Source organism: Malus domestica, chromosome 14 (genome assembly GCF_042453785.1).
Source record: "Malus domestica chromosome 14, GDT2T_hap1".
NCBI lineage: Eukaryota > Viridiplantae > Streptophyta > Magnoliopsida > Rosales > Rosaceae > Malus > Malus domestica.
The window spans coordinates 2,184,423-2,306,106 of record NC_091674.1 but is presented as its reverse complement, the minus strand read 5'-3'; the positions used below and the strand labels follow the sequence as shown (position 1 = coordinate 2,306,106).

The 121,684-nt window shown below is 38.4% G+C and overlaps 18 protein-coding genes across 26 annotated transcripts; 7 read left to right on the top strand and 11 right to left on the bottom strand.

Annotated features, from left to right (window-relative positions):
- The first annotated feature begins 13,743 nt into the window (after window positions 1-13,743).
- On the top strand, window positions 13,744-14,465 carry LOC103433264 (uncharacterized). The gene has a single exon (XM_008371506.4). The coding sequence runs from the start codon at window positions 13,803-13,805 to the stop codon at window positions 14,301-14,303; it is 501 nt and encodes a 166-aa protein (XP_008369728.3). The 5' UTR covers window positions 13,744-13,802; the 3' UTR covers window positions 14,304-14,465.
- A 3,536-nt stretch (window positions 14,466-18,001) lies between these two features.
- LOC103433262 (1-(5-phosphoribosyl)-5-[(5-phosphoribosylamino)methylideneamino] imidazole-4-carboxamide isomerase, chloroplastic-like) lies at window positions 18,002-21,672 on the bottom strand. The gene is made up of 8 exons (XM_008371505.4): window positions 21,466-21,672; window positions 21,310-21,374; window positions 20,963-21,170; window positions 20,467-20,552; window positions 20,250-20,351; window positions 19,766-19,899; window positions 18,876-18,924; window positions 18,002-18,358 (listed from the first exon to the last, which is right to left on the bottom strand). Exons 1-8 carry the CDS (start codon window positions 21,590-21,592, stop codon window positions 18,182-18,184), a joined length of 948 nt encoding a protein of 315 aa, XP_008369727.3. The 5' UTR covers window positions 21,593-21,672; the 3' UTR covers window positions 18,002-18,181.
- A 933-nt stretch (window positions 21,673-22,605) lies between these two features.
- LOC103427538 (uncharacterized protein At5g03900, chloroplastic-like) lies at window positions 22,606-28,460 on the top strand. Of its 2 annotated transcripts, none has more exons than XM_029092499.2 (14): window positions 22,606-23,142; window positions 23,374-23,481; window positions 23,550-23,653; window positions 23,741-23,824; window positions 23,970-24,057; window positions 24,149-24,214; window positions 25,311-25,400; window positions 25,957-26,022; window positions 26,247-26,389; window positions 26,473-26,559; window positions 26,642-26,705; window positions 26,933-27,076; window positions 27,541-27,704; window positions 28,106-28,460. In XM_029092499.2, the coding sequence occupies exons 1-13, from the start codon at window positions 22,744-22,746 to the stop codon at window positions 27,682-27,684; spliced, it is 1,587 nt and encodes a 528-aa protein (XP_028948332.2). In that variant the 5' UTR covers window positions 22,606-22,743; the 3' UTR covers window positions 27,685-27,704; window positions 28,106-28,460. The 2 variants fall into 2 exon arrangements, with proteins under 2 accessions (XP_028948332.2, XP_028948333.1); XM_029092500.2 differs by having other exon boundaries at window positions 22,607-23,142; window positions 23,361-23,481.
- A 141-nt stretch (window positions 28,461-28,601) lies between these two features.
- LOC103427537 (uncharacterized) lies at window positions 28,602-32,414 on the bottom strand. 2 transcript variants are annotated; one of them, XM_008365595.4, is made up of 5 exons: window positions 32,081-32,414; window positions 31,081-31,216; window positions 30,249-30,992; window positions 29,519-29,711; window positions 28,602-29,020 (listed from the first exon to the last, which is right to left on the bottom strand). In XM_008365595.4, the coding sequence occupies exons 1-5, from the start codon at window positions 32,155-32,157 to the stop codon at window positions 28,995-28,997; spliced, it is 1,176 nt and encodes a 391-aa protein (XP_008363817.3). In that variant the 5' UTR covers window positions 32,158-32,414; the 3' UTR covers window positions 28,602-28,994. The 2 variants fall into 2 exon arrangements, with proteins under 2 accessions (XP_008363817.3, XP_017185649.3); XM_017330160.3 differs by having other exon boundaries at window positions 29,519-29,705.
- Window positions 32,415-33,525: 1,111 nt separating this feature from the next.
- On the bottom strand, window positions 33,526-35,558 carry LOC103433255 (glucosamine 6-phosphate N-acetyltransferase-like). 3 transcript variants are annotated; one of them, XM_070812299.1, is made up of 3 exons: window positions 35,344-35,558; window positions 34,176-34,684; window positions 33,526-34,001 (listed from the first exon to the last, which is right to left on the bottom strand). In XM_070812299.1, exon 2 carries the CDS (start codon window positions 34,654-34,656, stop codon window positions 34,195-34,197), a length of 462 nt encoding a protein of 153 aa, XP_070668400.1. In that variant the 5' UTR covers window positions 34,657-34,684; window positions 35,344-35,558; the 3' UTR covers window positions 33,526-34,001; window positions 34,176-34,194. The 3 variants fall into 3 exon arrangements, with proteins under 3 accessions (XP_070668400.1, XP_070668401.1, XP_008369717.1); XM_070812300.1 differs by having other exon boundaries at window positions 33,657-34,004; XM_008371495.4 differs by lacking the exon at window positions 33,526-34,001 and having other exon boundaries at window positions 34,094-34,684.
- Window positions 35,559-36,391: 833 nt separating this feature from the next.
- Window positions 36,392-38,640, bottom strand: LOC103433256 (large ribosomal subunit protein uL1-like). The gene is made up of 6 exons (XM_008371499.4): window positions 38,502-38,640; window positions 38,360-38,402; window positions 37,572-37,791; window positions 37,263-37,428; window positions 36,953-37,158; window positions 36,392-36,633 (listed from the first exon to the last, which is right to left on the bottom strand). Exons 2-6 carry the CDS (start codon window positions 38,362-38,364, stop codon window positions 36,580-36,582), a joined length of 651 nt encoding a protein of 216 aa, XP_008369721.1. The 5' UTR covers window positions 38,365-38,402; window positions 38,502-38,640; the 3' UTR covers window positions 36,392-36,579.
- A 1,335-nt stretch (window positions 38,641-39,975) lies between these two features.
- On the top strand, window positions 39,976-40,587 carry LOC103433290 (NDR1/HIN1-like protein 10). The gene has a single exon (XM_008371542.3). It carries the CDS (start codon window positions 39,976-39,978, stop codon window positions 40,585-40,587), a length of 612 nt encoding a protein of 203 aa, XP_008369764.2.
- A 330-nt stretch (window positions 40,588-40,917) lies between these two features.
- On the bottom strand, window positions 40,918-42,842 carry LOC103433257 (cytochrome b-c1 complex subunit 9, mitochondrial-like). The gene is made up of 3 exons (XM_008371500.4): window positions 42,594-42,842; window positions 41,854-41,901; window positions 40,918-41,193 (listed from the first exon to the last, which is right to left on the bottom strand). The coding sequence occupies exons 1-3, from the start codon at window positions 42,711-42,713 to the stop codon at window positions 41,143-41,145; spliced, it is 219 nt and encodes a 72-aa protein (XP_008369722.3). The 5' UTR covers window positions 42,714-42,842; the 3' UTR covers window positions 40,918-41,142.
- A 5,669-nt stretch (window positions 42,843-48,511) lies between these two features.
- LOC103433258 (protein CIA1-like) lies at window positions 48,512-52,362 on the top strand. The gene is made up of 10 exons (XM_029092752.2): window positions 48,512-48,781; window positions 48,863-49,009; window positions 49,220-49,438; window positions 49,582-49,646; window positions 50,009-50,074; window positions 50,197-50,265; window positions 51,024-51,086; window positions 51,179-51,254; window positions 51,576-51,659; window positions 52,095-52,362. The coding sequence occupies exons 1-10, from the start codon at window positions 48,596-48,598 to the stop codon at window positions 52,167-52,169; spliced, it is 1,050 nt and encodes a 349-aa protein (XP_028948585.1). The 5' UTR covers window positions 48,512-48,595; the 3' UTR covers window positions 52,170-52,362.
- Window positions 52,363-60,068: 7,706 nt separating this feature from the next.
- LOC103433259 (cell division protein FtsZ homolog 2-1, chloroplastic-like) lies at window positions 60,069-64,204 on the bottom strand. The gene is made up of 8 exons (XM_008371502.4): window positions 63,902-64,204; window positions 62,474-63,236; window positions 62,082-62,381; window positions 61,818-61,908; window positions 61,263-61,387; window positions 60,889-60,981; window positions 60,554-60,619; window positions 60,069-60,454 (listed from the first exon to the last, which is right to left on the bottom strand). The coding sequence occupies exons 2-8, from the start codon at window positions 63,122-63,124 to the stop codon at window positions 60,335-60,337; spliced, it is 1,446 nt and encodes a 481-aa protein (XP_008369724.3). The 5' UTR covers window positions 63,125-63,236; window positions 63,902-64,204; the 3' UTR covers window positions 60,069-60,334.
- An 842-nt stretch (window positions 64,205-65,046) lies between these two features.
- Window positions 65,047-67,483, top strand: LOC103433260 (iron-sulfur assembly protein IscA-like 1, mitochondrial). Its single transcript, XM_008371503.4, has 3 exons — window positions 65,047-65,364; window positions 65,474-65,591; window positions 67,149-67,483. The coding sequence occupies exons 1-3, from the start codon at window positions 65,175-65,177 to the stop codon at window positions 67,246-67,248; spliced, it is 408 nt and encodes a 135-aa protein (XP_008369725.1). The 5' UTR covers window positions 65,047-65,174; the 3' UTR covers window positions 67,249-67,483.
- A 4,497-nt stretch (window positions 67,484-71,980) lies between these two features.
- Window positions 71,981-83,183, top strand: LOC103433261 (F-box/LRR-repeat protein At1g67190-like). Of its 5 annotated transcripts, XR_011575399.1 has the most exons (4): window positions 71,996-72,177; window positions 72,565-74,091; window positions 82,540-82,655; window positions 82,916-83,183. XR_011575399.1 is itself a non-coding variant. In XM_070812160.1 (3 exons), exons 2-3 carry the CDS (start codon window positions 72,772-72,774, stop codon window positions 74,020-74,022), a joined length of 1,011 nt encoding a protein of 336 aa, XP_070668261.1. In that variant the 5' UTR covers window positions 71,996-72,177; window positions 72,565-72,771; the 3' UTR covers window positions 74,023-74,234. The 5 variants fall into 5 exon arrangements, 4 of the variants coding, with proteins under 4 accessions (XP_008369726.3, XP_070668261.1, XP_070668260.1 ...); XM_070812160.1 differs by lacking the exons at window positions 82,540-82,655; window positions 82,916-83,183 and having other exon boundaries at window positions 72,565-72,799; window positions 73,040-74,234; XM_008371504.4 differs by lacking the exons at window positions 82,540-82,655; window positions 82,916-83,183 and having other exon boundaries at window positions 71,981-72,177; window positions 72,565-74,234.
- A 588-nt stretch (window positions 83,184-83,771) lies between these two features.
- Window positions 83,772-85,340, bottom strand: LOC103433292 (NDR1/HIN1-like protein 10). Its single transcript, XM_070812406.1, has 2 exons — window positions 84,792-85,340; window positions 83,772-83,924 (listed from the first exon to the last, which is right to left on the bottom strand). The coding sequence occupies exons 1-2, from the start codon at window positions 85,338-85,340 to the stop codon at window positions 83,772-83,774; spliced, it is 702 nt and encodes a 233-aa protein (XP_070668507.1).
- An 11,806-nt stretch (window positions 85,341-97,146) lies between these two features.
- On the bottom strand, window positions 97,147-97,716 carry LOC114821039 (NDR1/HIN1-like protein 3). The gene has a single exon (XM_029092757.2). The coding sequence runs from the start codon at window positions 97,714-97,716 to the stop codon at window positions 97,147-97,149; it is 570 nt and encodes a 189-aa protein (XP_028948590.1).
- A 2,387-nt stretch (window positions 97,717-100,103) lies between these two features.
- Window positions 100,104-100,676, bottom strand: LOC103442699 (NDR1/HIN1-like protein 3). Its single transcript, XM_029093053.2, has one exon. It carries the CDS (start codon window positions 100,674-100,676, stop codon window positions 100,104-100,106), a length of 573 nt encoding a protein of 190 aa, XP_028948886.2.
- Window positions 100,677-101,302: 626 nt separating this feature from the next.
- LOC139191416 (NDR1/HIN1-like protein 10) lies at window positions 101,303-102,336 on the bottom strand. Its single transcript, XM_070812271.1, has one exon. It carries the CDS (start codon window positions 102,159-102,161, stop codon window positions 101,535-101,537), a length of 627 nt encoding a protein of 208 aa, XP_070668372.1. The 5' UTR covers window positions 102,162-102,336; the 3' UTR covers window positions 101,303-101,534.
- Window positions 102,337-103,554: 1,218 nt separating this feature from the next.
- Window positions 103,555-107,913, bottom strand: LOC103449453 (protein ABSCISIC ACID-INSENSITIVE 5). Its single transcript, XM_070812475.1, has 6 exons — window positions 107,529-107,913; window positions 105,163-106,357; window positions 104,488-104,559; window positions 104,347-104,376; window positions 104,014-104,127; window positions 103,555-103,882 (listed from the first exon to the last, which is right to left on the bottom strand). The coding sequence occupies exons 2-5, from the start codon at window positions 106,294-106,296 to the stop codon at window positions 104,032-104,034; spliced, it is 1,332 nt and encodes a 443-aa protein (XP_070668576.1). The 5' UTR covers window positions 106,297-106,357; window positions 107,529-107,913; the 3' UTR covers window positions 103,555-103,882; window positions 104,014-104,031.
- Window positions 107,914-113,315: 5,402 nt separating this feature from the next.
- Window positions 113,316-114,373, top strand: LOC103427535 (germin-like protein subfamily 3 member 2). The gene has a single exon (XM_008365593.4). The coding sequence runs from the start codon at window positions 113,407-113,409 to the stop codon at window positions 114,082-114,084; it is 678 nt and encodes a 225-aa protein (XP_008363815.3). The 5' UTR covers window positions 113,316-113,406; the 3' UTR covers window positions 114,085-114,373.
- The last annotated feature ends 7,311 nt before the right edge of the window (window positions 114,374-121,684 follow it).

The following is a 121,684-nucleotide window of genomic DNA, read 5'->3' as shown; positions in this document are numbered from 1 at the left end:
AAAGTTGTCAGGCGTAGTGCTTGTATGCCCGCGGAAAATGAGTATGATTTTTTTCTCTCTTTTTATTTTATTTATTTTTTTATTATTTCAACGATTACGATTAAGTTACGTTAATATTTTTAATTAATTTTTTTATATAAAGCGAAAAACAAAATAAAAAATGTGAAAAGAGATGATGAAAGGGGATGAGAGAGAATTTTAGTCCGAAAATGATTGAGCACTCTTTTTGGCATGTCCTTATTAATATGAAAAAAAATTTAATTAGGTACAAGAAAAAAGGTACTTTATTGACTACAGATGAAGCTTTAATTAGGTATGTGGAATGTTAGAGAACGGTCTTCCATGTTCTAACAAAAATACGTGGAAACTTTTACCCAAACTCTCAAAAGCCTGCAGGATCTTCTATCTAATGTCAACTCTTCCCACTGGGAGATGAGAAGATAACCCCTATTTGGATTCAAACTCTTGTACAGAACAAAGCTCAGGATTCACTTCATACGTAGCAACCAATGAGTCGTGACCAAGGCCAGCCAGTAATGGGGCGGCTGACATTTGGTTGCCTTCCCACCACCATGCATAAGTGTCTTATTAAATTCTCTGTACTGTCTCTCTACATTCTAAGTAGAGTGGATTGTTTTGTCTTTTCATCCACGTAAAATTTATAAAATACTCTATTATGATTTGTACTTGAATAATTGATACAGTTAGTGCTTTTGAGAGGATATATAGCAACCCTAGTTTGATCATACATATATAGAGAAAACTAAGATCGATGAAAATTTTTATGGTACTCATAGAAGGGTTTAGCCGTTAGCGTTAGGGTTGGGAGGGTTTGGAGGGTTTTGAATCAAATATATAGATATGAAAGTCTCAACTTAATTTACTGCCTGCATGAGATGAACATATACAAATTAACACCATTATCTTTAGAAAGATCCCGGCATGCACATGTGCAACTAATATATAGTTTACCTGCTTCTTTTCTCTGCTCAATTTGTATAACTCTGAATTTATCATATTGGTTAAAATGATATACCTAATTAGTTTAATTAATTAAGCATCACTATCCAAGCTGCAATGTCTGCATGTCTCTCAAAATATTGAACCCTACCAGAACCTACGAAAATGTCGTGAGGAGGATATAGAAACCTTGCCTACACCAGGCGGAGTGTATATACTAATTTTTCTCTATATCTCATCACAGAGAAAAGAGACATAACCACTTGTTAATTCTGTGCAATCTAATAAGTGTTTAGTTTTATATAAAATTTCGATACAATTAGTGGTAGAACCATCGAATATAAGGGAATATAACTTTAGAGACTATATCCTTGCCTCACATCACAACCAGAATATACATGCGACACCTTAATAACCATAATATACATGTGGCAATTGGTTGTTATAAGTTGGTTGTATGGATGATTAAGTTTGTTACAAATAGGTGGGTTTGTAAGAAAGGGTAGTCTAGTAATTCTATCATTAGTTAAAAGGATACTCAATTACATGCAAGGGACCATAAACTATGGATTTACAGTATACAAAGAGCACATAATTTCAAGTCACTACTTATTCAAACTCTAATTGGGAAATAGACATCAACACTAGAAGATCAATTTCTAGTATTGTAGTTTATCTAGGATCCAATCCAATTTCATGGCAGTCAAAGAAGCAAGCAAGAACCTCAAGAAGCACAACAGAAGTTGAGTACAAAGCATTAGCTCATTGTGCAGCTTATGTGTTTTGGATCCAATCTGTGTTCAAATTCATTCATTCTTATCAAAACCACCCTCACTTCATTATGACAATCTGTCAGCTTAAGCATTAAGTTCCAATCTAGTGTTTCACTCCAAGATTAAGCATCTTGATACGGATTACTATTTTGTTTGAGAAAAAGTGAAAAAGGGAGATATAGGTGTGTACTACATTCCAACAGAAGATCAAGTTGAAGATGTCTTTACCAATGGTCTACACAGTACAGTGTTTCTCAAGCATTGCAAACACCTTGGTTTGGACTTCCAACAACATTGCAGCAAACTAAGCTAGAAGATAGCAAGCTAAGTTTTAGGGGGGAGTGATAACCATAATATACATGTTACAATTGGTTGTTATAATTGGTTGTTATAACTTATAAGTTGGTTGTATGGATTACGTTTGTTAGAAATAGGTGGGTTTGTAAGAAAGGGTAGTTTAGTAATTCTGTCATTAGTTGGTTTACTACAAAAGTAAAGTTGTTAGGCATTTGTAAGATATCTTGTAATTCACTCTTGGTATTCAACTGAGTTTTTCCCACTCTTCTCTCTAACATTTCTCAGAAATCCTTCAAGCCTTTTCATTGTTTTTACAGAGTCATTACACCTGGCAAGGATATGTGAGTGACACTTGTCATTCTCCAAGACCGTAATATATATATATATATATTAAGCTTCATTGGTAGTCACAAGGGCTTCATAATCAAGTGACGGATGAGACACTTAATTATCAACTAATCAGTCAAAAATAACGAGCCAAATGATGGTAACTCTACTGGGGCACCGTCCAACCGTTGGGAGGGAAGTGCCGTGCTCTGGGCTGCCATGTAAGCCGACCATGGTCCCCCTCCTTGACCCAATCTAGAAGCCACAAAGTAACAAGAGAAAGGAGTGAATGTTGGAAGCAAATTCAGCCCAGGAAGCTGCTTTTGTCCAAAAGGAGAAGTGCTTTTAGACTATATACCAGATGAGAATGAGAAAGGAATACTATTGTGTCAAATCTAATGAGTAAAGTACAGTTGCCCTTCCACTTTGGGTTCAGAAAAAGACAATAATTTTCCTATGTGAAGGAATTAGAAGAGGATCTTTCCTCTTTCAGATTCATATAGCAGCAGCATGCATATATACATATACATATATATATATATATATGTATGTAATTATACATTTATGCAAGCCAATTATTCCTTGTTCACAAAGAATCTGCTGTTCATGTGCCTTAGAGTCAATATGTATATGTTAATTAGAAAGCAAAAGCTTGGAAATTTGAAAGAAAAATGATAAGTTTCGTGGAACAGAAGCATGCAAAAACATATAAAAAAAAACCATACTTTTGCATGGTAGATCGAATTAAATAGTAGTACGTATTTTTCTATTGCAGGGGTGGCAGAAAGAGTTGAACTAAATATGGTAAATATCAAAACTATATATGATAATATTCAGAAATTTCTTGTATATTCATTAATCTGTAAAGTGGAGTATTTATAAGAGTTACAATTGGTATTACATATGCATTTCGTCAATGTGGGACAACATACTATTATTTACACCTTAACTAATATACAACTTGCCACACTCCCCCTCAAGTTGGAGCAAAGATGTCACGCATGCCCAACTTGTCAATCGAGTTGGAAAACACACCATTAGAAACAACCTTAGTAACACATTAACGAGTTGATCTTCAAATCCCACAAACGGAAACATAATAATTCCAACATCCAATTTTTCCTTGATGAAATGTCGATCAATCTCCACATCCACATGTTTTGTTCGATCATGTTTTACTGGATTATGAGCAATCTCAATAGCAACCTTATTATCACAATGGAGTTTCATAACACCCTTTGGTTTAAATCCAAGATCTCTCAACAATTTTTTCAACCACAACAACTCACATACACCATGAGACATACCACGAAACTCAGTTTCAGCACTTGACCTACCCACCACTTTTTGTTTCTTGCTTCTCTAAGTAACTAGATTACCACCCACAAACGTAAAGTATCCAGCTGTAGACAGTCGGTCAGTGATAGAACCTGCCCAATCTGCATCTGTATACCCTTCGACATTCAAATGATCATTCTTAGAGAAAACCAAGCCTCTACCAGGAGCTATCTTCAAGTATCGAAATACGGATTACTGTATCTATATAAGCTTCACTAGGTAAGTGTATACACTGACTTACCACACTAACTACATAAGCAATGTCAGAGCGAGTGTGAGACAAATAAATTAATCTCCTCACAAGCCTCTGATACCATTCCTTATGAGTAGGAACTTGAACTGGAAATAAGCTCAGACGATGATTCTACTCAATCGAAGTATCAGCAGGTTTGCAATCTAACATACCTGTTTCAGCTAACAAATCAAGAACATACTTCCGTTGAGACAGAAAAATACCATGCTTGGATCGTGCAACCTCGATTCCAAGAAAATACTTCAATTCACCCAATCCTTTCATTTCAAATTCAGTAGCTAGGTACTTTTGAAGGCGTTGTATCTCCTTATGATCTTCACTTGTCACTATCATGTCATCATCATAAATAATCAATGTAGTTAGCTTACCATTTTGTCACTTTAGAAATAACTTATGATCTAAATGACTCTGGACATACCCAAACTTTTTCATTGAACTTGTAAACCTCCCAAACGACGCACTAGGAGATTGTTTCAAACCATACAAAGTCTTTCGCAATCTGCACACAACACATTTTTCAGGAGATATTCCGATACTAGGTGGGAGATCCATATAAACTTCCTCCTTGAGATCACCATGAAGGAAAGCATTTTTAACATCAAACTGCATTAGGGGCCAATCATGGTTTGCTGCTAAGGATAGAAGAACATGCACATTATTAAGTTTGGTAACATGGGCAAAAGTATCATGATAATCCATCTGATCGGTTTGAGCAACTAATTTGGCTTTGTACTGGTCAATAGAACCATTTGCTTTATGCTTAATAATGAACACATATCTACATCCAATAGTTTTCTTCCCGTTTGGCAAAGGAACCAAATCTCAAGTGGAACTCTTTTCCAAAGCTTCCATCTTAACATTCATGACATTAACTCACTTAGGGTCAAACAAAGCATCGTGCAATTTTGTTGGAATTGATACACTAGATAGTTGACATATGTAAGATGCATATGGTTTAGACAAACGATGAGTAGACACATAATTGTTGACAGGATACTTGGCTTTGGCATGCATATCAGGCTTATAATGTACCTTAGGTTTTCCACGATTGGCTCATGGAGGCAACTAATAAGTAGAAGAATCATCAGAATTTACTTCATGTATGTCACCATCTTGTACTAAACCGTTGGAAGAATCATCACTGGATGAACCATCATTAGGCAACTCGTTAGGCATACTAGCAGCAGACAACTGGTCATTAGCAGGCAACTCATTAGGCATATCCACTGACGAAGCTACGTGAGGGCGAGGAGTGGCGGCCTCCCCTCCCCTCACCGAAAAACCCTACTGGTAAAAAAATAATAAAAAATATCAAACAAAACGGCGTCGTTTGGTATATGTTTGAATATATATATATATATAGGGACCGTGTGCCCCCTGTTCCCTCTTAGTCTCTCTTTATATTCTTTTCTTTTTCAACGTTTGCCAATCGGATAGCAAAGTTACAGCGCTGCCTCCCAAATTCCTAACAACGGAATAGAAAGCCACTCAATCCTGTTTGGCTTTTTGTTGTCGCCAGCCACTCCAGCCACTTCCCAGCCGCCAGCTTTTAGCCTTCAAGGCCATTCTTTAGGTAAATTTTTTAATTCCTAAATTTATAATCCCGAACCCTAATTAATTATTTAATACAAATTTTTGTTTAATGGATATAGAATCATATGGTAATGCACTAATATGGTTATTGGTTATTGGTTATTGGTTATTGATTCTTGATATGATTCTATGATTATTGATATGAAATTATGAAATTATTTTTGAGAACTTTAATGAAAAACTCCCAATACTTTTCACTTTAACGAAAAACCACATTTTTACACTAAAAAGTCATTTATGGTATTATTCACTTTACCCTTTATTTTGTCATTATTGTTAAAACTCAAAATTTTCAAGCCATTTTTATTAGTTTTCCTATTATTTTTTAGGGTAAAAATTAAAATTTGAATTCTTGATTATTGATTACTATATAAAAGGATTTGGTTGTTGTTATTCATTTGAACCTTGCACTTTTTTAACTTCGCCCCTCCCCCCGTCAATTCCTAACTTCGCCACTGGGCACATCTAACTGATCGTTAGTAGAAATAGTCTCGGGAATGACAGTAGACTGATCACTATCTATAGCCAACTAATCATTATCATGCAACATCTCGGGAATGACAGTTGACCAATCACTATCTATAGCCGACTGATCATTATCACGAAACATAATAGGTTATGTCCCTAACTCTGTCTGTAACACATCATTCATACCATATCTTCGAATCTGCACTTCACTCCCCCTATCCCCCGGAAGTGGAGAAGGCTTCACAAAATACAAAAGTTCCTCGTGGAAGATAACATCCATGATAATATAAGTTTTCTGAGTCGAAGGATGATAACACTTATAGCCTTTCTAATACCATATAGAATTATCAGAGAGATAGGCCGATGGCCACTTCTAACAACACCGATATTGTCCCCAACTTGGTAATTACCACCTGCACAATCCGTCAGGTGTGAGGTTTTATCACAAAAGGTCTCGATGTCAGTTGGAGTGGGGTTATGATATTTAAACTATAATTTCTCTTTTTGTATAGCCGATGTGGGACTCAACATGCCCCCTCACGTGGGACCCAATTAGTGGGTCACATGTGAGAGGTCTACACATCTGCAACCACGTGGAGCCAAGGGAACTCACCCTACACGTGGGGTCAAGGGACCCACCATTATCGAGGGAGGCCAAGGGGATCTACCCATCACGTGGCAGTACAGAGCCCGTTCCCTAGCTCTGATACCAAGTTAAACTAAATATGGTAAATACCAAAAAAAAATAATATATATATATATATATGACAATATTTGAGAATTTCTTGTATATTCAGTAATCTCTAAAATAATATATATATATATATATATATATATATGAATTACAATTGGTATTACATATACACTTCATAAATATGAAACATAGGGGCACCATACATCCTAAATCTATTAATAAGGCAACAAACTTAAAGCTCCTGAGCAAAGAGAGAGCTGCGTGCTTTGTATTCTTACTTGCATTCTAGAATATCTTCAAGTTTCAAAACTTCTAGGGCTTGAAGTAAACGACAGAGATTTCATGTTGAAAAGTAGCCACTGCCAACCATGTCTCATTAATTACTATATTGGGATCGAGCACTGCTCAAACAGTCTTGAGAAAGGGTTTGAATATTGCTCCAAGGATGTCGAGAGGGCTATATAGCACTTCTCGAGGGGCAACTATGTTTCTAAATTTTGAAAAAAGAAAGAAAAAGAAAGTGCCTAGAAAGTCTGTATGAAATGTATTAAGAAAACATGTTTCTAATCAACAGAGGTGTACAAGTTACACTGTACTGTGGCCCTGGGCCCCTGTGGGGATTGAAACTCGGGTGTGTGTGTGGATTTGGATCCTCTGCGAGGCAACTAGTCAGGATCCTCTTGATCGGTGTTTATGGATCGTTGAATTTTTATAAAACAGCTACAAACAGGAGGCTTTCTAAAAATTATAATAATTGTAGCCGTTGAATAAAAATCCAACGACCCACAAGCAATGATGAGGAGAATCCTGACCAGTTGCCTCGGAGAGGATCCAAATCTTATATATATCGTCAGTGCTGAAGATAGATTTTCCATTTTTATTTATTTATTAATGTTTATGGAAGGCAGATTTTCCATTCAGAATGGTTTCTTTTACAAATATTTCGTGAAGAATGGCACTTTCACCATCTATTGTATTGGTTTGTCTACCAAGCAATCTTTATCTTCTCTTTGTTTAAACTAAACAAATTTAATTGTTGAATATTGTCAATGACCTTCCCTTTTTTAATATAAAAAGTTTATAATCATCTCTCTAAACTATTAACTTATGTAAATGATCGAATCAGACTTCTTATTTCAATACTAGAAAAGATCTAAGTTCAAATTCTCTTTCCCTGTAGTGAGATTGAAAATTTTAAAATTTCTTTGAGATTTACTGTCAGTTTTTATAATTTGTTTTCAAACTTAAGCTACCACTAAAATATTTATCAAAGGATCTAAAATGGAGTTTATAACCAAAAATTCATCTGTTGCAAATTATGGTCTAATTGCTATTAATCATATAAATTTTATAAATTATTAGGCAAATAAATACACAAATTTATTGCACACACTCATAAACAAATACTATTCTATATGCACATGAATATGGATTAGAAAAAACTGAAAATATGCTCTGAGTAAAGAACTTGTATCTCTCTCCTAAAGACAATATATGCCCTGCTACGGTGTTTATAGTTGATTGACGCTTATTTCTCAATCTCAGGATACAATAACCACCTCCTTACTATAGTAACACACTAAATTGTAAGACTTCGATGATCTACGATTGTGTTGAACTCTCTCAAAGACCCACTTGAGCATGAATGACTCAATTAATTAACTAACTAATAACTCAATGAGATGATGCCTTTATATAGATGCAAAAGTGGCTCTTCAGAATGGTTGTGACTTTTTTAAGAGTCAATAGTTGCATTCTTCAATTAAAATGCAAAAGTTGCATCCTTCCATTTGATTTGAACAATAACAACGTCATTTCATAATGAGTCACAACTGATAAAATGTTATTTCCGTTCACATAATTTTTTGATTTAATTCAACATCATCTTCACTACCATCATCATTGCCATTATTTCTACCACCACCATGGAAAGAGAACAAAAAACTAAATACATCATCTTAAATGCAAGAAGATGAAATTAATATTATTAACTTCTTCAGTGAAATGTATAATGGAGAAATTTTTTATTGTGACCGGAACACGAGTGGTACACCACGTGTTATTATATAAGTGGTGAGAAGTTTAATTTTTTAAGTTATTAATTTTTTATCACACATATTCCATAATTTATATAATGACATGTGATATATTATCCTATGTTTATGTCATATTGAAAAAGCTCATGCATAATGCCATTATCAATATAAGATTTGACTATGACAAAAAAAGATATATATAAGACTTGACTATGACAAAATATATATATGACTTGACAAGGTCAGCAGTGAAATCATTAAAATGTAAGACATAATTACTAAACGTAAAACATATTCTTATTGGATCTAATACAACATGAAGCACTAATTCTTGAATAGTTAGAAAATGTTTTCAGAATAACTCAATGGCATAAGCATTAAGGAATACACTTCTATATTTACAAGTGTTTTATGTATATCTCCCAATTTGTATCCAGAATAAAATTCCTAAATATTTGGCTTCTTCATTTTAGTGTATTACATAGAGGCATGTCTATTGAGAGGCGAATTTTATAATAGATGCAGTGAATAATCTAAATCTTTCCCTTCCTACTATGTATATTTGGGAAAAAAAACTCTTTGTTCAAGCCATGACGGCTTTCTTATTTGATTGTAACAGATTTGGATGTTCGCGAGGTTTTTTCGTTTTAATGCATTCTTTCTTCAGCAAAAAATAGTATTCCTAAATGTTTACAAAAGATAAACTAACAAAAAAAAATAAAAATTAATAGGCAGGGTTATTTGCCTCGGTTAGATATCAAGTTAGAGAGAAATCATTGTCAATTTTACTTTTCTTGCTTGGTATTTCTAAAGTAAAAGGTGATAATTTCTACCTCCACTAATAAAAAAAGAGAATTACCATAATTCATATATCAAGCATGCGTGTTGACAACATCACGACACCACTACTAAAAAAAGGAATAGGATTCTCATTCTTCTTTCCATCCTCTTTCATCTCTTTCTCTCACATTCTTTATTTTGTCTTTCTCTTTCTATTAAAAATTAATATAAGATGTTAATGTGGTTTAACCGTGACCGTTCAAATAAGAAAGGAGGGAAGATGAGAGAAAAAAAGAGGGGAAAGAATCCTACTTCCTAAAAAAACAAACTGATGCTTACCCTTTAATTTTTATCACCATGGTTCATGCCCTATAGCTCTCAAGTGGCTCTCAGCCCTTTTCATAGCTCATCCACTATTAGCTTTATATCTTTTTCAATTGACCAAATTCTTGTTCTAAATCACAATTCCACCATTTTCGTCTGAGGGATACTCGACTCCACAAAATCGTGGACGATGCTTACACAAAACAGTTTGTGATCAATTCTCGTTACTTTCTAGTTATGATCAGATTCATTCATATAACGAATCATTTTTGCTACAGTTGATTGACTAAACAATCTTAATTTCAATTAATTTTTTGTGAAGATTAATTTTATAAAGTGTTTTATAATATGACTAATGCCGATCATAAACAGGAAGTTTGGTGAATTGGCCACATTATTTTCTGTTCTTCTACAATTGTGTGGAGCCAATTTTCTCTCCTTTTGTTTTACCATTTGATTTTTTACGGGAAATTTGTACATACACTTATCACATGGTATATCATTTGATGTATTATAATATAAGCAAACAATTGAATTTATATATTCGAACTCTTAACGGCGTTAAAGTCTGAATAAAACGGTAACATCAAATAGCGGTGTTCCGAGTACACCAAATACTTTATCGGGTTTGGTCTCAAGCAGTCAAGTTGCAGGGCAAGTAGAAAGTGCTGCAAACTGGTTTAACCTCACTGGGATCCTCAGTGCGTCTCAAATGGACCAGTGTGAGCCGTGAACGGCAGAGCAATGCCTAACTGACGCGTATTTCTCTTGACATGGACGTTTGGGTTAAAAATGATAAGCACAGCACACAAGGTTCTTCAGCAGTCTTCTCATCTAAAATTGTCTTGTTGTGGTAAATTTCAAACTGAATAAATAGTTAATATGCGATAATTATTTCGTTTTTTAGTTTAAAAATAATTTTTTATACTAAAAATAGAGGGAAAATTGATGAAGAAAATGATAGATTGAGACGGGTGAGGGAAGTAGCCGAATAAGTGGGGGAGGGAGGAGTAAGAAATCAATGAGATTATATGAAAACAAAACGTGTAAGTGAAAACAAATTAAAATTTATTCCATTATTATTTTGTGTGTCACTTCATTTGCGTATTTTCATTTCTCCACCCGCATGCATCATCGTTTCAACAATACCGACTCTTAATTTATTTTCAACCTTTTTTTTTTAATTTCTGATCATGAGACTGAATACATAAAACGTAAACAACGAACAAAATTAAACATACGTGTCAAAGGAAAGAAAAATAGTGCGTGATATCATTTCCCTTGTCATTTTAATACGATCAGAAAGTATTGGTCATAATCACAGTATGGATACGTTAAGTTCAAGTAGAAAATCTAATTTCTCACGACAATCCTACCATATAATTTACCACCACAAAGCTAGAGTTGGACATGAACCTTAGAATTACGTTCAAGTCTGGCTTTTATGGATTCATTGTACGGACAAGTGACCATTTTCCTTTATTCTGGCTTACACCATTTATACAACATAAAAAATGCCTTTTAATTTGGCATCCACACTGAGTGAGACACAAGGGGAAACAGGAAAACGGTTTCTGTAACTTTCATGGCTTCCAGCCATACAGACCTAAATGAGGCATGTTATAACTTATAATGCAACTGCTGGAAGCAGCCTAAGATAACATCAAATGCTGCAAAAACAAAATACAAGTCAACAAAAGGAGTCAACCACTTGGATCCTTTTGTTATACTGGCCCTACACTGGATCTTAGCTGATATTACCGTGTGATGGGATCTGGTGATAACCCACTTAAACACTGATTTGACTCAGTCTTATCACTTGATGAGTCGACTCAATCAATAGCAAATAAACGGTACGAAAAATTCTCTCGTAATCGGAGTTAGTATGTGGCGAGCATCGTGCACATGACAAGTACTTATTAGAGGAATGATGCTGTTGTGATTATGTCTTGGTTGCAATTGCAAGAGAGTTTCTCTTGCATGATAAAGTCTATTGATAATCGACTAAATATACTGATTTGACGTGTAGTCTTACAACTTCGTGAGTCGACTCAGACAACACTAAAGAGATAGAAGAATAAACATATTTTTGCTTTAATCATTGCAGATTTGCTTAGTACTAATCCTATTCTAAACCACCCATGATGTTTTGGTGTTATATATTTACCCCATTTCTTACTCACCAACCGTTTCATCCACGCCCAAATCAAGTGTGTATCCAACATCTATGATTACTTTACCCACTTGGACTTGGTCATTGATAAGATTTTTAGTACATGTGCAAAGAGGTTAAAATTACACAAAACACTTGCAAGAGAACAAGATAATTGTAGTAAAAATGCTTATGCAAGGTCATTCCCACAAAGATTATTTAAAACAACTTATGCAAAACCAAAATCTTAGTTAATTATTTGAAAACAAAGGTTGGAAAATGTTGATTTTGAATTTAAATGTAATAAAAACGAATTTAATAAAAGTAATTTAGAAAAAAAAAACAACTAGTAACCAATTAAGAAGAAATCAGATCAAAAAAAAGGTTTTGAGAAATAAATTTGGAAAAGCACTAGGATTCCGCCATCCCTTTAACAATCCTATGTAGATTTACTAATTACTTATGAATTACCCATGCAACTTTGAATGTTAGGTTTTGCTAATGCATATTCTACTCGTGGTATTCAAGCTATAACATATATCAAATATGCAATTCATCTGTGGTATTCAGATCAAATATAAACATTCATGACTTATTACGCTTTGTGAAAAGCCTTTGAAAAACCATGCAACTCCTAAGACATGGCATTCGTCCTAGGTAAAATTACAACTATCAATCACAAGAAGCAATACTCAATCATCCAATGGTATTACGAATGAATTGCATCTGATTACTTATCTAAACATCCTAATGGTCACGAGCATTAAGACACAAAGACAGTTAAATACAGTGATTAATAATTCAAAGTATGCAAACATAATATCATAAGCAATTAAATAAAAACTACATATTCATGCTAAGACTCAAGGCATCGCCCTAGCAAAAGAAAGTTAGTTACGCATATTCATAATTAAAATCAAAAGAGTTTTATTAAACTAGAAAAAGAATGAAAGCACCTTGTAGAATAAAGTCTGAAAATCTCTAAGCTTTTGCCAAATTCCTCTCTCCAATATTGCGTAAAGAAGAAGGCCACGATGGCTTATTTATACTACCTAGATAATCCAATCCTTTCTAGAAAGGGACTTATAATAAAACTAAGAAACCAAATAAATTAAAATAAATTAAGAAACATAATACTAAATTGACTATGATAATTAGCCCAAAATCTGCACAGCCACGTTGTGGACCCATATCTACTCCAAAACCGACCAAAAATAGCTAGATTTAAAGCTTGGACTATTATGAACTCTTATCCAGAAGGCCATGAACCCATTAGAGGTCATCTTGGGCTAAAAAAATCGCAATTAAGCCCAAAAAGTCATTTTATAGAACCGCACACTGCTTCTTTATTTCCTCACCAGAAAATAACCTTTTTGTGGAAAAATCTGATATTTTGATAGATTCAAGCTAAGCGACTCATGAATGTCCTCCAATTTGAATCACTTTAAAATTCGTCTGTTTGATCATGTTTTGCTTCAGAAAAAGTTGAATGTTCTATATTAAAAATATAAAGTAAAGTATTAAAATTCTATCAAAATAATTACCAAAACATAGTAAGAATATTATAGTATATATAGTATAATATTGACTCAACAATCAACTCTACAAGTTCATAGCTCAATGCTAAAAAAAAAAAGGTGGGGTCCAGGGAGAAACAAGGCATATCTGTAATATTGAGCAATATGAAGGGGAGGATTGTATCCATCTCCCTTATATACACCCCATCTATATTCCCACCACCCCTCACTCATAATACCCAACTTTTCTAACCACAGTTTTGTTTTCCAAGTTGTGATAAAACACAAGCATGGGGAATTGCTTGGTTATGCAAGAAAATGTTACAAAGATTATGAGACCTGATGGGAAGATCCTAGAGTACAGCGCAGACATGAAAGTTTACCAGGTGCTGTCGGAGTTTTCGGGGCATGCAATATCTGAGACGGCTCCAAACTACCAGCATCTCCGGCCAGACTCCAAGCTGCTTGGTGGTCACCTCTACTATCTCGTACCTCTCCCTTTGCCACCGCCCAAAAAGGCTTCCCAGAAGAAGGTGAGATTTTCGGAGCCTGAAGCCGAACGGCCTGAACCTGAACAAGAAACTAAAGTCGTAAGGATTAAGTTGGTTATAAGCAAGAAAGAATTGCAGGAGATGTTGACAAAGGGAGGAGTTGCAGTTCTTGATGAAATGGTTTCTCGGCTTCAAAGTGAAGAAAAAGGCATAGATAAGAGTAACAGTAACAGCTTCAACGTTGATGGTAACTGCGAAGGGTGGAAGCCTGCTCTCGAAAGCATACCTGAAGTAGACTAGCAATAGTATAATCCTTAATATATGTAGCATTGTATCCTGATCCCTTCTACCAAAACGAAAAGGGAAAGAAGAAAAGAAAACAAGTATCTCTTCGCGCGCTTGATCGGTTTTCTGTAACATACATATAAAGTAAACAAAGATCCATGAAAAAGATTAGAAATACACAGCTTTTCTTTCCCTTCTCACATACAAGTTATTAATCCATTCTCTAATTGGTATGTTAATTCTAATAATAGAATCTGCAAGTCATTCAAAACCTTAGTCTCATGCATATCTCTCACGTACACAAGAAGTCACAACCAAGCCCCAAAAAAAAGGAAAAAGGAAAACAAAACATGCAAGTGAAAAAACAGAAGGTTAATTAATTAGAGATGATTTAACCATGACCTAGCTAGAGATTTACTGCTTAAACTAAAGATTCGAATTTCCAAGAATTTTAACTTTGTGGTAAAGAGGGGAAGAAATTGTCGCGTGACAACAAATATCAAAAGCGAGTATGCAGCCATATCAGGTCCAAATACCAACGAGCATGTAATATGATGAAAGCGTGATGTGGCAATTCATATATGACTCTATGAGTTGGCCCCTTAAGCTTCCAGCCTCACCTGCCAAATCACAAAAAAAGGTAGAAAAAAGAAATACAAAGCATATCTACTGTTCTCGGCATGCCAAAATAGTTATCATGCACTCCTCCTGAATGAAAAAACGAGAAAGAATTACATTTTTTAAGTGCTAATAACATTCAAATTATTACATATTGTGGTGGTGGTGGTGTTAGTCCTCCCATTAAGAAAGCCTCTGGAAACTTCCCATAATGGAATGACAGAATAAGTCCACTTGCTCCAGTAAAATTGCTTATGTGTGTGTGTCTTGTGGAAGAATAGCTTAAGTTACCTTTATTGTATTTCATATACCAATCGTGGTGGTTTTGGTAGCATTCCAGAGCTGATTTACTGCTGCTTAGGACTATTCTCTACCAATCGCCATCGTTTCACACTCTTAGGCATGTGAAAGAAAAAACGAAAGAAAACAAGAACTCCACAGGCTTAAATCCCCACCCAAATAAATGTTCCCTTGATACAGTAACCTAGCTTCCTGCACGGAAAAGAAGCACGCAAACTCTCTTGACTGGAAAAAAAAGAAGAGGAATTAGTACTTAGAAAAGATCCGGATGACAAGGAAAAATTAAGAAAGTCGATGAATTGAAAAGTTAATCCTTCCGGATTACTTTAGCATATAACACACCATTTGAGTCTCGTATCAAAAATCTTCTCAGCATTAGATTGTTTTATAATGGTGAAAAACTGATATAACTTGTAGAACACTGAAAATTAGTCTATACCTCGTTTATAAACCTTCGAGGGTTCAGCAATTTGCATAAGCTCGAGCCCTACGTAGAAACACCTAAACCTTCATATAAAGAAATCAAAACTATACAACAAGATACGAGACAGAAATTATAGCACCAGTTTTTAACTAAATGGATAACTGGAACTATTGTCATATGGAACACCAAGACATCCTCCCATATCTCACACCCGAAAATCTTATGTAGTGTGAACGAATTTGTACCCAAAAAGACACACAGGGCGAGTCCTCGTTGCATCATTCTTACACTCAAAGAATGTAACATAACTCTAGGTAAAGGAAAGCCAAAACTACTTTTGCATTCAGTAATTCTCTGCTTAGAGGGTGAGTCTTGGCGCAACAGAAAGGTTCCTCCTTTGTGACCGAAAAGGTCATGGGTTCGAGTCATGGAAACAGCTTCTTTGCAAAGCAAGGGTAAGACTACGTACAATAGACATTTATCTCCCGATACTCACAAAGCAAGGAGCCTTGTTAGCTTGGAGTTGCCCTTTTTTTCTAATAATTCTCTGCCTGTTGGGTTCAGTACAGTGTAAAACATTCAAATTACTAAGTATAAGGACACTCTATAAGAAAGACCAGCTGAACAGATAATATTGCAAATCATGCAGAAACTTATTAGCCAAGTTGTCCACTGAAGCGGTCTCTATCTACGCTTTATTTCCATATCAGCTTCTGAAAGAACAACCATAGGTCCCTCCTTGTTCATGGGAAACTAGATAAGGAAATAAAAGGTCCTACAAAAAAAGCACAAGTACTTTAGATTTCTTTATAGCACGTAGTTGTGCTATTGGCATTTCAATTTCGGATTATAGTTACTGCTACGTCTCACTGGGACATGTATTTTTCTTTAAAGAACAATCAGGAATAAAGGCCGCAGACTGACTAGGGCACCATTACTTATTTTTGCTTCCATCATAAAGCACTAGGCACACTGGGAGTAGCTTAGTTCAATATGTTGGTGGAAACGTGTCATGCAAGCAATACACAATGACATGCATTTCACATTTCATTTAATATACTCACTTTTTATGCATAACTGAGTTTCTCAATTAGAGTGATGCCCTCCATCCACCTTGGCCATGGGAAATTGAAGGGGAAGTCTAGACAAATAATCCATATCTTGTACTTCCGGTGTCTGAACTTGAGTGAAGCCCTCCATCCATCTTGGGAAATCATTTTTTTTAGAGGAGCTCCAATGGAGAGATGTAAAAACTATATTTATATTTTTGAAAGATGTAAATGAGAGTTCTACTTCAATGAGAAACATGTAAATTAGAGATTCCATTTATTTTTCTCTCTTTTATTGGCGGGACCCCCCACCAAAACATTTAAATTTAAGTTTTATTTACATTTTCAAGCCAAGATGGATATTTTACATCTCTACATTGAAGAGTTTCTGGCCAACCAAAAATGTAAAATACACATTTCAAGGCATTTTGCATCTCTCATTGGAAACTACCCTCATTGATAATTAAAAGTACCTATTATATCCCAAAAAGCGGTTTTTCCTTGTTTCTTTCCTATTGCTAACAAATAAAAGAAGAAAATTCCATTTCCCTTCCCTTAGGAAAGATATGGGAAGTCATCTCCCTCAATTCATTTTCGCGTACCAAACATAGCATACAAGTAATTGCAATTGATAATTGTACGTGACAAACTCGGAACTTCATTTTACTGAGCTTAAAATGACACAAAACCATAGGAAAAGTGTTATTCACACACCAATTTTTACCTCCCACACACTCTTGTTAATTTTTGGATGTTGATCTTCTTCAATTCATTCGGTCCAACAGCCGAAAATTGAGATAATGCGTGAGAAGTAAAAAAAAAGTGTGAACAGCGCTTCCCAAAACCATATTGTACCCCTTGTTTCGATTACCAATTTACCAGACTTCATGTTGATCTAATAAAAATCTGGTGTGTGCGCGTTTGTGCGGGTGTGAATGTTGATTTTATAAAGCTTGGACTTGCAAGCAAAAGAACCCACATACAGTAAAATACACAACCAAATGTATCCAGTTAAAGTTCACACGAAGGATGAGAGAGAATAACTTAACACCGTCCTCCAAAGAAATGAAACATGAAACACATGACTAACCCTCTCCATCAATACTCACGTCCTGCATTTGTCCTTCATCCTACATGGAAAGAGCGAGCTACCATCCTGGCTATATGCCAACAGGCCCGTATATCTCCAAATAACTCGAGAATTAGGAGACCGAAAACAAAAGAAAAATCAAGTAAGAGTAGATGGGGAGGGGAGAAAAAAAAAAAGCACCCCAATCTTGATTTGTAACTCAAGGTCCCGACTCAGTTTCGGCACATTATCCTGGTGCAAATTTTCACTTCATTGGCCCCAAAAAATAATAGCTTTTACTCATAACTTACAAAGCGGCCTTTTATTTGAAGTTAAAGAGCTGAACTATCCTTTGCAATGTATTTTTCTATATAAATAAGCCAGAATAACCTAGATGTCTACGTACTCAGAACCAAAAGATAGTAGAAATGCACTAAACAGTCAAGGCCTCCTGCTGGGCATGCCAAGCAACGACGTCTTTGTATGACAAGTTGCCTCCAAAAACATCCAAAGCGCTGCCAACAGTTACATCTACATGTCCCAGTCCTGCCACTTTTATCCTCTCTAAATCAGCCATTACAGTCACACCACCGGCATAAGTTACAGGAATCTGGCACCCAGAAACATATTATGTCAGTGATTTGAACAGGATGTATGATGCATGAACATAAGAATTTCTAAATCTCTGGTGAAACCTATGTTGATTCTCTACTACAACAGCAGTGAATCCCATAGGTAGCCCCAAGCTTTTTGGCTCAACGAGAAACAATGAATTCTCAAGCTCGAGGGCTTTATACTGATGGTGGATACACATTTTAATCCACATTCAGTTAGTATAAAAATGATTTAGATGAAAACAATCGTTACTCAAAGAAAAGATGACAAGAATCATGGCTCAGTCCTTGTCTTTCCAAGGTCATCTATGTGAGGCTTAAAAACATATTTCTACTGATTGAACATAAATCAAACAACAGTAGTCTAAATAGAAATGTGGATAATAGGTTAGAGAAATTTCTTTTCAGTGCAATGACGAGATGGAGGTACATTTCCAGCAACCTATAAAATTTAAAAAACCGGAGCAGTTGGCAAAAGACATAAATGTGCCATTCTATTAATAGGTTACCAACCGGTGAATACTTTCCAAGCAATGCCACAAGCTCCTCATCAATTCCCAGCCTGCAATAAACAGAAATGAGATCATCCAGTTATAACTCAACGGATAAACAGAGTACATTTGTCCTTTTCAAATATTGGATGTCAGGTTGGGGGTGGGGGGATGGTACTCATGCCGATACGCAATTGCAAGCTTTCAACAATTATTGTTTAGTAATCAACTAAACATACGAGTAGTAGACCATCTGGAATAGGCAAATATATTTTCAGTATAGCAATTCCAAGAATTTAGGGCCAGCACCAAACTTCAAATGAAATTTATAGCAAAAGCTCAACTCAAAAATGGATCTTCTTTAAACTCGATCCATCAGACATGAAAGAAAAATAACATTATTGAAACTTAATCCATTCTTTACTTGATTAGTGAATTTAACTCAAAAGCGATCATAGTTTTATCTGTAAACAGAAGGAAATTCTTGATATCAGAAAAAGCGTCAACGGGAACAAGGATCTAGGAAAGAGAAAGGAAAAGAAAAGCATCTATCTATAACTCAATGCATGGAATTCATGGACCTTTCTTTAAAAATTTTATTTCTCAGTTCTCATAACGATGAGCACAAAGAGCAAAAGCCCTGAATAAATTTCTCAGGCAAGGAGAAAAAGTTTAATTTTATTATGAAAAATCATTTTCCTTTAACTAATAATTATAGTCAAAGGCGAATTTGAACCACATTATTGCTAGACATTGTGAAGCTTAGCCTACTCCCTTCCCCTTAGTGTAGATAATATCATTTGTTCCAAAAAAATAAAAAAATAAATAATTATAGTCAAAATCTCTTTTAAGGCGTTAAAATTATAAAATTATTTTTGTTAATGAAATAAAATGGCAACATATATGACTTACTTTTTCCCTTCAACATCAACACCATGTACCAGAAATTCGTCTGCATAGTTGGCAAGAAAGTTCAATATTTCCTCATCAAGATTCACATCACTAAACTTCTGCCATCTATCTGTGACGATTGCATATCTACCATCCTGCACACATTAAAAACAATTCATATATGCACATTAAGACCAACATGTAAAAGTGTACAAAAGAGGCAGTTGAAAATGCTGAAGGAGAAAATTACAAACAAGAAAAACTCTTTCTTAACAATTCCATAGTTTAGTGTTGATTCTGAAGATTTGCAATTCTCTTAAAATTGTCACTCTAGTCAAACACCACCATTATGATCTAAGTTTTCACTAAACTCAGATTACAACGAATCGAATACACATAAAAATTGCTTAAGAGTTAAGTAAATAAATAACTCAGCTTAGCCCTGAAAAGAAAATAAACACATAGATAATGACAAAGGAGGTTTGATTCTCGCTTGGCCTCATACCCTCTTTCTGCAGCTAAGGTCTAAAACAAGCCTCTCTTTTCCAACAACAAGAACAAGATCTTTAAGCCTTTCAAGGTCCATTTGTCCATTGTTAAATACATACTGCAAAGAAACCACGACAAATGTAAAGAAATGATTTCGTGAAACAATTTGATCCAAATCAGTCCTCTTAATTAACATATAGATGTAAAAGGGTGACGAAAGGGTAGCAACTTACGGAAGTGACAATGACATGGCTAGCCCCTTCTTCTATGTAATTCAAAGAATTTTCTGAATTGATCCCACCTCCTACTTGCAAACCACCTAGATTATACCAGTCCTCGCAGCAAGTTCAGCAGAGGAAAATCTGTAAGTTTCAAACATATCATCAACAATATAGATTAAAGTGAAACAGCATACTCCTATCCTAAGGCACTCAACTTACTTGAAAAATCTCAGTATCTGCAGTATTATCAGACACGGATGTTTTTGCAAAAGTGCTAAAGTATCTGATGCTGGGTAACAATCTTTTAATCTAATTCACACTCATATCACCAGCCATATTTACTTCTTAAACTCTATATCGAAAGTTCGCAACTGAGAGAAAATCGAATAAGAATCACTTTTCGAACATTAACAGAATAAATACTAGAAGACAATTTAAATCATTTGATCCGAAAATCAATTAACAGCATCAGAATCTACAAGAACAGGAAGGAAGGCAATGGACCCACCAGGATAGGCATGCAAAGCTTCAATGGCTGCAGCTCTACTCAAAGGGTCAGCTCCAAGCATGATAACATGACCACCTGTAAGCCCATCTTCTTTATACATCTTTGCATACTCCGCTGCAGACTTATCCGACACAAAATTGGTAACAAGAACCGACCCATCATCCTTCAAATCAGAAAGGGTAGACCCAACAATTTGTTTCACTTTCCCCTGAAGCAAAAATCAACATAACAATCACAGAAATCCCAAAAGAAAGATTTAAGCTTGTCACAAAAACGAATATAACTGATTCGCAGAAAACCCCAATTGATTCGGAAGCATGAATTTTGATAAACTGAAGTTGCAGTACCTTGTGTATGTCAATGCAAGGCCGGAAGCGAACGGCGCAGCGGATCGAAAGCCGCCGGGTAAAACCTGCACCAGAAAATGGGAAAATGCGCGTTGAACTGGATGAAAAGGGCAAATACCAAAGTAGGAGAAGAAACGGAAGCAGAAGTTTACTTACTGGACGCCATGGAAGGTCTGGCAGTGAAACTTTTACAGTTTGCTGCGCCGAAAATTGAAGAGCTCGGAGGTCTGTGAAGTGTACGGACATCGGAAGAGAAAGCGGCATTGAAGGTCCCAACTTTCATTCTGCTTCTGCGCCAAAGTTTGGATTTTTTTGCTTTTCTCGGTCCAGGTTGAAGAGTAGGATGCCGAGTGAATTGGGTTCGACGGGGTGTTTATGTCAAATTACTGTTTCGCCCCGAGGTTTGGGGGTTCTTTTTCAAATGGATATTTTCAAAAAAAAAAAGAAATAATGATTTCTTAACTTTAACATAATTGGGGTAATAGTTTTTCATTCAAAAATTTGTTGTCGTTGATCATTTAACTTATCAAAACATATGATCTTTTTCATCAACTTCGTTAAAAAATTTGTCAAAACAAGTCACGTGTCATGCACGTGAGGCTGAATCAATAAGCAAATATAGATAAATAAAAATATATGTAGCAATAATACTTTAACTTTAACGTAATTAAAGAAATAGTCACTCAACTTTAACTCAATTTTAGCATGGTTCCTCAATTTTAACCCAATTATTGTAATTGTTCCTTCAAAATAACTCATTTTGACGAAAAGAATTATAGATGCACGTTTTAATGACTTACATAATTACTAGTCATAATTTTTTAGTTAAATAACCATTTATCTAGGGAACTTTAATAAAAAAACTTCCAGTACGGTTTATTTTAACGAAAAATCACATTTTTACATCAAAAAGTCAATCATGGTACGATTCACTTTATCCTTTATTTTATCCTTATCGTTAAAACTCAAAGTTTTCAAGTCATTTTCATTAGTTTTCCTTTTCTCTAGGGAACTTTAACGAATAACTCCTGATTTGTTCACTTTAATGAAAAATCATATTTGTACACTAAAATATCAATCATGGTACTATTTAATTTACCCTTTATTTTGTCCCTATTTTTAAAACTCAAAGTTTTCAACAATATTTGATATTTGGAGAGAGAAAAATTGAGGGACTATTCCATCTTAAAAAAAATATTTATTTTCTTAAATATTTTTAACAATATTTGAAATTTGGAGAGAGAAAAATTCGCAAATGAACTCTTATCCCTTCACATCATCCGACTAGGACATGACCGTAATTTCACCAGCTTCGTATCGTTCATCCCAAGTCCATTTCGAAGCTCTCCAATTCTGAGCCACTCGCCAAGAATTCCATGGCCACAGCAACTTAGCAAAACCCACCCAACTCCCGAGGGAAAATTCAATCCGTCAATGGCGTCGATAGCCACCTGCTTCACCCTTCCGCCGAAGCACCACTGTCCTCACCGTCGCATCTTCAAATCCTCACTCCTCCCCAACCATCCCAGAACCTTCCGTCTCCACCCGACGCCCATTTTCCCGGGATTTGGCGCCAAGTTTCGGGAATCTAGAGTTTCTGTGTCGGCGGTGAAGTCGGGTCTCGACGCCGCCACCGCCGCTGCAATCAGGCCCGGTGGCGCTGTGGAGAGCGATAAGTTGCCTTCCGATGTGAGGAAGCGAGCGATGGAAGCTGTGGACGCTTGTGGAGGGAGAGTGACGATTGGTGACGTGGCTGGCCGGGCTGGGCTCAAGCTTAACGAAGCTCAGAATGCTCTGCAAGCTCTCGCTGCTGACACTGAAGGATTCTTGGAGGTACTTTTAATTTCGGAAAGTTCTGAACTTGTTAGTTGTTTCCCAAAATGCTTGCTAAGAAAATGATGGGGTGTGTAGGTTTGTTTAGTTATTTTAAAAAATTTGTGAACTTGGAGTCGTTTTCGAAAATGTTTGTGAAGAAAATGTATGGGGTTTATAGGTTAGTTTAGTTATTTTCACAGATTGTGTTTGTGGTGAGTCCAATTGTTGTTTTCAAGATGGTCCCAACAGGTTTCGGATGAAGGTGATGTGCTCTATGTTTTCCCCAAGGATTATCGGGCGAAGCTTTTGGGAAAATCGCTTAGAATGAGAGTTGAGCCTGTGCTTGAGAAGGCAAAGGTAGTAACTTTGTGGAATTTTTGGTTATAATGTTTGGCAATTGGAACTAACATAATGCATTTTGACAGGCTGGGGTTGAGTACGTAGCGAGGGTTTCATTTGGAACTGCCCTAGTTGCTTCCATTGTTCTTGTTTATACTGCAATTGTTGTTGCTCTGTCTTCTGGTAGAAGGTAAGTTTCCATGGTATTGTTATTATCTCTATTGTTAAATAATTTCTATTCTGGGCAGGATGGTTGACACTAGTGTTTTGGTTACAGTGAAGATGACAATCGTGGAAGACGTGGAGGAAGGTCGTATGATTCAGGGTTCTCTTTTTACATGAATCCATTTGACCTCTTTTGGTATTACCTTCTTCTTACTTGTTAAGTACGCTTTTTCATAATGTTTTTCATAATTCTGTGGAACGGTTTCAGGTTTAATTATATTAGTTGTTGGAACTTGTAAGAGACTTTTGCTCACACCTTGTTTACCTTTTATTTCATGAAGGTTCTGGGATCCATATTACTCTAGGAGGCGGCGAGTACAAACAGAACGAGTACAAACAGATGATAACAAGATGAATTTCGTTGAATCTGTATGTGATGGATTTAATCATTCTTTTTCTGTTGTCTCTTTGCTAGGTTTGTATTTGAAGAAAGTATTGACTTTATGATGTTGTCTTTTAGATTTTCTCATTTGTATTTGGCGATGGTGATCCAAACCAAGGAATCGAAGAAGAGAGATGGAAGTTGGTAATAATTGAGCACTGAGTTCAGTGGTTCGTTGCTTTCAACAATTTGTTTCATTTCATTGGTTGTGTTTGTATGCTTTTATATGCAATTAGATTTATTTCTTGTCAGGGTAAACTGGAATATAGGGGTATATATAACTCTCTCTCTCTCTCTCTCTCTCTCTCTCTCTCTCTCTCATAATTGAGCACTGAGTTCAGTGGTTCGTTGCTTTCAACAATTTGTTTCATTTCATTGGTTGTGTTTGTATGCTTTTATATGCAATTAGATTTATTTCTTGTCAGGGTAAACTAGAATATAGGGGTATATATAACTCTCTCTCTCTCTCTCTCTCTCTCTCTCTCTCTCTCTCTCTCTCTCTCTCTCTCTCTCTCTCTCTCTCTCTCTCTCAATCAAGCTACATGTACATAGTACCACCTCTTAAAATCTTCCATGGACCTTTTTGGCTTGACTTTTGAAATAGGATATGGTATTTTGTCATAGGTTCTTGTGTGAATCCTTGATTTAATATTTCGAAAGAATATACAGGAGTTTACGACTTTTGTTGAGGTCATATATATGTGTGTGTGTGTGACCTCATTCATGTGTATATGTAAAATCCAAAACAAGGAAAGAATAAAAGGAATTGTTAGGTTAAAGTAATGTGCTGAATTCATTTATGACATTATTTGTTATAAGGGTGGAAGTTGTAGAATTGTGGATTGCGTAATTGGCGGATAGCTTTTAGACTAGATCAAAGATCAAAACATAAGAACTGCACTGGTCTTGTGCTTGGGAATTGTCATGATTATTTTGAAACTTTTGTTACATCCCCAAAGCTCTCTATAAACTAGATGATGTGATATTGGAAAATATAAGATTTTCACAAATACTGAAGGTAGTTGGGGATTCTCTCTCAGAAACTGTTGTCCACCTATAGTAAAGTCCTCAAACTTTTTTATTGTAGAATCCTTGGTTGTGTGACTCTATGTCTTATTCCTAAAGTTTGATAATCTGTTGCTACTTGTTATCTTGGAACTGTTATTTTGATTGTCATTAAAAATCATGATAGATATGTATATGTGTAATGACAAAATTATCCCTTGAAATTTAAATTCAGATCGGACAATACATATCCTCTAAAGGTGGGGTTGTTGCAGCTGAAGAGCTTTCTCCATATCTTGATATAGAATCTTCAAGGGAAACTCTGGTAAATATTTTGTTTTTGGTTGTCATGCTCGTTTGTAATTCCCAACTCTTGATGTAATGGAGTTTTCTTTTGTATTTGGAGAATTTGTACTAGTTCCAGCTGAGATTGGATTATTGTTTGATGGTTAATAGCAGGCACTTGCATCCATTGGTTAGTTAATTGAACACATTAGAATACAGCATGCGTCGTCATTTCATGATGCTCTATGGTTTGACCTTTCATATGAAGTTTCATTTGTAAAATCCAATCACATTTGCATAGTTCCTCATAAGAGGCTCGAACTGGAATTGTTCTTTTACACAGTGTTTCCAAACTTCATACTCAATAGTGTAGATAATCGTGATCTTTTGTTTATTTCTTTATAAAGGAAAAAGCTCCAAACAACTGTTGAGGTCACTTATATGGTTTATTGTGCAGTTTGGCTCTTTATTGAGCACATCAATCCGTTAAACTCTTCAAGGCCTTGAAAATTTTCAGTTTCTTTTACTATATTCAGCATTTTTCTTTTTATTCCTTATCATGCTGCTTGACATTTTTTACTTTCCGTTAATTTCAGAATGATGAAACATACATCTTACCTGTTCTTTTACGGTATGAGGGTCAGCCTGTTATAGATGAAGAGGTACGTTTAACGTTTTTGTTTTCTAATAAATGGCTTATATTTCTTCTTCTTTCTCCGTAAATATATAGGAATTGGAACTGTTGGATAAATATGCTTATGTTTCCTTGGGCCTGGTACATGATTGCAATTTCACAAATCATTCCGTCTCTATATTGGATTTCATTACGCAGATGGAAAGATATAATATTAATTAGTCATTCATAGAAAAATTGGTTATGATGCAGGGAAATATTCTGTACCAGTTTCCATCTCTACAGCGCACAGCATCTTCTCAGAGGAGTGGAAGGAAGGAATATGTGGGGAGAAGATGGGCTGATTTTGTTGGAGGGGTTAACAAATTTTTCCAGGAGAAGAAATGGCAATTCAGGTCCTTTATATGATTGCTGTTGCTGATTATATTGTGAATTCATTGGGAAATTAAAATGAAACAATTAAGTTTTCCGTTTGCAGTAACACTACCGTTTCTGAAAGAGCAATGGTCGCTGGACTTGGTGGACTTAATTTATTTGGGGTTATCATTCTTGGAACCATCTTAAAGTATGTCTGACTTGAACTTTGTATTTGCTTTGATTGTTTTTACTCTATATTGCTCTGATGACCGCCACTTTCTTATTTGAAGGGATACTAGAATTGCACCAGCTGGTTTTATTAAGTTCGTTTCTAGCATATTTCCACTACTTCAGGTATGATTTTATTTCAAATAAATTAAAGTTCCCTACCTGCAATTAAGAATATGTACTTTTTCTGTTAAATGGTTGGCTCACATGCAATCCTTTTCTTGAATAGTGGAGAGTGATCCCTCTTATGAAGCTCTTCCTATACAAAGGGAGAGCATTTTTTTTACAACGACCTGATTAAGTCCTCGGGCTCTATTGGGTTTGATTTTATCTTGTCTCACAATTATTTGCAGATTTATGCTGGTTCTTTCTTTGCAATTCCTTTGTTGCGGTGGTTCGTCCTGCTTAAGACAAACGCTGACATAGAAAAAAGAAATAAAGCAAGGCAGCAGTGTGCTCAATCCCTTGAATTGCCAGATATCTCACTTAGAAGAAAGGTGTGCTTCTTTAGAATTTTGTCTTGATCAATCGTTTCTGTCTCAACTTCACATGTGTGCTTTGTAATTATTTAAATTTGCAATTGCACACTAGTTAGTAGGGGAGAGTTATCAGATCAATAAAAAGAAATATCACCTATTGCTAATCAAGCCCTCTCTCGGTGATTGCATTGCCATTGGACTGAAAATTAAGTTAAAACATACTAGTCCAACAATGCTGCATTTATTAACTGTTGTAAGATGTGAAGTTTCAAACTAAAATAGCATAGTTTTCTTCAATTGAATGCTCACGTGAGGTTGTCGTAGGGTGTAAGGTATAGGATTTGTCATAAGGTAATCCTGTACTTGTCGATGTAAAGCCAACTGAAATAAAGAAAAAGGAACAAAGAACAAAAACTAGATTAACTTTGTTCCTTCAATGATTAAAACAATATTTACTTATATTTTTCTATATGATGTTTCAGCTCCTCAGTGCTCGGGACATGGCCCAAAAAACATTCATAGGGCAGGATAGAATTGTATATAGTACGGACAAGGATTTGGTTGAGCAAGACTATGAAGCCCAAGAATGGGATAAGAGATTTCGAGAAATAGAGAAGTCAGATTGAGAACAGGCTACCATTACTTGGTAAGTTTATACATTTCTTGCCTTGGATGAAAGTACTATTTGCATATCTTCATGTAAACAAATGCCAGTGCCGGTATGGTATGGTTGGTATTTGATGGGTCTGACAGTTGTGTTAAGTTCATTGAGTACCCGAAATTTGAGTGCATTTGGTATATTTGTTAGTTGCACGACTCCTTTTAGTAGTCTAGTGATAAAAAATGAAAAGCAGATGTTCTAGGTTTATTTCTAATTGACTTTTAGCAATACGTTTTGATGTTTACTTGTACAAGAACTTGAAACAGAGCTCTCTAAAACTAATAGTTATTAGGCCAGCATTCAAGAACGCAAGGGTCGCTAACTAGTAAATCTCGTCAAAGTGTTTCTTTCACCTGCTGATTAGCCGATTATATGTTTTGTTACAGGCACTGGAGCTACTAGTGATCTTCAAGCAGTCGATTGGCAAGCTTACGCGCTCTTGGTGGTATTTGCATTTGTTTGAAGTGTAAATAAAAGATTTCAGGTGGACAAAAACACTACCTATGAAAGAATTTATGGATAACAGGGCTCACGTATAATTTTTCAGGATCCCCTTATGTCTGCAATTTGTTGAATCGGACACAGGTAGCATTCCGCGGCGGTGAATGTCACCCGGGAGGCAAAAAGAAGGGGCGATACCGGCTTCTCGCTCGTTACCTTTGTTCAGTGAACTAGTGAAAAACTGATTGTTAGAAACAAGTGCGACACAGTGGAATCTTAACATACGATTTTTGCTGGGCATTCGTTTTCATTTTTCGCATAAACTTACGAGACACGATAGCAATCTCATACTTTGTCATGACATTACCAATTTTCCTCCAGATAAAAGTATTTAAGTGGATCTTCCACGCCAATCAAAATGCAGATTTTGGTCATTGTGACTGAAAAATGATGGATCGACGCCGCTGTTCTATCAACAATTGCAGTTTCAGACCAAATACAACATAATCACTCGAGAGTACCAACACAAATTTACACACTGCTGAAAGAAAACCATTATACTGGCTCCAACGGCCCCAGTGTTCTTGACAATACAGTCATGCTGCCCACTAGCAGAACCGACGATCACACAAAACCAATACATCCGACAGAAATTCACTCTCGGAACAATGGCACGATGCCCATCGGTGCAAAATTTCTCCGAGTTTGAATAGTGTTGGCATCCGACCATGATGAGGGTCAGATGGCGAAAAAGCAGTTCTTCCCATGTTAAAAAGTCTTGAGAAAACCCTTTACATATACAGATTGTTGAGTGTATCCAAACCTCGAATGTCTTTAAGCAAGCCGGGACACCAGTATGCCTGCGTGACGAGCAGAGTTTCAGCCTCATTCATATTAAAACGATATATCGCTACCAGTTGAACAATCACCGACTGTTGTAATCAATGTAAAAACTGTAAACACTCAGTTGTTAATGTCAAAACCTACTTGTATATTATGATCTTCCGACAATGATATACGATAAATGCTTTATATTTATCTCTTAATAAAGCAAGTTACTTCATTTTAAAATGGGTGTCAAAATGTGTGTCAAAAGCGCGTATCCCCGGATCCTAACAGTATATATATATATATATATATATGAAGAGTCGGTTTTATGTCATACTTCCTTAACAGATACTTCGGTGATCATAGAAGAAATAGCATAATAATCGTATTTCTAGTTTGCTCTTTGGGCTAACAACCTACTAGTTTTACTTCAATAAATAAAAATGGTAATCATTTAGTTTGAATGACAGCTAAATGTAGTTAACAATGTAAGACGCACTGCGGAAAAATAATAAGGAATCTGTCCTCACCTAAAATAATGAGCGTAAGTAGTATTATCAACACCACTTGAATAGAATGCCGCTGAACTTGAATGTGATAAGGTGATCTTTCATATCTTGCCCTAAATACACCAAGCCAGGTCCGTAAGTACATTACTTTTGTCCGAATCCCCATACCCAACTCTTTGAAATTTCTATACAACCACGCTCCCTGATGCTGACCCTGTCAAGGACAAGCAAACCAATAAGCATCTAGGCTGAAGCATAGAAAGCCAAACCAAGTTTTCCATGACGAACTGAATCAGGACACAGAGCGGAATCAGATATAACCACACAACAATCTCCTTTCGGAACACTGAAAATTTAAAACAACTTACAAGTATCCTTCTTTGATCTAAAGTCACAGCTATCAGCTATTTACTAAAGAAGAAATATGAACTATTGAACATGCAATACTTAACGGAATTGGAAAATTCAAGAACTTAATTATCCAAGAAAGGAAAACTTGATGCTTGAATTACAGATTTGAGAGTAATAGAGGAGTTGTGAACAGTTAAAATTTTCTAATTTCCAATTGCCAAGGCACCTTTTTTTATGTAATTAAGTATTTGCACACTTTGTATGGTAGTTTTATCAGTGCAATAAGTATCATACATCGGTAGAAGATCTTCCTTAATCCTTACTGCACCAACTCTACGAACAGTTATTTGCAAGAAAAACCATTATAAGCATTTGGCATCACTACAAGAACTGTAATTACCTGTGCGCCATGAGAAACACCAGCACTTGATGGGGAATGACTTTGTTCTTCTCCATCTTTAAATCTCTTTGTATAGCTCCCAGTTACCCTACTCCCATAAACACTCCATGCCGTATTTAAGAACCCAAATACGTTTGTTCTGCTGACGCTTTCAGGTTTGGCTTCGTTAGCTTCCAGATCCCGACTCTCACCACCTCCATATCTGTTACAAGAGGTCTCTGGAAAAGAATCTGTAAAATCAGATTTCAACCTTGTATTGCCAATGTCCCAACTCCCACCTTCACCGAATCTGTTATAAGAACCAACTTTCCTCAAGTTGTTCTCCTTTCTAGATTCAACAACACGGTCCACATGCGCCACTCCATTCATATTCAAGTCCTCAATTTCTCTGTTTTTGTGCTCAAAGATACCAGAAGTGCTGTCTTTAGCACTAGGTGTGGTTGGATCAAGAAATCTTCTCAAGATACTGTTGTCTTCCACTTTTTGACAATCAGTGGGCTCGGCATTATTTCCCCCAGAAAGGAACAATGCCAAACCATCTCTATCTTGTTCATTCAAGTTAACCCACTCTGTATTTCTCATGGCATCATCTCCTATAGCTGTACCCTCCAAGCTCTTCTCCACATGAAGTATTTGTTCCCTAATGGCTCCTATAAACTGTTTGTGTCTTGAAATTACATCCTCCCGATTTTGAGACCTTCCTGCCATAGCTGAAAAGCTTACCGCTCTTTCAAAATCTTCCAACTGGCAGGAGAGAATCACTAAAACCTAACTAAACCAAAAATAAAAAAAAAATGAAGAAAAAAGAGTTGAGTTGTACAAAGATTACCACCTGCCACTTTGCAGTTTCAAGTGTTGTAGCAAGATCACGTTTGTGATAATCTATTGACACACGTAACTTTGGGTCTGGACAGTCACCTTGAACAAGACTGAGCTCATGCAGCAGAGAGCGGAAAACCGATTCCATCCTAAAATTTAAAACACCAAAACAAAAACAGCATTGGTTTCAGGGAATGTACAGTTCATAAGCAATTCAACATAATAAAACACAGAACACCAAATCCAATAGCAATCCACAACAAAAAAAAAGTTTCCTTATGCTTATACAGCAGTGAGTTATCAATCTGTAAGCTCCTTTATTTTTCGAAAAAGCAAAATATTGAAGATCGTAAAAATGAGCAGGAGAGTTGGCGAGTCGCAGGTTAAAGTTTATTTGTTACTGTCATTTCTCGAAAGTTGATGTTCTACATTGTCAAAGTTTCAGAGAAACGGGCCAAATGTTCTAACACCAGCATTGTCCCCAACTTAACCACCTGCTAGCCCAACAAGAGTGGGGCGTTATCCTAAAAGGTCTCGGTGTAATTAGAAATAAAACCACGTACTTATCAGTTGTAAATTATTTTGTTAAAGTCCCGCTGTTGAATTTCCAACACGCTCTCTCAGGTGAGACCATATTCCACATTGGGAAAGACAAGCGCGTAAATACTGCACACTTGAACTTTTCGGGGAGCTCGACAAGCATAAGAAAAATTAGTTTTCATGAATACGAAGTCCCATTTGTGAAAGACAACATTATTCAAACCAAACAAAAATCTTCAACAAAAAAATTAAATTCTGATGCCAACATTCTAACATAGCTCAGAAATCAAGTTCACCAACACAAACATTTCAAAAATTATAACTTTTCACTTTTTTTTTTATTAACTTTCTTCCCAACCCAAAAAATAAAGTCAAGATTTTTGCTTTTTTTCCTCCCAAAAGCAAGAAGAACACTTCCAAATTCCAATACATATTAAAATTAAAAGAAGGGAAAAAAGGGAGGAGAAATGAACCTGTCAGCGGAATCTTGGACGACTTCGGCTGCGGGGAACAGAGGGTCCGACTCCCATTGGTGCAAGCTCGACGCCATTTTTTTTTTCTATTTATTTTGTTTTTTACGATCACCTCCAAATAGAAAGTTGCAGTATTTATTCACATAAAAATAAAAAATTTAATTTCAAATGTCGAATAAGAAATTGGGAATTTAGGGTTTAGGGTTACAGAGATGCCGGAAACGGAACCGAAAGTTGTTCGTTAAAATGTCGAAACGAGAAACATTTTTGGAGCGTAAGGATGGACGGTACGGACGAGATCCTCTCCGGATCCTATTTGTGGGGATACGAAATCAATCAATCGTGTCTGTTCATCGTATATTATACCGTTAGTTTTCGTTAAATATTATTTATATTTAATTTTAAATAAAATAATTTGTTATCACATAATGTACAATGAACAGATACGATTGAATAATCTTCCGAAACCCATAAAGAGAATCTGGAGATTATTCCGGACAGTAACAGAGTGTCATGATTGATCACACCAATCAGCTTCCACCACGGCATTAAGCCAGTTTGGAAGTCCTTATAAAATAATTAAAAGTGTTTTCATATCAACAAAAACGTTTCTAATTACGTTTAGCAAAAAAAATAAAAAGGTGTTTTTGGATTTAAAAAGTTATTTGGATGTTCTTCTTTAAGAAAGCACTTCAAGTGATTTTTAATGTGCTTCTAATTGAGCTGAGGAATCGTTTGGAAGTACTTTTAAAACAACTGAAGGTGATGTTGGTGAAAATGTTTTTTGGTTTCAAAAGAACTGGAACAGGAAGCACTTCAAGTGTTTTTTCAGAATTTACTTGTATTTTTACTAAGAATGGTTACCAAAACTCTCTCATAAAAAACATTTTCAATCATTTTAAAAATAATTTCAAATGAAACCTCAATCGCTTTTACTAGAAGTGTTTTTCAGTCAATGTGTTTTAAAGAAGTTCCAAGCCCATCGTCTATTGTTGGGCATTTGAATTTGGAAAATATTATTCTCTTTTTCTTTCGGTTAGTAAGTTCCGAAAACATTTTGCAGGAGTCATGATTTCCTACAGATAAAATTTGATTTTGACATCTCTATGGATATTATAGTACATGGGTCCAACTGTAATTTACAACAATGAGGTATGAGAAGCCAAACGATGTTCGATGAAGTTAGTATAATGTACATACGAGTTGGTGTTGAGCGTCACTAACTGGGTGGTCCATCAAAACGTCAATAATTATCAATTGTTCACATTCATATAGAAGAAGATTAACGCTAGCGATGCATGCATAACAATTGGTTTGGACACGTTTGTCCATCTATTATGGAATAGTTTATAGTTTGACCTTAGCTTTTGTCAAGATTATTTAGCTCCTTACACGTAAAGAAAACATTTCTAGTTTAATGCATTAATATGAGTGGTCGATATGTATGGAGGAATGACTCGTTTATAAGAAGCCAAGCAATGTTCCGCTAAATCTTGTCTCCTTCCAAGTGGCTGGACTGATGCCATACCAGCCTGCCTGTTTGCACTTTCACAGCAGCATGGAGAGTGCTTTCAAATTTTAAATGAAAGTAATATCACATGAGCTCGTTTGGTGACTAAGATTGGATTAGAGCTGATAACTCATACAATTAAAGAAAGCTCGTACATTAAAGGTAGAGGTGAATGATTTCTCATTTTTGGCTGGACTAGACATGAAAGAAACTTATCCCTTCTAATCCTACCATTTTATGGGATTCGAAGGGATAAGTTCCCTCAATGCGTTATCCATCTTCTACCTTCAGGCTTCAAGTTGGACACAATTTCTTCAGTTCTTTCATCGACATACCTTACACACAGAGTTGTCTACGTCAATTCAATCTTCGTCACCGTACAAGCGCCATGGAAATTGACAGCATTTTCTTCTGCTATGCAAAGGATATGATATTGTCATGGAAAAACACATGGTTTTGGACAATTTTCTTTAAGAACTGAAAGGTGGGAACGAAGATCGAAATTTCGACATTGTCATGGCAAAGATTAAATTATGACAGGAACAATGACAGTAATACAGCACAGGAAGTATCATGCCAACTTACAAGAAATTAAGAATGCTTCTCAGATGAAGTACTTCACCATCTGAATCTCCTTCTGCTTGTACCCACATTTCTCATAGAACGCCTTGTTCTCAACACTGCAATCGAGAATCACCTTATAACACCCCAACGAGTGAGCATAATCCGTAAGGGCATCAATCATCTTCTTTCCTAACTGCATCCCACGCGCATTGGCATCAACCACAACGTCTTCAATGTGCCCGACTTTGCCACAGTTTCTTATAAACTTCCTTTCAATGAACACACTCCCAGTTGCCACAATCTTCCCGGAGCGATCATCTTCTATTACAAAGACCTGATGGTCCTCTGCTCGGGCACTAAGCTCCTTAAATCGATCTTCAAAGTCCTTGTCGGATACAGAATCACAAACGGTCAGCTGTTGCAGTAGTTCTATGAATCCCTTGCCTTTGTCTGAGAGTTCTAGCTTCCTAACTTGGAAATTGTGTTCTTCACTGTTTGCCATCTTTTGCGGTCTGAGCACTCGTTACAAGCTGTTAAAAAGTTGAATCAAATCAAAACTCAACAAAGATAACACCATGGTCCCTGGAATTGAACTTGCAAATTGAGTCCATTAGTCCAGTCTCTAACATACTATGGGAAGCTAGCAAACCAATCGCTTTCCAGGAAGTGATTTTCGCACGTCATTTTTTATCTGAGCCTTTGGATTGAAGATATCAAAGGTGAATCAGTGAACAAAAACGAGGTTAGGAGTGTAGAAGGAGAAAACGGGAGTGTGAAAACCACTACACTCTTCACATTCTACTCTCATTTGGATTACACCCTTCACGATCAAACACTTTCCTTTTCTCAACCACATAATAGTGGACATACATGATTACAATGTGATAGAATGGACATATGTTGCATATAAAACTGATGGATTCCTACGATGCATGGACACGAACACGAGGATATGAGATATGTAAAATTTAAAGCATTGTTGTATGAATACAAAGGAATTCGACACGACAAGGGGATACGGGGGATACCCCGTGTCCATGCGTAGATGGGCTTGATCCGAAAATGAAAATCCGACCCGGATTCGAATAGTTATTGAATCAAACACTACCTAATGGATTTGATAACAATTCTGAGTAATGGACTGCAAATTAAATTGTCAATGATTGAGAAATAAGTAAATCAAGGTTACCTCAGAATTCTCTGCTGCAGTTGCTGTTGCTGTGGAATTTCAGGGACTTGTGGCTGTTGCACATCCGCGGAGACACTGCTGATATTTCAGGGTTTGGTACGTGGGGTCATAAAGCAAACTTGTTTATTTGCAACCTTGGGAATGAAAAGCACGTGACTTTTGGTCACGGTTTATGACGAAAACGCCATATTTCCTCTGGCGGCCTTGATTGATTCAAATCCGAGGTTATAAAAGATACAAGGCGCTAGTCAGACGGCATGTTGGAGCTTTGAGCTTAGGGTCTAAACGGTTAGGAGGGGGTTAGGCGAGCGCCTAGACTAATTAGACAAATTTAAATGAATCTATTATATTCTGTGTATATAAGTATCAGTTTATACTTAAAATATATATAATTTTATAATAAACTACAAAATAGAATGATATATATATTATGAAGCATTGAAACATAATGAAAACATGATGTACAAGCATATAATGTGTGTTCATTTAAGTATACAACAAGTCCCTAACAATTTATTGTAAAATAAAAACAAAATGAAAATTATCTATTTTCTATCTAAATGAGTCGCAACTCAGACCGGTGCCTAGACGGGTTTGGACAGGCACCTCAGCAGTTCTATGCGCTCTTTCTTAATTTTCAAAAACCTAAGCACTAATCGGAATGATGGCCAACCGCCTAGCGCCTTAACAGTACTAGACGAGAATTTTTAGAAGTGTTCAAATGCATATGTTTGATCAAAATACAGCAGTCTTGTGTTGATTGTAGCAGATGAATCACACAATCCCTGTATTCGTTCATCGTCGATAGAGCGTTTCGCACATTAGAAAATGAGATCTGTATTCATTCATAATCGAGTCTAACAGATGGGAATCCAACCAAAAGAACTCAGTTGAACAGATGGGAATTGAACCGAAAGAAACCTTTCACGTCGATGGTAAAGTACGGCTTCCAACTGAGTCCATTACAATGAAAGAATTAGGGTTTCGGAAACCCTAATTCTTTCATCCCAATTGATACTATCAATCACCATCCACCAAACACCGGAGAGAAAGAAAAGGCTTTCCTTCAAAATTTTCCAAAAGCATTCATCCAGAGCAACATCAAGTACTAAATTATGGTTTAACAACGAAATCAAAGTCATCAAAAACAAAATAGAACACCGAAAGGTATAAATGTCTTTCAAAAAAGTTACGCTGATGCTTCCTTCACTTGGAAAGTTTTCAATAAAGATTAACTTAGTAGATACGGATAGCTTTCCCCATCGTACTCTTCAAGTTCAAGGACCTCACCTATTTCGTACAAACAAAAAGGCAAAATAAGTACCATTAAGGGTGAAAAGGATAAAAGCATTTATATAGTGATATTCAAGTAGAAATTCGAGACTTCGAATGCAAGTCAAATCTTAATTTCAGACTGAATCATAATTTACACATTCTCGTATGTTCGATCAAATGACATTAATAACAAGAAGCCAAAATTCAGAAGGATCAAAGAAAATAAGCATTTAAAGTTTATCCATAAATTTGGAAGCTAAAACTTGGAAGTTAGAACAGAGCAAGTATAAATAAAAAACGAAACCATGAAAGCAGGTCGAAGCAAATAACTTACATTTTGCCAGTTCTTCTTCAACAATGAAACCAAGAAATTGACACTGAGTTGTACATTCTGGAAAATCTGCTTCTCCTCCATAGCGAGATTTCCGACAGCAACACCCATGCAAAGAACCTTCTTAAGTTGGAACTTCACCATAGCTTTGGTCTCGTTAAGTTTTGCCTCCAGAGATTCCTGGTGACTCACCAAGGTTGGAAACTTACCTGCGCTTTGTCAACAAAACCAAAACTAGCGTTAGTTGCTTTCTTAATAAATTACTATGTCCAACGAAGCAAAAGCAGAACAGATACTAATCAGGAGTACTTGCCTGCCTTGTTAAGACCAGGGCCAAGAAGACGAGGAATCTGCTTAATGACAGCTTCAGAAGCTAAAAAGGCATGGTATTTCTTGGCAAGCTTCTTCACAAGTTTCTTGTTCTTGTTCAGCTTTTTCAAGCTTTCCACGTCCATATAATCCAAACCCATCTTCTCTGCCTGTAGTAAAGCATAAAAGATAGGTTATAAGTCTACGCGTAGACTACGCACGTTTAATTTTTTTTTTTTTACTTTATCCCAAATGCACCAGAGAATAACAAATCATCAAATTCATAAACAGTTTGATCAATAAGGAAATTTACCTCTTCAACATGCTGGGCGTCTCCAAGCATGCAAACCCTCATCTTAGGGCGAGGAATGTGTGGAAGCCTGACAGAACCACTGAAACGCTTGTCCTTTTGGGGGTCATAGTTCTTCAGACCAATCTGAAGCTCCACTGTCTCAGTGAACTTCCTCTTCTTTGTCTCAGAGTTCGTCTTAATCTGAGAAATGGCTTCCCTCAGCCCATCGCTTGACAGCTTACTGTTAACAAAAATAATAAAAACATGAACTTCAGATACATAACACTATAAATGATATAACAAATGAATGTAAAAAAAATCCGAAGTGGAGCTTTGTAAGGTTCGAGACTCGTCCTACAGATATGGGGAATGTGTTTCACATTTACCACTTTAGATATATAAAACAATCAATGATAAAGAAATGAATGTACAACAATTTCAAATCATCTTACGATTGTCAGGGACTTTTTTGCCCAACGCCACTCAAAAAAACATAAATTAAAAACCCTAAAAACTAGTAATCAAAACACACGCCTCTCTGCAAAAGCTATATCATATAATCCTCCAATACAATAACAGATTAAGGAGAATTAAATCTCTAACCACGATTTCTAGCCACTAATCACTCGACAAAACCAGATTAAATCACGTAAATAAAAGAGATTCAGGCAACCTACTGAAGCACGACCAAAAATTTGAGATTTTAGATTCTAAAACCACCAAAATTCAAATTAAATCCAATTCGAGCAATAACCCAAAACTAATTACAATCAGATGAACGAAGAACAAGAAAAAAACAATGAAATTACCTCATGGTTGGTTAGATCTTTGTCCTCGCTGCGAAAAAACTTCCTGCAAAATCAGAAAAACGAAGTGAAAATTTTGGTGAGGGTGCAATGTAGAAGAGACAGAAGGATGAGATGAGAAAACCCTAGCGGCGGCGGAGATTACCTGAAGAAGGAAGACGAAAGAACAGGATTTTCGGGCTGCCGCTACTGAGTGAGGGTGAAAGGAGAAGTAGCGACTCCAGAGACTATATAAAACCCTAGCTCTTGCTACGCTTTTATAAGGGGCCGCTCGCACGTGATTTGTCTAATTTGATATTTGCCCCTATACTTGTAACTATTTCTTTTTGGGGTGGGCTATCTATATATCCCTTTTTACTTCTCACACACCCTTTATTATTCGTTGATCTTCTTCAATTCATCCGATCCGACGGCCGAAAATTAAAAGGGTATGAGAAATAAAAATAGGTGTGTGGATATCACACCCCTTTCTTTTTTTCATATTACTTGGTTATTTACAATCATATCCTTCAACTTCGACTTAAATTTCGTTTTACTCGTTGGAATTCAAATCTTGTCACTTTTAACTTTTCGAAATTGGAACAAATTTCATCAATGTATCCGTTAAAATTTTTACTTAGCGCAAATAAGACCAATTACTATTGAGATGTAAGTCATGTGTTCCCAAACATGGTTTACCTGGCAACTTTTCCTCTTTCTCTTTGTTTAGGACGAGGGTGGGGGTTCTCGCATGTAAAACATTACACTTCAGAGAAAATTATTTTAAATTACTTAAATATTTAGAGAACAATTACGTGTAATACTTAAAAAATTTCACAATTAAGGATCAATTAGAACATGACAAATGGATAAATAAGGAACTTTTTCTTTGAATGAACTTTTTAAATGTTTTCCAATAAAACTTATATTTATCGGGGTGATTTCTCTAATTTACTTAGCATGAGGTGGGAGGAGAATAAGAAAATAGTGGATTTTGCAGAGGAACCAAAGACAAAACATAAAATTGTGTTCAATCCATTCGATATAATAATTGATTTTTTTTTTTGGTTTAAGTGTCAAAATGATTCCCGTGTTTCACCTTATCGATAAATTTGATCCTTGTATTTATCTCAACTAGCCAATCCTAAACAATCCATAAAATAGTTAAAATTGAGTGAAAAAATATAATTTCATTGTAAACTTATTAAAAGCAAGCGAGATCATGATCGACGACGACGCCTCAAAAATCAAAATCATTCCTATTTTATTCCTTGTAAGTAAACATGCCCTTAAACTTGAGCACTAAGACTTGTTGGCCGATAAGAAATATGATTTCAACTAATTTTTAACTGTTTTTTTTTTCCTACCCCATATTGTGTTGATGTATCAAAAGGTTAATTAAAATGGGGAGAACTAATCGAAAGAAACCGACACAAAAATAAATAAGAAAGGTCAAAAAATAGGAAAATATGGCTCTACTTTCCTTTTATGTGTTCTTAGTTGAATTAAGATTTGATGCTATATAAACCTATAAACCCTAACTTTGTGTCACTTGTTCATGTAAACGAAGCCAAAACGCACCCTTAAACCCTAGAGTTTCTGAAACAGCTTAGAACTTTTCCATGAAGTGCATACAATTCATGCCTCAATTGAGGCGTGACGACCGCTATTTCTACCTTGCCATAGTCTGCAGTATCATCGGCATCGTCGTCTGCTTCTTCGCTATATTCGGCAGTGTCTACGCCGTACTCTGGAAGAGCTTCTATCCCCACGGCCCCCAAATCACCGTCACTAACGCCTCTCTAACCCGACTCGATTCCGCTGCCTACGCGGAAAACACTCTCGACTACAACCTTGCACTCAACTTCACCATCAGAAATCGCAACAAAGGGGTCCGCATAGACTACCGTAGCATCCAAGTCATTGGTGCTGACAAAAACTACAAGTCTGTTGCAGTGAGTATGGCTCCGTTTTACCAGGAGGGCAAGAGCACCACCGTTATGCATGCACTACTACAACTTCAAGGGAAGCCGAGGGAGATGGCTGGTGTTTACAGTATTGACGTAATGTTTTTTCTTCGGGTAAGGTATGATCGCGTCAAGTTATTCAGAAAAATCAAGGGCAGTCCGCAGATCCGTTGCAAGCTCCAGGTTCGGCTGAGTAGTTCTAATGGAACATCTGCGGGTGGTTTCAACCCTACCGAGTGCAAGAATGTTCCTGGAAACCAAAGATACCGTATCCGTGCTGGATGAATGATTAATTGTTAATGATCAGTATAATGTGGCAACTAGCAAACAACTTTAATGTTTTTCTTAAAATTTCAATCGTTAGAGTGCCTGCCAAGAAACACAAAAGTGAACAGAACCACCTTAATTTCCATCGTGCGTTTACAATTCGGTGCAAATTACGTGCATCTGTTCATTTTCTTTCTCTTTCTAGTCTTTAACTATTCCTTTGTTACAATTAGTCGAGTTAATCGGTTAACTTTTCTAAACTGAACTATCGTGATTCTGGTAGAGAAAGTAAACATGATTCAACACAAACCACTGCACAACGATAAGGCAAAGGCAAGGGAATCAAAATCTCAAAAACAAACAATAACCATTGGCAGAATCAAGTCAATGTGGCCGTACACAACTGATTCGACACTTCAAAAACACTTTAGTTGAATGGAACAAGGTTTATAATAAGCTGAATCTGCCCAAACTTTTATTACTAAAAAGGGAAGCCCTACCTAAAGCATAATTGCATGCTCCAACTTTCGATTATGACAACTTTAGAACGGTCAAAGAGAAGCATCTGTAATCTCATTCTTCAGATTGCCTTGTCCCCAGAACTGAAATATCTTCATATCGTTTCTGCATAAAAGAGAAATAACCAGTTTCATTGTTAAACTTGTGACAATGTCCAGTAGCACCGCTCAAAATAAAGAAATTTTACAAGTACATTAAATATGTATGAAATGTCATAGACGAGTTACTATTGAAGAAAGAATCTCAACTGCATCGAAGACATGAGTTAGAACAATATAAATGTCTATATGGATGTGGAAAGTGAAAATCCATACCCATTGTGACCCCCCCCCCCCAAAAAAAAAAAAAAACAATCAAGCAAAACAAACGAGGGAATACATGTTGCTCTACAACCTGCACCAGCTAAACTCTCTCCAAAACATGTACATCCAGACCCAATGAAGAATCCAAACAAACATATGTGCACAACCAAATAAAGTATGCAGGACATCCGGCCACGGCAAAAGTTGTCTTTTGGGAAAAAGCCAAAAAAAACAGCATGTATTTACAGAAGGGAGAATAAGTAAAAGCTATTTAAATTTTCAAGTTTTACACACATCTGTCTCCACTATACAGTAAATAACACAAGGGATCATACACGTATCATTGTTCATCATGCCTGCATATTTCCGGCAAACTGGAAATACATAACAACATTCTAATATACATGGAGAAAGTGCATGCAAACCACCATGCATAAATAAAATTACAGAATAGTTCACATACCCCAACATTATTGTACTCCCACAGCTTATGAACTCCATAATCTACAGCCTGAAACCAGCAAATAAAACACATAAGAACACTATGACTTTCGAGGGGAATCATAAGAAACAAATTCAGCAAGGAATGAAAAAAACTCAAACAAAAATATGCATACACCCCAAAACTCAGAAGAAGAAAAAACACCTGAAACATACAGTTCCGAGAAACACAAATCAAGTAACGTCTCCATTTAGTAACTCCACGTCATTACGAGCATTGGATATATGAAAAGATATAAAACTAGAAACCAAGTGCCACGATTTTGAAATACAAAATGCCAAGATTTTGAACCTCGGTATTCCACTATATATATGACCCTCAACTTGATCAAGTTAGCAACTTTTCGTCATTACGAGCATTGCATATATGAACATATATGAAACCAATTAACAGAATTAGGTCTACTAAATTCATTGCTAAATCGCAATAAACAATACCAAAGTTCCCCATTTCTCACCAACACAACAGAAAAAATAGCCGCTCTCGTTCAATTACAAGACCTATTCAACAAAATACGATAAACCCAATTGAAATTTCTGCGCTTTCTACTAGACTAAATTGACCTAATCGCAAATCAAGCACCTTTAAACTTCCTTAGATTTTCCTAGCAACCAAACAGAAAACAACAGGGAACAAAAAGAAATCTAAAACGAGAGGCTCAGTGAGGGAAACCCTAATCTGAAAATTCGTGAGAGGCTCACCCGCTCGCCGAGGAAGGCTCCAGCGATGACGAAGGTGACGTAGACGGAGTTACGGCGCATGATGACCCTGTATAGACCTTCGAAGAGGCCTCCGCCGCTCCTACGAGCCGCTGAATCCATGGCGATCTGCGCGAATCTGTTTCCGCCTGCTTCTGATCTGATCTGAGCTGCGAGGTGGAAGATTTTGTTCACAACTCTCGCGTCGTGGAAATGGGAACGGGATTTGGGTTCTATAATATGGCGTTTGGATTTGCGAACCGGGTTGTTTGGAACGGTCCGCTAGAGGATTGGAGTGGTTCGGCCTGGGTCGTTTGGACCGGTGTATTGTGGGCTTTGAAAGTGTTGGTCCATGTTCCACCAATAGTGGGCTTAAGAATTTCTTTCCATTTGGGTTTTCTTTGGTTGGAACGCGTATACCAGTGCACTGCTTTTTAAATCACGGATAATTAGTGAACCATTATTTTAGTTGAAACTGATCTCTTGAATAATTTTTAGTAAATTAACCTCTGAGTTATTTAAAATTAGCCAATTAACTTCTCAACGTCAAGTTTGATGAAGTCGTCAAATACTAGCACGTGACCGCATATTATTCAATCCACTTTGCCTAAAACATGAGATAACAAGTCCATCTTTGTGACGCAAAAGGCATTTAGTATTTAGTGTTTTCCTTTTGTGAGTATATCTCTTCATATTCATTTGGGCGCATGTGTGATTTTTTGCCGATTTATGTAATTTTTGAGTATGTTTATGGGATTTGAATTAAGAAGAGAATTTAGTATGAATTGAAAACTCAATTGGGATTTTGGTATAAATAAAAAATTCAACGAGGAAATTGACTAAATTGGTAGTTGGAGGAGAGTAACGGTTGCTAATGCACGAAGGAGAAGGTGAGATTGGAGGGCTTCTTAGCAATCCCACATTGAAGAATAGAATTGCTAGCACCGTGTTAGCAACGTCTTGTTCAAGCAAGTCTGACCTAATCTCATTAATTATAGTATAGTAGTCGTAGCCAATCCCCATTTATATAGTACACGTTATTACCACTTGATTACCATGTAAGTATCATGAAAATTTAATTATTAAATCACATAATAATAATTTCGCTTGTAATTAAGTTAAAAAGAAGATTAAGGGGGGGTGTATTCAATTGGGATTTTGAGGGATGTTAATGCACAAAGCCGGAGGTCTTGGTACAACGTAAATCCAACTGCGAATCTGCATATAATGTAAATAACACAAGATGTATCGTGGTTCACCCCAAGGTTTGGGTTACGTCCACACTGATTGTATTTATTTGAGAGTATTTGTGAGGGAGAGAATGTGAGAGCTTTGCTCTAGATAGGAGAGACTTAGAGTTTGTGAGGGTGAGGAGACCCTTTTATAGAATAAAGGCTTCTCCCCTAATTACATATTTGCCCATTCTTTTATTACATAATTACATTTAAGTCCCCCTGAGTATTTATATGAGGTCTAAATACGAGGCCCTAAATATGGTATAAACAGTAGTCCTCAAAGTTTTCAGTCAATAGAGTCTTTTGGCTGGAGACTTGAAATTCAGTCCATGTGTGGGCCGAAGTAACTAGATGCTGTTTTGAACTGATGTTCGATATGAGGCACTGCTTAATCTGAAATGATGCTCCACTAGAAGTAGCACACGCTGCGAGACTGCTCGGCTCGTGGCTTATGTTGCCTTGGTTGGCTCGGCTTGTGGCGTTGAAGGTGAGGGAGTCCATTTTATAGAATAAGGGCTCGCTCCTCAATACATAAATGATGGGCTAGAGTTGATGCTCGCGACGAGGCGATTGCTCAGTACGCAGCGATGCTCTCTAATGGTGACGAGAGAGTCCCTTTTATAGAATAAGGGCTCGCTCCTTAATACATAAGTGATGGGTTATGAGTGATGTTCGCGGTGATGTGGTTGCTCAGCTGGCGGCGTTGCTCTCTAATGAAGGTGAGGGAGTCCCTTTTATAAAATAAGGGCTCACTCCTCAGTACATGACTAATGGGTGCTCTCTAATGAAAGTGAGTGAGTCTCTTTTATAGGATAAGGGCTCACTCCTTAATATCTAAGTAATGGGCTAAGTCCCCCAAGTATTTTTCATGAGGCCCAGTTGAGGCCCAATATATGGTACATAATGTAGTCCCCCAAGTCTTCGGTCAATAAAGTCTGTTGGCTGGAGACTTCAAATTGAATCCATGTATAGGCCGAAGTGGCGGTTGTTCGGATGCGGTATTTGTATACCCTGCATTGAGCTTTGTAGGTGAAGCTTTGCAAGTAAAGCTTTGAAGCTGAAGCTATGTAAATGAAGCTTTTGAAGCTAGAGCTTTTGTAAATGAAGCTTTTGAAGCTGATTGACATGAGTGATGCTCGTGAATGTTTATGTTGATTGACATGAGTGATGCTAATGGATGTTGACATGAGTGATGCTCATGAATGTTGACATATGAATGTTTATGTATGATTGATATGATGATGTTTATGAATGTTTATGTATGATTAACATGAGTAGTGCTCATGTATGTTTATGTATGATTGACATGAGTAGTGCTCATGTATAATTTTGAAGTACTAGGCGTACTTTTAATCACCTGGTTGGTGGCATGAAGGAGAGTACGGGTTGTACATTTCATCACCTGGTTGGTGGCATGAATGGCTAGTTGCCAAATAATATTACAGTACGGGTTGTACATTTTATCACCTGGTTGGTAGCATAAATGGCTAGTTGCCAAATGATATTAGAGTGCGGGTTGTGCATTTCATCACCTGGTTGGTGGTAATAGCGGTAGGTTGTCGAATAATTTTAGAGCACTGGGCGTACTTTTGATCATCTGGTTGGTGGTAATAGCGGCAGGTTGCTGAATAATTTTGGAGCACTAGGCGTACTTTTGATCACCTGATTGGTGGTAATAGTGGCAGGTTGCCGAATAATTTTGGAGTACTGGGCGTACTTTTGGTCACTTGGTTGGTGCAATTTTGGGCTTATGGGCCTTCGCCCTCCACACAACATTCCAGCCTATTTATTTTAGGCTTCGCCTTTTTTTTTTTGTATTATTACCCTCTGATGGGGTTTATACACATTACCCTCTGATGAGGTTTATACAGATGTCTCCGAAAGATACGAAAATTAAATTACATCATTTTGGTAGGGTGTTTATTCCTTGCTTTTGCTTTCTGCTTTTGTTTCTGCTTTTCTTGATGTCTTTTCTTGATCTCCACGCTTCTTATTCTTTTTCTGCGTAGGCGCAGTGGACGACATATTAATGAAAGAATAAAAGAATTCTTATCTTCTTCACAATTGTTTCATGGGTGCATGGTGGGAACATACGCTCCCCTTCATGATGAAAGTGGGCGTCTTCTCGGTGCTCTCCCCAGGATTCCCACTACTGAAAGTAACCATCTCATGCAAGGCTAGTGACTCTTAAAGCTCTTTAGCAATGATGTATTTGTTGGCCCTCCTGGAAAATGCTCTGTCGGTTCAGCATCCTCTTCACAAGATCAGGTTGTCAGATGAAGACTCCAATAGCCCATGCCCATCTGATTCAACACCGGAACCATCCTCCAAATGATGCATGTGTTTCTTACATAGACCAATGAATGCAGAAAATTGCAACGGTACCCTCTCATGGCTTCTAATATCACCATTTAATACAGACGCTAAATCAGATAACATAGCTTCCACAACACACAATCCGACTCGTTCCTGCAAATAATCGAGACCGCCATTACATGGATTCTAATTGGAGAAAGCTTTCCAATCTTTGGCGCAGCCGCTGAAAACGGTGGGATTCGATCCGAGATGCGAAGTCTGTGGCCGAAGGAACTTCGTTCAATCTTCGAACTCACAGAGATGACTCTATTGTTGCGTTGATTTGCTCTCCGACTCACTGAGCTCGGTGAACTAGCACACAACCATAGCAGGAGAGCGAGAGCAAGACAGAAATGAACTTGGTGTTTTTTTTGTGGGCAACAAACTTTTTGGGTTAATTAGCCCTCATCTACGCCGATCTCCTCTACTGCATAAACTCCCCCCAACATCCTTCAAAGCCGCAAGATTGAATCTTTTCGACCAACCCAGATTCCTGAATCACCAACCTGATTTGGTTCATCATAATTCCAGCATTTCCTTCACTGACCCCAAACTTTTGGGTTTAAATTCACGCGCCCCAACTGACAGCCTCCCCAATTTAACAGAAACGTCGGAAGACTTGTAGGATGAAGTTACAGAGAGAGTCCGGCGATTATTCGAGAGAGAGTCCGCCTTTATCGGAGTTCTTCAGCGCCAAGCTCAAGCTCTGACCTCGCCGGTGCTGCGAATATGCTTCCCGGGAATATGTTTCTCGCAGACCTCACCGATCGCTGGAATATACATCCCGGCTTAGCTCTCGCCGTTTATGTAAATGGGTCGGGTTTTGGACGGCAGTGGCAGGGGAAGAGGAGGTGTGGTAGTTGTGGCGGCAGCGGTGAGGCGGCGAAGCCAGAGGCAGCGAGCGATGATGACGAGGCCGAGGACGTAGACGATAGTGCAGAAGAGGGCGAAGGTTCATTTTCAGGTCCGGAAAACAGCGGGGAAGGCTTGAAGGTGCTTAACAATCTCAAAGGACGAGTCATGTCGAGAGATGAGGTTCGTTGAGTTAGTTGGTCCAGGCTGAACTCGCTGAACTCGCTGAACAGATAGGGGAGAAAGAGAGTGGGGGCAGGGAGCCCCTGTATGATCTCGCACTCCGTGGGCAGAAGTTCTTCAATCGGAGCAAAGTTGTAGGAGAGCACGTGCCTGGGGTCTACTGAGGGTTTCACTAGAAGGTTTCAATTCTTACAGCAGAGATGCTGCTGAGCTTGGAGGATGTTATGGCAGGAGAAATTGACATATATATTTTTTGAGTGGGAAATGTAGATAGAAGGGAGGAAGATAAGGCATCCATATCTGGTATCTTTGATCTTCACAACGAAACCCAACAATTGGATTTTGCTCAGAAATAGTAGATCCGTAGGTCGGAATAAATAAAGGGTGTTAGGAGCTTGGGATGGTGGAAGCAGTAGCTAGTCAATTGGGTTTTGCAGATTCACGGTGGAGGTGAAAAAAATGAAAGATAACCGACATAACTTTTTGTGTCGATTCCGACAGACGGCGCCAAATGTTGATGCACAAACCGGAAGTCTTGGTACAACGTAAATTCAACCGCGAATCTGCATATAATGTAAATAACACAAGATGTATTGTGGTTCACCCCAAGGTTTGGGCTACGTCCACACTAATTGTATTTATCTGAGAGTATTTGTGAAGGAGAGAATGTGAGAGCTTTGCTATAGATAGGAGAGACTTAGGGTTTGCGAGGGTGAGGAGACCCTTTTATAGAATAAGGGCTCATTCCCTAATTACATATTTGCCTATTCCTTTATTACATAATTACATTTAAGTCCCCCTGAGTATTTATACGAGATCTAAATACGAGGCCCTAAATATGGTATAAACAAGGGATTTTAATTCTTTTAATGAATTTAGGGGTATTCAATCAGGATTTTAAGTGATTATCTGAAATTCAAGATGTATTCAATTAGAATTTTAAGATAGTTTATTAAAATCCTTAGAAATCTGGATGTATTCAATTAGGATTTTAAAGAAGTTTATAACATTCAATGTGTATTCAATTAGATATTGATTTTAAAGAATTTGAGAAAGTTGAGAAATTAGAAGGAATTGGAGAGATTTCGTAGTGTATTTTAAGCATAAACAAATCTCACCTCTCCCCATAAGTTTTCAAGGGAATTGAATCAAAATTTTATATGAAATCTCTACAAATCAATTAAACTCTATAAAAATCCATGAATTTATAAATCCATTAAAATCTCTACAAATTCTCAATTGAATACACCCTACGTGTTATTTTGCGAAAAGGACTGTTTTGCCCCTGACTCATTTTGTCCTCGTAGAACAGTCAAACACACAGAGCATTCACACGGTCAAATACTCTTCCTCGCCGAGAGCTCACAGCCCCATTTGGCCATGGAGTTAGTGAAGGAGCTCCGAGAGATTCAGACGCTACAGGGCCACACTGATAGGGTATGGAGCCTCGCCTGGAATCCGGCCACGGGTGTCGCCGGAATCCCCCTTTCCTTCGCTTCCTGCAGCGGCGATAAGACCGTTCGTATTTGGGAACAAAACCCCTCAACTTCTTCTTGGGATTGCAAGGTGACCCATCATTTTATTTGATTTTTCCATTTTTTGTTAAATGGGTCGGGTTTTAATGGAGTCCTCAATTCTGGGTTGCAGGCAGTCCTGGATGAAACACACACCAGAACCGTCCGATCGTGCGCTTGGTCCCCATCTGGGAAGTTATTGGCCACTGCAAGCTTCGATGCCACTACTGCAATTTGGGAAAATGTTGGGGGCGATTATGAATGTGTTGCCAGTCTAGAGGTATGAAATAGTGAAAGACTCTTGCTTTACATAAATTGGTCGATCTTACAAGTTGGGTTATTATGATTTTTGTTAGTAAAGATATTGTTGTTAGTGGCATTGAAAGACTATTGATTTGCAGAATTGTCGATTTTGCAAGTTGGGTTCTTTTGAATTTTGCTCGTAAAGTGAAACTTTTTTTTTTTTTTTTTTTTTTGGTGTGTGTATTAGGGTCATGAAAACGAAGTGAAAAGTGTGTGTTGGAATCCATCTGGGTCTATGCTTACGACTTGCGGTCGAGATAAAAGTGTATGGGTATGGGAAGTGCTGCCCGGGAACGAGTTCGACTGTGTTTCAGTTTTGCAAGGCCATACACAAGATGTGAAGATGGTTCAGTGGCATCCCACTAGGAATCTTATATTTTCTTGTAGCTATGATAACACTGTCAAGGTAAGAGCTTGGAATGTTTAAGTGCTCTTACTACTTTCCCTACCACCGTCCTATACAAATGGTTACTTTTTTTTCTTTCATTACGTATCAAGAAGATTGGACTTCCTCAGAGTTTTTATGATTCAGTACAATGTTTCTTGCAGATATGGGCTGATGATGGTGACGATGATGATTGGGCATGTGTTCAAACATTAGGTGAAACTAACAAGTACTACACCTTAGCCTCTTTGCATCTCAAAATTTCTGCATCATCTTTCTTTCTTCAGAATTATACCCTTCTTTTTGAGTAAAGTTTTCCATAACGTGTGCGTGTTCAATCCTATGCTCTTGTTCCTTAAATGAGGTCATGCTTCTCTCTAATTGATTAGACATTGAGGACTAGAATGCGGTGGGTGCAATGCACCTTAGCTGTTCATGTATAATTCAAAAGGAATATAATTTCATCTAGGGCTGCAGGAGATTTTTTGTTGATTGTAATACATGGTTGTGAATCAGTTGAGTTCTTAGGACTGCTAGCACTTTTTATTAAAGTATGTTACTCTAATTCAGCTTAATCGGTTTTCTTGTTAGTGGTCACTCTTCTACTGTCTGGGCTCTATCATTTAATGCCAGTGGAGACAAGATGGTTACCTGCAGGTAAGCAAAAGTGTTCTCTCCCTTTAATGTTTGATTGGTTTGGATACCAAAACACCAGTTATAAGAGTATCTCTGATGAATAGAAATTGAAGAAATAAAATGACAATGTACTGATTTTGCAGTGATGATCTCACTCTAAAGATATGGGGATCAGACGATACAAAGATGCCTGCTGATGGTTTTGCACCTTGGTGAGTAGCTTTAGGAGTATTTCTTTTTTATTTTATAGAACCCATACATGAATTCGGTTTTTTCACTCATGTGAATTATTTAAAAATTTTGAAGTACTCTCTCAGTTTCTCTCTCTCTCTCTCTGTGCATGAATTTGAAACTTTTTATATTTTCTAGAAAGAAGACAATGCATTTGCGTTTTATTGTTAGACAAAAATGTGTCATCCTGGATTTGCCCAAATAATTTGTCGTTGTGCAAAAAAGTCCATTGTGGGTATGAAGCGAGATGTGTGAATATTTCTTACATGAATAACTATCATTTCCAGAATAATGTGATTTCACTGAAATGAAAATTTGAAACCAGGGGCTGACAACCCCTACCTGTGCCCACATTTAATTGGGTAATGAGAAGCTATTGGTCTAGATACTGATTCTTGCTGATAGTCCGCATCTGTTAAGTTTAATTCTTGTGGGAGTGTAAGAAATCAATATGGTAATACCTGGAAAAAGTTGCGGGATTGTCATTTTTTTCATGTATTGCCGAAAGCCACAATTACAAATTCGCCGCTGTTTTACAGTGAGTGCAGTTGCATATGCAATATAGGAGTTGGCTGCTTCTGATCTGAAACTAATCAATGTGGTTTCACTCTATGTGGTGATTAGAATGTTTCATTTAAATTTTCAGATAAAATATAATATCAAGGAGTTGAAGTTAATTTGGTAACAAGTAATTTGATTGGTAGGGTTGCAAGATGATGCATTATTTTGGTTTTTTCAGGCGACATCTTTGCACTCTTTCAGGTTATCATGACCGGACAATATTTTCAGTTCATTGGTCAAGGTAATAGAACCAAAGAAATAGTCCCAATTGTTGAGAAACTCAAGATTATTAGGTAATAGAACCCTAATTTATATTTGACTGAAAAATTACAGGGACAATATCATAGCCAGTGGAGCTGCAGATGATGCAATAAGATTTTTCGTGGAGAATGATGAACAAGATGGTTTGGTATGTCATAATCTTTAACCCTTATTGATTATTTTAGAATTCGTTTTGTATGCCTTAATATCTGCATTGGTTCTGATGGTATACTGCTAATAAATATATCTCTAGAGCTTGGCGTGGATCAATTAATCCAATGCTTTTTAGACATATAGTTCCGTTCCTAAATCACTGGCAAGGTTTTCGATTTTAAATTCGTCTTTACTTCTGATTCGGATGCAACTGTCAGTAGCAAGCTCATCAAGTGCTAGATGATTAGAGCAACTCCATTATTTGCTTATCTGGTTTTGAGAGTATTAAGTAACCGAATTGTATGATTTCATTCAGGTTGATGGGCCTTCATATAAATTGCTTTTGAGGAAGGAAAATGCCCATGACATGGATATCAATTCGGTGCAATGGAGCCCCGGGGTAAGATTTCTCGTCCAGTGCTTTTCCTTGTGAATTGAGGGCTTTCTGGCTTGGCACTAAGGTTTTCTAAGTCTTATCTACTACCATTAATGCCACCCCAACTCCAGTGGCTATCACAACCCATCCTTGCTTCTTCCACCGTACTTTCTGTTGTGTTCATCACTACTCCCACGGTATCACCACCACCACCCCCTATCATAGTGAATACTACCACAACCTACTACCACAATCATCATCGAACCCCGGACTATCATTACAAGCGTCACTGTTATATCACTAGTACATTTAGCTAGTAAAATTTTGTAATCGGTTCTATTTGTGCATATTGAGAGAGAGGGGTTTTTGCTATATGGAGAATTATATTTTTATATACGAGGCCCAACGTTCACACATATTCTGACATTGCCCTCGTACATTGCTGTTATTTGTTCTTAGGAGGATCAGTTTCTTGCTTCTGCAGCCGATGACGGGACGATTAAAATATGGGAGCTGACATCTGATAGCTGCTAAAAGAAACCCTCTGCTGCTAAGTGTTGTGTAATTGCAAATTTGTTAAATATTTCTTCTATACTGGTCTCAATTTTTGGGAGAAAAAAAAAACCTTGAAATTTAGAATACTTAGTGAAATGTGGCTTGTTTTATTGTGAAGTAGATGTAATCGTGTAATGAATCTTTATGAGAAGGAAGATGGCTTACAGTATTATTTAGAATGTCCAAGACATCGACTTGTATTTTGCCACTTTGACAATATCTCAACTCAATCACGAATTGTCATCTATTTTAATTTACATGACATTGTGAGATAGGCTTGAGAAACTGAGAAACTTGTACGGTGGAATTCCGGTTGCACGGAAGGTCCTCCAATGGTGGATTCCTCATCACCCTCTGCCCGTTTGACAATCAAAGCTGACATTGTGTTCCAAATAGTGTGGTTTAAATTTGCTTGCTCACTAGCCTTCAACCAAATCATCTCATGGGAGGGCTAAACGATCATTTTGATCAAACAGAGAAACGAAACGGTTTGTTCAGTAGGGAAGGGGAATTCGAACTCGGGATTTCTTTTCGTATAATGTGTTGTTACCGTTACTTATACTACGGTCTAATGATATATCTTTTCACTTATAAGTGAGAGATCTTAGGTTCGATTCTCGTCAAAAGCGAATTTGAACCACATTATTACTAGCTATAGATGGCAACAGATCGGTTTGGGGACGAAAATATTATATCTATCCCCATAACCACGAAAATTAACCATATCCATAACCACAAATTAACTATCGGGTATTATCCATAACCATACCCGTTGGATAACGGATTTCTTATCAGTTAAGGATATATTCGTTAACACAAAAAATATATTCGTCCAATTGACCCATGATAATTTAGTAAATATTAATTTCGTCATTAAATTTGATGTATAAAATGATTTAATTAATGGATCTTGTGGAACATAAAAATTTAAGCTAAACATTGATAATGTTGGTTGATCTTTGATATCTTGCATAAATACTATTAAATTCTCATAGATTTTGATTCATATCAAAACTTTTGAACTTAGCCACAAAATGCAACTCACGCAATGCAATTTTTGTGTTCTCAAAGTAAAGGATTCGGTGAATAATGAATATACACATATATACATATAATTATATTATATATTATTCGGTTCAGATTCGGGTACGGATATGGATTGGGGACCCCTATGACCATATCCAAAACCATAACCGAATAATATTCAGTTTTTCCCCATACCCAAAATATACCCGAATTTTCATACCCAAAATCAATCAATTCAGGTAGTTATCCACGGTTATCGGGTTTAACGGCTAGAATTGTCATCCCTGTTGCTAGCCCATTGTGAGGCTTAGCCTACCTCGCTCTCATTTAGTGCAGATAATATCGTTTGTTAAAAAAAAAAAAACATATGTTACCACCATATTATTACACTAGTTTGCAGCACTAGTTGCATAACTTTTTACAAAATTCATTCTTTGCTAACCTAGGTTTAACCTAGTTAGCTCTTCTACAATAAACTCAAAACCTAGGTTAGCTCTTCTACATATAAACTCAAATTCCACGCCGTATAGTTTAGATTAAACTAGAATCCCGCATGAACATGAAAAATGCATACTTTTTAGCAAAAATGCAATCATTATCACTAACAAAAGCCATTCCCACATCATACAGTTATCATGTATTTGAAGCATCCCGGGTTTGAAATCTTCCGTTTTCTTAAATTATTGTAATAGTTTCAAATCTTCATCTCCACTTAATAATAGAAAATTAAAAAAAAAATCACTGGGAAGAAACATTGTAATGATCATTATAATTATTAAAACAAAGATTAATGATCTTATAAAACTAATAAGAAGATTAAATTATCATTAATGAATATTCAACACCTGTATTCTATTCTTAATCTGCCGGAGTTTTCTCTCCTCCCCTCCTCAACCAACGCAGAACGAGCAGTCATAATCCCACCCGGAAACAAAGAAGCATCAAAAGCTGAACAGTCAACCCAATCCTGCAGCAACTCCTCCTGCCCCCAAATATCCGGAATCCAAACCTGTCCGGCCACCTCCATTCTGTGCTTCTTCAACCTCTCACGTCCACTCTCTTCCTCTTCCGCCGCCACCGCCGTGGGATCTTGATCCGCAACAACAACATGATCATCACCTTCTGCTGCAGCTGCATCATGACCGTCCATTACTGAAACTTCCTCGTTTTCATGCATCTTTCGTGACGTGCTTCCTTGCAGCTCCATAAAACTGTCATTTTTCTTTAAGATCTGCTCACCATATTCTTGCATCTTTGGTAGAACTGGAGTGTTTTGGATGATGGGTTTCTGCAGAGAGATTTGATGAGCCATTTGAGATCGTTTTCTTCTCATTCAGATTCAGAAATGGTGATAAAAATCTGTGCTTGCTAGAACTTGTTGCTGCTTCTTCTTCTTCTTCCTCTGGTAGTTCTTGTAGTTCGAACTCTCTGAAATCAAATAGGTTAGGGAGATATGTGTGTGCGCTAACAATATATGGAGGCTAGAATGGGTGGGGAGTTGCGTTACACGTCAACTCAATAGGTTTTATTTTGGCGTATGGCAAGAGACATGTGTACGTGGATTGGCTGAAATTGGAGTACATTTTATGTGGCTTAGTTCTTGTTTGAATATGATCAAAAAGGAAGGGAAAAGGAGACTCTGGTAATAAAGTACAATATACTTGTGTCCGCCGAGAAGAAAGTTGGGGCAGTTCAACTTCTTATAAGCACATATAAGGTTTTTAATTTTTTTTATTTGAGATTCATGCATTCATATTCTCAGTACGTCACATGTTATGTGACGTGAGAGTACGTGGACTGTTGGTTCAACATATGAATAACATGTTCTGATATAATGAAGAAATGAGTTCAACCTTATAAAAGTAGTGGTAGTGTTGTGATATTAGTTTAATTTCTTATAAGCACATGCAAGGCTTCTTAATTTCTCAACGCAGGATTCATGCTCTCAACTACATGTGCATCTCTTATGTAATCCACTAGTGTTATTATGCTAGGTATGGTAATATTTCTCTTTATTTATAAGTGATGGGTCTTATATTCAACTCTTGAGAATGAAAAGTTTGATCTCATTGTGTGGCTTAGTCTCAATATCTTACACCTTTAATGCAAATATGAATTTGGCTACAATACTTATATATATTTAATATAAACACCATCTCGATAGTCAGATGGTAATTATATTAAACACATATATATTTACATGAATTATATATGACCGTCAAATAGTGATTGTAAAAATTGTCAGGTCGATGTTGATTTGGAGCATCGTAGAATAGGACATTGGGTTTGGGGCATGGTTGTAGCAATATAGGATTTTATTTGGGGAAAAATTGTTTACATTCTAAGAAAATTTGCATACTATTCAATCTTATTCAATACAAGATTGAGACCTTGGGGTTTTCAAGTAGATATTTTCTGATGCATATGCATACTAGCTACTAGCTAGCAGCCCTTGGTTTGTTACGGTTCTCCTTTGAAATTTAAGCACTCACCTTATCCAAAAGGAAAAAATTAAAATAAAGCATTGCTTACGAGCGATAATCGTTACATTAAAATTTATGATTTCGATTTTCTTTTATTTAAAGGAGAAAACTTATAGGAGATGATCATGTAACATTTTATGTGTTTGCTTCTCTCTTTACACAATAATTTACGTGCATATCTCTTATATTCACAAACATAAAAAGTACTTTCGGAGTTTCAAAAGAGAGCAAAACCCCAAAACAAGAATTAGATAACACACTGAGAAATACCACAAATCATTCACTGGTTTACCAACTGTTAAATAGATAGAATCATAAACAAATTTAATTGCATGTGGTAGAATCTAGTCCAACTGAAAATCAATTGGTAATGAGCAGAAACGACAATTAACGAAAAACTTTCATCTTCAATGTAAGATACTCTTGACAACAATTACGAATACCGCTAATATTTCGATGTAGAAAGAGAGAGAGACAAAATAGTATTACATATATATATTTACGTAGGGTTTAGGAGAACTAAAAAGATTTTAAACAAACTGATTGGGTGATTCCACTATTTGTGTATTATGCACATTGGCATCTTTTTCTCCAAGGCCCCCATGTTGTCATGTCTGTCTTGTTTTTGCCTCTTTAAGAGGGGGGGGGGGCACTATTGACAGAAAATGCATGGTGCAAAGGAAGACGGCAAGTAATACTTCCTCGTGTATATATTATTGTTTTACAAGAAATTACAATTCTTCAAAGATATTTCGAGATGTAAAATGTAATTTATCTTATTTTATTTTTTCTTTAAAATACTGTACAATTGTCACTGTAACTGTTTAGAGATATATGAAATTGCCACCCGTTAAGTATTTTTGACAATATTTTGAAGGAGAGTTTAAGTAGCTAAAGTAGAGCTTAAAAATACTTAAGGAGGGCTTATGTAGCAAAAAGGGCGAGTAAAGGCAATACCATCCACTTCCCCTTATATGGATCCACTATTGCATGGAACTTTGAATGTTGTGTAAATGTTATTTTTTGTTTAATTTTATGGTAAATTGAAGTATATATAAGACATCTGTTTCATTCATTTTGAGTTTTATTGACAAATAAAACTTACAAACGCATCAAATGAAAACGATGAAAAGGAAAAAGATCGAATAGATTCCTTTACATACATAATATTTAAGGATAAAAAGGAGAATTCGAACTCGAACTCGAACTCGAACTCGACACACATGAAGGAGTACATATATTGTAATCAATATGGTTACGTCCACATTTACGATGATATACTTAGTCCATCCACACACTATTTGATGAAAAATCGAACCCGATGTACTGATATTTGAGGTTATTTGTTGTAAACATCACAAGAGCACAATCCAAGCATATGTGGATGGCTATAGGTCTCGAGGGAATCGACAACTAGTCACACTACTAGAAGTTAACATCTATTTCCATAACCACATGATTTGGCAACCACAGCCCCACTGGAAATGTTGAAAAAGATTGACAGAATGTAGCCATGAGGGTGTGGGTGTGGGTAAAGGGGTGGGGTAGTATAGGTCCTAGGTTCGATGAACCTCCTCGTAAACCATATAAAAAAGATTGGCAAAATGTAGCCACCAAACAAAAAAACACCACTTGAGAACTGGTAATCACTTTTGTTGTTTTTTAGTTAAAATGATCATGAGATTCACATAACTCTCTACTTCATAATTAAAATCGCAAAAAAAATCTTTAAGTTTGTTCATTGTAAATCAATATGGTCAGTCGATGAAAAATTTGTTAATGTTCTTGTTAAATTGTCAAGTGAACGATTACATGATCACCTTTTAAGAGTATTTTTGTCAAACCAACCATTCCACTAATTTACGGCGGACAAATTTAGTGACCACTTCTATCGATTTTCAATGTCAGGAACCAAAAGTGATGAGTTATGCCAATCTCAAACTATTTTAGCTAAAAATACCCACTCTTTTTCTCTTTATATTCGTGCTCTTTACTCTTGATTACCAAATTTAAGAAATAAAACAAAAAATAACGAACAAGATGAAACATGAGTGTGTTGAAAATTTGTGTCGTTATCATTTTATTTAAATCATTCATACAAAATGGTAAAATAGCAGAAACCACTCAAAACTTTGTGAATATGAAATACAAGAATTTGATAAAGGGACTGACAGAAATTGTCTTCTATCCCTTAGTAGAAAAAAAGAAAAAGACGAGTTGGTATTTTTCCGGTTTGAGAAACTACACAAATTGTCCATTTTAGCCTTCAATATCGCATAGTACAAAGTTATAAAGTGCATTGTCATAGGTCATAGGCCATGTCATTTTTCTGTTCATTGTCCATTTTTATGGGGCATTGGACAATTTGGGCCACTTGTGAACTGATGACAGTTCAATCAGATTTTTATTTTCTTCATTTTGAAACTGCTAAAGTGGAATTCAATGGTATCAAACTCGTGAGTCATGAAATTCGAATTCAATATTTTTTACTTATAAACATTAAGAATGTTACTAAACTGTAATACTAAGTGACGCACGTATTATTCATTGTGAAACTTTTAAAATAGGTCGAATTATAGTTGGCCAGGTTATTGCAATTCAAGAATAATGACTTAGCTTCGTCAAAATTTTCGGTGGATTAGTACGTAAAGTCAAATGATTATAAACTAAATTTTTGTAAGTGTTCTTTATATTTTTTTTAACTTGCAATACCTTCAAGCCTTTAACGACGAATTAAATGTCGATATAGTGTCTCAATAGCGAGGAAAAAAGTTCTCGCTGCAGTCTTTTCTTGAAGGGGCTCCTACGGGGACTGGCGAGGAAAGAAATTGCTTGCCCAAAACATTATGCGAGAAAAAGAAAGAAGTTAGCGAGGAAAAATATTCTCGCTAAAGAACATAATTGTAGAAGATAGGTTGTCTCAAAACTAAACAATTTTGATCGTTGAATTGCAACTCAGAGATACAAAGTTCACTCTTTTTACAAGCAAATATCCTCACTTGATCAATTATTTTTTCTTGAAGAATGTTGTCTCACCAAATTTTTTTTCGATACAAGTAATATTCTACATTAAATTCAACTAAATACAAAGAATAAAATTCAAACTGAGTGCAATAAAGAGCACATTACTCTAATCAACTTAACTAATCCAAACATATTCTCATAGTTAAATAGATAACTATCCTTGCAAATCCAGCATCTAAGAGCATCTCCTGAGTACAATTGACATTAATGGTCAATAAACACAACAACAATGTTTTCTAACTGGAATACCAATTCTGATGTGGTATGACGTAGATTGGCAATCATCACCTTTGCTGTGAAAATTGACAGCAATTTTAAATTTTTTTTAAATTGATTATTAAATGCTATTTACCATTTTTATTATTGTTTTTTATTCTAAATGCAGAATTCAAATTCAGTACAATACTCTAACTAACTTGACTAAAGTTATCAATCTAGCATCTAAGAAGAATGTTCAATTCATTTGATCATGTAATTAATTCATTTTCTAGCACATAATTTCATTTATTTGTGCATTTGGCAAAGCATTTCCACAAAATTTCAATTTACACCCCCTCCCGATGAATTTTCAACCCGTGTGCCGTTTTGGCGGGTACATGCTCAAGGACTCCACCGGCTTGGCGCAAACCATCCAAACCTACGCCCGAACGAAGCAGCCGCACCGAGTATCCACTATGCATCCTTCTCGCGAACCATCTTGTTATCATGTACTCGAAATGCGGGGATCGACTATGCACTCAAACTGTTCGACAAAATTCCGCAGTGAAACTTGGTTTCTTGGACGGCAATGATAACTAGGTTTTCTCAGAATTTGGGGTTCTCGGAGACTTTAAAAACGTTTTCCCAGATGAGGGTTGCCGGAGAGAACCCAACCCAGTTTGCATTTGCAGGTGTTATAAGAGCTTGTGTGTTTCTCGGGTCGATTGAGATAGGGAAGCAGATGCATTCTCTTGCTTTGAAGTTGGGCTTGACTTGTGAGTAATTTGTGGGTAGTAATTTGGCCGATATGCAATGGAAGTGTGGGGTGATGGTTGATGCTTGTAAGTTTTTCTAGGAACTGCCATGTAAGGACGCGGTGTCATGGACTTCGTTGATTGATGGGTATGCAAAGAGTGGTGATTCTGAGGCAGCTTTACTAACTTATAAAAGGATGATTGTTGATGGGATTGTTATAGATCAACATGTTCTTTGTACTGCATTAAACGCTTGTCCTGCGTTGAAGGTTGTAAGTTCGGAAAGTGTCTTCATTCGACTGTTCTGAAGTTAGGACTTCAAACGGAGGTTTCTGTGGGCAACGCTCTGACTGATATGTATGTGAAGAATAAAAAGAGGTGTGCGAAAATGATTTCCCTTTAAATTGCTTCTATATCTCACCTTCAAGAGAGAAAATGCTGTACATGCCAATGATGTTTATTCAAATCTTCCGACGAAAAACAAGATCCAAATGACTCGAAATGGGAAACATACACTCGGACGTGGATGCATTCATATAATATGAAGGCTAGAAACTGCTAACAAATGGCAAATTGAGGATCTATCATCTAGTATCTACAGAGGCATATTTAAATCCCTCATGTGGATGCTGAGGTGAAGAGGTCAGGAGGCATGAGATCAAGCTCTTGGATAACGGGAGCCCCCCTTTTTCTTCAAGAAATCAGGAATCTCAACTGAACTACCTTCCATGAAAGAGGATGGCCGTCGATTGATTCCAAGGGTGACATCTCCTTGCGCCTGCATTTTGGTAGAGTTTGTGAAATTGGTTAAGAGAGGGAGAGAGTTAGTTGCGTGAGCGCGCGCAGGGGGGGCGGTGGTGCATGTGTTAAGGAATACCTGGAGTGGCCTGCCTTCATTTTCTTCTTGGCGTTTGAATCCAGTAGCAATAAGAGTTATACTGACCTGTGAAGACACGCAACATGGAATTTTAAGATGTATTCAAACCACAAACCACAGGTGAAAGATTAACCGAGCATGTATATTTGTTTACCAATTTGTTACCAATGATACGCTTTTAGATGCAGATATGCAATCCTTTGTGATCATGCCATAACGATTGGAACAGCAAATTTACGATGTTCAACAGAAATCAGGAAGCTTTTGGAAGAAGGCATATGAGATTTTCTTTTGGTACCATGTTCTCTTCAGAGAAAGAGAGAACAAATACTTACTTGGCCACTGAGAGATGGATCTGTCACTGCTCCAAATATTAAATTTGCTGTAGGATCGACAAGATCATATATAACCTCGGCTGCAGCATTTACCTATGAGAATTTCCCCATTTGAAATTAGAGGGTAAGAGAAGAGAAATACAACGCCATATCAAGTTATCAACTGTGAAATGGATGCAATGGTGAAACCGTAAGAATAATTTTGAAAGACAGCTTTATCTCACAGAAACAAGGCAGACCAGACTTCAACGTGGAACGGATTTTCTTTTACAAAGATTTGGAAAGGATCTTATACAGAAAACAAACAATTTCAGCCCATGACTCCATAGATAGAACCAAAAAGCAGAGTAAGAGTGAGAGAGAAGATGAAGTACCTCATAAAGGGTCAAATCAGTTCCCCCAGTTATGTTCCAGACAATTCCAGTCGCCCTCTCGATACCAATATCTAGTAAAGGTGATTGGATGGCATTTAGCGCAGCGTCTCTTGCCCTCGTCTTCCCTGCTCCAAGAAAATACAAAGCTCAGAAAAAAATCATAGCACAAAACTAAGAAAAAAAGAAGTTTTGGGGTCATCAATACTGAAACAAATAGGCTTGACGACGATGTATCCTAACATAATTAAGGAAGAAAGAAGTTTTGGGGTCATCAATAATTCGAATCTAAGACCGAAAGACCTATTTGAAATTCTAACAAACTTGAGATTATGTCTCCTTTCTGACCTTTCCTTCTCATGCTCTAACAAAAAAAACCTGAGAAGTTCTAGATGCCATTTATTCATTTATTCTGTATTAACTTCACAAGAAAGTTAGCCACAACGGTGTCATTCAGGAAGGCAATAACCAAAATAATCAAGTCCGATATTAAAAGTGAAGCCAATAATTTGATATAAGCACTCTAAACATCCTAGCAGTATGTAGCTAAAGCATTACCAGTTGCAGTTCCTATCCCCATCAACGAAGAACCTGCGTTGGCCATTATAGCCCGTACGTCAGCAAAATCCACATTTACCAGTCCTGGTATCTGCAATCAAGATGATAAACCATCAATTATAGTAACAAACTATTGCCCGAAAAAGGGAAATGCAATGATCCTCAAATAAATAATCAAAACCCTTGATAGACTAGATGAATGGTCTTAACAGTCAGAAGTTAAGATTACACTTCAATATACAATATCTTTAAAGATCACCATACCGTGATTATATCGGAGATGCCACGAACACCTTGTCGTAGAATATCATCGGCCAGATTAAATGCCTCCGTTACTGGGGTAGATTGGGAAACTGCAGTCAATAACTTGTCATTTGGAATGACTATCAGTGTGTCAACGTTTTCTCTCAGAGCTGCGATTCCTTCCTGGGCTTGCACTGCCCTTTTTCGTCCCTCAAAAGAGAAAGGGGTTGTAACGACACCAACAGTCAATATACCCATTGACTTTGCAACGCCTGCAACTATCGGAGCTCCACCAGTTCCAGTTCCTCCACCCATTCCTGCCTGCATATGAAGACATTTAATGTCAAGTGCAGAAATGCATAAAATAGGCAAGTGTTGGGAAGTCACGACGGAGGAATAGCATTTGAACCTACCGTAACGAAGACCATGTCTGATCCATACAGTGCTTCTTCTATTGATTCTTTGCTTTCTTTTGCAGCGTTCATACCAATATCTGGGTTTCCACCAGCTCCAAGACCCCTGGTAAGTTCTTGACCAATTTGTATACGGTTCTCGGGAAAGACAGGAGACATTTTCATGGCTTGAATATCAGTGTTAAGAATCCAGAATTCCACACCCTTCATTGCACTCTCTATCATGCGATTAACTGCATTTGACCCTCCACCGCCAACACCAATAACTTTGATTTTTGCTTCACCATTACTAGGGGAAGATTTGTCACTTAAACTCTCAGTGACACCTTCACCTGAAATATCTTTTCTAGGGTTGCTCAATGTATTGTTTCCCTCTCCTCTAAGCAATGAAACTTCAGGGTGTAGATTCAGAAAAGGGTCTCTATTATTCTGATATGAACCGACACTCTTAGAGTTGATTGAGCACTTAACTTGAGGCAAACTTGACTTAAGGGTTACACCCATAAAACCGTACTCCTCAGACACTTTTAAGCTGCTAACTCTTCCCAAGTGATTCTCCGTTCCAAGGTGACCCCCAAGTCTTGTTAGTATCCCCACCGGGTTTCTAGTATCAGAAAGGGTAACATAATTCGACGCATAAGTCGCCATCATGTAAAAGCTGAGACTTGAAATCTCAGAGACAGGTAAGCTGATGAATGCCAAGAAATTTAGAAACCCAAATGACTTAAAATTTCAGTTCCACCACAAATCTCTCTCCCAACACCTGTTTACCAAAAAACCAGATAATTGTAAGAAACCACAAAACGTAGCAGATTAATTACAAACACTCAAAGGCCAGCAAATGGTAAAACGTCACATGTCAACTAAACCCAAATCAAACACAGACCCCACAAACTTCATAGCACGCATTACAATCCCAGAAAATAATTACAACCCGAAAAGCAAAACCCACGGCAACTCTGCTACTCAAAGTAACTATGAGAAAAATTAGAAAAACAATTAGAAAAACGAACAGCAAGCAAGCAAGCAAGCAAGCAAGCAGAAACCAATTAGAAAAACAAACCAGAGAAATGTAAGAGTAAGACCCCATAAACTTCATATGGCACATTACGGTCCCCAGAGAAAAATTACAACCGGAAAAGAGAAACCCAACAACAATTAGGCAAAATTCAATAGAACTATGAAGTTAACAGCAATCAAGCAAGCAGAAAACAATGAGAAAGAAGCAAACCAGAGAAATGTAAAAGCCCAAAAGACAACAATTATGTAAAATTCAATGCAACCATGAAGTTAAACAGCATCAAGCAAGCAGAAAACAGTAAGAAATGAACAAACCAGAGAAATACAGAACACACGGAAACCCAATTTCCAGAAAACAAGAACGAAACAGAGAAATGGGCAGCTGGGGTTTCAGAGAAAGTTACAGACCTGATAAACCCGAAGAGACCTAGGAAGCAGAAACAAGAGAACTCCTGGGAGCATTTGGGGGTGTAGAGCCCAAAGAGCCAGATTTGGACTGATGATTGCGAGTTGATCGAAGATAGAGAAGCGTAGGAAGTGGAAAAGGAAGCAACAAACCTACTAAGAATAATGAGAAATCTGATTGAAAGGGGAAGTAAATGCGATTTGGTGGTTTGGATTTTCAGGTGAAAAGCATGTGGGTGTGGGCTCTTTCGAAAACAAACACAAAGTCTCGCAAAACCCTTTTCTTTCAGTGACAAGGGTTTAACTGTTGGGCTGTTTTTCTTATTGCTTCAAGTTATTGTGTTCATTAGTTGGGCCTAATTGTAGAGTGTAAGTGAGCATCGAAAATGAGGGGACAACGTTTGATCACCTGATATGTCTGACCATCCAACGTTGATACGTTTCAATTATGAACATATCATTTGTATTTGATTATCGATTTTTCAATGGCATACATGTTGATGTGCTTGTCCGTGAAATGTCACATGAGAAATAATTGACAACGTAAAATCATGTTATTTGACATAGTTTGATTGACATTGACAACTCACTATTTAATTTCAAGTCATGATCGTTCAACTTCTTGAGTAACACTGGTTACTCGTTAACCACTATAATTGTTAGGTTCGACACAAAGGTCTCCACATAATATCACATAAAGCTTTTTACAGTAGATCGAAAATTTTGAATTTAATTCTTATGAATAGAATGAAATTCATATTTATAAGAATCAAAATCAAAGTGCCTGAACATACTAATACATATACAGACCGTACAAACCGTTGCAAAAGGCCAAACATAACTACAATTAAATACCACTATCATTGTTAATGGTCACTAAGCACGTCAATAATCTTGATTCTCGCTTACTCTCAACAAAAAAAAAAAACAAAATAATCTCGCTTAAAAATAAAATTATCATTAACATACAAAAAAATCTAATTTCACACTCTTCGCTTTTTTAAAATAAAAATTTAAAATACACAATTAAAATTTTGGAGGAAAACCCACATATAAACATCACAGGGACAGGGAGGTAATTATGTCACAAGCGAGAATCTATTGCGACACGCAATGATGTTCCTGTCGTCCGCGGAAACTTCCAGAAACTTGTTCAAAACGCAACGTAGAGCTGAACGAAATGACGGAACTACCCGGCGCGAGTTTCCAACGGGTTTGCCCTTAGATCCCAGAGAGACAAATCTGGGAAGAAGAGAAGACATAAAAAATCCCACCAATGGCTTCGCAAATTCTGGCGGCGGCAGCCGAGAGGATCGGACCGGCGGCGAGGCGACAGGCCGTGAGCTTGACGGACGCGGCGTCGAATCGGATAAGGCAGCTCCTAGAGCAGCGCCGCCGGCCGTATCTTAAACTCGGCATCAAGGCTCGCGGCTGCAACGGCTTGTCCTACACTCTCAATTACGCAGGTGCGGCGCCGTTTCGTTCCTGATCGTCAAGTTTCTTCTTTTTCTTGAATTTTGTTGAGTTGAATTGTGAATTTCGTAAATTAATTTGCTCCGATTTGCTCATTTGTAGATGATAAGGGGAAGTTTGACGAATTGGTGGAGGATAAGGGTGTGAAGATTTTGATCGATCCGAAGGCTCTGATGCACGTCATAGGAACGAAGATGGATTTTATAGATGATAAACTCAGGTAAATCTTCTCTTCCTCTTTTTTCCCCCCAATTTTTCTCTTTTTTTGGTGGATTTGTGGGAAATTTATTAGCATGTTTTGGCTTCTGAGAAATTGTTTGGTTTTGATTTGAATTGGGGATGTGTAAATTTTTTGTTTTTGTTTGGTAGAGAAAATGAACTTTTGCTGTGTTAGAAGTGGAATAGGCCTTTTTGTATTTGTTTCCAGTGTCAATTTGATGTTAGGATGCTAAACTTGTGTATCGTAAGGATAATAGGTCTTCGAATTTCGGGTTGAATTCCGGAGAATATATGAGTTTTCACCTTGAAATGAACCAAGAGTCTTGGGGCCTGTTTTGGATTGCTTCTGGGAAGAGCTAAAACTGCTTTCTGGCAACAAAAAATGCTTTTGATTAGGTTGGCAGAAAAACTTATAAGCGTTTTTTTGGTTGTATTGTAGAAGCACTAGCACTTTCAGTGCTTTTACTTATGAGAAGTTAGTATTGGTTTGGTATTGATGTACTTTTATAAAAAGTGGGTATAAAAAATGCTGGGCTCAAAAAGGTTTTTGGTAAACACTTAAAAGCAGCTTATTTTCACAGTTTTGGGTGAAAAAAAGCTGAAAACATGAAGCAGCAAAAATGAGCTTATTCTTACATCACAGTAGAAGCAATTTTTTTTTCAAAGCACAGCAATACCAAACCAGCCTGTAATCTCAAACGAGCTCTTGCAACCGTATGACAATCAGTAAGCTGATGTGCTGCAACTGACTTTTTTTTTGGGGGGGGGGGGGGGGTGGGCATTTTCATAGTTATGGTGGGTATATTGCCATTTTATCAACTCGAACATTGTCCCAACGAAGCCTCTGCTACCTTGTACAATACCTAGACTGGTTCTGCTTAGCACTGATATTATCAACATCGACTTTAGGTCTCCACCCTCCTACTAGATATTAAATTGCCCATAATGTCACCTTCGCTGATGGTCAGCCTTCCATTCCTGTCCTCACAACTATCGCATGACCATTTCATTAAGACCGACAGAGGACCATGATTTTAGGGTTCATCACTTCCACTGCTGCCATTAGTACTTCAACCTCTGTTTACTGTTGCATGCACGTGTTGTGCGCATTCAATGGAAAACTGAATGTGCATGCTAAAAGGGTGGCTTCCATGTGCGTGTTAGGAGAGATTATGGTACATGTGTATCCATTTTTACATGAGCAGAAACCAAACCATGAAGAAAGGTGGTCTGCTAATTTTATTTTGCTTGCGTTTTTTTTTTTTTTTTTGGGGTATATTTGCTTGCTTTATTACTCCATGAACAAGTACTTAAAAATGGGAATCTTGACACCTTTGTTTCAAAAAAGCAGCTGAATGGCATGGTATTTAGGTCCCTCGTTGATCAGATAAAAACTTTTTAAATTCAACTTCTGTGGGTCCTGATGTCTCCTTTTCATTTGTTGGTGGTGCATTGATACAATCAGGATATGCCCTTGGCTCCACAACTTGCTTGCTTATGCCTTTGATCACCGTTGCCTTCCTGCTTTTCCTCACGCGTAATTTATTTACTTTGGCAGGTCTGAGTTCGTATTTATCAATCCCAACTCTAAAGGACAGTGTGGTTGCGGGGAATCGTTCATGACAACAGGCAGTAGCGGAGCTACCAAGAAGGTTTAAAGAATCATATGGCCAGCTAGTGACGTACCAAGACTTTCACTGACTAATTATTTGTGTTGGCGCCGGCGTGACCATTGTAGTCTCTGCTAACTCGGGTCTTAAGTTGGCATTCTTCTGTAAAGATGATTCCAATTTTGTTTGGGAGAACACTTTGTATATCTATAAAATTTTGTGCTTCCTGAAATTGTATGAACTTTTGTAATGTCAACATGTAAAAGCTGCTGACTTGTGGAAATTGCGTTGACGATTTTTCACTTATAAGTGAGAGGTCGTATGTTCGAATTTCATGACTGACATGTTTGATCTCTTACCTCTTAGTGTAAATATATCATTATATAAAATGAGTCATGGATCTTACTCCAGTTTTTCAGATGGGGTTATAGTTTTCACTCTTGAGGGATTTTGTTTTTCATTGATATGAGCCATATTGTGTACCGGAAAATTGAACACAAAACCTCGAGTACAAAAGTGAATTTTCTTAAACATTTGAGCTACAATTGATTTTTTGAGCCACTTCGTTTTTCTGATTCTCAAACAATCTCACTTATAGTAGTCTACCCTCGTCCACACATATTGTTGATCTCCTTTCGGAATCCAACTTTTTTTCCAATTGATGTAGGAATTAGTATTCATGTAATAGGGGACTCAAATAGGAGAGATATTTTTGAGTGTGCTCATAGCATGAGACGGTAAATCATATGTTATTATACAATTAGATAGACACATGGAAAAAAACAGAAATTCCTCCAATTACATAAGACTTGTGATGAACGACTCTGTGTTCTGGATATACTGAAAATTCTCCATATAAGATTCACCTCATCTTGAAAGAGGATTGCATTGGGAAACAAAAAAATTCCAGGTAATTGGAAATGAGAATTTTAACAAAAAACTCCCCGTACTGTTCACTTTAACAAAAAACCATATTTTTACACTAAAAAAATCAATCATGGTACTATTCATTTTACTCTTTATTTTGTCTTTATCGTTAAAACTCAAAATTTTCAAATCATTTTTGTTGATGCACAACACCGGAGGTCTTGGAACAACGTAAATCTGACCGTGAATCTGCAAGAAATGTAAATAACACAAGATGTATCGTGGTTCACCCCAAGGTTTAGGCTATGTCTACACTGATTATTGTATTTCTCTGAGAAGTGAGGGGAGTAAGGGAGAGAGCTTCTGAGGGTGAGAGAACTCTTCCCATAGCCTAAGAAATGGCCTCCCCTAATTGTGAGGGTGATGAGTCATTTTATAGAATAAGGGCTCCTCACTTATTACATATTTGTCAATTCCTTTATTACATAATTACATTTAAGTCATCTGAGTATTTATACGAGGTCTAAATACGGAAGCCCTAAGTATGGTACAAATAGTAGTCCCCCAAGTCTTAGGTCAAGATAGTCTTTTGGCTGGAGACTTGAAATTCAGTCCATGTGTGGGCCAAAGTAACTAGATGTTGTCTAGAGCTGAATACTCGATATGAGGCGGCGCTCAATGTGAAATGAGGCTCAACTAATTATAGCACATGTTGCGAGGCTGCTCAACTTGTGGCTTATGTTGCATTGGTTAGCTCGGCTTGTGGCATTTGAAGGTGAATGAGTCTCTTTTATAGAATAAGAGCTCACTCCTCAATACATAAATGATGGGCTAGAGTTGATGCTCGCAGCGAGGCGGTTGCTCAGTAGGCGACGATGCTCTCTAATGATGGTGAGGGAGTCTCTTTTATAAAATAATGACTCACTCCTCAATGCATGAATAATGGGCTAAAGTTGATGCTCTCTAATGATGGTGAGGGAGTCCCTTTTATAGAATAAGGGCTCACTCCTCAATACATAAGTGATGGGCTAGGTCCCCCAAGTATTTTGTATTTTTCATGAGGCTCGGTTGAGGCCTAATATATGGTATATAATGTAGTCCCCCAAGTTTTCAGTCAATAGAGTCTGTTGGCTGGAGACTTCAAATTGAATCCATGTATGAGCTGAAGTGGTGGTTGTTCGGAGGCAGTATTTGTATACCCTGCACTGAAGCTTTGTAGGTAAAGCTTTACAAGTGAAGCTTTGAAGCTAGAGCTCTGTAAATGAAGCTTTTGAAGCTAAAGCTCTGTAAATGAAGCTTTTGAAGCTAGAGCTTTTGTAAATGAAGCTTTTGAAGCTAGAGCTCTGTAAATGAAGCTTTTGAAGCTAGAGCTTTGTAAATGAAGCTTTTGAAGCTGATTGACATGAGTGATTTTCATGAATGTTTATGTTGATTGACATGAGTGATGCTCATGAATGTTTATGTTGATTGACATAAGTGATGCTCATGGATGTTAGTCATGAGTGATGCTCATGGATGTTGACATGAGTGATGCTCATGAATGTTGACATGAGTGATGCTCATGAATGTTTATGTATAAGTGATGCTCATGAATGTTTATGTATGATTTTGAAGTACTGGGTGTACTTTTTATCACCTGGTTGGTGGTAATAGCGGCAGGTTGCCGAATAATTTTGGAGTACTGGGCGTACTTTCTATTTTGGGCTTATGGGCCTTTGCCCTCCACACAACATTCCGACCCATTTATTTTGGGCTTTGCCCTTTTTTTTTTACTATTACCCTTTGATGGGGTTTATACAGATGTCTCCGAAAGATAAGGAAAATAAATTACATCATTAAAAAATAAAAGGAAGTTCATCCACAAACACGTGCAGCCTGGTCATGATTTCTCTTTATCCTCCTCCTTTTTCTTTTTCTTTAACATCATGGTGTCGTCTGTGAAGAATGGGAACATGCATGATGAAAGTTGGTGGGCATCTTCTGCGCTGTCATCATGCCAAGTTGATTCCTTTAATCAACAAAGAGCCTGGGTTGCTATGCATTAATTGCTCATTTTCCTGTAGCTTTACTGATGGTCTCCCTTTTCTTTTCTTTGCTTTTGCATGTGGGTGGTCGACAAAAGCCATCCGTGTGGGTGGTCAACTAAACCCTTCAGACTCACTATTTCCGTGTGCTCTCCACAAGTAAACAAAATCTGGTAAAGAAGTGGAGTATATTGCAAATTCTTTATGTCCTCGCCAGGGAAAAAGATGGGTATATTGAACGTTTCAAAAAGGCTACTGATGTATGGCCCCCAAAAGGATCCAGTTTTTGCTCTTTCTTGCAGAAGCTTCAAACCCAATTTCATTGCCCATTGTTCATCTGCCAAATGGTTCCACATTGTTCGATTTACTCATATTCAAAACTCACTACAGCCAGGAACTAGGCGAGCCAAATTGTCGAGAATAGAGTTGACACCATCTCCGTCGTTGGATTCAATTAAGCCAAATCTCAACGGTACGTGCTCCGGAAGAACAATTAGTTCGGAACCCTTTGGGATTTCCTCAAAAGCCATCAATCCAAGACCAAATGAAATATCTTGAGCCATCTTCACGGCCTCGTGCACGAACCCTCCTTCCCTACGGATCCACTTGATCAGGTCCGGCACGTGTGGAGCCAGGTGCGCAGGATAGGAGGCAGAGACAGCGCAAGTTAGAGGGCAGAAGGCGGTAAAGGAAGCTATTAACATCTTGGAAGCTGCCATGGTCGAGCCACACTTCAAGGCACTTAATCTTAGCATTTTTAGATGATACGACATCGTTGTGAGGTAATAATAAGTCTTGGTTGAAGAGAGAGTAGACGGTGGGTTTGATTTGACCGTTGGAGAAAATCTCGTCGGCTGAGACGAGCGACATCTGTGGGCCGAGTCCGACGGTGAGCCACGGCTGCTTGGGTGGCTTCTTGGCTTCGACAGGCGCCGTGTCCGAGCTCACTGGCGCCGCGAATGCAGCGGAGGGAGATGGTGATGACGAGAATTGGGACATTATCTGAAGTGATGGGATCGAAGTAGGAGTTTTGAGAAGCGGAAGCAGCGATGGCCATTGGGGAAGCAGACGGTGGCGATGGATGATAAGGAAGCAGCAGCGTTCATAATCTGGATGGGTCTTGGAGACTTGTGCAACGACAAGAACGGCAGAGATGTCAGGCTCGCGAACGCCAAAGTCACAATTTCTGGCCTCACATTCCACCTGAAAAGTCAACAGAGATTCACGGTGACTAAATCTGGGCTGACTGGGCCCAAGTAACTTCTCTATGGTCCAACCCAAATTTCCCAATGGTTTATTCTGGCTGGTGATGAAACAGTTTTGGGGTTTTTTAGGTGAGCAGATTCACGGTGGAGTGTGGTGAGATGGAAAAATGAAAGAGAACCGACATAGCTTTTTGTGTCGATTCCCACAGACGGCGCCAAATGTTGATGCACAAAACCGGAGGTCTTGGAACAACTTAAATCCGACCGTGAATATGCAAGAAATGTAAATAACACAAGATGTATCGTGGTTCACCCCAAGGTTTGGGCTACGTCCACATTGATTATTGTATCTCTCTGAGAAGTGAGGGGAGTGAGGGAGAGAGCTTTTGAGGGTGAGAGAACTCTTCCTATAGCCTAAGAAATGGCATCCCCTAATTGTGAGGGTGATAAGTCCTTTTATAGAACAAGGGCTCTTCACTTATTACATATTTGCCCCTTCCTTTATTACACAATTACATTTAAATCATCTGAGTATTTATACAAGGTCTAAATACGAAGATCCTAAGTATGGTACAAACAATTTTCATTAATTTTATTAATGGAAATCAAATTTTCATTTTCTCACGTGCGCAATTACTCTCCACTTTCCCACACGTGGTAGAGAAGAGAAGACCTTCCTTCGGTCCTTCCCCTGTTCTCATTGCAGAGTCAGACTCTTATTCTTCCCCAAAGGTCTGGTCTTTCAGACCAAGCAAGCAGGTTTTGGTTGGTTCGTCTCTCCATTCGTTTGTCCAGAACCATTGAATTCCGCATTCAAGTGATGATTGGGATGATAATCCCAATGACACTTGGCACTTTCGGGTTTTGATTTGCTTCCACGGGTAAGCCTGCTCTGGTTTTCTCAATGTTTCATCCATTTGATTATCTTTTTTATTACGTTAATTTTTGTTTAATTTAATTTTTATAGGTTTATGGGTTCTATGTGTTTTTGCTCGATTTAGTATGTTGATGCGAAGCTGTTGAAATTTGTTTGAATGATTGAATTGGGTTTATGTTATTGAGTTTGTTTGGATTCTTGTTATTGAATAGATATTGATCCAGTTCAAAATCTGCCAACTTTTGAATTGTTGACTTATTTGTAATGCCCAAAATACTGGATTTTTTCAATTTCTAGTAGCTAATCTTTGCTTTCCATGCTTAATTGTAGTGACAATTACTGATTGATTATTGGAAGTCCAAAATATTGATCTGAATTTTTGCATGTATAGATGACGTCGTGAATTATCTCGAAAAGATGGGAGATTGGTGTTTGGCATTGATGGTTCTTGGTTTTTCTTACCTTTTGTGAAAAACCCAGATGGAAGGTTTGACATTTCTGGATGGCTAATTGTGTGGTGTTGATTTTTAATCTTCATGGGGTACATTGAATTTTGAGAACAAGAGCTTCCCTCGGTTTTTGTTAGTTTTTTGTGTATATGGAGCACCTTCCAGTTGAAGTCATAGGTAACATACTATCCCGGCTTAAAGCTGCCCGAGATGTGGTGATTGCATCTGCGACTTGTAAGAAATGGAGAGAGGCTTGGCGCAACCACCTCCACACTCTTTCTTTTAATTCCAATGATTGGTCCGTCTATCATGATCTGACAACAAGTAGATTGGAAATTCTTATAACTCAAACAATTTTCCAAACTACATCATTGCAGTGTTTATCCATTTTAATGGATGAAGTTGATGAATTTTCAGCTGCCCCAGTGATTGCTTGGCTCATGTATACCCGGGACACTTTGCGGCAACTGCATTATAATGTGAGGACTACTCCGATTGTGAATATCATTGAGAAATGCAGTCGGCAGAAGCTTGAAGTCTTGGCATTGGCTTATAATTCTGTAACAGGTGTTGAACCCAGTTATGAGAAATTTCCATGCTTGAAGTCACTTTCGCTAAGTTATGTCAGTATCTCAGCATGGGATTTGAGCCTTTTGCTTACCGCATGTCCAAAACTTCAGAATTTGGCTCTTATTAATCCTGATATTGCCATGTCGGATGCACAGACAACCATGGAACTTAATAGTCCTTCTCTAAAAGATATCTATGTGGAAGCTGTCAGTTTGGATAAGTTCATACTAGAGGCTGATAGCATTGAGAATCTGCACCTGAAAGATTGTACCCTCGAGCTTTTTGAGCTTATTGGTAAGGGGTCACTGAGAGTTTTGCAGATCGATGATGTTAGTGTCCTCCATCTTGATATTGGTGATAACACAGAGAATCTTCAGATTGTGGATGTTAGCAGCTTCACTATCATGTGGCCAAAGTTCTATAACATGATCTCAAAATCGTCAAATTTAAAGAGGCTTCGGCTCTGGGGTGTTGTATTTGATGATGAGGATGGGGTTGTGGATTTGGAGACTGTTTCTTCTTGCTTCCCTCAGTTAAGCCACTTATCATTAAGTTATGACTTAAAAGATGTTTGTGGCTTGCAGGGGTCATCGCATTTGGAGAACGTGGTTGTGCTAGAACTTGGATGGACTATAATCAGTGAGCTCTTCTCAGACTGGGTGGCTGGATTTCTAGAAAGATGCCCTAATTTGAAGAAGTTAGTCATTTATGGGGTAGTTTCAGAAGCCAAATCCCATGAAGAGTGCCGAGTTTTAGCAAGCTTCACCTCTTCCATTGTCCGGCTGATGAGAAAATATCTGCATGTAGAGGTACAATTCGATTATGAATAGAAGACTAGAAGTCCTGCTGACTGAATTGGTGCCTGTTGAAATATTTGTTGAGCGTGATTGTACAATAAGGTACATGGCAGAACTTCATTATTCCTATCATCCTCATAAAAATATGAAAAAGGAAGCCCCTTATTTTCCGTACAAGATTATGCGTGCTGAGCAAATGTAAATTTACAGATTGTTTTGAAAATCAATTTTGTCTGTTTATTTCAGGCTTGTGTTTGTTTCATAATATTCAAAGGGAAAATTTCATATACAACAACAACAACAACAACAAAGCCTTTTCCCACTAAGTGGGGTCGGCTATATGAATCCTAGAACGCCATTGCGCTCGGTTTTGTGTCATGTCCTCCGTTAGATCCAAGTACTCTAAGCCTTTTCTTAGAGTCTCTTCCAAAGTTTTCCTAGGTCTTCCTCTACCCCTTCGGCCCTGAACCTCTGTCCCGTAGTCACATCTTCGAACCGGAGCGTCAGTCGGCCTTCTTTGCACATGTCCAAATCACCGGAACCGATTTTCTCTCATCTTTCCTTCAATTTCGGCTACTCCTACTTTACCTCGGATATCCTCATTCTCAATCTTATCCTTTCTCGTGTGCCCACACATCCCACGAAGCATCCTCATCTCTGCTACACCCATTTTGTGTACGTGTTGATGTTTCACCGCCCAACATTCTGTGCCATACAACATCGCTGGCCTTATTGCCGTCTTATAAAATTTTCCCTTGAGCTTTAGTGGCCTACGACGGTCACACAACATGCTGGATGCACTCTTACACTTCATCCATCCAGCTCGTATTCTATGGTTGAGATCTCCATCTAATTCTCCGTTCTCTTGTAAGATAGATCCTAGGTAGCGAAAACGGTCGCTTTTTGTGATCTTCGCTAAATTGCTCCGGTCATTAGTGTGGATAAATATATAAATGGATAGAGATAGGAAAGCAAACACAAGATGTACGTGGTTCACCCAGATTGGCTATGTCCACGGAATAGAAGAGTTCTCATTAATTGTGAAGGGTTTACACAAGTACATAGGTTCAAGCTCTCCTTTAGTGAGTACAAGTGAATGATTTAGTACAAATGACATTAGAGTACAAATGACATTAGGAAATATTGTGGGAGAATGATCTCGTAATCACGAAACTTCTAAGTATCGGAGTGTGGTATCATCTTGACTTGCCTTATCTGTCTCATAGGTAGATGTGGCAGCTTCTCTGGAAGTACTCTTCCTCCATCCAGGGGTGGTATCTTTAACTGGTGGAGATGCACAAGGTAATGTATCAATTTCACTTGAAGCTTACTTGTAGTTTCAGGCTTGGTCAAGCGCGATACAAACCATGTAGTAGGAGTCACCCAAGTCGCCGAGCTAGGGGATTTGCTGAAAGAGGTGACAGACAAGGTAAGCAATCAGAGCTCCGGCTGATTGTTCACCTTCTCCCCATCTTGCAGCAGCATGAAGGATAAAGAGAAGAAAAATGAGAAGAGATGATATGGGATACTTTTGCTTTTGAAGAAGTAACTTTCCACAGGCTTATTCTTGAACTGAGCTGGAGGGTTTTCTGGTTTCCTCCAGAGTATAAGGCCGACTGAAGAATTTGAGGGTCAAAACAAGTCCATCAAATCTAGAGTACGTTCGACCCTGCTGATATGGGATACTTTTTCTTTTGACAAAGTAATGGATGGATCGGCACGTGTGCTGTTACGCTTGTCTCCACATGCTTCCTTGTATCCTTCGCACTTGCCCTATCTGTTCCTCAAGCAGATGCGGTATCTTCCCTGGCAACATAAGATGTTGAAGATGAGTACTTGAGAGCAATGCCAGGTAAGTAATCAGGTAAGGGGTTCCAGGCTGTCAGTTCCTGGCTGGGAGCTTGATTTCAAGTGCTGACTGATTGCTCTCTTTCTCCTTGTCTTGCAGGTAAAAACAAGGCCAAAGGAAAAGACAGGGAAAAAGCATGATATGGGATACTCTTGCTTTTAACCCTGATGATATGAGATATTCTTGCTCTAGTATAGCTTGTTTGCAGAGGTATTATCGGGGGGAAAGAAAGCTGAATATTTCGAAAGGCTTCGTTGGGAGTGCCCTCTCAGATATGAGGAAGGGTTGAGCATTTTTGCAGGTCTGCCTGTCCGTTGGGGATGGAGGTCGACATATATAGGAGTCTCCCAAACAACAAGTAGTAATGCTATTCCTTTACCCTGCTTGGTCATAGCACGGTAGTGGGAGCTGCCAGCTTCACATGTTTTAACTCTGTCAGAGCACTTTGAAAAAGTGGTATGTGGTATCTGGCTCTCGAGATTCGGAGAACGATGCTTCTTCGATTTTTGAGAAAGCAATCATGGTGGGGGTCTGGCTCTCGAGATTTGGGGAGCAGTGTCTCTTCGATTTTTGAGAAAGTAATCATGTTGGGAGTCTGGCTCTCGAGATTCGGAAGGCGGTGCCTCTTCGATTTTGGAGTAAGCAATCTTGTTGGGAGTGTTTTCTCGGATGTGAGTAAAGGTTGGGCATGTTTGCTAGTCTACCTTGCCACGAAGCACGGAGGTTGACACACAGGGACTTTCCAATTATCCAGCAGTGGTACTGTTCCTTTACCCTTGTGGGTAATAATATGGTAGCTAGACCTTCAAAATTTATGTGTCTAAACTTTGTTAGTGCTGTTTCTTTGCTATTCTTTTACCCTTCTTGGTCAGAGCGATGTAGTGGGAGCTGCAAGCTTCACGTGCTCAACTTTGGCAGAGACTTTGACAAAGTTATCTGTGGTACCCATGAGCTATTGTTGCGTGTGGGAAGTGGGTGATTGAACAGTAAGATTCATGTGCTTTCTACTTCACCAGAAGTCTTCGACAGAATGCCCATAATTTCCGCAAAGCTGAGTGTGCGTGTGACAGGTGCTGACAAGGCTAGAAAAGAAGGTGCCTCTTCGATTTCTGAGATCGGCCCTCGTGGTCTCTGAGCAGCCCAGCTTTTGAGAAAGCGAGCGCCTCTTCGATTGATTCGGAGAACGATGCCTCTTCGATTTTTGAGAAAGCAATCATGCTGGGGGTCTGGCTCTCGAGATTCGGGGAGCAGTGTCTCTTCGATTTTTGAGAAAGTAATCATGTTGGGAGTGGCTCTCGAGATTCGGAGGGCGGTGCCTCTTCGATTTTGGAGCAAGCAATCTTGTTGGGAGTGTTTTCTCGAATGTGAGTAAAGGTTGGGCATGTTTGCTAGTCTACCTTGCCACGAAGCACAGAGGTTGACACACAGGGACTTTCCAATTATCCAGCAATGGTACTGTTCCTTTACCCTCTCTTCGATTTTTGAGAAAGTAGTCATGTTGGGAGTCTGACTCTCAAGATTCGGAGGACGGTGCCTCTTCGATTTTGGAGCAAGCAATCTTATTGGGAGTGTTTTCTCGAATGTGAGTAAAGGTTGGGCATGTTTGCTAGTCTACCTTGCCACGAGGCACATAGGTTGACACACAGGGACTTTCCAATTATCCAACAGTGGTACTGTTCCTTTACCCTTGTGGGTAATAATATGGTAGCTAGACCTTCAAAATTTATGGGTCTAAACTTTGTTAGTGCTGTTTCTTTGCTATTCTTTTACCCTTCTTGGTCAGAGCGATGTAGTGGGAGCTGCAAGCTTCACGTGCTCAACTTTGGCAGAGAACTTTGGCAAAGTTATCTGTGGTACCCATGAGCTATTGCTGCGTGTGGGAAGTGGGTGATTGGACAGTAAGATTCATGTGTTTTCTACTTCCCCAGAAGTCTTCGACAGAATACCCATAATTTCCGCAAAGCAGAGTGTGCGTGTGACAGGTGCTGACAAGGCTGGAAAAGTAGGTGCCTCTTCGATTTCTGAGATCGGCCCTCGTGGTCTCTGAGGAGCCCAGCTTTTGAGGAAGCGAGCGCCTCTTCGATTTCTGAGATCGGCTTTCGTGGTCTTTGAGCAGCCCAACTTTTGAGAAAGCAAACACCTCTTCGATTTATGAGATCAACCCTCGTGGTCTCTAAGCAGCCCGGCTTTTGAGAAAGCAAACGCCTCTTCGATTTCTGAGCAGGCGCCTCTTCGATGTCTGAAGCTCCGTCGAGTGCAGCTTTTTATAGGGCTGGCATTAAGTTCCAAAGCACACTTGAATCTCCACCAGTAGAAGCTCCATTCTTGCACTTCTAAGATCTTGATTTGTCCGACCTCTTCTCTCTTCAATACCTTTGAAAATGTCTGGCCCCTCCGACCGTCGTTTTGACTTGAACCTTGTTGAAGAGGCAGCCCCGCCTTCTCCAGACAACATATGGCGCCCATCCTTCGTCTCCCCTACTGGTCCTCTTACCGTTGGGGATTCCGTGATGAAGAATGATATGACCACTGCGGTGGTGGCCAGGAACCTTCTCACTCCCAAAGATAACAGACTACTTTCCAAACGGTCTGATGAGTTAGCTGTTAAGGATTCACTGGCTCTCAGTGTTCAGTGTGCAGGTTCTGTGTCTAATATGGCCCAACGCCTATTTGCTCGAACCCGCCAAGTTGAATCATTGGCGGCCGAAGTGATGAGTCTCAAACAGGAGATTAGAGGGCTCAAGCATGAGAATAAACAGTTGCACCGGCTCGCACATGACTATGCTACAAACATGAAGAGGAAGCTTGACCAGATGAAGGAAACTGATGGTCAGGTTTTACTTGATCATCAGAGATTTGTGGGTTTGTTCCAAAGGCATTTATTGCCTTCGTCTTCTGGGGTTGTACCGCGTAATGAAGCTCCAAATGATCAACCTCTGATGCCTCCTCCTTCTAAGGTTCTGTCCAGTACTGAGGCTCCGAATGATCCCCCTCCGATGCCTTCTCTTTCTGAGGCTCTACCGACTGCTGAGACTTCTCCTAAGCAACCTTTGTGAAGGCTCCATCTTGTTTGTTTATTTTGACTCATGTATATGTACATATTTGTAGCTTATCGGGGATATCAATAAATAAGTTTTCCTTCATTTCAACGTATTGTGTTAAATACACCAAAGCCTTCTTCGCTAAGTTCTTTGAATTTTCTTTTGTTAAAGCTTGTATGTTGAAGCTTTCTGAGTGGAGCATGTAGGTTGGGGTAGTGTTCCCTTAATTTTTCGAGTGAGGAAAACTTCTCGGTTGGAGACTTGGAAAATCCAAGTCACTGAGTGGGATCGGCTATATGAATCTTAGAACGCCATTGTGCTCGGTCCTGTGTCATGTCCTTCGTTAGATCCAAGTACTCTAAGTCTTTTTTTAGAGTCTCTTCCAAAGTTTTCCTAGGTCTTCCTCTACCCCTTCGGCCCTGAACCTCTGTCTCATAGTCGCATCTTCTAATCGGAGCGTCAGTAGGCCTTCTTTGCACATGTCCAAACCATCGTAACCGATTTTCTCTCATCTTTCCTTCAATTTCGGCTACTCCTACTTTACCCCGGATATCCTCATTCCTAATCTTATCCTTTCTCGTGTGCCCACACATCCAACGAAGCATCCTCATCTCCGCTACACCCATTTTGTGTACGTGTTGATGCTTCACCGCCCAACATTCTGTGCCATACAGCATCGCCGGCCTTATTGCCATCCTATAAAATTTTCCCTTGAGCTTCAGTGGCATACGGCGGTCACACAACACGCCAGATGCACTCTTCCACTTCATCCATCCAGCTTGTATTCTATGGTTGAGATCTCCATCTAATTCTCCGTTCTTTTGCAAGATAGATCCTAGGTAACGAAAACGGTCGCTCTTTGGTATTTCTTGATCTCCGATCCTCACCCCTAACTCGTTTTGGCCTCCATCTGCACTGAACTTGCACTCCATATATTCTGTCTTTGATCGGCTTAGGCGAAGACCTTTAGATTCCAACACTTCTCTCCAAAGGTTAAGCTTTGCATTTACCCCTTCCTGAGTTTCATCTATCAACACTATATCGTCTGCGAAAAGCATACACCAAGGAATATCATCTTGAATATGTCCTGTTAACTCATCCATTACCAACGCAAAAAGGTAAGGACTTAAGGATGAGCCTTGATGTAATCCTACAGTTATGGGAAAGCTTTCGGTTTGTCCTTCATGAGTTCTTACGGCAGTCTTTGCTCCTTCATACATATCCTTTATAGCTTGGATATATGCTACTCGTACTCCTTTCTTCTCTAAGATCCTCCAAAGAATGTCTCTTGGGACCCTATCATACGCTTTTTCCAAATCTATAAAGACCATGTGTAAATCCTTTTTCCCATCTCTATATCTTTCCATCAATCTTCGTAAGAGATAGATTGCCTCCATGGTTGAGCGCCCTGGCATGAACCCGAATTGGTTGTCCGAAACCCGTGTCTCTTGCCTCAATCTATGCTCAATGACTCTCTCCCAGAGCTTCATTGTATGACTCATTAACTTAATACCCCTATAGTTCATGCAATTTTGTACGTCGCCCTTATTCTTGTAGATAGGCACCAAAGTGCTCGTTCGCCACTCATTTGGCATCTTCTTCGTTTTCAAAATCCATTGAAAAGGTCAGTGAGCCATGTTATACCTGTCTCTCCCAAAACTTTCCACACTTCGATTGGTATATCGTCTGGGCCTATTGCTTTTCTATGCTTCATCTTCTTCAAAGCTACAACCACTTCTTCCTTCCGGATTCGACGATAAAAAGAGTAGTTTCTACACTCTTCTGAGTTACTCAACTCCCCTAAAGAAGCACTCATTTCATGTCCTTCATTGAAAAGATTATGAAAATAACCTCTCCATCTGTCTTTAACCGCGTTCTCTGTAGCAAGAACCTTTCCATCCTCATCCTTGATGCACCTCACTTGGTTTAGGTCCCTTGTCTTCTTTTCCCTTGCTCTAGCTAGTTTATAGATATCCAACTCTCCTTCTTTGGTATCTAGTCGTTTATACATATCGTCGTAAGCCGCTAACTTAGCTTCTCTGACCGCTTTCTTCGCCTCTTGCTTCGCTTTTCTATACCTTTCACCATTTTCATCGGTCCTCTCCTTGTATAAGGCTTTACAACATTCCTTCTTAGCCTTCACCTTTGTTTGTACCTCCTCATTCCACCACCAAGATTCCTTTTGGTGTGGGGCAAAGCCCTTGGACTCTCCTAATACCTCTTTTGCTACTTTTCGGATACAACTAGCCATGGAATCCCACATTTGGCTAGCTTCCCCCTCTCTATCCCACACACATTGGGTGATTACATTCTCTTTGAAAATGGCTTGTTTTTCTTCTTTTAGATTCCACCATCTAGTCCTTGGGCACTTCCAAGTCTTGTTCTTTTGTCTCCCTCTTTTGATATGTACATCCATCACCAACAAGCGATGTTGATTAGCCACGCTCTCTCCTGGTATAACTTTGCAATCCTTACAAGTTATACGATCCCCTTTCCTCATTAGAAGAAAATCTATTTGTGTTTTTGACGACCCACTCTTGTAGGTGATCACATGTTCTTCTCTCTTCTTAAAGAAGGTGTTGGCTAAGAAGAGATCATATGCCATTGCAAAATCCAAGATAGCTTCCCCATCCTCGTTTCTCTCCCCAAAACCATGGCCACCATGAAAACCTCCATAGTTGCCTGTCTCCCTGCCCACGTGTCCATTTAGATCTCCTCCTATAAATAACTTCTCCGTCTGAGCAATTCCTTGCACCAAGTCTCCAAGGTCTTCCCAAAATTTCTCCTTCGAACTCGTATCCAACCCTACTTGAGGTGCGTACGCACTAATCACATTGATAAGTTCTTGTCCTATTACAATCTTGATTGCCATGATTCTATCTCCTACCCTCTTGACATCTACAACATCTTGTGTCAAGGTCTTGTCCACGATGATGCCAACACCGTTTCTCGTTCTATTTGTGCCCGAATACCAAAGTTTAAACCCTGAGTTTTCTAGATCATTTGCCTTACTACCAACCCACTTAGTTTCTTGTAGGCACATAATATTTATCCTTCTTCTCACCATAACTTCCACTACTTCCATAGATTTTCCCGTTAAGGTTCCTATATTCCACGTTCCTAAACGCATTTTGCTCTCTTGAACTCTACCCTTCTGTCCTAGCTTCTTCACCCTCCCCCGTCTAATAGGATCAAAGTACTTCTTTTGTGTGTCCCGTGTAAAGTTGATAGGAGCATATGCTCCCAAACAACTTTGAGTGGAGTCGTTCGAAAAGAAGTTTCTACGGCCCCCTTGCTCATTTAACACTGCATCCGGGTGCCGATGGAGATACAGCGACCCTTGCTCACTTATCACTGTGCTCGGGCCACACAGCGCGCCACTTACGGGTGACGCCCTAGCTTTAGCGCGATTTTGTTCTGGATTCATTTTCATAAGGATTCGACGTGATCATGGAGTGCCGGCTGTCGACTACCTGACGCCCTCCCCCTCCTCCTTTATTCGGGCTTGGGACCGGCAATGTAAAATTACATAGGCGGAGTTAAAGGGAAAATTTCATATACTGAAGATTATTTCGTTTTAGCTTATGTGCTATGTTTTCAATTTGTTAGGTACTGTCCTTGATAATTCCATTGTATTTCACCATGTCTTTGTTTTTGTAGCGCGGTTAATTTTTGAATAATTTTGGATTGAAGCCGCTTATGGTACTTCTATATGACTACCAAACTGAATATGGTGCGTGGGTTTGGTATCATTTATCGCCCCCTTGCTTGAACAGGTGAGCTCCTCTACTTCCACAACTCAATGGATTATGGCATTATTTTAATTTTTAACTGATTGTAAGATGACCGAATTAGTGTATGCTTAAATTCTAAGGAAAACTAATAAAAAGGGCTTAAAAACTTTGAGTTTTAATGATAAGGACAAAATAAAGGGTAAAGTGAATAGTACCAGGATTGACTTTTTAATGTAAAAATGTGATTTTTCGTTAAAGTGAACAGTACGAGGTGCTTTTCGTTAAAGTTCCCTAAATTCTAGGGATGACCATCAACATGTTGAGGCATTTTTACGTTCTCCAAAACAAATGTTGGGTTGAGTTGTAATCAACGTGGAAGATTGTGTATGAAAAGTTTACTTCATTACCCATTTAGTCGAGATTAGATTAGAGATTTTTTATGCTTTGTGGATTGATTTTGTACATCTACTCCTTGCTAGATGAGAATAACCATTTGTTACAATAAAACGTTGGAATTACATCCTTAATTTATTCCTCACATTAGCTTGAGCAAGGATCAAGCTCATGACATCTTCGACTGGTTTACCTTTCGCAGCCCCTCACTGCACACATTATTGCTCAAGAGTATAGCTGCTGCTATAGAATCCAATTCCACCACGAGATAGTGAAAACCGTCACCAAAAAATTAAACACTGCTTGACCTCCCCATAGTACAGTAGCCAAATATGTTATATTCATTTCGAACTGTAGCCCCAACTTTCGTCGACCGGCCATCAGTATTTAGGTTAAAAGAGCCTGTGGCGGCTTCTCCCACCTGCAGCAACTGAGTGTTCCTCTCTGCACTTAGAGCCCTAGTGAGGCTTCACGGCCATTACATATTCCTCTCTGCACTCAGATCTTTACATGTTTCTTTTACTTCTCTGTATGACTACGTTAAAACGCGTCCTGTTATTATGATTTTTTGCACTGTACCGTACATCTCAGGGTTCTGTGTAGTCTACAGGATCTGTCAAGATATGAACATTCCTGCACATTGTGGCCTCGAAACCACAAGCGGATGTTTCATTAGGACTTAAAGGAACCTGCAGCTTGCAGTCTATTGTGCTAGATGGGAACCCGGTTGTCTTGGAATTCATTTACCCAGCTCTTGGAATTCATTTACCCAGCTCTTTCCCGAAGAGCAAGATGCACACCGATACTGTAAACGCCTGTAGCAGTTTCCAAATTAAACTGGGAAAAGTCATTTTCCTCAAACACCACCAACCGCTGCCCTTCAAGAACTGCATACAAAATGCTCGTGTTCTTGGTGGCCTTGGTAAAATGGTGCCAAAGTCAAATTCACGATAGCAAACCTGTTCTTTTCTATAGTTAGCAATGACTTGAGTGCAAGGTTGTAGTTGAGAGTAGTGTTTCTGGTGTCGGTGTCGGTGTCGGTGGAGCTGAATTGGGTCAGAGGCGGTGGCGATGGTGACTTTGGGCTCGTCGGAAGTTAAGATGTAGCAGATAATGGGTTAGGCAGAGAAAGGTGCTGCAGAGTAGGCACAACCTCCTCCAGACATGGCTGAGAGAAAAAGAAGCAAGTGCAGTGAGAGATGGAAAAGTATACAGCACAATAAAGGGTAGTTTTTGGCTTTGTCTAATTTAAATGATTAAATAGTGGAACTTCCAAGGAACCTTTTTGGGTTAGGGGGAATTGCCAAAGTTACTGATTGGAACTAGTTTCCAGCCCCTTAACTTGTTTCTATTTGTTGCGAATCTGCGTAGTCAAGTCGGTTAGAACGGTGTTCTTACCCAATCAAGTTCGAAGCCCCTTTCCGTAGTTTGAAAAATTGCATAAATGTAGCCATGGGCCTTTTGAGAGTGCTTATGTAGGAAGTAATGCTCGGAAGTACTTTTGCTGGAGTTACTTTTGTTAGAAGCACATTTCTTTTTAAGTTTCTAAAAAATTAAGTGCTTCTTGAAAATGTACTCAGAAGCAATTCTAGAGGAAGCTGCTGAGTTAAAAAATTATCACAATTAATCATACAAGAATTTATCAACGACAATTTGATACATCAGGGATGAGTTTGTTGAAAAGGGTCATATTTTCTGGATCGAAAATCGCAAATCCGTGGCTTGTCTTTAGGATTCGCGGAGGACATGGACATTCCTGCACTTTGTGGGATTGAAACCACTCACGGATGCGTTGTTAGAACTCACAGGAACCTTCAGCTTGCAGTCGATGTTGCTAGAACCATAATCTGATGTCTTGACCTTGCCGTACTTGGCTTTTACCCGAAGATAAATCTCCACATCAATACTGTAAACACCGGCAGCAGTCTCCGAGTTAAACTGAGAAAGGTCGTGTTCCCCAAATGCCACCCACTGCTGACCTTCAACGAGTACATGGTTTAAAGTGGTCGTGTTCTTGCGGCCTTGGTAAAATGGCTCCAAAGGCAATGTCACATTAGCGAACCTCTTTTTTCTGTAGTTGGCAAAGACTTGGATGCGGCGGTAGTATATGCCAACCCTTTTGTTGGGGTTTCGGATGGTGACGTTGAGCGCGAGATTGTAGTAGAGAGTGTTGTCGGTGTTGGTGAAGTTGAATCGGGTTAGAGAGGCATTGGAGACGGTGAATTTAGGCTCTTTGGGAAGGAAGATCAACCAGAATATGAATGTGGTTAGGCACAGGCAGAGGAAGGCCTGCCCGACGAAGTAGAGGCAGCGTGTGCCGCACTTTGGAGTCATTGCACGAGAGAAAGAACAAGAAAAGTGGTATGAGATGGAGTTGCATATGAGGTATCGTCTTGTATATATAACACAAAAGGGTGGATTTCGGCTTTGTACATATGAAAAATCTTAATTACTAGCTAGTTAATTGACCGCTGCCAGCCATTGACAGAAAGGTATGTATATCTAGCAATTGACTTTGTTGGAAATGTCTCGAGGAACTTCCAAAGAGTACTTCTGGTCTGGAGGAACTTCCGAGGTTGTTCAATCCGGGTGTCGCCTAATCGCCAAAAGAATCGAAATACCTTCTGTTTTACTGATATAATTAGTTAAATTTTTTCTATGCAGAAGCACATGGAGGAAGAGGGTTTTCGATACTTGATTGAAGTAGTTTCTGGTAGTTATGTTGGAAGCTGTGAGAGAATGCACAATCAAAGACGTGAATGAAGGGTTGAGTTGGGGGAAAAGGTTTACGAGACTGCGATTCGAGAGTTAGTTGTGACGACTTTTTGGTCCCTGAGAATAACATAACATTGAGAAATTATTCAGTGTGTGTGACAATAACGCTACTTGGAAACGCAAGATGCTGAGCACTATGATAAGTTGAATTGCTTCATATAATTTAAGCACAATTCTAAAAAAACTTAGCCTGAAGTATCAGGATCAGAAAAGATTTTAACATTCCCACACTTAGTAATGTTGAAACCACCAGCAGAGGTTTCATTAACATTCGAAGGAACCTTCAGCTTGCAGTTGATTTTCCGTGACGGCGTGTAATAGCTTGTCTTCAACTCGCCAAACTTAACACTTACTTTTACAACAAGCTGAATATCGATGTTGTATACAACGGCAGCAGTCTCCGAGTTAAAATTGGAGATGTCATTTTGCCCAAACACCACCTCCCCCTGCCCTTCAAGAAATACGTTTTTTTTAAGACGGTGGTGTTCTTGTGGCCTTGGTAAAATGGAGTCGAAGTCAATGTCACCAAAGTAAACCTCTTCAACCTATAGTTAGCAATGGCTTCGATGCAGTTGTAGTAAAAGCCAACCCATCTGTTGGGGTTTCGGAAGGTGATGTTGAGCGCGAGGTTGTAATGGAGAGTGTAGGTGGCGTTGTTGAAATCGAATTGGGTGGGAGTGGTATTGGAACAACATAAATCCGACCGTGAATCTGCAAGAAAGTAAAGAACACAAGATGTATCGTGGTTCACCCCAATGTTTGGGCTACGTCCACACTGATGTTGATATTGTTTCACTCTGAATGGTGAATATACAAGAAGGCTAGAGGCAGTGTGATCTCTAGCCTATTTTCTGTGTTTGCCCTCTCTGAGATGTTTTCTCTCTTCCCATGGCCTAAACCTTGACCTCCTCTAATGAGGAGAGTGAAGAGTCCTTTTATAGAATAAGGGTTCCTCACTTATTACATATTTGCCCCTTCATTTATTACATAATTACATTTGAGTCCCCCAAGTATTTATATGTCTAAATACGGAGGCCCTAAATATGATACAAATAGTAGTCCCCCAAGTCTTCAGTCAAGAGAGTCTTTTGGCTGGAGACTTGAAATTCAATCCATGTGTAGGCCGAAGTAACTAGATGTCGTCTAGAACTGATACTCGATATGAGGCAGTGCTCAATGTGAAATGATGCCCAACTAGAAGTAGCACATATTGCGAGGCTGCTCGACTTATGGCTTATGTTGCGTTGGTTGGCTCAGCTTGTGGCGTTGAAGGTGAGGGAGTCCCTTTTATAGAATAAGGGTTCGCTCCTCAATACATAAATGATGGGTTAGAGTTGATGCTTCGCGGCGAGGTGGTTGTTCAGCAGGCGGCGATGCTCTCTAATGATGGTGAGGGAGTCCCTTTTATAGAATAAGGGCCCACTCCTCAATACATAAGTGATGAGTTAGGAATGATGCTTGCGGCGATGCGGTTGCTCAGTTGGCGGCGATGCTCTCTAATGAAGGTGAGAGTCCCTTTTATAGAATAAGGGTTCGCTTCTCAATACATAAGTGATGGGCTAAGAGTCTCTCTCTAATGAAGGTGAGGGAGTCCCTTTTATAAAATAAGGGTTCGCTTCTCAATACATGAATAATGGGTGCTTTCCAATGAAAGTGAGGGAGTCCCTTTTACAGAATAAAGGTTCGCTCCTTAGTACATAAATAATGGGCTAAGTCCCCCAAGTATTTTTCATGAGGCCCAGTTGCGAAAGCCCAATATATGGTACATAGTGTAGTCCCCCAAGTCTTCAGTCAATAGAGTCTGTTGGCAGGAGACTTCAAATTCAATCCATGTATGGGCTGAAGTGGTGGTTATTTGGAGGCGGTCTTTGTATACCATGCACTGAAGCTTTGTAGGTGAAGCTTTGAAAGCGAAGTTTTATAGGTGAGGCTTTGAAAGTGAAGCTTTGAAGCTGGAGCTTTTGTAAATGAAGCTTTGAAGTCGGAGCTTTGTAAATGAAGCTTTCGAAGCTGGAACTCTTGTAAATGAAGCTTTCGAAGCGGGAGCTCTATAAATGAAGCTTTCGAAGCTGGAGCTCTGTAAATGAAGCTTTCGAAGCTAGAGCTCTGTAAATGAAGCTTTCGAAGGTGATTGACATGAATGATGCTCATGAATGTTTATGTTCATTGACATGAGTGATGCTCATGAATGTTTATGTATGATTGACATGAGTGATGCTCATAAATGTTTATGTATGATTGACATGAGTGATGCTCATGTATGATGGTGATTGTCCTGAGTGATGCTTATGTATGATTTTTTGGAGGACGAGTTGTACTTTTGATCACCTGGTTGGTGATAATAACGGCAAGCTGCTGAATAATTTTGGAGTACTGTACGTACTTTTGATTACCTAGTTGGTGATAATAGTGGCAGGCTGCCGAATAATTTTGAAGTACTGGACGTACTTTTAATAACCTGGTTGGTGATAATAGAGGGTGAACCTTAAGTGGAAGGATAAAGGTTGGAGTTTGAAGCCATAGGGCCTGGCTCTTTTGGGCATATGGGCCTTAACCTTCCACATAACATTCCAGCCCACTATTTTGGGCTTGCCGACATTTTGCCCTTTTTTTTTTGGCATGCTGCCTTCTTTCTTTATTTATGATTACCCTCTGGTGGGGTTATATAGATATCTCCAAAAGATAAGAAAAGTAAATCACATCATTCAAAAAAGCTGTTGGGACTTGGCAACAGCGAGATTTCTTCCTTCACATCAACCTCAGCGGTCCAGCTGTTGGAAGAAACCTTCACGTGGATGCAGGTTTGGTCAGCAGGCATGGTCTCTCATACTTTGATAGTACAATCCTGTGAGCCTATATATGACACCGTCTCCACCCTATTTTACACAAGTTACTGTAAGTGTGTGGCCACTAAGACATATAACAGATTTCCTCAACGTAACATCCCATATGTGTGCATCACCATCTTTGCTAGCACTTACAAAGCGTCGACACGAAGAGCTAAGGTGGACTGGTTCCCAAGAGATTCCAGTAATCCATTTCTTTGTGGCCGATCAGTCGATTGCTTAAAGCAAGGATCGACCTTAAGGAGGTAGTCCCCCACCACAAATGCATATTTTTGAATTGAGTGAGCCCCTAGGTCCTGTAAGCTGTCATCATTATTAGCACTATGCCAAATGTCGGTGTTATACCCCAGCTTTACACATCATTATAACTATATAATAATTGCTCCAATTTGCAGAAGACAACTTAATAAAATATTCATCAATAATAGTGGGTATGGGCTGTAAAGATAAGAGTCTTATCTTTGTGGTTGTTTTCCATGAGTGCGAATGGATGATTGAGTGTGGCAAACTTGATAGTGGTGGACTATAGCCTCCCCCATAAAAGAGAGATGTCAGATGGCAGACGAAATAAAAACTTATCTTTTTAGACAATGAAGTGGGTTTTCATGTTTAGATTGCGCCAATGGGGTAGTGGATGATCTCTGTCCGGATCCGCAATCATGGCTTCCACGCTTGTCGACAGTGGTAGGGGGTCGAATCTGCAATCATGGCTTCTATGCTCACCAACAGTGGCAGGGGCCGCTATAACAGTACCGCAGCTTGCCGAACGTCTCGCACGCACTTCTTACAAGCAACTGCTTCATCAAGGTCGGCGCCGGTGACCTTGAGGTCGGAAGGGCAGCTGGTGTTGAGGTTGGTAACGCAGTCGTTGGGGACCACCATCATAGGGTGCCGAACTTTCGAGGGCCAGACTCTTGCACGGGCTTTTGCTTATTCGTCGGTGTTCGTGTAGAAGCATTGGCTTGTTTCCCAATATGACATGTCTCAACCAAAATATGTTTATTACCAACATGGATTTTGACAGACTTACTCTGAGGATAACCCTGAGGACCGCTCGACGGAACATCTCCGAGGTCGGACAAAGCTCTGATGCCAAGCCCATTCTGGCTGGTCTTCTGGGCAGAAGCAGGGACAAATTGCAGAACTTGGACTTGCTGAAGAAGCAGGGGGAACGAGGGTAGCTTGGGAAGAGGAAACATTTGAGTCACTTTAAGTCTTCGAAGCATGTAAGGTCCCCTTCTCATCTTGATCGCTCTCATTCTACAAGCATTCACAGCTCCAGGCCTAATCGGACACACGGCGGGCTTCGACGACGACGGTGGTGGGGCGGTCAGCATCAGTTTCTGTTCCAACTCACAGATGAGAGGGTATGCGCCCAGTTGGGAGACGACTGAGTGGGCACCAGTCCGCGAGAAACCAGTGTTTGAGCCAACGGTGTCGACGAGGGAGTTTGAGCTGTAGTCGGAATGACAACGACTCTAGGATAACCATGGCTAGGGCCCAATTCGGACTGAAACGATGGTGCAGCACCTGTGTTTTGTACCCAACCACGACATATGTCTCCTCTATCGTAATTAAAAGACGGGGCGTCCGAGCCGTACGAGGGTTCGGAATGACGGCCTCGGCCTCGGCCGCTTTGAGACATCGCGTCTCTGTGCGCTCCAGATTTGAGAGAGAGAATGTGAGGTTTTTCTTTTTGATTTTTTTTGTTTTGGTTTCTGGGTGCAACTAACTGAGAGATGAGAGAGAGAGAGAGAAAGAAAGAAAGAAATATGAGAATTGTGAAGCTTGTTCGTAGATGTTGCCATGACGGGGAGTTGGAGCGGAAGGCATGAGTTTTGCAGTAACTGTGCAGGTGTTTGGTCCTTGGGTTTCTGCAGATTCACGGTGGATATTGTGGTAAGGTCTCAGGGTGGTGAGATGAAAAAATGAAAGAGAACTAACATAGATTTTCGTGTCATTTCCCACAGAAGGCGCCAAATGTTGATGCACAAAACCGGAGGGGTCTTGGAACAACATAAATCCGACCGTGAATCTGCAAGAAAGTAAAGAACACAAGATGTATCGTGGTTCACCCCAATGTTTGGGCTACGTCTACACTGATGTTGATATTGTTTCACTATGAATGTTGAATATACAAGAAAGCTAGAGGCAGTGTGCTCTCTAGCCTATTTTCTGTTGCCCTCTCTGAGATGTTTTATCTCTTCCCATGGCCTAAACCTTGACCTCCTCTAATGAGGAGAGTGATGAGTCATTTTATAGAATAAGGGCTCATCTCTTATTATATATTTGCCCATTCATTTATTACATAATTGCATTTGAGTCCCTCGAGTATTTATACGAGTTCTAAATACGGATGCCCTAAATATGGTACAAACAAGTGGCATTAGTGACGAAGAATTTTGGCTCTTTGGGAAGGAAGATCTACCAGAATATGAGGAGGGAGAGGAGGGAACCCAAGAAGATGCTGTTGAACAAGCAGAAGGAGCAGATCCATAGGGGACGCCACTTTCTAACCTATATGAATTTTGACATTTACTTGGTTCACTCCAATACCTCACTTTGACACGTCCTAACATTGCCTTTGCAGTCAATTACATTGCTTAGTTTATGTCAAAGCCTACAACCACTCATTTTATTGCTGCCAAACGTATTATTCGATACATCAAAGGCTTTCTGGAATTTGGTATCATGTTTCGACGCCCTTCTGGGCCTTTCACTCTTCATGGTTAGTCGATGCTAACTAGGTTGGCTATCCGAATACTCGTTTCACTTCCGGGTACTTGTCTTTTCATGGACCTAATCTTATTTCTTGAAGCTCAACCAAGCAGCCCACTGTCTACCGTTCTAGTGTGGAGTTTGAGTACCGTGCTCTAACTCATGCATGTGCCGAGTCTACTTGGCTTTCCTATCTCTTGCATGAGCTTCGTCATCTAGCATCACCACTGATTTTCCTCCTTTGCTATAATTTGAGCACTACTTATATGGCAACTAACCCTGTTTTTCATGCCTGGACCAATCATATTGAGTTAGACTATCACTTTTTCACATAATATGTTTAACTTATATTGTTGAAATGTCACACATCGACCGTATCAATGACAAAAGAAGAGTTTAAATACCCTAATCCCACTTCAACTAATACCGATGCCTTTTATAATAAAACCCCACACCTGATGGATTGTGCACGTGGTAATTACCAAGTTAGGGACAATATCGGTGTTGTTGGAAGTGGGTCGTATGGCTCGTTTCTCTGATAATTCTACATATGTGTCACTCCTAAGGTCCATTTTATTCCATCCATTGATCAGCCCGTTGATGTTCTTACAAAAGGTCTCTCCAAGCAACGTTTTATACTCTTGCGTTCCAAACTCATTTTTCTACATATTGGGCTAGGCTTAGTTGTATGTCCTGTGAGCTTAGGTTTCTTGTAAAAGATAACGATGTTAATTGTACGCCAAGTCATGAATGTGTATATAAGTGTACTATTATACAACCATGAAAACCATCTACTTATACGAATTCTACGATCAATTGGTTGAGAAAAACCCAGATATAATAGTATGGTGGCGATGTCGATCAGACAGCTGGTCTAGTTGTTTATAAGAAGCTAAAATTAATAAGAAAATATCCTAAATCTATAGTTGTATTAAAAACAAGGGTAAATCTCAGTTTACTACTCTCAAGTTTCATGGTTTTCAATATTTGGTAGTTGAATTTTTTTTTGTCCTATAGTCATACCTAAAGTGTTAATTTTGGGACAGTTTCATACATTTGTTAGTCTGGCTATTAAGTCTCCCGTTAACTACTGACGTGACACCCATGTGGACAATGACTGGGTCATTAACTCATGTGGACAATAACTGAGCACTACATGTCATTAAGGAGTCCATGTGATCATTTAAAATTAGAAAAAAACATTTTTTTATCACAAAAAAATCCCTTTTGTTACTCGTCTTCCTTCAGATGAAGTTTGATCCGCCCATCCGTCCCAATCCCCTCATCTCTTCTCTCATCCGCATCCCACCCAACCTTCCTCTCATACCTCACCCTCCGACCACCTCTTCTTCTAGATTAGCCGAACCCACATTTCCTTATCAAATCACCACCGTGAGCATCCAATTAGCCTTCCCCCTCATCAAATCTCTACAAGCGTCCAATCGTCGAACCCACATTTCCTCATCGTCGACGCTGATGGATCTGTAGACACATTTGAGGGCGAGCTTGGTGACGGCGCATCAAAACTCCAAACTAAATGGGGGTGCTCAGAGAGGTGGTGTTGTCCTCTGCTGTGCCGACGGGACAACGCTGTGCTAGGCTTGCAACGAGAAGGTTCACAAAGTGAACAAGCTCACGAGTTCTTCTTTCCTCCCACATGCCCAATTTTGAGTTTATGATTTGCAGAAGTTGTTGGGTAATTGAATTTTGTTTGAATTTTTTAGTTTGATTTGTAGATGGCAGTTGGGTAATTGGGTTTTGCTTGAATTTTTTAGTTTGAAGTAGGATTTGCAGGAGGCAGTTGTGCGGCCTAGAAGATTTAGCTTTTGGTAATTTTAATTTGGGATTCGGCAATTGGGTGTTGCTTTTGTAATCAAATTATTGGATTTTCTTGAAGGAGATCCAGAGTTTGTGTAAGAACTCTTCGTGGTCTTCGTCGGTTTTGAGGTATTTGCAGGGAAAGGCTGAGACATTTGCAGGAAATTTAAGTACCCAAACGGGATGGAAAAACCTGAGAAAACAGATATGCCGACGGTTGGATCTATTGCGGAGGTGGTGAAGCCTCTACATGTTCGTATTTCAGGAAACCGTTGCTCAATTTTTTGAAAATTGAAAGATTTTGGTGATTAGGGTGGGTGGGTGGGTGGGTGGGTGGAGTCGAAGATGGAAGGGGAAGGGTGGATGTATGACGAGTCGAAGAGGAGATGAGAGAATGGAGGGATAAGGGAGGAAGGGAAGGTCGGGGGAGGTAGAAGACGGCCAAATTTTATTATTATTATTTTTTTATTTTGAATTTCCACGTGGACCCTTTAATGACACGTGGTGTTCAGTCATTGTTCACATGGGCACCACATCATTAGTTAACGAGAAACTTAACAGCCAGACTAATGGATGTATAAGACTGTCCTAAAATTAAGACTTTAGGTATGATTCTGAAACGAAAACAACTTCATGTACCAAATATTAAAAACCACAAAACTTAAGAGTAGTAAACTGAGATTTAGCCTAAAAATAAATAAACAGACATACATGGATCCTCTCCTAAGCTATTGCTAGGGGATCATAGGGATCAATTGATCCCAGCCTTCAAATTGATAATATGGCCAAGAAAGGCCAAGAAGTTTTCAAATTATTTCATGCAACCCAAGGCAATTTTGTTTGTCTTTTACCATTCCCGCTCATAATCCACTTCTCTCTCTCTCTCTCCCTCTCTCTCTCTCTCTCTCTCTCTCTCTCTCTCTCTCTCTCTTAATCTGCTTGTTTGCGCCCCATATTGCTCCCCTAATCTCCAGCTTCCTTCATCCGAAAAAAAAAAAATCCAATTCCTGCATCTCCTCTCCTTCCTCCGAAAAGTACCATAATATGCTCAAGTTCTCTCCCGTTCTGGTGCTTTGAGCATTTCCCATCACATCATTTTTTCTGGGTTGTCTCTGTCTTCATAGTTTTTTGTAAACCTTAACTTGTTATGTAAATGTCTACCTCTGTTGATTATGTAAATGTCTTACCTAACGTTCATCTTTTACTTCTTGAAGTGAAACTATATCACATGCGTATTTCCTTAGAGATATGTCTATTCTGATAAGAATTTCATTGATTCATTCTTCAAATAATGTGCTCTAACACAGTCAGTTACACCAAAAAAAAAAAAAAATAGAGTACTCTGTACAAGCAATAAAACAGAGTACTTCATGGTGTAAGGTTCTGGGCAAAAGGATCTGCTTAATGGCAAGTTCTGGATTCAAAATTCGGCAAAACTTAGATACTTTCCTGCAACAGCTATTCGTACTTCAGTCATTATCCCATTGAAGCCGAACATATGCAGGCACCAGGTCCGACCTAATATATACCAACATCACCACACTCATCAATTAATTTAGAACTCAAGAAAGTAGGTAGAGAGAGAGATCGGACAATTGATTCACATTTACATAATTACAACATCCTAATCCAAGTAATATAGTATTCACAATAAAAGCCAAGCCACAAAATAAACTGACTACCTTGTAGCTTATGGACCAACAGCGTCACACAACTCGTATAATTGATTCGCAACCATGTACCAAACACGCCAAGACTTATCCTAGAGAGAAATACAAATAGGTCACACAACATCACACTACTCTCCGGCAGCAAGTCTCTGTATTCAAAATGATGTATGGAGAGAAATAAAGATAAGTCATTCCAATACATTGAGGTAGAGCATTCCCATAGGGATAACATGAACAAAATATAAGTTCTAGTGGATTTTGTGAATAATTACATTTTATGAACTGGAAAGAAAATAAAAGAGATAACAAAACTTTTGAATTGTGAACCTACTACCACGACATTTTATATACACTCTACAACCCAATCCGCCAGGTCAAAGCATAAGATCATGTGTCCGAAGTGAAAGCGTAATGAGAAAACAAACAACTACAATTAAATAATGGAATAGGATCAAATCATCAATTAAAATGGTGATCGGGTACAAGATTTCATTAACCATAAATTCAATAAAGCTGGAGATCATGAGGGGATCCGATTCCAAATTCCAAAACCCACATTCCAATTTAACTAAGTTCTCACAAAAAAAACCAAATTTCTAGCCACACATATCAATCATTACATGTCTAGACCCCAATTACTGCTGCTGCTGATGTTGTTGCTGTAGCACCGAATCAAAACCCAGTTGCAGCGTCGACACGACCGAGGATGATGAAGACGACGAAGTAACTGATGGCGTCAATCTGGCACGGCCAGGCGGGGCCGCTCCCTGGCTGGGCCCTCTTCCTCCTCCGCCACCAGATTGCATGCAGGAATTTGATTTTTTTTTTCGGAGGAAGGAAGCTGGAGATTAGGGGAGCTGGAATAGGGGGCGCAAACAAGGAGATTGAGAGAGAGAGAGAGAGAGAGAGAGAGAGAGAGAGAGAGAGATAAGAGATAAGTGAATTATGAGCAGGAATGGTAAAAGGCAAACAAAATTGCCTTGGGTTGCGTGAAATAATTTGAAAGCTTCTTGGCCTTTCTTGGCCATAGGATCAATTTGAAGGGCCGGGATCAATTGATCCCTAGGATCCCCTGGCAATAGCTCAGGAGAGGATCCATGTCCCAGAAAATAGGGCATCCCGAAGCTCAAAGCATTCAATGGTTAAGCTCAAAGTCAATGTGGAAGCGTGTTTTGTGAGTGATCTATATGGACAAGGATTGTCTGCCCTCCCACTTCCGGTGCCCTTGCGTACCCTCTTGTTTGTGTGATCACAGTTAAGTCACGTCAACATTTTATATTACTATTCTTTTTTGTCTTATTATCTCTATAAAAAAAAAATATAAAATGTTGACATGGCTGAACCGTAACCACACAAAACAGGAGGGTATGGGAGGGCACCGGAAGTGGGAGGGTAGACAATCCTTGTCCGATCTATAAACGTGAGTTTGCAGGATTATTGAAGGAATTAGTTCATGTAGCTTCCAAGTCGCTGACTTCTGAAATTTTCCACCATTTCTACGATCCCCACATAACAAAAAGAATTAAAGATTTCAACAAATTGAAATATTGTACCACTGATTGTTGTATACAGATATATATATATATATGTATGTATATATATATATATATGTATGTATATATATATATATGTATGTATGTATTGAAGGAGGCTACAAGCCTACATCTATTACAATTTACATGCATGTATGAATGTACGCATGCTAATATATATGGACTGGTTCTTAAAGTTATTGGAATTTCAACAAAATTGTGTCACTGCTGAATCAAGTAGTTTTCGATATATATATATATAGTTGTGAGAATGTATTTTAGTTATTCATCAAACAATCACGCAAAATGGTGAAAGGGTAGTTTTTGAAGTCGTTAAAGCTTTTCTCTTAAATAATATAGTACAGACAAATAATAATACGTAACAAGTTCTTTAAAAATATTAAGAAACTTTCATTTTCTTTTTTATACGATTGAAAGCGAGGAAGGAAAAATCAAACATGAACCTCTAGTGTAAGAATAAATATTCTTAATCAACTAAGTTATAACACACCGAAAATTACCTTTTTAAACATATGCATATTGGCAAAAGACATATATAGCTGTGTGAAACAAAATGCTACTAATTAAGAGAGCTATCAGCATATCATTGTGTGTGTTACACCACACTGCATGGCGATCGACGTGATGTATGGAATCCACAAAAGAGTTGTTCCTAGCTAGAATGAAGTGTATGGGAAATAAAAACCCTTTTCTTATTAATTTGAGAAACTAAAACACAATCCTCCAAACCATGCATGCACGTACATTAGAAGACAAAAATCTAAGCCTTCTCACACTTGGCAACCTCAAATTTTACAGCAGATTTTCCGTTAGAATTCAAAGGGACCTTCAAGTTGCATGCCATCTTCATATTCTCTTGAATCTTGATTGTAGCATACTTTGCCCAATGCTTGACCTTCAACTTCAAAACGATATCATAAACCGTACTAGTCTTCATCTTTGAAACCTCATCATTCGGAAGAGACATCTTTTGCTCCCCCTTGAACAATGCACTCACCGGATGCTTATCCTTGTGCTCTACCTCGAAGGGGTCGATGCTAACGCTCATTAAACTGTCGTGCTTGTAAGAAGCAACGGCTTCGAATTTCTCGTAGTGGAAGTCCGACCTTTTGTTAGGGTTTTCGACATTTATCGTGACCGCTAAGTTGAATTTGAGGATTTTATCGCTCGTCAAGTTGAATTGGGTCAGAGACGCATCAGTCACCTCGTACTTGATCCCACGTTTAGGGCTGTATTCGCGAACAACGATAACAGCGACGCTGAGGGCAATGATGAAAACTATCATGAGGATGCAACAAAAGCAGCAACATTTTTTCCAATTGCAAGCCATGGTTGATGAAGGAATATTATTTGTATTGCTTAATTATAGAAAGAGTGGAAGATTCTTTCTATATCTGCATCACCGGCACCAACCCCCTCAAAAGATTTGTTCTTCAAGAGGGCTGGAAACTAGAGTGCGAGAATCTGAGTTCTCGTTCAATTCACACGTAGGCCACAGAGGAAAAGAGGGTACAAATGTCGGGTGTGGTGTCTTTATAATGGCTATTGATTAGGCAAGGATAATGTGCAAAATTAGTAAATACATGTATTATATTTGTCTGTATTTTCGAAAACTCCGCGTTAATCCAGTGTTCGTAAATTTAAGAACACCAACTTTTGAGGCCAGCCGCACACAACTGAGTTTTGATTAATGCGGTTTAAAATTTTTGCAAAAATAATAAATAAAAAAATGAAAAATTTCAAGCCAGGAATGTAACAATTACTAATTATAAAATGTTATATGAAGACTTAGATTTAGTCAAGTTAGTTAGAGTATTGTATTCTTTGTATTTAATTTCTGAGATGAATCTTCAATTGGTTTCAAGGGATATCTCATTTTATCGAACAATTACTAGAATGTGATAGATTCTTTATTACGCATTCATATATCTCCATACTCATCTACATGAACCCAAGCAACACATTGTCAGCCATGCAAAGGAGTGAGGGCTTTGGTATAAAGTCAAAGTTTATATCTATAAGCACACGATATCCAATGATGCCTTAGGTCTAAGAATTGCTTGCATGCTACAATCCAAAGCTTTGTAACGTTTGACATGTGATAAACATCCACACGTTTAAGCTTCTCAGGCAGTCGGTGTTCAGTAAACTTGTTCAACAGACAAGCACTGTATATCCACCACATGTCAAACACACGTAGCACGAGACCAAGATAACTTTAATGCGATGTACATTGATCTTACCGGATAGTCAATGTTCATTTGACATTCTAAACAACTGGAACTTTGTTTAAGGATTTTTTTTAAAATTTTTTTTTGTAGAACATTGCTTCCATATCTTAAATCTTACGACCTCATATAATATCTCTATAATATAAAACCAATAATCGTGAATGAATAATACTTGCTTTTTTATTAATTAATTGATTAATATGGAGTTGTTACATAATATCCAATATTACAAAATTGGCTTTTAGAGCACAACTGCAACACTGCATTGATAGTAGGAGAGACTTTGCATGAGCTTGTAAATAAGTTGAGCTACTCCAAATAATTGTTAATTGATTTTATGGTTGAACCTCAACTTTTTGCATGTGTCGTGGTTTGCTATTAATTTTAAAATAATAAGAAGTAAGGAAAAAAGTAGTCATACCAATATAATAAAGAATTTTTTTTCCCTAATTTGGGAAACAAAAAATTCCTACATACCTTTGTAGACATCGAAATTTCGGTAAATAAATGTTGACCGATAAATCAAAGTGTCAACGCTCATGTATTACATAAATTTTACACGTAGCGTGTGACTCAACGAAAATTGAAATGAGTTGGAAAAGTCATCAACTAGGACACGTGTCAACACCTGGCAGAAACGACTTATTTCATCTGGAATATTATATTCAAAATTAGGCCTTGGAAAATTCTATAAATACAAACCCATTTCATTCATTTGAGGGGGGAGAGGGACCAATTCATATTACACCTTGAAGCTCTAAAGCTCTGAAACTCCGAAGCTCTCAAGCATCTAGGTTCCCGAAGAATCAAGAAAGCCTTCTTCGTTCTTCGTTCATCGTTCTTCCCAGATCAAGCCCCAACGGCCCTTTGGATCAACAATCATCCACCAATTCAAGATCAAGCCCCGACGGCCCTTGGATCAACCATCCACCAATTCAAGATCAAGCCCCGACGGCCCTTGAAGAAAGCACCATCGTTCATCATCCGTTCATCCAAGATCAACCCCCGACGGCCCTTGGATCAACAAACATTAACAAATCCACACATCCAACCGTTCTTCAAGATCAAGCCCAAAAGCCCTTAAAGATCCGTTCATCACTGTTCTTCAAGATCAAGCCCAAAAGCCCTTGGAGATCCGTTCATCATTGTTCTTCAAAGATCAAGCCCAAAAGCCCCTTTGAAGATCCGCTCAAATCCACCTTCAAGATCAAGTCCACGGCCCTTGAAGAACGTTCATCCTTAGATCAAGCCCAACGGCCCTTTGGATCAATCGCACATCCACAAATCAACACCTTACGGAGATCGAATCAGAGGATCAAAATAGAGAGAGATTGTAACCCAAAATCATCAAATACAAATATTTGTTTGTGCACGTTGTTCTTGTCTCTTTCGTTTCAGGAATTTTCCATGTTCACAACCTTGTCTTGAAATAACAAGCGATCGATACAAAAAAGATAATCTAATGTAAACTAAACGTGAAACAAATTTAGTGGTCGGCCTTATCACATTTGGTGCTCTGAAAATTTTCAGCTAGTTTCCCGGTAGAACTCAATGGAACCTTCAAATAGCAAGCCATCTGGAGCTCCTTCTCATCCTTGTACACAGCAATTTTGGTCCAATACTTAAAATAGATCTTCAACGTGATATCAAAAACTGTACTATTCCTAAAATTTGAAGCCTCCTCATTCGTAAGAGCCGTCACCGGACGTAGTCCCTTGAACAATGGATTCAAATCGTACGTATCCCTGTGCGCTACCCCGAATGGTTCCAAAATACTTTTACTCAAATCCTGGTTCTTATAACTAGGAACGGCTTCAAAATGTTCATAGTGGAAGTCATTCCATTTGTTACGGTTTTGAACAGTCATGTTGAGGGACAGATTGTATAGGATGGTGTTGTTGGTTGCCGTCAGGTTGAATTGCGTCAGAGAAGCATCGGTGACCTGGTAAATTATCGGTTTAGAAGGGCTGAATTGACGAACCGCGAAACAAGCCGTTAAGCTGAGGGAACCGAGTGCTACAACAATGATGCAGAAACAGCAGCCACATTTTTTTAGCATGGTTGGTAGAGATATAGAGAGGGGGGGGGGGGGGAGAAGGAGATTTTTCGAATAATGCGAAACAAGGGTGCGAGATTATTGTTAAGGCCTTCCAGGTGTAAGAAGAGAGGGTGTAGGGTTACAGGTGCTGGTCGATCGTTCGGAAATTGTAATGGTATATAAAGGTGTAACTCTGCATAGTTAGTAAAGACATCTATAATATGTGTAATTTTGTGATAAGTCTTCCTGTTTTAGTCAATGACAATTCGAAATAGTAAGATCTGAGGTTGGCACCTTATCTTAGTTTTGACTGCGGTCTATATAATTACATAAAATCTCAAGCCTTAAACTTCTCATGAATTACTAATTCTAATTGTTCTTTAAATTTCATTCGACATCAAATTCATGTAATAGCTAGCTCGCGAACATGTATTTTCAACAAAAGCCTGGATAATTATGTTCTATGGTTTACTACTGTTGGTGTGATTGAGTTGAACATATTAGGACAGATGATACATCATCCATTTCTGTTAATGATAAATAGTTTGGAAAAACTAAATGTAGTTAGTTTTGTTATTAGTTGTGGTTAGTTAGGATTGTACAAGTTTAGTTAAGGAAGCTAAGGGTATAAATGTAAAGAGCCAAAGGCTATATAAATGTACATCCATGTAATTGTTTATTCAGTCAATGAAATATAATCTTACAGAAGAAGATTTGTTTCTCTTTAGAACACGTAAACCCGCGTCTCTAGTGTGATTGTATTCATAATTTTAATATTATTTCGGACATCAACATGTATAATTGACAAAGAAGTAGAAAACATATTCATACTAACTTATTCATACTCGAATTTTATACATTTATTCATTTTGAAGAAATTTACCCGGCATTAGGGTCTCCAAAGATATAAAAACTCATACAATCAGTAGTCTTGAAATCATTCGAAACTGTTCCATTAATTGAAGTACTCAAAGGAACCTTCAACTTGCAGTCACTCTTCCGTGGAATCTTGAAATAACCCGTCTTCATCTTTCCGAACCTGATTCCTATCCGAAGAGCAATCTTCACATCAATGCTGTACACCCTGGTAGCAGTCTCCGAATTAAACTTGGAAAGATCACTTTCCCCAAACCTCATCAATTGCTGCCCTTGAAGATCTGCATGCACAATTGTCGTGTTCTTGTGGCCTTGGTAAAATGGTGTCGAATTCAATCTCACCAAAGCAAACCTCTTTTTCCTGTAGTTGGCAATGACTAGGATGCGTCGATAGTCTATACCTACCTTTTTGTTAGGGTTTCTGATGTTGATGTTGAGGGTAAGGTTGTAGTTGAGAGTGTTGTTGGTGCTGGTGAAATTGAATTGTGTGAGAGAGGCATCGGTGATGACGAACTTGGGTTCTTGGGGAAGGAAGATCAACCAGAATATGATGAAGGCTAGGAAGATAAAGAAGTAGGTGATGCAGCACAGGCATATGCAGCAGCAGTAGCTACCATGCCTCCCAAACATGACTGAGAAAAGTTTAATAATGGTGTCTGAAAAGTTGGATTTACCTGTGCATATGGGACGTTTATGTAATAAGGGATCAGGGTTTTGGCTTCAGGAAGAAAAGTTTCACTAATTAATAAGGTGATGTATGGAATATGTTCAAAGTCAATATCCATATTGAGTGTTTTCTGAGAGATCTCTTGGCAATTGAACATCACCCAAGTGCGTACTTCTCGGTAGCTTCCATCTAGCTAAACATTGACTTTAGTACGATTTGCTAAGATATCAACGAGTTGAAGTATTGTTCCATTTTTCATTTAGTTGACCACGGAGTGAAGAAAGTTGAGGTCTTATTATAAAACTAATTGGCAATATGAGGAGTAGCCCAACTTACCTACAGAACATAATTAGCCCGAAAGAAAAGAAAAATTCAACAAAATTCATAAATTAAGTCCCGATCAAATCTATTCTGAATCACTTTTTAGCCCTATGAGACCAAACGCAATTCAAAATCATCAGTTTTGGGTGGGCACGTGTAGAGGTTTTTTCTGGGGATGCTGCAAGTGTTTCCCTTGAGCGAGTTGTTGGCAAAATTGCACAAAATTTTACAGCCAATTAATCAAATACACTTAACCAACCCTAGAGGTCCTTCAACAATATTATAAATTATAACCCACGTGCAAAGGTTCATTCACATTATAAACTTACATGAACGCCCTACGACTCTTCCACACCTTTTTTTTTTTTTTTTTTGATAAAGGGGATCATCCTCTTACGTTTATTACATTAATGAAGGAGAAAACCAAACCCCAGAAAAGCAACTATAGCAACAAAATTATGAAAACCGATATCTAGGGAATCCTGAAAAATTTCTAGAATAAGCTGCAAACGCAAATGCCACACATGTTCCCCAGAAAAGCAATTATAGCAACAATATCGTGAAAACCGATAGCTAGGGAATCCTGATCCTTAAAATAAGCTGTAGAAGCAAAGACCACACATGTTCATTGACACTATAAACCACATGGATAGGTTCGCTAAACCACCTTGCCTATAGAAGAGGTCCATCATAAAGTTCAGGTTCATTAAACACATAAATTGGATACTTAGTTTTACTATTATTGGTCCATTGCCAACCATATACAAAATAATTTGTTGGTTCACGCCAAAATTTTAAACCAACTGTTTAACTGTGAAAAGGGTTTAGTGAGAATCCTTTTCTCGCATATTTTAGCTTCAAAAACAATGACTGCTATTCGTTGATGCATTTGATTAGTTCCTAAGACCATTTAAAAATACTTCCCAATGAATCAACCAATTAACTCATAGGACTGAGTTTTGAGAAGAAGAATTTTGTATGGACAGCCGAGTCAGCGTTGTCAAGCGATTAACTCATACAAGAAGCCTTGAGAAGTACTTTTGTAACCAAGTCAATAACTACTAGCCGTTGATACATGTAAATTTCCATCGATGGCATGCATAATGACATTGCTGAAGAATTTTCGTTTATGCTAATAAACGCACTTATTCTAGAAAGCTCACAATGCAAAAGCTGCTAAGTTGAAATATACAAAAACTACAACAAACGTATATAATCATGCCTAGTACAGGAATCATTCACATTTATTCTCATAGTGGCATCATCTTATCTTGCAGTGTAGCACTCTTGCTTCACCTTGTAGCCGTTTCAGCATTGAGCTGAGCTTGCACAGTTTCGACTTCCCTCGGCGAGGGCTTCAGTTCTGTCGAGTCCTCAATGACGAACATGGAAGTTCTTTTATAAGTATAGGAAGCTACTCAAAAGTAACATATTCGGGAAAATGAAAGAAAGGTACAAAGACGAACTAAAAACATGAGCTATGCGTTCATTTACCATATCTCAGATTGCACATTATAAAACACAACTATTACTCCTCCTCAACACCCTTAGCTTCTCCTTCACTTTCTGGGCCCTGTTCTGAACTCTCATCTTCATTTCCTCGAAATACTGAAAAAAAATATTTCAGTTAAGGATACGTAACGTGATCAATTATAATTTTATGGCAGAACACAGGAATTTACTTGCAGTTGCAGACACAACAAATACGAAAAATGGTTTCCGACAGTCTCGCATGTTGTCTTGTTGGACAGACGATGAATCAAGATCACCCGTAACACTGAAAAGCATTCATTTTTGTTACTCATACATTGTTAAATCAAGAATTACCTGTTGCTTTCGCTTCCTCTCGAGCTCTGCCTGTTCATGTTAACTCGATCAGCAAGTGCAATAATTACAAGCAATATCACCACAAGAAACAAAAGGAGTCAGAAAGCTTTCAACACATTGAAATGTTTTTCGTGTCATTACCAGCGCCTGTTTAAGGTGTGAGTTCTCTTCTCGTAAGTGGTTCAGTTCTGCTTCCAATTCAACTGTGTATGCCTGTAAAAGTAGCATATATCGCTCAAATATAAACTACTGGTATGATCCTTCAAGAAAATGTGATGAGAGATTCCACAAAAATCAAAAATTACTTTCACTAAAGGTGTCCACCTAATTTTACATGATTCAAGATTCCAAAAGGACCAGTTCAACTGCTTGCCTAGGCCTAGCAGCTACTGAACTGTTTAATCTTGAATTAGATATTCATCATTCAGCTCCGCAAGTCACATTCATACTAGCTACCTGGACTACTCTATTAAGAGCTTGGTGAAGATCATTTCCTGGCAGCCTCGCAGTATAAACCGACAACGTTGAAAAAGTTTAATAAACAAATTCAAGCTGCTGATCAATCCATCTATAACAACGGGGGTGATTTATTCATCGTACAACCAAAAAAAGGGAACATTTTGCTACCATATGACTAAACTATTGATGATCAACAAGTATAGTAAATAATAATGTATATCTTGCTAAAATAACTTCACAAAAAGATATTTCAAATTCGATCGTTCGAGGCAGCTGAATTATCATAACCAGTAATTATTTAGAACAAACAATTCAATAGTAAGAACTGAATTGTCTGAAAAGGATGAAATAATGTACCTGTTTTCGAGCTCTAGACCTTGCTGCAGACTCTCTGTTCTTAATCATCCTTCTCTGCCTCCTCTCCACCACTTTTTCGACCGGTCCATCTAAACCCCGTTTCCTTCCTCTTAGTCCATCTAAACCCATGTCCAAACCAAATCTACCCGCAGAGTTTTCAACCTGACTAGTACCCATCCCATCTGAAGACACCGGACTCCCCGGAGCCGCCATCCCAATTGTCTGCCCTGCTGCATATCCACCACCACCATTCTCCACTCTCCCGCCAAAACAAACCGACTGTGGAGGCGGCACGCCCGGGTACGCCCCATTCCTCTTACCATTCGCAGCATACGCAGAGGACTCTCCCACAACCGCAGCCCCACTTTGCGGTATAGTTTGGTAATTAGGAATACCGGCGGCAGTGCTAGTACTAGCACCTGCTGCGGCAGCAGCCCCCATTCCCATCACAGGCCTATTAACAAAACTGGGTCCCACAGCATGGTTGCCGTTCTGGTACATCCCATACCGCTGCTGCTGGTGAGGCTGAGGAGGGACCACCGTGGCCGCCATTGAATCCTGTTCCCGAACTACCCCTGCTTTAACCAAAAAATCCTCCAATGTCATCTCCCCAAAAGTAGGCTGGCGAGGGGCAAACTCAGAACTCTGAACACCACCATCGATGCTACTGTTGTGATTGTTCTGCTGCTTTGCCTGCTGCCCTCTGTTTATCTCAGACCAAACTTCATCCACTGTTTTCCTACACAGTGGCTCAGGCAGCGTAAGCGAGCCTTGACGCGGCAAGCTGGGCTGCGTCGCAATGCTCTTTTCTGCTGAGGCCTCGGCTAAAGGCATGTGCACCTCAATGTTGTTCATGTTGTTGTTGATGTTAGTAGTAGTAGTGTTGGTGAGATTGGAATTAATGGCTTGGTTTTCTTCGGCGGTCCAAATGCTGGTTAGGAACTCATCCATATTCATCAACCCGAAATTCTTGCCGCTCTCGCAGAGTGTGTGCTGAAACTCATCAAGAGTGAGCGAGTAGATTGATGATTGTCTTCCTAATGAGGAGAATAAGTGGTTCTTCGCTTGTTGGTCCGATAACAAGGGCGAATCCACCTCTCCATGAGAGTTGATTTCCGACTCCAAAACACCCATGTTTGTGCGATCTACACTTGATTAAATGTTGGGTTTCTAAATTGTAACGAACCTGATCAAACTGAAGCACATGAGGTTAAGTTTATGCAGTAGTTGTTGGTGTTGCAGAGTCTAGTGAAGTATAGACGACTGTGTGAAATTAATTGGTTCTTTCAATAAATAAATCCAGTTAAAATGTCCCTTTTTCGCTAAGAGAAACACAGAAGAAAACATTGATTTAAATTCATATCAACAAAGCACAGTACTCAGAATAAATTTAATTGGTTCGTACAGAAACTACATGACACATTTCATTCATGCGATAACAACAAAACTATGTGCAACGCACTTTCCGCTCACGTTGTTTTCAGCTTACGTGATTAAGAACATTTAATCCGCACCGAACCTTTCACACTCACATGATTAAGAACATTTACCTTACACGACACTTGAGAGGTTCTATCCACGATTAAGAACATTTACCCCACACAGCACTCAGAGAGCTTCCATATTCAAATCTATCTAACCAATATAGCTTGTAATTTGAAAAATAACGAATCTCTGTGGCCTCTATGATCAAATTTTAAGGACTATGTTTGGCAACACCAACCGAATTCAACCAAGGATTAATTGGTGTTTTGCTCAATTTAAGAATGGGATTAGTGAGCAATTGGAGGTATTTACATGGTGGTCCATATTAAAAAAATAATGACAAGATATGTCTAATGCAATTAAATCATACATTTCCAAAATAGGAAACATGAATAGAATGTAGGAGGCGGGGTAGACGGCAAAAGTAAAAGAGAAATTTTCTTCTTTTAATGGTATTGCGCTTCATTTTAGAGTGGTCAATTCTCTCTTCCAATTATTAAACACCAAAAAAGTGACCACACAGAATATAAAAAAGCCAGAAAAATTAAGCCACTTAATAACAATAAACTAAAAAGCAGTTTGCGTGAAAATTAATTAACTAACTAAACCCTACTTAACCAACTAATAAGACAGTATATTCATCTTCAAGAAGTCTCAGATCCCAGAACAAACACATAAAAATCAACAAACGCATACAAAAACAGATCAAAGAAGAAGAAATTTAAAAAACATATCCAGTTAAACTCACCTAAACTACCGAAAAAGAAGTTCGAACTTAAGTGCATAAGAGAAACCACACTGTTGTAGCCAACAAAACATGCAGACTGCGCATAAGAAAACTAACTAAGCTGAAACCCTAAAACCCATTAAAAGAAAAGTACCTGACTGAATGTAAATATTGAGTAGGAAGCTGACGAATGAAGGGTAAGAACTCGAAAATGCTAGAAACCCAATACTCCAGGACACTGTTTAATTTTACTCGTGGACAGATCTACTTCAAGAATTTAGTATATATGATATCAGCACAGCTAAAACAGCACCAAGTTTATGGGGGTAGGGATTTATTTTATATTTATATTGTATTATTTTATATTTATGTTTTGGTTATTAGGTATAGAGAGAGCTAGCTGGCTAAGGGTGGCTGTGCAGTCTTATACAGGAGGGTCTTTGAGGAGGAGAGATCGTCGATCGAGCAATTCCATGACCACACCTCTATCTTTCCGGCGAAGCGTGGGGCCACCTTTCTGGCGTACAAGTCCCATCAATCTCCGCTGCTTTTTTTTCTATAAAAAATTCATGCCCCAGTCCTAAATTAGACAATGCTTGGAACCCCTTGACACCTGTTAGCTAGGTGGCTGATGGAGGAAGGTCTTTGTTGATGTTGCAACACGTGTTCTGTTTCTGCTAAAAAATAACAGAATGTGTCTTTATGTTTTAGATAATTTTATTCACACATTTCTTTTTATTTTACATTTTTTAAATTTGTTAATTCATTTAATCTGACACACGAAAACAAAGAGAATTGTACAATGTAAAAAATAGGGTGAATGTCACCGCGTTGCTGGTTCTCTACTTTTTGACAAATGGACTTCTATTTAGGGCTGGTTCGGGGTAGGATCCCGAACCAAAACCCTTAACTCGAATCCTAAATCAAAACATTTCGGGATGGAATTTTATATCCCGAAATTATTCATTTCCCGAAATTCGGGATTCCCGAAAGTGTTTCGAGATTTTCGGGTCACTTCGGGAAAGCTCTACTGTGGTCTTCTTCCTTCTACAAAATTTATGTTTCAGATCTTCCTCAAGTCATTTGAATATTGGTGAGAATGCTCCTGCAATTAACATAGAACCATATCTTATACATTTTCCATTGCAAAACATTTGGAGAGAAGATACTATGACAAAACACATAGAACCATATCCTGCATGCAGGTCCTGCACTTACCCACCTTAATTCGAAACCCACAATCCTCAAACCCTCACACATTCAACAAAATACTCAGAAATCAAGTTAATCAACATGAAATTTGACCTTAAACACTAAAGAACAAAACCCCAATGAAAATCAGAAACCCTTACCTGGATTTTGGGACTCGATTGGTATCGGATTCAAGTCTTCCATTCTGCGTCTGCATGAGTCGATGGAGGAGTGGCGTGAGTCGATGGAGGACGAGGAGAGGCGTGGATTCGACGGAGGAGCGGAGCAACAGGAGCACGAGTGGCGGGATTGTGAGTGAGACTGTGAGAGTGTCTGAGTGTGAGTGAGACTGAGAGAGACTGAGAGAGTGAGCAAGAGCGACTGAGAGAGAGTCTGAGAGACCTAACAAATGACATAACTCAATAGACGGTTGGATTAGATCTTAACAAATCCAACGGTTCATGTAATTTCTAATTAAAAATTAAAAAATAAAAAAATAAATATATATATATATATAATATTCGGTTTGGTTCAGGTTACCGAACGCTTTCAAAGCTGTGGCCGAATCCCAAACCGAAACTTTCAGGACCGGTTCGATTTCGGGTACTGAATTTTTCTGGAAATTTGGTTCGGGCATTTTTCGGTCAAATTTCAGGACGGGTTCGGAATTTTCGGGAAAAAATTCCACCCCTACTTCTATTGCATAATCATTTTGGTTATGAATATTATAAGTGGTAATCAAGCAAATTGTTGTATTTGTTGGAGTTAGGGCATTCAATCAAATCTAAAATGAATTGACAAATGTGAGAGATTTAATATTTCCATGGTCTGGTGTATGATTTGACACGCTGGATTTGAAATTTATATTCTCAGGCTCATTTGTGGCATAGATGGTATTGTAATTCCAATATGGTTGAAATCTAAGAATTAGATCAGTTCGAGCTTGTTCTCATTGTTTGTTCATTCTTTTTGTTGGAAAAGAATCTCATATTAATAAATGACTTTGCATGTACTTATAAATAAGTTGAGTTACTCTGATGGTGGAACTTTAACTTCACTTTTTTATGGTATTAGAGCAGGTTAGCTCATGTGTGAAACTTAAAGGCCACATGTTCCACACGTCACCCAACTCGTATTGTCCACGTATTTAACCTTGAAAAAATGTCATACGTGAAGAGGTGTGTGAGAATATGAAGTTAAATACGTCGATTAGCTTTACGATGAAACTCTAATTTTCTTCATTTCTTGAAACCAAAAAGACACAAGGAAGCAAGCGACTTCTAAAGGAACGGGATCCAATAGCGATGGTTGGGTAGGTTGGGATGATGGGAAAGATCATGGATATGGTGATATTTACCAGAGCGCATCTATATAGAAGGCTGGCCACAATGGAATGTTGTCTCAGCAAAGTTCTGGTTGACCCATATGTCGCGGGCACAAATCATAACTCAAACGGATGGATGCCAAGCAGTGGTGAAGCCAAGATTTCTCGGGGGAGGGGCGAACTAATATTTCATCAAATTCAGTGGCCTCACTTTGTTGTGACCTACTCGGAATATTCGAATGAGGACTTCTTGGAATATTTGAAGGAGGACTACCCGAAATGTTTGAAGGAGGATTTAAGCATTGTTTCTTATAGTATCATTCCATTATGTAACTGTAAAATGGAAAAAAAAAATATCTTAGACTCTTAATACTAGAGTAGACTATACTATAGTATGCATAATAACTAATCCAACCAACAATTCAATTAATCAATACCAATAAGCATACAAATTTATATCGGATGAATCCCTCACATACTCTAATCCAACCTCTTGAGACCATGAAACAAGGGATAAAAGATATGAAGAAGATTGGTCACAGACTTAAGTTGGGTAAGTCTTCGATAATCTGGAGTAGTCTGCTTTAGATCCATTAGATCGCCAAGTAAGTAAAAATAATATTTTCTCAACTCATTTCTGACCTTTCATTTCTCGTACTATTGAGTAGTCTGAATTATTGAAGAAAAATTAAACTTAGTGAAGAGTAAAACCTGGGGGCCATTAGGTCGTTGGCAAATATACCAGAAGGTTGGAGTGCATGGCAGATGACAGTCACTAAAAATATAAAGACTTTTGATGATGCTCCTTCCTTGCTATGAAATCTGAGAAAAATAGCTTATGATTTTCGTCACTTCAAGTTTGTGAGAGCTCAGAGTGGCAAGCTTGATGTGGTTAAATGAAAAGTTGGACTAAAGGACACTCTTTGAAGCATAAGAAGGGTCTGATGCACGAGTATGGGCTGGACCAGAGCACCTCAAACGATTCAATTGAGGCTTATTTGTTTCTTGGGTCTTTGTTGGCATTTGTAAATAGGGTTTTGAAACCCCAGCTCTTATAAGTGTATCTGTCCATAATTTGTAGCTTAATCCAAATAAAATGGAAAGAGATTGGTAGCTTTAGTATTATTTTTTTTCAAAGTGTTTATTAAAATTGGTATTTAATCTGAATTTTCCTTTGGTTTAAATGATTACTATTCATGCATGCAAAGATTTGAATAAAAAAGAAAGAAAACAAATGGATCAAATGATTTTCTTGTGTATTGTTACAAATTCATTTTAGATGTATGACATTTAATTATTTTAAATATATTCAATTTTATGTGACTTAGTACTATGATATAATAATATTTCTCTTAACAGTAATTGAGAGGTCTTAGGTTTGAATCTCGAAAATAGAGAGTTCACAACCAATTTATTTCCTCTCCCTTGGTAAATATATTGTTCTATAACTATTTTATACACACACACACAATTTGATAAGATTATTATATTATACAGTCAATACCTAATATGTTGAAAAAATAGTCTAGTATACCAAGTATGATAATAGAATGGTTTTAACCATATTATAGTGTTGTAGGTGGTGGAATAGCGAAGCAGTTACTTAAATATTCTGGCACATGATGCTATCTAGTGAATTTAAGCCCTAAGAAAATCTGCTATCTATCTTGTGGGAAAGAAAACATCCAAATTCTTACTCGTCTTTGCACACTTTTAATTATCACATCACCAATGCGTGTAATTACTCATCACCCAAATAGTAGTCAACTTCCCATCACTGAAGCAAGGAAAATTGGATTCAAATCTTCGGAGGATCCTTTTCCTGGGGATTTTATAATTGTAATTGTTCATCATACATCGTATGGTCAGAAATTATTTGAAATTTAAAATTTAAAATTAAATATAAATAGTACCCAATGAAAACTGACCACACGATGTACAATGAACGATCACGATCACGAAATTCCCGGGATCCCCAGGAAAAGGATCCAGCGAGGATCCTTTTTCCCAAATCTTCTATATTTATTTTGTGTGTGATGTTTATTATTGATTAATATGTGTTAAGTTTATGACAATAGAGTTAAAGATGGTTAAATTGATGAACATGCGTTAATCTATGATATAGATCGCAGAGCGGCAGCACATAAAATGAATGCAAAAGATTTAAACTCAAAAAAGTTACCTTATGATTCATACATAACTTTATCAAATCTACATCGATACTTGGATATGACATACTAACTTTGGAATGCTAGATTTGCATAACTATATCAATGTACTTTACTCTTCACCGTTATTTAGTGATGTACTAGAGGGATTACTTTTCACAGTTATTTAATGATATACTAGAGGGATTTGCTCCAAGGGTTCTATTTCATATTAACGGAAAAGAACACAGCGAGATATACTATCTTGCAGATGGTATCTATCTCAAATTGGACCACTATAGTCCAACCAATCACACAACCTATCGAGGAAAAGAAAAAATATTTGCTATGAAACAAGAGGCTTACCGCAAGAATGTTGAGCCAATGTTCAACATCTTTCATGAATAAGAAATTTATTTCCTTACTCTTTTAATATAATTATATCATTGGATAACTAATATATATATATATATATATATAATTTGATAATTTAAGATTTTAATCTCGTAGTGTTGCGAGGTTTGTAAACAACTAACCATATATTCTTGTTGTAGGTGGTGGAATAGTAACCCTTGTGAACAGTTACTTAATGTTTTGGCACATGATGCCATCTATTGACTTTAAACCCTAATAAAACCTTTTATCTAGTGGGAAGGAAAACATCCAAAATTCTTTCTTGTCTTTGTACGCTTTAAATTATCACATCACCAATGCGTGTAATTACTCATCATTCAAATAGGAGTCAACTTCCCTTCATTCCCAAGCAAAGAAAACTAAGCTCAAATCTTCTTCATTTATTTTGTGTGTAGTCTTTGTATGACATCTATCATTGATTGACACATGTTAAGTTTACGACAACAAAGTTAAGGAAAGTTGAATTTATGAAAATGTGTTAATCAATGATAGAGACTACAGAGAATCCACACACAAAAGCAATAAATAACTCAAGAAAATTACCTTCTGGATCATACCTAGCTCTACCAAATGCATTCATTTTGCTTTGGCCACATGTAATCATCAAATATACAAAATATAGGCGAGGATCTCGTGTCACGCGCAGAACATCAAAGAAAAGTAATCATCCATCATAATGTTGTCGTCCACATCTTATTCTTCACAGGATGATCCAATTGAAATATGTTCTCATTGCTTTGGAATTATAATGTAGGGACCAATCAGTAGGGGCCAAATTAGATTATTGTGTTGTAAATTGTATCCCACGTCCATAAGACCCGCCTTATATCCTGCTGATGAGGTTAATTAAATATACTCTCATCATTAAAGGAGCTTACAATTCACATGCACACACCTATATATATATATATGCACACACATGTATGTGGGTGTATATATTGTTCTAATCCGATTGAATGGCCAAGAAAATGTCTTCTAGTATCACAATTTTGCTTGTTATTTTTGCCCTCCAATGCGCCATAACATTGGCTTCCGATCCTGATCCGGTTCAAGACTTCTGCATACCAAACCCGAAATTCGGTGCCCTGAGAACACCTCTTCACAACATCCTCCCATGCAAGAACGCGTCCGAGGCCACCACTGATGACTTCATCTTCTCTGGAATGAAGGTGGCCGGGAACTTCACCGACATGGGCATCGCAGCCATCTCGGTGAACCCAACGGTCTTCCCGGGGATCAACACGCTGGGGATGTCATTCATACGATCTGACCTCAAAGTTGGTGGAATCAATCCACCACACTTCCACCCTAGAGCCACAGAGATATCCCACGTAGTGGAAGGGAGTGTTTATTCAGGGTTTGTTGATTCAGCCAATAGGGTTTTTGCTAGGGTTATTGAGCAAGGGGAGGTCATGGTGTTCCCTAGGGGTCTAGTGCACTTCCAGATGAATGTTGGCAAGAATCCTGCTACAATATTTGGTAGCTTCAATAGCCAAAACCCAGGAAATCAAAAGATTCCCTCTGCCATTTTCGGGTCGCGGATAAACAGTGAGCTCTTGGAGAAGGCATTTGGATTGAGTCCTAAGCAGATTAGAACGATGAGAAGAAAATTTGATCCAAAAAGGGTGAGTTAGAAAGTCGGATTCAAGGGGAACTTTGTTCGATTGAGTTGTATTCTAAGTTTGTTGGTCCCATAACTACGGAGGAGCACTTTTCGTTATTGCATCTTGTATCGATAATGTACTTCAATGTAATTTTTCGGTGCGAGAAATTTGTAGTTCAGTTAGCTAAAAGTTTTCGCCTCTTCACTTGAAGTCCTAGTTTGATTTCCCCCTCTCCACTATCATTTGTATCAATAAAAGAACAAAGAAATTCTGTGGTAAATGAAATTTAAACACGGTGAACGTGCAAGAATTTTCATTACTATCGGTTCGTATACCTCCACATCCAAATGTACCAAACAACAATCCTGGTTTCACACAACAGTTCTCAAATCCAACTTTCAAAATTCAATCCCTGAGAAGCAACTGCATTGTGATGCAACAATCTATAAGCATCATACTGTTGACCCTAGAAACTACCAAGCCTACGTGGCGCGCAGGCCAAGTAATCTATAAGCTAACTACGTCCTTCGGTGAATGCGGGGCATGCCAACTCGTCGGCTGAGCTCGGCCGAGGAGTAAATTTTGTTGATGTTGCGTTGGGTGCGCGGCTGACTTCTGCGTCTTGCGATTGCGGCCAAGAAAGGAACACGTCTCAGCCTCTTGGGCTCTCGAACCTGAAGACAAGGTTACTATTCTTACGAAGTTCAATATCAAATTCGGCTTTCAATGTGCCGAATGTAATAACTGTAACACCTCACTTTGCCGAGAAGGCTGATGAGATGACCTCGACCAATAAGGATTCAGAAATCCTTCTCGACCGAGACTTGGATAGGTAATCAACCGTCCTCGCCGCAGTGCTGTTGATGCCAACGGAAGATGCTGCGAGACCGGCTGATTCTACGGTGACAGAGCTATCTATGCCGACTTAAGATATCACCGGTTGCTTTCACAGTGCTGTTGATGCCAACGGAAGATGTGTCAGCGAAAAAGAAAGAAAAAATCTCAAAGTTGATGAGTTTGCGCATGGCAGTTTTGTATTGTTTTTTGCAGGGGGGTCCCTTCTTCCGTTGCCATTGCATCTGTATTTATAGGACTGATGTACTTGCTTGGCACCGCCTGACTCTTATTTCAAATTCCCATATCTGACGTGACTTGAACTTTAAAGGATTTGATCTTTGGTGACGTGGCTTCACCACTTGCTTTCCTCCATCCATCTTCACGGAACCAACCAAAGAAATAAGCATTAAAAACCTAGCCTACCTTATCATCACATCACCAAAAAGACCTACGTTCCTAGGCTTCCTTTAAATGAATATTAAATTCATTTTATCTCATAATTTCATCCCATCCATGCATCATGCATGCATCTCAACAAACCATCTTGATCGATTCCGAGCTACGTGCTCAACAACATTTATCCACCATTTATTACCCACTTTTAAATGGATAATAGCAATAAAATACTCCGATGCTCTAATCTACCACACGTTTAAATACCAAGAACCCCAAATTAAATTGAACTGTACTGCTCACTTTGAAGATATAATTTGCACCTCATCTTGTACAAGAAAATATCAAGATAATTTTTTAAACGATAAATATTATGATAAAAATCATAATATTATCCTTTAACAATAAAAATTATCCCCACTTTTCCATCCGACGGTTGAGAACTATGTTTACTTAACGGCCTTGATTACACGGGCCGATGGTGTAAATTTGGATCCAAACATTGCCCCCCAGTTTTCTTGAGCTTCGGCTCGTAAGCCGAATGGTTAAGGAAACTAATTGTGTGTAACCAACAAAATCTGGTTGTACCGCCGAAAAAGAAACTTTGTTCATAATAACATTTATGTATTTATATATATATATATATATATATGGCAGGTCGAATGACCCCATGGCCGAGCACCAGTACTCCAGGCCGAATGGCCATAGAAATATATATATACATGGTAGGCCGAATGACCCCACGGTCAAGGACCAGCACTCGGCAATAATACCTTGCCGAGCTTGGGAATGTTCCTCAGCCTCAAAATCACCTCAGTTCTGCCAATGTTGTGATCTTCCTCTGCAGAGAGCAGAAAATGAGAGAGCTACCACAGCTCTCGACTGCCGAGGTCGAGAAAAAACTGTTCCTAGAGCTCGGCCCAAGCTTGGCTTGTCATTCAACCATCCACTCCTACACACACACACACACACACACACACACACATATATATATATATATATATATATATATGATGTGAGAATTACTTGACACATAAATTAAACCCTCTTTTTGACAATTGTAGTATAGATGTAAGTAGGGTATCGTTCTAGGCCGGGGATTAGGAGGGATTGCTAATCTATTCTAAATTAATTTAAAAATATTAAACAATACTCAAGGACACAAAACTAGGCTAAAAACTCTAATAACTCGAAACACACTTAGGATGACTCAAAATAATGAAAACAATCAAATTGGACACTAGGAACTGAAATGGACGGAAATTGAATTAAAAGATTAACAACAATGAAAACTAACTAAATAATATAATTTAATAATGGGGGGGTTTGGTTTTGACGAGAAGTAAATTAAACTTAAATAAATTACAGAATTGACAAAAGCATGAAATTAAGGTGAAAGGATAGATGACGGACTAGCTAGAGGGTTTTTCTCCACACATGACACATATGCAACCTAAATTGATTTTCAGTTGTTCTTTCAATAAATTATGAATGACAATGTTCCAAGTTAATTAGGTCCGCTTAAATTAACTCTTAGATTTCCCTAGATTCATTGGATTGAATGGAATACGCATTACAACCAAATTATTCCTCATCAAAGTCCCTAACAATGGAATACGCATGATATAAACATTCAACAAAGATCATTAAGTTCAACGGAAATCATAACATTGACTAGGCATTCATAACTATGGAATACGCATGTTAATCCAGCCTAGAATTCACTTAACATGATTGTGGATAACAACCTTCACTACTTGTGAATATAAGTTCATAACGATTAGGTGAAATTCACTTATATTCTAGCATCAAATTCATGCATGTAAATTAAGTATGCATTCTTAATCGACATACAAAAATAAGTTATCAATCAAGCAGTTAAGCAAATTAAATCACAACTCAGAAATCACAACTGAAGGTAATCAATTCATATTACAAATATATTCATGGCTTTGAACTTCCCCCTAGCTAAGTAGGGGATTAGTTCCTCATACTTGCAATTAAACAAAAACAATTGATATTAAACATAGAAAAACAAAGTAGAATACACCTAGAATGCTCCAACAACTCCAATGGAATGGCTAGCACAACTCCAAGCACTCCTCCTTCTTTGCAAGCCTTGGAACTAATGTAAATGTGTATGAATTTCTGTGTGTCTTCCTTGAAGGCTGAATGGTGTTTATATAGAGGTTGAAAATGAAAAGAAATGCAAGGTAATGGACATGACAACTCACGGCAAAGGGAAGAAAGGATGCTGCCAGCTTTGTTTTGCATGTGTGTGTGCTGTTTTTGTGCTCTTTCCACCTAGAAATAATCATTCCAAAGCCACCCAAAGCTATAAGTGGGAGACCAACAAGAAATCCACTTCATAGTGGTCCAATTTCCTTGCTTTTCTGCTGTCCATTCACTCCCCTTGTTGTAGAAATCTTCCATTGCCGTGTGTGTGTGTGTGTGTGTTGTCCTCATCACTTCCCACTCTTCCATGCTTTAATTTCTGATTCCTTGCTGCCCATGTGGTGTGTGTGTTGCTGTTTTCTTTCCTTCTTGCTGCCCATGTGGTGTTTATACTTGCACATACATGCTCTTCATCCATTTAGCTAGCAATAAACACATTTTCTGCCATCACATGGCAGCTATGATGTTTGTAGTTGTAGGCCAACACACTTGCACACACAAATGCTGATTTCCTAGCCTTCTAATATTCAAATTCGTCCATCCTCATGTCTCCATGTTTGCACCATCCAATCTTGGCCCAAAAATGCTCCAAAATGCTCCAAAATGCATCTTCTTGCATCCTTGGCCCATTGAACCTATAAACACACGAAAATGGCTTAAACTACTAACATAACTAAGAACTAAGAACATAAATGCACGAAAACAAACATACTAAGTCGCATAAATATGCTCCTATCAAATTTCCCCCACATTTAGCTTTTGCTAGTCCTCGAGCAAAACAAAGAAAACAAGAACAAGAAGTAACAAGAAAAACATTAGCTTCCCCTTATGTGACCCTCATAGAATTTCATTCGAGAACACAAATCAACAAGAACCATAGTTGGCACCAAACAAGCTAATCCAAGTTCATCTTCCTAATTCAAATATTAGCAGTAATCTTTAAATCATCCTTTAAGTGTAGTGTGTGAGATAGCCATGCTAATGTAATTTCAAGTTTTTATTTTTAAAATCATCATATGCAAACTAGCGACCTTCTCATGGGATATGCACTCAATCACACATGTGTTTAGTTTTAATGTGTTTCGCTCAAAGAATCAAATGTGAAATTTCTACCATAAGCTTGCATAAAGATCTCATCTCCACAATCATAATTGCAAAACTTAAATCAAGAGGACTTTTATTGGATGTAATGAGGTTTAGGGAGAGGGTTATTGAAATGAAAGAATAGGAAAACACAAGTTCCAAGCTACATTGCAAGCAATTCTTTTCTTTAGATTTATAAGAACTCAATCTTTCCAACGATTCTTTTAGCACCTCCAACCACACTCTTAAACTGAAACTTGAACAACTTTTTTTTTTTTTTTTATAAATATAAACATGAAATACCCCCACACTTATTCTTTTGCCAAACACCTTCAAAGTACTTCATAAACGTTTCTCATAAGACAATCTCGCATTGCTCGCTTGGAAAGGGTAAGGAAAAATGTTTCAGGTATACGGGTAGACATATCTGGTGATAAGAAATAAAAGGCTCAACATACACGGCTCAAATTGGCAATCTAATGATATCATTTTTCTTTGGGAAACATGGTTATTTGGGCCATAGTGGTAAACCTAATGCCTCTATCATTTCCAAGTTCATGCAATCAATGACAAACATTTCGAAAGATCGTTACGCAAGTTCTAGAGATATATCTCACATAAGTTCATCACACATAAAAAAAAATAGGAGTATGAAAAATGCACACACTTTCAATAGTCTCAAAAACTCACATAGGATGTATATGGTCACTAAATTCACATATGAAGCTTTAAGTCATGCTTTAGTTTCACATCAACAAGGCTATGTGCATTTGGTTTTTCAAAGATGATCAAACATGTACAAAACTAACAAGAGAATTAGGAATTTCACAAAACACATGTTAACTAAGTTCTTGATGATCATGGTTCAAATTTGATCCAATTATATCATTGGGTCGGGAAACTAACAAAAATCTAATTCAAAACAATAAGGGAAACAAGACAATATTTTTGGATTTTTAAATTTTCAGATTTTTTATTTTTTAATTTTTTATTTTTTTTTAAGAAAACAAAACTAATTAAGAAAACAAAAAGCAACAACATGGAAACAAATGAAACTCGTTCGTAGTTGAAGGTACAAAAAAAAAAATTCAATTTGGTCATTTTTATACTCTTTACCCCCAAACTTAAACTGAACATTGTCCCCAATGTCAGAAAACACTATAATGCAAATAAAAATAAAATAAATAAATAATAAAAAACAAAATAAAGCAATTGGACTGAAAACTTCCCTAGTTTGCAGTAAAACCAAGCGATGACCCCCCAAGCTAAAATTCTGCAATCAACTTCAAGGGTGGAAATAACCAAAAATTCCTACAAAGAAAAGAAATAATTCAGTTAAGTAACGCAAGAAAATGTAAAAAAAATTGCAAACGAAAAATTGAAAATCACGATAAAAGACAATGAATAGAACTAATAAGTGATCATTGGTCGTGCTTGTTGACTTTCCACAGCTTTCCTCTTGAACGGGGTGACACTTAGCTTTTTACTTGCAGGTGATGATTTGATGATATTGTACGGCGAGGCTTTGCTCTTTGGTGATGTTGCAGTTCCTTATTTGTTCTCCAAGCAGATGTGGCAGCTTCTCTAGTTCTTCAACTCAGACTCCTTATGCTGGGTTGATTGTGCAAGCTGCATTCTTCTCTGCTTGTTTCTTCTGCACGACGGGCGGGCACGAGGTAAAGGTGTTGGTCTGTTTCTTTCTTCAATCTTTCCAAGTGCCCACCTCTTGCTTTCTTTCTCCTTGTCCCTAGCTGAATTGTCTCCACATGCTTCGAGGTATCATTTTCACTTCCCTTACTGTCCCCCAGGCAGATGTGGTAGACGAAGAGAAAGCACAAAATGATGAAGATGAGTACTCGAGAGCAAGGCTAGGTAAGCAATCAGGAAGGGGTTCCAGGCAGTTGGCTCCAGATCGGAAGATTGATACCAAATGCTGGCTGATTGCTCTCTTTCTCCTTGTCGTAAAACAAAGACAAGGAAAAGGACAGGGAGAAAGCATGATATGAGATACTCTTGCTTTCAACCTTCATGATATGAAATACTTTTGCTCTGGATGGGTTGTTTGCAGGGGTATCCCAGGGGATGAAAAATACAGAGTGACTTGAGAGGGTGTGTTGGAAATACATTCTCGGAGATGAAGAAGTGCTGAGAGGGTGTGCCTTTGCTGTGGAAGGCGAAGGTAGATACTTATAGGACTTTTCTTCACAACCGGAACTATTCCCTCACTCATTGTCGGCAGCCGGTGGATGGATGAATAGTACAAATTACGCGCTTTCTGACAAAGATGCCCGTAATTTCCGCAAAGCTGCCAGTTGCATGTGACGAGTGACGACACGTCTGGACAACTTGATCTTTTGAAATCCGGGGTTCGGCTCGTGGTTTCTGAGCAAGCCCAGCCTTTAAGAAATGAAACGTCTCTTTTGAGAAAAGAATCCGACTTTTGAGAAAGGAGCCCCGACTCTTCGATTTGCGAGAGGACGCTTCTTCGATTTCTGAGGAGCGCCTCTTTGATTTCTTCTTTTTATAGAGGCGTTAATTTTGTTCCACAACACACTTGAGCTCTCTCCTGTAAACACTCCCTTCTTGCACTTCCAAAATCTTAATCTGTCCGATCTTTTCTTTCTTTAACACCTCTGAAAAATGTCTGGCCCTTCCGACCGTCGTTTTGACTTGAACATTGGTGAAGAGGCAGCTCCGCCTTCACCAGACAACATATGGCGCCCATCCTTCATATCCCCAACCGGTCCCCTTACCGTGGGGGATTCGGTGATGAAAAATGACATTACCGCTGCGGTGGTGGCCCGGAACCTTGTCACCCCCAGAGATAACAGACTGCTCGCTAGACGGTCTGATGAATTGGCGGTTAAGGAGTCTCTGGCTCTTAGCGTGCAGTGTGCGGGTTCTGTGTCCAACATGGCCCAACGCCTATTTGCTCGAACCCGTCACGTTGAATCGTTGGTGGCTGAAATACAGAGTCTCAAAGAGGAGATTAGAGGACTCAAGCATGAAAATAAACAATTGCACAAGCTTGCACACAATTATGCCACAAACATGAAGAGGAAAATTGACCAGCTGCAGGAAAATGATGGTCAGATTTTACTTGATCACCGAAGGTTTGTGGGTTTGTTCCAACCGCATCTGC

What these genes read in the sequence shown, in the direction of transcription:
- LOC103433264 (XM_008371506.4), top strand. Translation starts at nt 13,803, where the DNA reads ATGGGGAATTGCTTGGTTATGCAAGAAAATGTTACAAAGATTATGAGA.
- LOC103433262 (XM_008371505.4), bottom strand. Translation starts at nt 21,592, where the DNA reads ATGAAAGTTGGGACCTTCAATGCCGCTTTCTCTTCCGATGTCCGTACA. An exon ending in CTTGCATTGACATACACAAG is followed by an intron (nt 21,171 to 21,309) that starts GTACTGCAACTT and finishes TTTTTGCTTCAG; the next exon opens with GGGAAAGTGAAACAAATTGT. An exon ending in ACCTTAGCTGCAGAAAGAGG is followed by an intron (nt 19,900 to 20,249) that starts GTATGAGGCCAA and finishes TAATGTGTGCAG; the next exon opens with GATGGTAGATATGCAATCGT.
- LOC103427538 (XM_029092499.2), top strand. Translation starts at nt 22,744, where the DNA reads ATGGCGTCGATAGCCACCTGCTTCACCCTTCCGCCGAAGCACCACTGT. An exon ending in AATCCATTTGACCTCTTTTG is followed by an intron (nt 23,825 to 23,969) that starts GTATTACCTTCT and finishes TATTTCATGAAG; the next exon opens with GTTCTGGGATCCATATTACT. An exon ending in ATTCTTGGAACCATCTTAAA is followed by an intron (nt 26,560 to 26,641) that starts GTATGTCTGACT and finishes TCTTATTTGAAG; the next exon opens with GGATACTAGAATTGCACCAG.
- LOC103427537 (XM_008365595.4), bottom strand. Translation starts at nt 32,157, where the DNA reads ATGGCGTCGAGCTTGCACCAATGGGAGTCGGACCCTCTGTTCCCCGCA. An exon ending in TTGAAACTGCAAAGTGGCAG is followed by an intron (nt 30,993 to 31,080) that starts GTGGTAATCTTT and finishes CTCTCCTGCCAG; the next exon opens with TTGGAAGATTTTGAAAGAGC. An exon ending in ACTTACGCTCATTATTTTAG is followed by an intron (nt 29,021 to 29,518) that starts GTGAGGACAGAT and finishes CTCGTCACGCAG; the next exon opens with GCATACTGGTGTCCCGGCTT.
- LOC103433255 (XM_070812299.1), bottom strand. Translation starts at nt 34,656, where the DNA reads ATGGCAAACAGTGAAGAACACAATTTCCAAGTTAGGAAGCTAGAACTC.
- LOC103433256 (XM_008371499.4), bottom strand. An exon ending in ACGCCCAGCATGTTGAAGAG is followed by an intron (nt 37,429 to 37,571) that starts GTAAATTTCCTT and finishes GCTTTACTACAG; the next exon opens with GCAGAGAAGATGGGTTTGGA. An exon ending in TGAAGAAGAACTGGCAAAAT is followed by an intron (nt 36,634 to 36,952) that starts GTAAGTTATTTG and finishes TGTACGAAATAG; the next exon opens with GTGAGGTCCTTGAACTTGAA.
- LOC103433290 (XM_008371542.3), top strand. Translation starts at nt 39,976, where the DNA reads ATGCCTCAATTGAGGCGTGACGACCGCTATTTCTACCTTGCCATAGTC.
- LOC103433257 (XM_008371500.4), bottom strand. Translation starts at nt 42,713, where the DNA reads ATGGATTCAGCGGCTCGTAGGAGCGGCGGAGGCCTCTTCGAAGGTCTA. An exon ending in GAGCCTTCCTCGGCGAGCGG is followed by an intron (nt 41,902 to 42,593) that starts GTGAGCCTCTCA and finishes TGCTGGTTTCAG; the next exon opens with GCTGTAGATTATGGAGTTCA. An exon ending in GGGAGTACAATAATGTTGGG is followed by an intron (nt 41,194 to 41,853) that starts GTATGTGAACTA and finishes TCTTTTATGCAG; the next exon opens with AAACGATATGAAGATATTTC.
- LOC103433258 (XM_029092752.2), top strand. Translation starts at nt 48,596, where the DNA reads ATGGAGTTAGTGAAGGAGCTCCGAGAGATTCAGACGCTACAGGGCCAC. An exon ending in TTTTCAGTTCATTGGTCAAG is followed by an intron (nt 51,087 to 51,178) that starts GTAATAGAACCA and finishes GAAAAATTACAG; the next exon opens with GGACAATATCATAGCCAGTG. An exon ending in CGGTGCAATGGAGCCCCGGG is followed by an intron (nt 51,660 to 52,094) that starts GTAAGATTTCTC and finishes ATTTGTTCTTAG; the next exon opens with GAGGATCAGTTTCTTGCTTC.
- LOC103433259 (XM_008371502.4), bottom strand. Translation starts at nt 63,124, where the DNA reads ATGATGGCGACTTATGCGTCGAATTATGTTACCCTTTCTGATACTAGA. An exon ending in GCATCTCCGATATAATCACG is followed by an intron (nt 61,909 to 62,081) that starts GTATGGTGATCT and finishes TCTTGATTGCAG; the next exon opens with ATACCAGGACTGGTAAATGT. An exon ending in GGGGATAGGAACTGCAACTG is followed by an intron (nt 61,388 to 61,817) that starts GTAATGCTTTAG and finishes TTCTTGGAGCAG; the next exon opens with GGAAGACGAGGGCAAGAGAC.
- LOC103433260 (XM_008371503.4), top strand. Translation starts at nt 65,175, where the DNA reads ATGGCTTCGCAAATTCTGGCGGCGGCAGCCGAGAGGATCGGACCGGCG. An exon ending in CTACACTCTCAATTACGCAG is followed by an intron (nt 65,365 to 65,473) that starts GTGCGGCGCCGT and finishes GCTCATTTGTAG; the next exon opens with ATGATAAGGGGAAGTTTGAC. An exon ending in TTTATAGATGATAAACTCAG is followed by an intron (nt 65,592 to 67,148) that starts GTAAATCTTCTC and finishes TTACTTTGGCAG; the next exon opens with GTCTGAGTTCGTATTTATCA.
- LOC103433261 (XM_008371504.4), top strand. Translation starts at nt 72,772, where the DNA reads ATGGAGCACCTTCCAGTTGAAGTCATAGGTAACATACTATCCCGGCTT.
- LOC103433292 (XM_070812406.1), bottom strand. Translation starts at nt 85,340, where the DNA reads ATGACTCCAAAGTGCGGCACACGCTGCCTCTACTTCGTCGGGCAGGCC. An exon ending in TGAGTTCTAACAACGCATCC is followed by an intron (nt 83,925 to 84,791) that starts GTGAGTGGTTTC and finishes CATTTTACCAAG; the next exon opens with GCCACCAAGAACACGAGCAT.
- LOC114821039 (XM_029092757.2), bottom strand. Translation starts at nt 97,716, where the DNA reads ATGGCTTGCAATTGGAAAAAATGTTGCTGCTTTTGTTGCATCCTCATG.
- LOC103442699 (XM_029093053.2), bottom strand. Translation starts at nt 100,676, where the DNA reads ATGCTAAAAAAATGTGGCTGCTGTTTCTGCATCATTGTTGTAGCACTC.
- LOC139191416 (XM_070812271.1), bottom strand. Translation starts at nt 102,161, where the DNA reads ATGTTTGGGAGGCATGGTAGCTACTGCTGCTGCATATGCCTGTGCTGC.
- LOC103449453 (XM_070812475.1), bottom strand. Translation starts at nt 106,296, where the DNA reads ATGGGTGTTTTGGAGTCGGAAATCAACTCTCATGGAGAGGTGGATTCG. An exon ending in GGTCTAGAGCTCGAAAACAG is followed by an intron (nt 104,560 to 105,162) that starts GTACATTATTTC and finishes CTACTTTTACAG; the next exon opens with GCATACACAGTTGAATTGGA. An exon ending in AGAGGAAGCGAAAGCAACAG is followed by an intron (nt 104,128 to 104,346) that starts GTAATTCTTGAT and finishes ATTTTTTTTCAG; the next exon opens with TATTTCGAGGAAATGAAGAT.
- LOC103427535 (XM_008365593.4), top strand. Translation starts at nt 113,407, where the DNA reads ATGGCCAAGAAAATGTCTTCTAGTATCACAATTTTGCTTGTTATTTTT.